This window comes from Gadus chalcogrammus, chromosome 10 (assembly GCF_026213295.1).
Source record: "Gadus chalcogrammus isolate NIFS_2021 chromosome 10, NIFS_Gcha_1.0, whole genome shotgun sequence".
NCBI classification, from domain to species: Eukaryota; Metazoa; Chordata; class Actinopteri; order Gadiformes; family Gadidae; genus Gadus; species Gadus chalcogrammus.
Window position 1 is genome coordinate 19,003,027 of NC_079421.1, and position 140,395 is coordinate 19,143,421.

At 44.3% G+C, this 140,395-nt stretch overlaps 7 protein-coding genes and 4 long non-coding RNA genes across 17 annotated transcripts; 7 read left to right on the forward strand and 4 right to left on the reverse strand.

The window, feature by feature from the left end:
• The first annotated feature begins 3,688 nt into the window (after window positions 1-3,688).
• On the forward strand, window positions 3,689-10,857 carry LOC130390825 (uncharacterized). The gene is made up of 2 exons (XM_056600978.1): window positions 3,689-10,304; window positions 10,664-10,857. Exon 1 carries the CDS (start codon window positions 4,275-4,277, stop codon window positions 10,071-10,073), a length of 5,799 nt encoding a protein of 1,932 aa, XP_056456953.1. The 5' UTR covers window positions 3,689-4,274; the 3' UTR covers window positions 10,074-10,304; window positions 10,664-10,857.
• An 8,225-nt stretch (window positions 10,858-19,082) lies between these two features.
• LOC130390834 (insulin-like) lies at window positions 19,083-22,520 on the forward strand. Its single transcript, XM_056600985.1, has 3 exons — window positions 19,083-19,188; window positions 21,533-21,730; window positions 22,364-22,520. The coding sequence occupies exons 2-3, from the start codon at window positions 21,544-21,546 to the stop codon at window positions 22,510-22,512; spliced, it is 336 nt and encodes a 111-aa protein (XP_056456960.1). The 5' UTR covers window positions 19,083-19,188; window positions 21,533-21,543; the 3' UTR covers window positions 22,513-22,520.
• Window positions 22,275-33,956, reverse strand: LOC130390833 (hyaluronan mediated motility receptor-like). Its single transcript, XM_056600984.1, has 20 exons — window positions 33,792-33,956; window positions 33,518-33,616; window positions 33,356-33,435; window positions 33,180-33,254; window positions 32,564-32,752; window positions 32,297-32,383; window positions 32,053-32,164; window positions 31,612-31,677; window positions 31,428-31,501; window positions 30,048-30,121; window positions 29,619-29,965; window positions 28,669-28,817; window positions 26,586-26,812; window positions 26,079-26,195; window positions 25,429-25,641; window positions 24,481-25,206; window positions 24,289-24,361; window positions 23,909-24,085; window positions 23,290-23,461; window positions 22,275-23,172 (listed from the first exon to the last, which is right to left on the reverse strand). The coding sequence occupies exons 1-20, from the start codon at window positions 33,835-33,837 to the stop codon at window positions 23,156-23,158; spliced, it is 3,120 nt and encodes a 1,039-aa protein (XP_056456959.1). The 5' UTR covers window positions 33,838-33,956; the 3' UTR covers window positions 22,275-23,155.
• A 2,721-nt stretch (window positions 33,957-36,677) lies between these two features.
• On the reverse strand, window positions 36,678-60,625 carry cyfip2 (cytoplasmic FMR1 interacting protein 2). 2 transcript variants are annotated; one of them, XM_056600429.1, is made up of 30 exons: window positions 60,534-60,625; window positions 56,989-57,138; window positions 56,134-56,223; window positions 54,152-54,229; window positions 53,138-53,239; window positions 52,666-52,847; window positions 52,211-52,307; window positions 51,634-51,762; window positions 51,306-51,410; window positions 51,121-51,203; window positions 50,405-50,642; window positions 49,000-49,152; window positions 48,559-48,698; window positions 47,856-48,003; window positions 47,340-47,493; window positions 46,948-47,104; window positions 46,442-46,538; window positions 46,240-46,316; window positions 46,022-46,130; window positions 45,416-45,535; window positions 44,714-44,913; window positions 44,510-44,597; window positions 44,210-44,353; window positions 43,983-44,073; window positions 42,304-42,434; window positions 40,209-40,281; window positions 39,863-39,957; window positions 37,606-37,844; window positions 37,150-37,297; window positions 36,678-36,848 (listed from the first exon to the last, which is right to left on the reverse strand). In XM_056600429.1, exons 2-30 carry the CDS (start codon window positions 57,103-57,105, stop codon window positions 36,681-36,683), a joined length of 3,753 nt encoding a protein of 1,250 aa, XP_056456404.1. In that variant the 5' UTR covers window positions 57,106-57,138; window positions 60,534-60,625; the 3' UTR covers window positions 36,678-36,680. The 2 variants fall into 2 exon arrangements, with proteins under 2 accessions (XP_056456404.1, XP_056456403.1); XM_056600428.1 differs by having other exon boundaries at window positions 51,121-51,209.
• A 909-nt stretch (window positions 60,626-61,534) lies between these two features.
• itk (IL2 inducible T cell kinase) lies at window positions 61,535-69,263 on the reverse strand. The gene is made up of 17 exons (XM_056600430.1): window positions 69,042-69,263; window positions 68,820-68,924; window positions 68,625-68,706; window positions 68,053-68,178; window positions 67,760-67,809; window positions 67,465-67,616; window positions 67,312-67,377; window positions 67,166-67,220; window positions 66,681-66,760; window positions 66,136-66,281; window positions 65,701-65,775; window positions 65,004-65,172; window positions 64,227-64,443; window positions 63,620-63,684; window positions 63,282-63,400; window positions 62,262-62,419; window positions 61,535-61,622 (listed from the first exon to the last, which is right to left on the reverse strand). The coding sequence occupies exons 1-17, from the start codon at window positions 69,177-69,179 to the stop codon at window positions 61,566-61,568; spliced, it is 1,860 nt and encodes a 619-aa protein (XP_056456405.1). The 5' UTR covers window positions 69,180-69,263; the 3' UTR covers window positions 61,535-61,565.
• A 2,229-nt stretch (window positions 69,264-71,492) lies between these two features.
• med7 (mediator complex subunit 7) lies at window positions 71,493-73,705 on the forward strand. 2 transcript variants are annotated; one of them, XM_056600403.1, is made up of 2 exons: window positions 71,493-71,667; window positions 72,285-73,700. In XM_056600403.1, the coding sequence occupies exon 2, from the start codon at window positions 72,294-72,296 to the stop codon at window positions 73,053-73,055; it is 762 nt and encodes a 253-aa protein (XP_056456378.1). In that variant the 5' UTR covers window positions 71,493-71,667; window positions 72,285-72,293; the 3' UTR covers window positions 73,056-73,700. The 2 variants fall into 2 exon arrangements, with proteins under 2 accessions (XP_056456378.1, XP_056456379.1); XM_056600404.1 differs by lacking the exon at window positions 71,493-71,667 and adding an exon at window positions 71,674-71,760 and having other exon boundaries at window positions 72,285-73,705.
• A 723-nt stretch (window positions 73,706-74,428) lies between these two features.
• Window positions 74,429-87,215, forward strand: lonrf1 (LON peptidase N-terminal domain and ring finger 1). Its single transcript, XM_056600402.1, has 13 exons — window positions 74,429-74,586; window positions 74,763-75,103; window positions 75,925-76,043; window positions 76,597-76,719; window positions 77,476-77,637; window positions 78,094-78,226; window positions 78,702-78,777; window positions 79,088-79,202; window positions 79,572-79,693; window positions 80,285-80,443; window positions 80,872-81,034; window positions 82,504-82,653; window positions 83,486-87,215. The coding sequence occupies exons 2-13, from the start codon at window positions 74,809-74,811 to the stop codon at window positions 83,633-83,635; spliced, it is 1,767 nt and encodes a 588-aa protein (XP_056456377.1). The 5' UTR covers window positions 74,429-74,586; window positions 74,763-74,808; the 3' UTR covers window positions 83,636-87,215.
• Window positions 87,216-88,961: 1,746 nt separating this feature from the next.
• LOC130391061 (uncharacterized) lies at window positions 88,962-96,733 on the reverse strand. Of its 3 annotated transcripts, none has more exons than XR_008896854.1 (10): window positions 96,609-96,733; window positions 95,109-95,153; window positions 91,434-94,960; window positions 91,068-91,193; window positions 90,635-90,778; window positions 90,403-90,480; window positions 90,229-90,307; window positions 90,044-90,122; window positions 89,668-89,788; window positions 88,962-89,489 (listed from the first exon to the last, which is right to left on the reverse strand). It is a non-coding gene; the product is annotated as an uncharacterized LOC130391061 (long non-coding RNA). The 3 variants fall into 3 exon arrangements; XR_008896853.1 differs by having other exon boundaries at window positions 91,059-91,193; XR_008896855.1 differs by having other exon boundaries at window positions 89,668-89,811; window positions 91,059-91,193.
• Window positions 96,734-97,009: 276 nt separating this feature from the next.
• On the forward strand, window positions 97,010-99,439 carry LOC130390607 (uncharacterized). Its single transcript, XR_008896784.1, has 2 exons — window positions 97,010-97,069; window positions 98,109-99,439. It is a non-coding gene; the product is annotated as an uncharacterized LOC130390607 (long non-coding RNA).
• A 1,940-nt stretch (window positions 99,440-101,379) lies between these two features.
• LOC130390929 (uncharacterized) lies at window positions 101,380-108,555 on the forward strand. The gene is made up of 7 exons (XR_008896836.1): window positions 101,380-101,469; window positions 103,522-107,013; window positions 107,244-107,341; window positions 107,664-107,784; window positions 107,939-108,019; window positions 108,121-108,191; window positions 108,366-108,555. It is a non-coding gene; the product is annotated as an uncharacterized LOC130390929 (long non-coding RNA).
• A 382-nt stretch (window positions 108,556-108,937) lies between these two features.
• LOC130390927 (uncharacterized) lies at window positions 108,938-114,045 on the forward strand. Of its 3 annotated transcripts, XR_008896835.1 has the most exons (8): window positions 108,938-109,213; window positions 109,808-109,888; window positions 110,711-111,062; window positions 112,534-112,614; window positions 112,708-112,786; window positions 112,893-112,971; window positions 113,198-113,318; window positions 113,504-114,045. It is a non-coding gene; the product is annotated as an uncharacterized LOC130390927 (long non-coding RNA). The 3 variants fall into 3 exon arrangements; XR_008896834.1 differs by having other exon boundaries at window positions 110,711-112,614; window positions 112,860-112,971; XR_008896833.1 differs by having other exon boundaries at window positions 110,711-112,614.
• Window positions 114,046-140,395: the final 26,350 nt, after the last annotated feature.

Sequence of the window (140,395 nt, forward strand, 5' to 3'; positions counted from 1 at the left end):
CCCACGCAGATATTTGTGTCACAATCACAAGATCTGGCCGGTTCTTAAAGGGTGAATTGAGCTGTAAAAGAACACAAAAAGTGTAAGACTTCCGGCTAATTAGCAAAGGATATGCGCTTGAGAGACTGAGGACGTGGTCGAGAAGTGGCTACTGAGCACCGAGGATAACTGCAGGCCAGAGAGGGAAACACTCGAGACATGGAGGAGGGGAGGAGAGTTAGAAAAAAGCACCAGAACAGGTGTGCAGGTGCACAGATTATAGTAATCTTCACTGTCGATAATTCTCCTTGCTGTTGCACATTTATCCCCTCTTATTGTAAGTGATCTATTTGCAAATCATATATTTAAGTCCCACCTACCTTACATGCCTTACATTTGAATAGCTGGCATTTTTGACATTCCCCGTCAAAAGTCGAAGATAGTTGTATGACTTGGACTTGGAGGGCCATTGTATCCTTTTCAATAGTTGGGATAAAGAAATGGGAATAAAAAAAGTTGGAACACAAGATCGGCTTACATAAACCATTAAGTGGAGGTGCTTTTCTTTCTCTTCCGCAAGTTATTTCTGACGCTATATTGTATCTGCTGTTACAAATCCCATCCGAGACAACATTCCACATTACAACACCTATAACAGTAGCTGGCCAGCCTCAGGCACAACACTCCACACTGGTTACCGAAAGAAAATCAGAGGTCAGAGGATAATAAGGAGAGGACTATACATCCAGCACACACAGTTCTCATCGAGTAAAGATACATTAACCCCATTTAATCTCCCTCAGCCCTCTCCCTCCACCTGCTAGCCATCTCTGTGTGGATAGGTGTGTGTGTGTGTCTTTGTGTGCGTGTGTTTGTCTGTCTCTGTGTGTGCGTGTGAGTGTGTGGATTTATTTTATTGTGACTCACTACGACCCGGTGATCCCACACTGCTTGAGAGAGAGAGAGAGAGAGAGAGAGAGAGAGAGAGAGAGAGAGAGAGAGAGAGAGAGAGATGGGAAGTATAGGGCTTCAAGGCCTTTCCCAGGAGCTCCATGCAAAGCTCATTATGTAACCTCTCGCTGTAACAGCACGGTTCGCCGGAAACAAAAGATGGGAAAAGAAAGAGCTAGTTTTCCAAAGTGAGCAAAATGAGAACATTATGAACCAAATGTTACAATACAATAAATAATAAGTTCAGGAAAAACATAACTAACTAAAACTCTCTGATAATTAAAATAAATACTGACCTGCATGCATGAATTATCTGAGTTAATATCTTTTGATGGATGATGGGGATATTACGGGTGGATGTTTTCTTGGTGTTGGTCATGGCGTTGGCTTTGGGTGGAGATGGTGTGGGAGATGATTAGGGTGACGGAGGAGGAGAGTATGGTGGTGGTTTCTTTCTAGGCCTGGCACGAGGGAAAACGCGGGAAGCCCTTTTCACATCGCACAAGTGTTAAAACGTGACGGAAATAAAGAAGGTAGGAAGGAGAGAAGCAGAAAGGTTAAGAGAGAGGGACACAGACCCCCCGCCAGCGGAGGAGGCAGTCACAACTTAAAAGTAGATGAGCCGGAGGATGACGAATAGGAGCCGAGGGTGGATGGTTGAAGGGTGGAGGAGGAAGAGGAGGAGGACATGGAGGAGGAGGAGGAGGAGGAGGAGGAGGAGGAGGAGGAGGAGGAGGAGATAGGGGCGGCAGCAGCACAAGCTAGGGGGGTTGCAATGGGATGCCATGACAGTGACAGATGAGGGCCTGGGCTGACAGAGTGCTCAGTGATTGCAGTTTATCAGCAGCTGGTCCACAGGGTCACTTCAGCTTCTTCACATTCCCCCCCCCCCCCCCCCCCCCCCCCCCCCCCCCCCCCCCCCAACCCATCCACCACCTTCCACAGCGCCCATCTGTCTCCTCCCCCTCCGTCCACGCTCCACCCTGCTTGTCTCTCACTCATCCTCGAAGTGACAGTGGTAAAATAGATGTGCGGGCCGCCAACCTCCCTCTCTCTCTTCTCTTTTTTAAACACACTACTTCCTCCCCCAAACTTGCTCATAACGATTGCATCCCCCCAAGTGTAGACACGCATGAGCACACACACACACACACACACACACACACACACACACACACACACACACACACACACACACACACACACACACACACACACACACACACACACACACACTCACACACACACTCAAGCGGAAAAATGCACACGTACAGGCCCACCCATGCACACAGTTTAGATGGAGAAATTACACTAACTAAATGAAATCATTTACCATATTCAAAAAAAGGCCTGGCCTTTTGGTCCAGGATCAGCACATTTATATCCCCCCTGCTGTCTGATTAAATGTGAGGTTTCCAGTTAAAAAACGCTATGGGCTGGGGGGGCGGGGGGCTACGGGGGCGAGGCCGGCCCCCCACTGTGAGCGTATGACACCTTAATTGCTCCGATGATTATCTCTCCGCGCCGCGCCTCCGCGTCCTATATTTATAGTTGAGTCCAATTTTCATTATGCTCTTCATTACGCAACATAAATAACCCGACGGAATGCGCGCAGCTCACCACGGCCCGAAACTTCGCCAAGCGGTATCCGTCTTGTCCGCAGTGATCGGACATTACCTGGCTGAGTTATGCCTATTAGACATCCCCCTCCCCCACCCCCGCACACACACACAAAGAGACACACACACAGACACCCAGATACGCACAGTAGATGGTTAGGAGACGGCATGGACTTTTTAAGGGCTTTTGTTGTAAATTCCCTATAGTTTGTAATATCGTATCGTATAATATATAGCGTTATTTCTATTCAGGCACTTTGGGCAGCCCAGGTAGCGCCGTAGGGTCCTAGAGTTACGAGTTGTACGGGGCTGCGCCAGAGCTCGTTGCGCGCGGCCGCTTAACACGCCATGACAGAGAATGCGTTCGTGAAGAGTGAGTAATATTGAACTACGTGTATCTACGTTATATAAATGTTATATACATTCCGTAACTCGGTTCCTTATAGTAGCCGTGATTTGTGTGGTTCTGTTACTGTGTTAATTGATTTACTCACGAACTGGGTAGCTAGTGTATTAGCCTGCATCTCGTGTAGCACGTGTGCGTCACGCAGCCGCACCATGTCGGCCGTTATATTGCACTATTGCATTATTGTGTTAACGTGTGCATGTGGCAGCTATTTATGCCAGTTATGTTTAGATAGCATTTATGAGATGTTGTTAGTACTAGAGCCCGGTGTTTTAGTAGGTAAATCTAGTAATAACTATTTGTCTATTTCTTATTCTGTCTTACAGAAAAACCATTCCTACATCATTCATTTATTCATACATCTGTTCATCCATTCCGTCATTCATTCGGTTACTTATTGAAGCCATCATTGATATCATTCGTCTGCAAGAGATATAAACATCCTGAACTGTTCCCTGTGTATGCGTCTACTCTCTGACCGGAGTTACCGTCCTGGATAAAGTGATCCAAGCAAACACACACATACATTTTACAATATTGGTCCTTCGAAACCGGAATACTTCACCCACGACGGAGCCATGGACGCACAGAGAACAGCAGCAGCCGAAAGCGGAACACAAGGACGAGGAAGGCCGCGACAACTTCCAGCACACATGCAGGGCTATCAGGTCAGCTTACCACAGTCCCTCATGCCTTATACTGCCTCCTTCAAAGACGACATTGAGAGCGCCAGCGCACAGCAGCTGCGGTCACTCAGCCTGCAGACCGAGTCTGCCGCTACAGGTGACCAGCTATACACCGCGCTCGGGCCCCCTCCCTGTCCCTTTTCGCCAGGAGCAGTCGACGATAAGGCGAGTCAATGGGACTTAGCATCGGATGCTAGCAGTCTGCCCAGCCACCAGCACGTGTCTGTGGGGCTCCAATCGCCACCCACCTCCGAACAGAGCCGCTACAGTCGGCACTTAACAGAATACAGCTTCGATGCAAGCGGACCAGGTCCTCCTACGCAACAGCACACGCCATATACTGGTCTAGGTGTCCCGTCGAACCAATCACCTTGGTTGGACCCCCAACCAGACAGCCGTGTTATTCAGCAGCAGTCGTTATCCCCCCAGCCGGGACCATCTACCCAGCCTCAAGATAAGCTGTCGCTAACATCGTCGCTGTGCACAACAACCGCAGTATTGCGGTCTCAAACAGGTTGTACACTAGGCCAAAGGCAGCAGAGCTACACGTTGACTCAGTCCCTGCCATCAACAATAACTTCTGCACCGCTATTCGGAGCAGTTCCTAGGCCGCCAGTTCCCACTGCGACGAGTATGGTCATGACACAGTCTAACTCCCAGGCGATGCAAGCAGTGGGCCAACAACTGTCAACAGCAGCGGGGTACCAGCCTGCCTTCCATCCAAACCAGCCTGTGTCATCGCCTGTGCAGATCATGTGCGCCAATATGCCAACGGCCGTACAGGCCCTATATCAGCCTACGCCAATGACACTTGCCCAGACAGCATATCAATATGCTCCATCTACGCCTGCACAGCCTACATATCAACCACAGACTGCATATCAATATGTTCAAGCTACGCCTGCACAGCCTACATATCAACCCCAGACAGCGTATCAATATGCTCCAGCTACGCCTGCACAGCCTACATATCAACCCCAGACAGCGTATCAATATGCTCCATCTACGCCTGCACAGCCTACATATCAACCCCAGACTGCAACAGCGCAGTACCCCGCACACCAGCTACCAGCTGCAGCTGCTCTCCAGCCAGTGGGCCAGCACCCAGGAGGCATGCCTCAGCAGTTTACCTGTCAACCACCCACATGGGCAGTGGCGCCCTTACCATACACACCTGCTGTCCCCCAGCAGACAGCGTATCAGCCTCCGCCAGTCATCCCAACTCAGCCAGCCTATCAGCTGGCGCCTCTTCCACCGTACCAGCTGAGCCATCATCCACAACCGGTGTACCACCCCCAGCCTGCTCCAACAACTCAGCCAGCCTATCAGCTGGTGCCTCTACCACAGTACCAGCTGAGCCATCATCCACAACCGGTGTATCACCCCCAGCCTGCTCCAACAACTCAGCCAGCCTATCAGCTGGTGCCTCCAGCACCGGTCCAGTATGCCCTTCAGCCCCAGTATACACCAACACAGATGCCATCCGCTCTCCAGCCTCCCAGGCAGCCAGTCCCAGTACCAAAACTGCCTAAGTTGGTCAACGACAATGAAAGAGACTTCACTGACCTTAAAATGGCGCTGGACCACCTACTCAGTCCCCACACTGAACTCTCTGAGCATTACAAGTACCGTGTACTTATGGAGCACCTGGTTCTGGATGAAGCCAGGTTGATTGCACAGTCCTGCAGGCATTATGCGCAGCCCTACACCGCCGCCATGCAGGCCTTACAGCGGCAATACGGACAGCCACATCAACTCGCACAAAGTGAGATTGCCACGATCCTGAACTCTCCTGACCTCAAAGCAGGAGATTCCAAAGCCTTCCAGAGCTTCGCCCTTAGCGTCGACCTGCTAGTGGGAATGCTTACATCGCTGGAAGGGCCCAACGGAATGGAAGTGATGTCGACCGGCCATGTCGATCGGCTCCTGAGTAAGCTCCCTAAGCACTCGAGGGACGGCTTCGTGGAGCATCTACAGGTTCAAGGTCGCCTCAATACAAACAGCCTAAACCCATACAACCTTCGAGACCTCTCAGACTGGCTCAGGGTGAAGGCTGAAGCTCAAAGACTGTCCGCAAGAATGGCACAGCGCCATCGGACTGAAGGGCCACAGGCCCCCAACAGAGATAGGCAAGTTCCTGTGCCCAGGCCTCGCAACCTCTCAGTTTATCATGGCTCCGACAAGCCTAAACCTGACAGCCGTCAGCTTTCAGACACGTTTAGGTCGGAGGCCAAGCAGCAGAAGTTCGAGAGGATATGTCTCTTCTGCAAGAGTGCCGATCACTACCTATCACAGTGTCCAGACATCGTCCGGCACTCACCGGAAGAGATCGAGAAGTGGATAGCAGACGGCAAGCGTTGTCGTAAGTGTGGTCGTACCAACCATAAGCAAGATGCCTGCACCCTGAAGAAAGCGTGCAGTGAATGTCAGGAGGTTCACCTCAGAGTTCTCCATACCATCACCAAGCCAGGTCCCGGTGTCTACCTCATCACGCCAGAGGATCGCGCCTCACTAGCCAACTCCAAGCAAGGAGGAAAGGTGTACCTCAAGGTGGTGCCAATCATCCTTAGCCATGGGAGTAAGTCGCTGCACACCTACGCGATCCTTGACGATGGGGCCGAACGCACAATAATACTGCCAGCTGCCGTTCGTCACCTGGAACTCAAAGGCGAAGCCGAATCTCTCGCTCTGCGGACGGTCCGCCAAGATGTGGCTCGCCTCACTGGTGCGTCGGTAAACTTCCATGTGGCCTCCCTGGCACGGCCTTCAGAACAGCACCTGGTTAAGGGTGCCTTCACAGCGGGACGGCTAGCCCTGTCAGAGCAATCTTACCCCGTAACTGCACTTCAGAAGCGCTATCGCCACTTGAGGGGCCTCCAGCTGCATAACTTCAGTAAGGTGCGTCCGCTACTGCTAATCGGTGCAGATTGCACCCACCTGATCACAGCCAAAGAGCCCGTCAGGTTCGGCCCCAGAGGTGGACCCGCAGCTGTACACACAGCGCTCGGCTGGGTGCTCCAGGGTCCAGATGGTCTCGGGTCTCATGCTGCTTCATGCTACTTCACATCTCTCAAGCCAGCGCCAGACGACTACTACCAACATGTTGAACGTCTCTGGCAGCTCGACGTCCTCCCGTTTCGAAGCGAGAAGCTAGCAGTACGGTCCCGTCTGGACCAAGAGGCCGTGAGCATCCTGGAAGCACGCACTGAGAGGGTGAAGGTCATTGACACATTCCGGTACGCCACACCTCTGCTCCGGGCTAAGGACGCGCCACTGCTGAAAGCCGCTGCTGAAGCAGTCATGCCAATGCTCCGCAGCACAGAACGCCGACTGGAAAAAGACCCAGCTAAGGCTAAAGTCTACGAAGCAGAGATCCAAAAGCTCATCGATGGGGGGTGCGTTACCAAGCTCAGCAAAGAAGAGACGGATAAGTCCAGTGAGTCATGGTTTATTCCCCATCACCTCGTCCATCACAACGGCAAGGATCGCCTAGTCTTTGACTGCTCCTTCACCTACTGCGGCCTCTCCCTTAATGAGCAACTCCTCCCAGGTCCAACCCTTGGACCATCGCTCATCGGGGTCCTCCTGCGATTCCGGCAGTATGCTGTCGCCATCAGTGGAGATATCCGGGCAATGTTCCATCAGGTTCGGCTCCTGCCAGAGGACCGGCCATTGCTGAGGTTCGCCTGGAGGAACCTGCGACGCGAAGAGCAACCTAACATCTACCAGTGGCAAGTCTTGCCGTTCGGTACAACAAGCAGCCCATGCTGTGCAACGTTTGCGCTGCAGAAGCACGTCAAAGACCACGCAGAGGGAAACGAAGACATCCTGCAGTCCATAGAGCAGTCTTTCTACGTGGACAACTGTCTCCAGAGCCTTTCAACACCCGAGTCTGCCAAGCTCCTCGTGGACAAGATGCGGCAGTGTCTGGCCTCGGGAGGATTCGAGATCCGGCAGTGGGCAAGTAACTTCCCATCTGTCGTCTCCCATCTGCCTTCCACTGCCAGATCAGAGAGCACAGAGCTATGGTTAGCTGAGAAGAGCACCGACCCTCAGGAGCCGGCTCTGGGCCTACGGTGGCATTGTCCGACCGATCAACTTGGCTACAAGCCCAAGCCGATGGAGAGCGAGATTCCCACCATGCGCCACGTGTACAAGGTGCTGGCCAGACAATATGATCCTCTTGGATTCATCATTCCCTACACAACGCGGGCCAAGGTTCTCGTCCAGAAACTGTGGGCGAAGAAGAGGAGCTGGGACGACCCAAACCTTCCTCCTGACATCCTTGAGGCCTGGTCCAGCTGGGAGAGGGAACTTCCGGAGCTGGTAAATATCTCCCTACCGCGAACCTACGCACCACAGGACATCGCCAATGATGCCACAAAGTATACAATGCATGTCTTTTGTGATGCCTCTGAACAGGCATACGGTTCGGTAGTTTACCTCACAACGAAGAGTGACGACACTGTCCATGTTTCATTCGTTATGGCAAGGTCTAGGGTGGCTCCGAAGCGCCAGCAGTCAATGCCACGTCTAGAGCTCTGTGCAGCATTGACAGGAGCCCAGCTGTCCTCCCTCGTTCATCGAGAGCTCACCTTAAGCATCACCCAGACCTTCCTTTGGACTGACTCCACCACCGTCTTAACCTGGTTGACATCCGAGTCCTGCAGGTTCAAGGTCTTCGTTGGAACCAGAGTCTCAGAGATTCATGACCTGACGTCCTTGCACACCTGGCGGTATGTGGACACGGCCAACAATCCAGCCGACGATCTCACCCGCGGCAAGACTTTGGTTGAGCTGGCGGCGCCAAATCGGTGGATTCAAGGGCCATCGTTCCTCCGTGGTCCACCTAAAAATTGGCCATCGCTTCCCACCGCCACAGAGCCAGAAGATGCTGCTGAGCTCAAGCACAGTATCTTCTGCGGCCTCACACAGATGAGTCTGGCACCTCAAACACCAGACGTCACACAGTTCGACAGCTGGACAGACCTGGTCAACGCCACCCAGCAGTTATTTGATGGGGCGGCGGCTGACCCATCACTACCTCAACCGGACCTTCTTGACGCCGAAGCCCTCCTGCTGAAGGCTAGCCAAGCAGACTGCTTCCCAGGAGAGATTAAGTGTCTCAGGGCCGGTAAACCAGTACTGCCCAGCAGTAAGCTCAGTACGCTTACACCGGAGATGGATCCAACAATGGGTCTTATCCGAGTCGGTGGACGCTTTCGTCGTATGGACACTTCCTGTTCTACCGACATCCACCCCATAGTTCTCGATCCCTGCCATGCGGTAACAAGACTCCTTATCAAGGACGTGGATGCACGACTACTCCACCCAGGACCCGATAGGGTCTTCGCCGAGATCAGGCGCAAGTACTGGGTCCTCCGTGGGAGACAGGCTATCAAGCACCATCAGAGGACTTGTACGGAATGCAGAAAATGGAGAGGGCAGCCAGTGGTTCCAATCATGGCGGACCTACCCCCTGCCCGCCTGCGGATCTTCAAGCCTCCGTTCTTCTCGACGGGAGTGGACTGCTTTGGACCATACGTCATCAAGGTCGGGCGGCGCAGGGAGAAACGATGGGGTGTCATATTCAAATGTCTCACCACTCGATGTGTCCACTTAGATCTGCTAAATAGTATCGACGCCGACGCCTTCCTCCTAGCATTGAGGCGATTCATCGCACGTAGAGGCACCCCTTTCGAGGTTCTCTCTGATCAGGGAACAAACTTCCGAGGTGCAGAGAGAGAGCTGAAGGAGGCGTTCGCTGCAATGGAACCACAGCTACAAGAGAGACTTGCCAAGCAACGGATCAAATTCAAGTTCAACCCACCAGCGGCTCCCCACTTTGGTGGCGCCTGGGAGCGTGAGATACAATCCGTCAAGAAAGCCCTGCAGGTGGTGATTGGTGCTCAGTCCCTCCAAGAAGAAGTCCTGCTCACAGTCTTAATTGAGGTAGAAGGCATCCTCAATTCCAAGCCCTTAGGATACGTGTCGTCAGACGTTGGGGATCCGGATCCTGTGACACCAAACATGTTGCTGATGGGGCGGCGGGACGCCTCCTTGCCACAAGTGTCCTACGCTCCGGACCCACTCACCAGGAGACGGTGGCGTCATTGTCAAATGATGGTGGATCACTTCTGGACACAATTCATCAGAAGCTACTTACCGTCTCTTCAGGTCCGCCAGAAGTGGCACCAACCTACCGATGATCTTCTCCAGGACACTGTCGTGATGATCGTCGATCCTCAGCTGCCGCGTGCTCATTGGCCCGTTGGGAAGGTGGTCAGGCTGAATGCCAGTGCCGATGGATGCATCCGGTCTGCTGAGGTCCAAGTGTGGGACAAGACTTACCTGCGACCAGTAGCACGCCTTGTCCGGCTGCCAGCTGTTCCGGACGACAACGCTGATCCAGGGACTCCTGTAGCACCTTAGGGAATTTATTTTGTTTACATAATAGCCATGCTATTCAGGGGGCGGCTGTTGTAAATTCCCTATAGTTTGTAATATCGTATCGTATAATATATAGCGTTATTTCTATTCAGGCACTTTGGGCAGCCCAGGTAGCGCCGTAGGGTCCTAGAGTTACGAGTTGTACGGGGCTGCGCCAGAGCTCGTTGCGCGCGGCCGCTTAACACGCCATGACAGAGAATGCGTTCGTGAAGAGTGAGTAATATTGAACTACGTGTATCTACGTTATATAAATGTTATATACATTCCGTAACTCGGTTCCTTATAGTAGCCGTGATTTGTGTGGTTCTGTTACTGTGTTAATTGATTTACTCACGAACTGGGTAGCTAGTGTATTAGCCTGCATCTCGTGTAGCACGTGTGCGTCACGCAGCCGCACCATGTCGGCCGTTATATTGCACTATTGCATTATTGTGTTAACGTGTGCATGTGGCAGCTATTTATGCCAGTTATGTTTAGATAGCATTTATGAGATGTTGTTAGTACTAGAGCCCGGTGTTTTAGTAGGTAAATCTAGTAATAACTATTTGTCTATTTCTTATTCTGTCTTACAGAAAAACCATTCCTACATCATTCATTTATTCATACATCTGTTCATCCATTCCGTCATTCATTCGGTTACTTATTGAAGCCATCATTGATATCATTCGTCTGCAAGAGATATAAACATCCTGAACTGTTCCCTGTGTATGCGTCTACTCTCTGACCGGAGTTACCGTCCTGGATAAAGTGATCCAAGCAAACACACACATACATTTTACAATAGCTTTATAGCATCTTCTTTACCCCACACATGCCATCAATCTGTTTTACGGCAACCATGACCCCTTTCATCCTGTTACATAAAATAAAAATATGAATAAAGCCCATTAAGGGCTCTATTGTAGAGCGCCATGGCTGTTCATCACAGCGTTTCTATTAGAAGGATGGCTGGCTTGACAAGTCGGGGTTGGCCAAACGACATCGTCTTTGCCGATTGCCTTACTTTCAAAGGTCTTTTTTTTACACTTGTTTTAATGCTCACGTCGCCAAAAACGATATTTGGACATCACGCTGTAATGATGATGATGGAGAGCGAGAGAGGAGGAGAGAGCAGTAATGGAGAGCGATAAAATAGAGAAACGAAAGGAAAGAAACTAAATATAGGCAGCTATAATATATACAATATTCAAAGGGTTTAATTATAGCTATAATTAAACACTTAGACACTATTCAAATAATTTGAATAGTGTATCATTATTATTGTTCGTTTTTTTATAATTTTTTTTTTAACAACATATACTCAGCTATAGAACTATTGTTTAAATCACTGCAGAGACTGCGAAATGGGATTTAAAGTTAAACTGTACAGGGACTTTCTTCCTCAAACAATAACATCAGTGTCAGGCTCCGTTGTTGTCTCCATTCTTGTTATAGTCTCAGGTTGAATAAAGTCTAGGCTGTGGAATCTGAATTCTGCACCGTTCACTTCTACTGACAGATACCTACCGGGCCAGGGCAAAGGACATTCAGACACACACAACCAGGGACGTGCACAGGAATTTTGAGGGGCAGTTGCTCTGACCTGAAAAAAGCCCCCCCCCCCCCCCCCCAAAAAAAAAACAACAACTCACAGGCTATATGAAGGACTGAGAATAACAGGGTCTTTATAATATATTAATACAAATAAGTAAAACACTGAAATAACTACTACTAACGATAATGCAGAAAAACATGACTTGAAGAAGAACATAACATGAACACAAACCTAATTAAACAATATCCTATCAAGTCACTGATAATTTTCTCCAAATTGACATTTTAAAAATGCAAAGCTTCAAAAGAGAAGCCTTCAGAACCTCTTCTTTGTCGATTGGTATGTCCTTCTCTATGGACAGCAGGAGGTGGTCAGACAGCCGCTCTTGACAAAACTGATTTCTTTGCTGCCTCCTTTAGTTGTCTCTCTCTCTCCTGAATCCTCCTCTTTTCACTGGGCATTTCGGCTTCACTTAACAATAACAAACAATACCCAAAATAGTGATAAGATTTAGGCATGAACCATTTTGAATGAAAGAATTCATGTGATGCATTACTTCCATCATTTATTCTTCTTGTTAAAACGAAATGTTAGAAACTAACTATCAGCAGACATGTAGCTTAGTTTGCCTACCAAAAAATTTGTAGACTATGTGATAACGGGCTGCTTTTCTGCAAGCTAGCTAGCTGTCTGATTATTTAGGCTAAACGGTGGCAAACTGAGCCTGGATTTATGAAGATTGTAATTCATTTCATAAAACGTGATGATGATTATTTGTTTGTTATACATCTCAAATTCACCTTTTCCGAGAACATCAAGGCAGTCGTCTCACAGGTGCCGGTGTTCCGGTCGCGTGCAGCGCTGCAGCTACGTAAAGCAGCTTTCACACGCCGCGAGGCAACTCGCCACCTCCATTCATTTGAATGGGTGAAGGGCGGCAGAGGGTAGGCGGCAAAAGCGGCTGTTGCCGCGCGGCAGAGTTTGCCCTCCCCCTACTGACTTTCACTCTCAGTGCCCGAACGGAATTTAATGAGGCTACGCTTACTTTATGAAATGTTTCGAGTGACGATTTTTATTATCTAGGCCTACATGAAAATCTGCATCCATTAAATGATTAAAAAAAAAAAATATATATATATATATTTTTTTTTTCCTCGGAAGGGCAACCTGAGTCGAGGAGGGCATATGGGCAGTTGCCCAAGCAACCTGAGCAACCCCCCTGTGCACGTCCCTGCACACAACACTGCAAGCGTGGGCACACACACACACACACACACACACACACACACACACACACACACACACACACACACACACACACACACACACACACACACACACACACAAAAACACATCCAAGCATGCACACACACAAGCACGCACATGAAAAGCAAACCCACATACACCCACACACACATGGAATCCCAGACACGTACACAAACACACACACAAATGTGTTTGATGGTCTGTGTGCTTGGAACAGAGAGAGGATCTGAATTATGGAATAAGATGGCCCAGGAGGAATTTTTAAGCATATTTTGGTGTTTGGATTACTGTCTTTTCACCTTGCTCTGGAAGGAGGAAATAATTAATTAAAAATAAACCATTTTGCTGTCATATAAATGTGTTCTTGATGAGGCAATAATTCTATTGCGACTGACTTCAGGACAGGGGAAAGAAAACACTATCATTTACGATGAGACAAGGGGTGTGCAAATAACTAATTCAAACTTTGATGGTCTTGAACTAACCTTGAATTCTTCAGGTACAACTGCTGGGAGCTATAGAGGAATTAATTTCAGATATTACCAAACAGTTGGTTTCATCATTCCCCAAACACTGAAGACGAAATCTTTCATTCTTACCCACAAAGAAAGATAATTCAATCTTTACCTGCGGCAAGCCAAGATGAAAGGTTTTCATGGGGTCATCTCATCTCATGTGGAAAGGGGATTAAGAAAAAAAAGAAAGAACAAGGCACTTAAAGAATCTTAACAATGCTGTGGAGCAAACCATTTCTGGAGCCTACCCCGTCTTACAACCTGGCCAGACCTACCCCAGTCTCAGAAATCCGATTTTAGATTAATAATCTAAAATCGGATTAGGCTGGGAACTAGACAAATATGCAAGCTCATGTTTTATTTCTGGCCCCATTCCCGTTCAGACAGATTTCTAGCAGACCTGGCCCAGGTCGGGCCAATCCCAACCGTGCATCTAAAACAGGGGCGGGTTTGATATGATGAAAAACAACAAAAATGGCCACTGATGTGTCATGTTTCGTTGCTTTGATTGGTTGTAGGTCTATCCAATTGCGCCAAGGCATTTAGGGCTGCACCGGTTGGTAACGCCCCTTGGAAATCGAAAATTAACGGAGAGGTTCCAGACTAATACCCATCTGCGAATTGTTCTTGCAATGCCAGACTAAGGTCTGCTCCATCTGGCTGAACGGGATGTTTCACTTTCTTTCGCCTAATAATTATTTCGACCAAATTCCCCAAATCCACAGTGTAGACTGGCAAACATACGCATATTAAAATCCCCTTGAGAAAGTGTCATACTTTTTTTGATAAGGAATCAATGTAGCTCCGCCCCTTTCAGTTTTTGCTCTTGTTTTGAATAACTGATTAAATAAACACTTGAATGAATAATAATTACCTAAAATAACCTAGCCTATGTAAGCATATGCATAACCATAACAACTATAAATTACTGCAAACATAGCCTAGCCTAAATTACCTAACCTAGCATTATCGTTGCTAATCTAGAATAGCTATTAGCTAACCTACTGTAGAATAATGTGGGTTAAGAGTTAAGACAAATCTAACTTAACCTGACCTGAACCTGAGCTCACCTTTAGTTCACACCTACCCTGAATCTAATTAACTAATCCAATGGCAAAATGCCACAATAAGGCCATAACCTAGAAAGGACATACCTGGTCAGGGGAAAGGCGAAGAATCAACGCTACGCACTGCAACGAGAGCGAATTAACCTGTCCGATTATATCTGTACACTCACCTGCGACCTATTATGCAATGTAATTCCTCAACACATCACACTGACCAATCAAACCAGGGCAGATATTTACTGGTTACTGGTTGCATCATGTTTATGTTTACAAAATCCAAACCACACACACCCACACACACCCACACCCACACCCACACCCACACACAGGAAGCCGTCAAGATGCGGGAGGCATAACAGGGCCCTGTTCAACACCATTATAACTAATCAGGCCATTTGGGTATTTTGCCAAATAAATACTGATTTACCCGAAAAACGCTATCAACATGCATCAAACCCAGCCAGCCTCAAGGACGGCTGCACTGAGTCAATATACAATTTGAGGAAAGGCTGTCAGAGAACATTGGATTGATTTATTCTGACCTTTTGCTTGACAGTACCTGTTGTACACATTCTTCACAAAATAATGAGAAGTGTTGAAATCCCTCCGTCTTGGGCTCGGGCTCGGCCCCCCACACCCCACCCCCCTTCGGCCCGTCCCCCAAATAACTGTCTGCGGTTAATCCCACTCATATATCTCTGTAAGGCTGCTCCTACCACCTTATCTCCGGGCGGAGAGAGAAGGAGGAAGAGGCTCTGGGGGCTGATACCGGCTGTATCGATTCGTGCAACAAGAAACACACATGGACACGGACACACACATATAAAAACACATAGACACACCCACACAAAAGTTGCAGCACATAAAAAAGCACATGACGATTGGTTCTAAAGCCAAGAAGGCAGCCCCCACACGATAGAAGCTGCTGGGATGGTAATCGATTGACCAAACCGCAATTCTTCTCCCCACACTCACACACGGACACGGACACGCACACACGCACGCACATACTGCACACACACACACACACACACACACACACACATATGAAACAACCAGGTACCAGCGGGTCACTGTGCAACATTTGCAAATAAATCCCAAACTCCTTTCCACCCATCCTTCTTCTCTCCCGGCATTCGTCGATATGCAGCCATTAAAGATAATGTGTTGGATTATTAACAAGCCAAAATCCCCCGCACACACACGCACGAAGCAAAGCACAAAAGAGCCCTCCATCCACCTTCTGTCAAACCAAGACTAGCCAGCCAGATACAAGCATTAAACACACACATAACGCTGTCAACAAGACAAAGGCTGTATCAGTGCTAAGCCATTGACCGCTATTTCGCCAAGAAATGCAAGGGATTTAAGCACTTTTCAAAACCGACAACCTATTTTCTTCTGCTTGTCCCGATTAGTAATAATTCCATGCTGGATAGGTTTGCCACATAAAAGGGGTCCACGAAAGAAATTAGAAAGCAATTTGTGAGATAAATATGACATATATATATATTTTTATATATATATATATATATTTTTTTTTTTATATATATATATATATATATATATATAATATAACAGAGTAAGCACTACCGCAATTTTAATAAGGGGGGAGAACGGTACATTTCCAGAATATCCAAGTGCCTATTTAAGAAAACCAGTGGCGCAAGTGTTTAAATAAAAACCCATTTACTCGGTTGGAAATCAAACTAGCCATCATGCTGTCCAGCCTCCCCCCCCCCCCCTCTCCTTCTCTCTTGAGGGAGGGAGGTGGGGGGGGGGGGGGGGGCTTGTCACACCAAGAACATGTAGTCATTTCCTTCGCTGTCAACCCATCTCTTACCTAGCTCTGTCACCTGACCCTGTCGGCAAACGATTCAAATCAACCCAAAGACCTGTGTGTGTGTGTGTGTGTGTGTGTGTGTGTGTGTGTGTGTGTGTGTGTGTGTGTGTGTGTGTGTGTGAGAAAGAGAGAGGCATTACCTTTGTGATCAAGTGCATCATTGGAATCTATGAAAATTGTTGAAATAATAACATCCATTATCGCTATTTTGAGATTAAATATGTGTGTGTCTGTGTTTGCGCGCGCGTGTGTGTGTGTGTGTGTGTGTGTGTGTGTGTGTGTGTGTGTGTGTGTGTGTGTCTATACATAATATATATATATATATATATATATATGTGGGTGCGTGTGTGCGAGTGCATGTGTGTTTTGTGTGTGTGCTGTATCCGTCCAGACAGGGGACGACCATTGCACTAAGTAGGTCATGACAGAGGCTAGTACCGCTGACAGTTGCTAGACACTATTAGCAACTGTCATTGCCAGAACACGGGAGTGCAGACACCAGGGCATTCTCCCTCGATCTCATTCACACACACGGCCGTGCTAATGGCACACACACACGCACACACACACACACAGCCGTGCTCATGTGCGCGCGCGCACACACACACACACACACACACACACACACACACACACACACACACACACACACACACACAACAGGGCAACTACTCACCAATCTAGCGAGCAAGCAGGCCATTGACACACACGGAGGGCAATGTTTAGGACACTCAGACGTGTCCAGTCTGTCTAAACTACAGCCCCCCCCCCCCCCCCCCTCCTGTGCGTCACTGGGTTTGTACATCTCGGTAGCTCAGTTTTGTGGTGCTATCGTAACTGCTGCTGAATATGTCATTTTTTTATGACAGGGTATCTGTGTCCAAAGGTTAAAAGGTGGAGACGCTTCCAGCAATTAGACTTACACCCGTCGAGGATTACATAAATACTTTCATTTTTTTAAGTTTAGCTTTGCGACAGCACTTTTTCTTATCGACTTCCCATATATTTTGAGCACTTTTAATGTCAAGGCATAAAATATTCTGCAACTGTTGCAGCAAAATCGGGTTTATCTAGAACAGATAAGCCCTCCATTAGCTTTGGTTTGACACGTAAATCCTAAAAAGTTGATTTACGGATATCTGACTCATTATCTGCCTTGGTGCAGTTCAAACACACGATGAAATCACAACGATCGAAACCCTTGCTGTTGTAGTGATGTTGTCTTTTTTTTTTTACAAGCCCCGTAAGTCTTTCCAGCATTTTCCCTAAGACAGTAAGAGATAATTACGGGCGAAAAGAAACGGACTATCAGAGCAGATTAACGACATCGCAGCTGAACTCCTCAGCTCACTCGCTCCCCTTTTATCTCCTCAAAAGCGCCGCAGAACAGAAGACAAGTTACGCAACCTCTACCCCGGGACCGGGCCGACTTTCCTCCCGACTTCTGTCTGTCTCCGCCAGTCTGGGGTGTCTGGTGAGCCCTCCACTATTTGATGTGTGTCTATCAATGAGTGTGTGTGTGTGTGTGTGTGTGTGTGTGTGTGTGTGTGTGTGTGTGTGTGTGTATGTGTGTGTGTGTGTGACGTGTGTGTGTGTGTGTGTGTGTGTGTGTGTGTGTGTGTGTGTGTGTGTGTGTGTGTGTGTGTGTGTGTGTGTGTGTGTGTGTGTGTGTGTGTGTGTGTGTGTGTGTGTGTGTGTGCGTGTACCAGCCACGCAGCTGAGTGAAGGATGTGCCTGTTGTTGTTCATAGTTCTTGCTGCCTTGCCTCCGCCCCCCCCCCCCCCCCCCCCTCCCCTCGAGGTGGGACTTTCAAAGCCAGGCGTGGTTGGACCCTTTCCTGGCTCTTACATTTAACAGCGTCAGAAATCGCAGTTCTGAGGTTGCTGGGTAGCGCTCCTCCATGGATACCTCTTTTATCATCCCTCCAAAGACTCGCCTTTCATTAGTTAAGGAGAAAAAAAAGCTCTGACCTCCTTCCACTGTCATTTAGCTAAAACTTCTTCTTTGAAGGAGTTGGGAATTGGATTCTGAGCTGTCTTGGAGAAAGCTTATTATCTTGGATAGTTATGGTGATAGTTTTAGAGAGAGGAACTCCATGATGATTTTGGGAATATGTTTGAACAAAAGTGTTTGTACACTATTTGTATAGATTGTATATGTGTGTGTGTGTGTGTGTGTGTGTGTGTGTGTGTGTGTGTGTGTGTGTGTGTGTGTGTGTGTGTGTGTGTGGGTGGGTGTGTGTTTCCACCTTTTACTGCTGGTTAGTTATCTGATCATAACCAGAATAACCAGATTAAATGTTTAACAATTAAAAGCCAGTGTTAAGATACAATTCCTTGTCGAGTTTTGAGATGACATCTAAACAAAAAGACAGCCAGACAATAGAAAATTATCAAACAAACAAATAGACGCAAGAAACCCAATAATTATACAGCAGGCCACTATAAATGGCTCCACATAGCGGCCTCTAGTGGTAACCATGGGTCACGACAGCACATGTGAGTCAGCAGGTGGCATATGGTGTCTGTCCCTCAGCCTGATATGGCACATCACTGGGAGGGGAGGATGCCATCTTTACCTTAGCCCAAACTGAAGGCCCAGGGCGCACGGTCACAGACACCGTCACCACTTAATTCACTTAATGACCAGATCAACATGCTTACAGAACAGGGCTGCTAACCGCCGCTGCGGCGGACGTCAAAGAGCAGGTGGACCGAGGGGAGGGAGGTGGTGAAGGGGTAGCAGGAGGCTGCTTTGAAAGTGAAATGCAGCCAATAGTCTGTCTGTCTTGTATCTTTTAGTCCTCCTATACACCTCTTCACGTGTGGCTGATAAGTTAACCATCTCGGCTGCCCGAGGCCTCGACACACAGGTAAGGACTCACATTCTCTTCCCATTGTCCATTCATATTCAATCTCCATGCAACAAAAAAAAAGATGGATATTACAGGAGGAGACAATTAAGAGGTGAGTGCTCCTCCGCAGCGTATCTCCGTGTAGCGCAACTCGCTCGCAGTGCCAAGACTAGCCTGGCACGGCTCCAGGAGCCAGATATCACACGCTGCCAATCTAGAGCCACCTTCCCCCCCCCCCCCCTCCCCGCCTCTTTTGCGCTCTAGTAAACCAGCAGTAGTGGAAGTAGGCTACAAATAATATTACAAATTATGTAGCCTACTGCAAGTGAACTTAACTTGAAAGACCCAAAGGAATAGCAAACGAGCGATTTAACGGGAAATAAATGCAGTGAAGTTAGAATGTTTTATATAAATCAGTTTTTTATGTGAAAGAGATGAGGCTCTGAGATCATATTATATTATAAATGATATGCCTAATTGGACCATATTATTGTTAGTGCTACGATTATTCCTCCAGTTTATCCAGTTCTGAGTGTTATCCTGGCTCGCATTGTTTATAACCTTGCACAGTGATCGACAATGATGCCAAGCAAAAAAAATAATATACACATATTTGAGCAATATCTACCGCCCCCCCCAATAGGTCAACGTTGCCCTTTTGAAAAGCCTAATCACCGGTCCACTTGCGGAACTCGCGGGAAAGTTCAAATACAGGGGATATTTGAAGTTACAAATTCCAAATGGTCATCAGCATAAACGGAAATATAGGCAGCTTAATGCTCGTACGGCTGCCTTTCAATAAAGTGGGTGTGGATCATGAGCTCCCTGTCCAATGCTCACTCACCTACACTTTTGGACTTGGTATGACATTTTAAATTAAAAACACAGCACAACACAGTGGAATGATAAACATGTCATGCCATTTATTTTATTTAGGAAAAAGGGTGAGGAAGTAGATGCCTTCTTCCTGTATAAATTCCACCTTTTGCCGCACTTTCTTCTGGTGACACAATGAGTACAAACACCTTGGAGAGTGCTCGAGTCATGCCCTTTAGTGTATCTCACCTCCCTTTCTTATATTTATGTGGGTTCTCTTCAAGCCAGTCACATTTACCCAAGACTCACACGTCAGTCTCTAAACGCGTCTCTAGACGAAACCTTGAAATTTTCTGCCGGCTAGATCTCTGACCGTCATATTGCGAGTCAGATTTTAATTTGATTGGCAGCATGGGGATGGCTTATAAACCCACACTGGAACCTTCCTCTCCTAACCCTCCTTCAAGTTCAAGACCTTGTGGTCTACTCTTAATCTCAACTGTTAAACCTTATGAGTTCATCCGAGATGCTCCAGCAGCCCTGTCTGAAGATCACTGTTCAAATTGTTTGACCGGTTGATGCTACTGGCTTGACAACGCACATTGCTGTCAAGCAATAACATTACTATCATCAATTTAGTTTTCAGGTCAAGCATTTATTTATCCACTTTGGACATTCTGAATGGAATTAACAAACCTACTTTAAAGGAATGTCAAAGTTGGTGAATTTATGTAGAATCAGTAATGTAAGAGCCATTAGGAGTGTTATATATGAAACATCAAACAAAATCCTCAAATCTTAAACCAATTTTTCCTTTTAATTAGAATGAATTGTGATTTCATTATAATATGCATGTGAGATTGGTCTTTGGTTCAAAACAGCACTTCATTATATAAGGGCGCAGAAGTGTGTTTATGGGTTAATGTGCATCCAAAAGAAATGGCTTCTCTCAGTCCCCCTATTGATCAACGCTATAGGTGTTAGATCTTGGCCATCAAAGCATTTATTTCTCATTAGTCATAAATGAATCGTACACTTGACACACACTCTGGTTGACTCTGTTATAAGTCAAGAGACTGTAATAAGATTGCTTCACATTGCTTTTCTAAAGACTTTGTTTCAGCAAGGTATTTTTTCATATCCAGGCCCTTTGAAATTCAATGAAACACTACATTTTTATTCTGTTTTCTCTTCAAAGACCATTTGGACTTGTGGTTCCACCACATTCTTCAATCGCCTCTGTGTGCCTTTTCACTTCTAAAAGGGTTGATCGCTACGTATTGATCCTGTTGTAGCCGTTTTCTTTCTCAATACAGAAAAACATTGGGGGAAACATTGGTTGTTCTTTGCACTCTCCAAAGTAATGCCACAGTTGACAAAAGCCCCATTTAATTAGGGAACAAACAACAGTAGCCTGTTTATTTCCACTGTCACAGGGATGGGGTGGGGAGGAATGCCATTAAGGACGCACACAATCCTTAGTTCTCATAACCATTGGAGACACCATTCATATTCTGTCTCTGTGTTTGTTTGTCCCCCATTGAAGCCGACCCTTCCATGGCCAGGGTACCATGGGCTATACTGCTACTGCTGGTCGTGACCCACCCCTGGGTGGCCCCAATCTCCACCAGACACCTTTGTGGGTCCCACCTAGTAGATGCGCTCTACTTTGTATGTGGCGATAGGGGCTTTTTCTACAACCCAAGACGAGTGATCAAAAAACGGGATTTGCAGCCCCTGCTTGGTGAGGACTGCGTGGGTGGGATGGAGGCTACACAAGCAATGCAAGCAGGGTAGTAACAAGCAAAGTGGCAAGAGGAAGTCAAAGTTTCAGCCTGAATCATGTCCTAATTGTCCCCTTGAAGGGTTTTGAAGCGGGACATGGTCTGCTTCTGGCTGTGCACAGAAGCGGTATTCACCCACTGTGATCAAAGATTGTTATTATAATGAGAAGTCCAATTTGGACGCTAACCGGAGTAACAATGTTTATGGGGTGGGGGGGTTAACATGCTAGTTAAAAGTTTAATAGATGCCCGGCCCATCATTAATGGTGTGATGTTTTCCCTGCGGCCTTGTTGAAATTCACTGTAGGGCAGTTGCCTTGGCACCGCTACCAACTCTCCCTTGGTGAGTCATGCCATTGTACTAAAACTGGGGAAAATCTTGATTCCATTCTCCAGAAAAAATAAAATAAATGCAGGTTGAATCCAAGCTGAGCTAGATCCCTTCTTACATCACACATGAAGCAGAGACTTACTAAAAGGATTGGGGAGATCAGATAACAACACATCCATTAACAGCCATGTCTATTTCCGTACTGGAGCTATTTTTTATTCAATGGACCTGTCTGTGTGTCTGACCCGTTCTGAATTAAAAGGTTTCCTGATTGAAAGGGCGTGGCTGGAGAAGAGGCCTGGGAAGGGCCCGTCAGGGGGTCACCCGACGACCAAGGTGAAGAGGGGCATCGTGGAGCAGTGCTGCCACAGACCCTGCAGCTTTCGCCACCTGGAGGGGTACTGCGACTGACTGGAACCAAGCGGTCATCACGCGCCAATGCAAAGGGCTTCACGTCAATATGTGCACACGGCTGGCAGAAGGTCACTTCTAATGGACACGAAAGGCAAATAAAGTTGGTCCAATGTGACGGTCTGTGGATTATTTGTAGATGGGGTGGAACAATGTTTTCTATTTAGAGGCTTTGGCGTCACTCCTGCAGCTAGTCCTAGAGTGCCCCCTTTTGGCTGCCAGGGGATACGGTCAAGAAGGGTGCACAGAATAATCGTATTACAAAGTAGGTTTCTAAATGCAAACTCCCTCATCAATTTGTTTTTCTATAAAAATTGTTTCAATGTCACGTAAGAAAAAGATTGTTCAACAGTTAATTTTTTTTTAAAACTGTATTTACAGAAGAACATTTAAAAACACAGAAACACCCAGGGAGAACATGAGAATATGAAATGTGTTAACATTATGGTAATGTTAACAGGGGAGTGGCATACTTGAAGGACAAATGATAAAGCATAGAAAGCCATCGCAGAAAATTTAACACAATACTCCGGGTACACTCAATATTTACACTTGTAGCATCTCTAAAAAAATAAGAGTTAGACTTAAACATCAAGGCTCCTCCAAAAATAAAGCAAGGATAATCTTCCCATCTCCAACCCAGCTACAAATGAAAGTTTCCTGAAAAAAAAACAAAAAAACGCATCAGTTAGCCATTCCGACCCTCTCCAGTTTAAGGAAATAACTAACCTGTTAATAAATAAATAGAAATTGAGCGGAGGAGTGCCCCGTCCTCACCCTCCCTGAGGCCATGAGCAGGTGCGTCAGGCTGCAGGTTCTCCTTGCTGCCGTCATGTTGGAAGGCTTTGCTGGGATCAAACCTGCGCTGCTTAGCTCCTGGCTGCTTCAAGCGCAGGTGATCCAAATCACTCTTCTGGCGGCTTACGATGGAGCGCAGCTTAGACGCCTCCTACGCACACAAATGAGTCAATGAAAACTTGCTGTAGTGGATTCTGTGTGACTCCTGGCCAAAAAAGGAAGCGGGTTCAATCCACCAGTTGCTAACCTACGTCGCACCTCAAGCCTCCCATGAACTCATTGCACCGCAAGTCGCTTGGGATAAAAGCCATCTGCTAAATGACTCAATAGGGTTAAATGATGATATACGTTTAAGAAAGTCAAAATAAGCCCAATTAAAAAGGCTCAATTAATGAACACAGCTTTTATGTAAGTTTGAGTTGATTGGATAATATATTATATATATATAATATATAAAAAAATGATGTAGACGCTCTCGAATCAAATAAATTACTGTATCAATTTAATGATGTTAAATCAGTAAGATAATACATTCAAGTTCTAAAACCTAAATGTAATAAATTAAGTTGTTCAGCTTTTGAAAACCTCGACTACCGACCTGTTTGAGGGTAATGTTTTCTTCCTTGAGTTTGATCACATGCTTGATCTTCTGTTTCTGGTTCTGGTGACCCAGGAGCTGTGCGTAAGCGTCAGCCAGTCGGTTCAGCTCGTCCTGGTTCGCTCCGTTCTCATTCAGCAGTAAGTCTCGCTGTGCCGCAAAACTGTTCAGTTGCTCCTGGAGCAAAAAAATGCAACACAGTGATCCCAGTTTCCACCAATATCAATATGCACTGCCAGACCTACAGTGACATTTCGCCGTTGCTTTATTTCAAATCTTGGATGTTGGGAGATAATGTCATTAATGAGATGCTTTCCTAAGATTTGAAACAAAGTATGGATCAATTTGTAATCATGGAAATGTTAGTTTTTAGGACTTACCCGGAAGGGCTTGACGTTCGAATACAGGTCCTCATACTGTTTCTTCCAGCGCTCCGCTTCTGAACTCAAAGAACTGAGCACAAAGAAATAACACATTAAGTCCAATACAAATATAGAACTCGACAAACCTGAACCCCCTACCCCCCCCCCCACAATTAATTCACCAAGTACGCTCCAACCTCTTTCCCTTACCTCTTCTCCCGCGCCTCAGCGAGTTGTCTCTGGAGCTCGTGGTTCTGCTCCGCCGTCTCCCACTGGAGAGTGACCTTCTCCTGAGCCAAGAGCTCCACCTGCTCCTGCAGCGCCCTCCCGTCCCGCTGCTCTACCTCCAGCTCCCTCCGCAGTGCGGCCTTCTCCTCCTCCCCGCTCTCCACGGCCCTCTGCAGGGACACGCTCTCCCGGCGGCAGCTCTCCAGTCGCGCCTGCAGCTGTTCACCGTCCTGCCCGGCGCTCGTCAGTTTTTCCCGGAGGGCCGAGCCGTCCCTCGCCAGATCTTCCACGCGAGAGAGAAGACGGCTCCTTTCCTCCTCCAGCTTCTCCAGACGGATGTGAAGCCCGAGCTGCTCGGACCTGCTCTGTAGTCCCTTGTTCTTCTCCGCCTCCGTGAGCTCTTGCAGTTCCCGTAGGGCCGTCTGCATCGCCGCGTTCTCCTCCCGTGTCCGCTGGAGTTCCTCCACCGCCTCGTCCCGTTCCTGCCAGGTCTTGGCCTGTAGTGCGTGGGCCTCCTCCTTCTCCCGCTGCAGCTGGGAGCTCTTGAGACCTTCCTGTTCCTCAAGCTGCACCAGCGCCTGCTCCTTCTCCCGCTTCTGGACCGAGACCTCCTCCTGGAGCTGAGCAAGCAGCAGCACATGGCTTCCCTCCATCTCCCTCATCTTCTCATCCTTCTGGGCAAGTTGGGTCTTCACCTCGCAAAGCATTCTGGGAATGCAGACGACAGCGTTTTGAGCGTTTGTTTGCATCATTACATTTCTACTACGTGTTTCTTACATATTATAATAGATTTTTCCATCATATTATTGTAACATGTTTTGCATACTATTTAGCGTTAGTTTTCCATCCGGGTTTAATAACATTAACCTTATTTTCTGTCCTGTTACGATGGATCAAATGTATGAAACAATCATTTTAAAAGAAACCTACTGTACACGCTCTTCCCTAACCGTCCCCTCAGCCTGCTGGGCAGCGAGGAGTCTCTCCCTCTGCTCTTCCACAGTCCGCATGACTGTCTCCATCTCCTCCTCTTTCTGCTGAATGACTCGCTTCAGCTCCTCTTTGAGATGCTGAGCCACTCGCTCCTCCTCGGCCTCCAGCTGCCTCACTCTGTCTTCCACTCCGCTCAGGGCTTGTTTTGTGCTGGAAGGAAATAAGAGTTTGATAGGATTATTATTATTAGAAAAGCTGATTCAATAATCCTTTCATTTATAAAGTAAATAAAAACAGTATCCTGGTTAAAGTAAAAAAAAATAAAACACCATTTCTGTTTCATAAGAAAATAAAAAAGGAAAATTATATTGTTATTGCTCACCTTTCAGACAAATTAAGCACATTTTTGAGGGCACTTTGGGCTTCTGGTCCCTCGCAGCGTGATGCCATTATTTATGACATTTCACAGCCGAAATTATAAATTCAATAAATCGATAGCAACGGACCTGCACTCAACATCACCACAGTACAAAGGCGAGTCCGTTCCCTTTAAAAGTGCACTCACATTGCACGCAAATAGGTTAAGTAAAGACCACCACTTTTTTTCACCAGACACTTTTCACATTTTGAATGGCATTTCCGTTTACCTTTCCAGCTCTGTAGCGATGCCACCCAGGTTGCTCAGATAGTCCGTCTGCTCCTCTCGGAGTCTGGCCATGGCGGTCAGGTGAGTCTCCTCCAGCAACGCAGCCTCAGTGCTCTTCCTGAAAGCCCCACATAAACCTTCCTTTAGTCCATGAACCTGGAAACGAAACCTTCTGCCCATCTTAATCGTGGTCCAGAATGTTTCCAAAGCCATAACTAATAATCAAATATTTTTATAGTTTCATGATGGAAGCGGTAGTGCCTATGAGATATATGATACAACTAAAACAACTATTAAACTAGAAATAATATTAATAAAACATTTCATTTGTTTACAAAGTGTTTGAACATTGACCATAACAGCGAGACTAGAGCAGCAATCAACAAATACAAATCAAATACACACTGAAATTAGATTGGATTGGATTTTACAGGGTTTGCAGCCAGATGACGGGAGTTGCATCACATTTACAAAATGTATGCAAGACAGGCAGTCTTCCACATCCCACCTGTCCAACGATGCACTGGCCTGGCTCAGCTGCTGCACCAGGTGATGGTTCTCCTGCTGCAGGCGCTGGAGGGACTGGTCCATCTCCTCCTGCATCCGAGACTCCTGCTCCTCAATGAGAGCCAACTCCCCCAGCACCACCTCCATCTCCTCCTTCATCTGCGCCCGCTGCACCTCCGCCTCCTCCCTCTCGTGCTCCAGCAGCAGGGACAGGGAGTCCACGAGCGACTGTGGAGACAACGCTGGATTTAACAGGGTTTACAGCCGGACGTCCGGAGTTGCATCACATTTATAAAAAGACAAGGAAAGCAATTCTTTCCTACTTTTCAGCTGTCCCTTAAAGCTATACATATTACCAGTTGTAATGGTACCTTTTATTATTTTTTTTATTGTGTACACCAACTAGGGCTGCAACAATCTGTCGATTATTTTTCAGATTAATCGATGAATTGGATAAAACAATTAACATTTTTAAATTCCGCATCTTTATTCAAAAACTGAACATTACTTCAATTTCACAGTGCAGGCTGAAGTGTAAAAACACCAGGTTATTGCTCCAACGTCCCGGAACGATTAAAAGTAATATTAAATGATAAAAAAAAAAAAAAACATAAATGGGATAGCACAAAAAAAAACATACAATGTATACATTTATAAATGTACAGTATATAAGGGATGTCCATGGTTAACCGATAAGATCTTTAACCGGTAAATACTAAATATATATTAAAAAGAAATTAAATCATCTTAATTTCTCTCAGATGACAGATCGTTTTCGCCAAAATCGTTTTTTCTTTTTTTTGTTGCATTTGAACGCATCAATCATATTACTGAGCCGACCTGAACACATCACATTTGACACTGTTTGCGACTTTTCTTTTAAGCTAACTAGCTCTATATCCTGCCGACTTTAACATGGATTTAAAAACTGGATTACTATTTTTAACTGACGGGACTTTCTACACCGTCCGGTTGAGTGATTATTACTACTGCTGCTTTGAAAGACTGTGGATGCACGCGGTGCCGACTCCGAGCCCGTCTGCACACCGTCTGCAGCAGCGGCAGCTGACAGAGTTTTCGGTTGGACTACTAGACGGATACTGAGTTGAAGGAGTTTTTTTTTAACCCAAAGACAGTGAAGGTACAACACTTTATATACAGTCCAGTGTTAAGACATATGACCAAAATACAAGCTGTGGTCGCTCACACTAAAGCTCGCTGTGGGCGTGCATGAACCATGAACCAACCTGTCGGCGGCTGGCTGTAAACAGTGCCGCGCTTACGAGTGACGTATTCATCGCGTTACTCAACGAATCGATGACCAAATTCGTTGCCAACGCTTTTAGTAATCGATTTTTATTAGAGCTGTCAAGCGATTAAAATATTTAATCGTGATTAATCGCATTAATGTCATAGTTAACTCACGATTAATCGCAAATTATTTTTCTATGCCAAATATCCCTTGATTTTTTTGTCCCAGAATTCTTCTCATTTTAATTATCTTATCAGCATGGTGAAGTGCATCGGCTTGCCTTGTGCAAATGATTTTTTATTGATAACAACATTGGCATATACTGATCAAAACAGGACGATACAAAAAAAGAGCCTATAGTGCAATTAAACGACTGCTTTGAACAAATGTAATTTGAAAATAGCAGTCAGGCTACTGCTTCTATGTTTTGAGCCAAAGAATTTATTTTTATTTTTTTAAATAAAACAATTGCGTTAATCGCGCGATACATTTTTTAACGCCGTTAAAATTGGTTTGCGTTAACGCCGTTAATAACGCGTTTAACTGACAGCTCTAATTTTATAGATTTTATCGATTCGTTGTTGCAGCCCTAACACCAACCCAGTCTTAATGTTGTAAACAAACCGTGATACAAAATAATCTACTTGGAGATTAATGCACGTACAAAAAAAATCATAAAATAAAAGCAATTGACTACAACTAACAGCCATTCACACAATTTGTATTGAGACACATCAATACAAATTGTGGAGACAGTGTGCATGCACTTCGGTTCGGCCTACGTGGAGTGCCTGTGAAAGGTCCCAAAGGAGACGTGGACCTGGTTCCTAACCTTTTCCTTCTCGAGCTCCTCACTGAGGGTGGTGTGCGCCTGCTGGAGCTCCATCCCCTTCCTCTCCTCCTCTCTCCTGACCTCCTGCAGGGTGGACAGCTCGGCCTTCAGTTGCTCCACCTTCCTCATCCCCTCTTCCTGCATCTTGCCTTCATACAAAAAAAAAAAAAAAAAAAAAAAGACATGTAACATGGGATTTGAAGTGTCAATCAGCCGACGCTTTTATATAAAACGACAAGTCAGGCCAAGAACAGGCAAACCATACTAATAACCATACAAAATGAAAGTAAACTAAAGAATACAACTGGACAGGGTGCAGGATGATGAAACACATTACATTACAAATTGTCCAACAGGATCACACAACAAGGGCTAGTTTGATCCTAAGGGCAACTGGACTGTGTTGTAGCCCATTCCTCTACAGTGTAATCCTGTTGTGGAATAGCTTTCCCTTATTAAGCAACGTTTTCCAGTTTAAACAGGCATTTCGATCACAGGTAAAACACTTTCTACTGAATAGGGTGGATAGGTTATTTATACAACGGTTCCCATTTAGTCATTGACAAATTAGTATTTGGTTGCCTTCTTTTAGTCGTTGACAATCTCTTTGCAATCGTATCTTTCTATCCACCATTGCTTTTGTATTTTCAGTGCTATGAGGCATTTCTTATACGATACTTCCATCAAGGCCCATATTGTCAAAATGAGTACACTTGCTTTTGTTTATTTGTTCTGGACCTTTGCAGTACACACAATTACTTTTCCTAAGTTGATCAAAATAATCAATCAACACACACACACACACACACACACACACACACACACACACACACACACACACACACACACACACACACACACACACACACACACACACACACACACACACACACACACACACACACACACACACACACACGATAAGCAAGGCAAGGCAGAGGGGGACCTACCTCTCTCCTCCTCGTAAGACAGACACCTCCCCGCCAGGTGGACCATCCGCTCATCCAGCTCCTTCTCGGTGCTCCTCAGCACCTCCCGAAGCCTGGCTAGCTCCGCCTCCTGCTGACGCACCAGGCCCCGGCACTCCCCCGCCTCCTCGTTGGCACGCTCCATCTGCCGCTCAATGTCCCTCAGCTCCGCCCGAGAGGCGCTCAGCTCCGCCCCGCGGCTCTCCAACCTCTGCTCCGCGTCCTGCAAGGACTGCAGGGACGCCAGAAGCTCTTCCTGGTAATTTTTGGACTCCTCCTCCCTTTGCCTCAGGGCCTCCTGGGAGATTTTCAGGTCTTGCTCCAGTTGCCTGAGGAGAACCGTTTCAAAAGTCAGTGTCATCCTTGTTGGGTGTGCTGAGACACGGGCTATCGAGACTTCAGAGTGCCTACCCTGCAGAGTTCCTCTGGGATTCGGAGGCAGTATGCTCCAGCGCCGTCTTCTCACGAATCTTCAGGCGCAGATCCTATGATTTTTTTTTTTTTAAGGAAAAAAAAAAAAAAAAAAAGGTGTGTACGAAGGTTTTGATTGACCCGACCCGTTTTTGTTTTTTTTAACATTGCTTTATTGGCCTAATCTGAGGTGAAATCTATGCCATAAACATAAATATTATAGGCCTTTATTACACGGGTTTTCTCAATGCCGTGGAACGCTCCGTTCACTAGCATGGGTAGTAGTCCGGTAACTTGTCAACCCCAGCGTCTTCGGTTGCTAAGTGACGTCAACGTCTTTGGCGGACTATTTCACTGCTGATCAACACTACGAATGCTGCCAACGAATAAATTGTAAAAGTGAGTGACGTTATTTTTTCGTTTTGGCAAGAAGCCGTGTAGTAAGCGGGATAATTTATAAAACGTCGCCAGTCATTATCGAAAATAAGCCCGATAATGACATATATATTTAGCAGAGTAGGCCTAAGTAACAAATGTGTACAAAGTTACACATATATTAAAAAAAATGTTAATGTGTCGGGCCGGGCTCGGGCCGGTGCGGGCTTGATTATCTGGGCCTGATCTAAGCTCTAATAAAGACTGCTCAGCGAAGCCGCCTTGGGGAAGGAAGAGTTACGAGACTTATGCGCATTGCAAGCAGCAGAGACACTCTCGAAAGTAAAAAAAAAAGAAAGAAACGTTAAAATTAAACCTCCCAGGTCACATGACCGGCAGCAATTTTTTTTCTAGCGGAAACACTGCCCCCATCGTTCCAAGTTTACAGCGCTTTGCTAGAATCGGCCAAAAAAAAAGACAACCTAAGATTGCGTCTAGATGCGCTTTTTGGCTACCAAACGAACATTCCAACTCGTTATCATACTAAACATATCCCAGATCCATTTTAAACCGGATTTCTCCTTTAACGTTTGTCAATTTAGTAGGTCCAAACTCTCTGTACAAATGAAATGAAGTACGAGAGTCTGGTAGGACCAGGCTAGGAAACACCATGGAGTTCTCAAACTACGATGACCTGAGCTTCTTGAAAAAACAACTGGTCTATGTGATTACCTACCATTTTAACTCAGCATTAGTCAGGTACCCTCAAATCCCACACACACACATATATTTGCCAGAAGCAGACGTTAAAACAGTAAGTCCTATCACATAAAGAGCAAACACGCGTTGAATAGCTAACGGTTAGAAAATGCCATAAAAAAAAAAAGCATAACATTACTACTTTTTGTCATGTTAAAATGTTGAGGAAAAGCACTTTTCCAAAATAAATTGCCAACATTATAGGACTCCAATAACGTTTTTGTATACGAAACTTATCTGTTTTACCTGGACTTGGTCATTGGCTGTATCCAGGTATGTCTGCAAAACCTTGATTTCTTCCTTCAGCTCTTGAATCACAGCTGGAAATAACAGTTTTAAGATAGAACATTATGTACTATTCTCCAATGGTGGAATCTTTAATAGATTAAACCGGAAAGATAAATCACTCACAAACTCAAAAACAACTCACCATGTAGCTTCTCAGTCTCTGATGAAAGCTCCTCATTCTGTGCTTTAGTTTCCTGCTGGAGGTCCTCTGTAGTGTACAAAGTGAATTTACATGTTTAAGTTTCTGAATCATGTTTCATGCTCTCCTAGGCCTAAAAAAAACAAAAACGTTTGGTTCCTGTTGGTTGTCAGTTGAGGTCATGGGTAGACTAGGTAGGGAATTTATATTCTTTTTTTATTTCATTTTTTCCAACTGCAGCGAATGATAGGTAGGACTTTTTTCTTTCTTTCTTTTTTACAGCAGCTCATAAAATAATTTGGGTCGCACATAATTGATAGGGTCGGTCGGAAACGGAACCAAACTTTTATTTATTTTAGGCCCTATCAAGCATACCGATCCAATTTATGTACACAACAAATAGATGTAAATGACTGGTGTTTCTTCTGCTCTTTGATGTCTTACCAAGGTCTTGGTTCCTTTCTCTGAGGGTCTTAACCGTAGCCTTTGCAGCTTGAAGATCCGTTTCCAGAACTTTCACCTGACTAGCAGTGTTAACTTGCAGCATGCTTATCTCCTTCAAAACATAAAAATAAATGTTTCATTTTAATAAATGAACACATGGTTGTACCTATTCAAACATCTGTGCAATTGGGAGCATGTAATGTTATAATATAGCTTTTCATAATTTTCATTGAAAAGTTTGAACCTTGGTTTTAAGATCCAAATTATTCCTGGCGTCAATCAGTTCCATGGTGAGCGAGTTAATTCTCTTCTTCGTGGTGTCAGCAGAAACCTAAAATAAGAAAGGAAACAGCTCTTCTGACCAAATCATACAAGTCTCATCCAGGAGAAAGAAAAGACTTAAGACACAATGTTCAGTCCACAATACGCCTGCTCATTCACTGCAAGTCGCTCTACATAAAAAGCACCTGGCTAAATAGATCCGTACAAAGAACAAGAGAAAGGTAGAGACCTTGTTCTTCAGGAACTCGTTGGCCTTCTTGAGCTCGGCGAGCTGGCGCTCCAGGGTTGTGCCACTGGCTGTCAGGCCAGTCCTCTCCCGGACAGCCGACAGAAGCTTGGCCTCCAGCCTCTTTAGCTCTTCCTCCAGGGCCAGGAGACGCTTGTCCTGCTCACCGCGCTGCGTCACCAGAGAGCGGATCTGGAAACCAGGACGGATTCAGATTAGAAATGGTTTCTGTATAAAATAGAGGTAAAAATATGAAAACAGCAAAAGACTTCATGGCAAATGAATTTTGAAACATAGACAGCTATGCATGTATAAACAGAATCTTGGACTTTAATATTGAGGGTGGCATGTGATGCCAGATTGGTACTGGATAGGGTGAATATTACGACAAGATCATGCCCAACACCTACTTGCTCCTTATGCATCTTAAAATATTAAAAGCAGCAGATGCTTCTAGACAAAGCAATTAAAAATGAATTCAGATACATAAGAGGATATAAGGTTTGGGAATCTTGCTCAAGGATCTAAGCTGCTGCCATTGGCGGTTCACTAGCAACGACACCTGCCGCTCCCCATTTCGTTATCAAATACATTTATTTGGATTGGATGACTGAAATACCTCCTTCTCCAAGAGCTTATGCCGCTTCAGCTCCAAGGAAATGCCAGGTTTCTCCTTCTTCACACTTGATCCAACCTAGGCAACGAGGAAACAGTTACAGAATGGTGATTGTGCAATGGTAGACGTTTAATAAAGCACCGTTATTTGACTCAAGTAAACATGTAGTGAGATCTTACAAGGCCGTCCACAGACATAGTGCGACGCACGGGGGTCATTGGGACGTCCGGACATGGGGGAGGAATCGGAGATGTCCATACTGAAAATAAATAAATATTGCTTCAATATCTTTCCTAGGGAATTCGTTGTGGATTCTTTGGGTACCAATGACAGGAACCCACCCGGCTTCACAGTCGTGAACCGCTGCGACTTTTGAAAGGAAGCAGGTCCCTTGTGTCCCTCGTCCTTCGGATTATATGTGCCAGGTGCTGGGGCACAACCTTCACGTAGGTGAAAAGAATAGCATATTTACAATGCAAGGAAGAAAATCCCCGACAGATAACGAAATCAGCAAATATTATCCAAACATACAAACTTGGTAAACAACATTAGGGAAGCTAACTGTTGTTAGCTACGCATTTGCAGCATTGTTCGCAACTGCGTCGTTATACTCACCGATATTTTCATTAAACCGTTTCAAAGGTGCTCTTGAAAATGACATTATTCAATTACTCGGTAGTTTAAAAAGAGTTCTCTGTGGCAAATCTCCGTGACTCTAAGCAGACGGTAAACTGGTCACTCGATGACAAGAACAGCTTCACCGCTGAAAATTCAAAAATGCGTCACATGCACCTTTTGCCAATGAGCTTCTCCTACGTCACACACAGGGTGTGATTGATACATATACTGACCAATGAGACCGAGCTGTGGCACCAGAGACCTGTCCTAAATAAACATAATACAGAGACTTCCCGTTTGTCAATGTTACTAAACTTGTACCATTCACAACATGACGATCTCATAACCCACCATAATTTGGAAAAAATTAACAGTATATTGTATTATTTACAAATGCAATAGAGAAGTATAATAATGTACTACATAAGCCCAGTTACCTGGTAACAATATCAGCTGCACATCGTAACTTTTAAATATGGGCTGTGAAGGGAAATCAATCGGGCTGTGTAGATATGTTATGTGTTAAAATGTACAGGCACGCACGAGTGCGAACTAGAAAGCTCTCAAACGGGCTCTACCACACACACACCGACACACACACCGACACACGCACACAGACACCGACACACCGACACACACACCCAGGGCCGTCGATAAGGGGTGAAAGGTGATGACGATTCTAGGGGCCCACAGCCCAGGGGGGGCCCACAATTTTATTTTTTTATTTTTTTATTTTACTACCAGCCCATAGTACTACCATGGCGCCCCCCCCCCCCCCCCCCCCCGTCAACAATTTCTCCCTCGTCAACAATTGCTCCTTCCACCCCCCCCCCCCCTGTCAACAATTGCTCCTTACACCTCCCCCCCCCCCCCCCCCCGTCAACAATTCAGCGCAGGGGGGCCCATCAGTAAATCTTGTCTAGGGGCCCAGGAATCGTAGCAACGGCCCTGCCCACACACCCACAGTAAAATAAAACGACTTTTCAGTTAGATATTTTTATTTCATGTAAATACAACATCATTTTAAATCCTTTGTAGGACATTTGTTGTACATCATATATTTTCTCCTTTTTGTATTTCAAAACATGTTCACTTGTACAACAATATCATAAACAAAATATTATGTCACAAATGGTGCAATTGATGACAATAACTTACACTTGCCATGCTAAAATTTGATGACGAACCTCCATTTTCCCCCCTGATTAGATCAACCCTTAAATTAGGAATAAATGTATGAAGTGTGGATAAATACAATAAAGTACCAGTGATTTGACAAAAGCCTCCATTCAAATGGAGCAGAAAATAAGAAAAAACACAGGGCTGATTTTGAATGAGGATTCTTATTCGAATTTCTTCACTTTTTTCAAATGAAAAAAATAAAAAGGGACATGGAACATTTTGCATATTGCATATTTTAACACTGCTTAACCTAAAGCAAATTCCAACAATAGTAAATACTGAATATATTTAGGAAAATGTCCCTTCAATCTCAACTGAATTTTCAATCTTTTTTAAATTGACAGTTGGGATTATTTTTTTAATTCTTTGTGTTAGGCCACCACATCCATTCACACTCACAATTGATTAACCTAGTACAGCATTGTCTTACACAACGTAGAGGCATGTTCTAACGTTTGCTTCATTTGTTTACTTTTTTTTATTATTATTTTTCTTCCGTCAATCTGGAAAATACATCTGTCCAGATTCCACTTTTTTTTCTTCAAAATGGTTAAACAATATCAATGTATCCATGTACATAATATAAAACAACTTTTTCTGAACAAATAACAAAATAAAGAGAACTAAAATTGAGGTTTCCAGTCAGTAGTAGACACAAGTATGCAAAAGGATGTTGATTAAATTATTATTCTTAATTAAAAAACAAGGACAGTTACAACACTCCACTTAGCTCAATAACCAATGATTCAACAGTGACATTTACAGTGTAAGTGGTATTGAATAAAATATACCAGGAGGCCAGACAATCAAAACGTAAAATAAATAAAAAGCCATTTGAAACCAGGAGGGGAGGTGTGCTATTAGAAGAGCTTTAAATATTTATAATTATAAACAATGCATCATGAAGATGGCCTACTGAAATGACCATGTAGCCTCATGATCCTCCATTGTTGGAATTAATCCAGATTTAGTCACAATCAACAATGTGGTGCCCTGTAGAAGTACTCATAGCAGCTGAGATATAACGCATCAGAGCACCGTGTTGGAATGTCAATGTTATTTGTTGTATTGTAAGCTATAAAAAAAAATATGTTTTCATTCACTTATTTGAGGCTTGACTGTAAACCAAAACTTTCCCACTGGATTTGACAGTGGGGATACTCTTGACTGCAGCTAAGCGGAAACAAAACAACCCACACCTGTTTCCAAAATGTAACCATCCGTTGCATTTTTATGCCATCGATCCAATCCCCAGTAAAAGTAAAGGCTAAAGTAATAGAAGAAGGCATGCATGAGTGTGAATTAGCCACATGGATATAAAAGTAAAAACGAGAAAAAAAAATAAAAGATGAGCATTACACTTTGCACCTGTGGTAGTAATCCAGTCTATGCCCATTAGGCAGAGCCACAGACACACAATGCCTGATGGAAGAAGTCAGAGATGCGTCAATTCTCCGGAAATTATCTCTGAAAAGACAAATACAGGCATCTAGAGAACTTGAAATTGGTATGTTGGGAGAAATGTACATGAGTGCTCTTGGGGTGGTGAATCTATAACAGCTCTAGTCGAGGAACCAAGGAGAGGCAGAATCTCTGTCCCAGCTGTGGGGAGTTATGTGTGGGTGTGTTACTTAGCATCTGCGGGAGGGGGAGGCAGCGGGGGGGAGGGGGGGGGGGAGGCGGGGGGGGCGCTCAGGGGTTCTTTCAGCAGGTCGTGGCCAGAGACTGGTGTATAGGCGGCTGAAAGCAGCGGACGTGTTCGACGGTGGAGCTGTCTGTCTCCACAGCCTTCATGTACTTGTTGAGGATGGCGAAGATCTCATTGTTGAGGATCTGGTACTTCCTGATGCGGTCCGCCATCTTCTTCAGCGGCTGGGAACCAAGCGAGGAAGCAAGGCACCGTTTAGGTCACAACTACAGATAGGCATTGACAAAATTGTTTTACAAAGAAAATGTAATCGTGCGGTTCTGTTTTCTTTATATAAAAAAAAATACATATTTTGGACATTCTCAGCTTTCCATCTGATCAAGAAGTGTGCGTGTGTCTGTCTGTGTGCGTGTTTGTGCTCCAGTCTGTGAGTTTGCATCTGTTGGAGTGTCAGGGTTTGTGTATGTGTGAGTGTCTGTGTGTGTGTCTGTGTTTGGGGGACAATGAATACAGTATAACACTCACCACGTTTTTGATGATCTCGTCCTTGCCGTCCTGCCTCTGCACCTTAAGCAGGTGGTAGCAGAAGTCAAAGAGGTCGAAGCGACGCTGCTGTCCCAGCAGCACGATGATGGAGCATCCGGCCCAGTTCAGCCCGTCCCCGAAGCACTGCCTGGAAGGTCACAGGGAAGAGGGGAGAGAGGAGAGAGGAGGAATTAACAAAGGCAAAAGAAACAGATATAATGGAAGGCAGGGAGGAGACTGGAACTTTGCGCTATGCTGGTGCCCTGCATTAACAAGGTAAAGAAATATTGATCCAACATAGTAATGCACGCACACACACAAACCACACGCATGTGCACTATCACACACACACGAATGTGTACGATCACACAGACAGACACATCCTCAGACACATCCACTCACACATACTCCCTTCCACACACACACACACACACACACACACACACACACACTTACTCTGCCGTGAACTCGTGCGTGCCCACGGGGATGCAGTAGACGAACTGCATGGCGCTCCACAGGCGGTGGAACTCCATGCACTCGTCCACGTGCATCACCCCGTTGGTGGGCGGCGGGCCACGCCACACGGCGTCTTGCAGGAAGCTGCGGATGCGCGTCAGGATGACCTCGAACATGGACAGGCCGCAGCACAGGCGCTCTTTGGTCAGCAGGTCACCCTCGCGAGCAATGGCAATTTGCTGTGGAGGAGGAAAGCAACACAATAAGCAAACCAACACAGCCTCACCATGTGTGAAAAGAACCCACTGACCAATCAGTGATAGGTCAGAAATAAGCAGGGAGCCGCAAAATAATTTAATTGGCTCACACAGAGGAAGGCGCAGCAAATTCCAAAACCGATATTCTCACAGTGCATTTCACTCACTAATAGCTGATGGATGACAATGCCATTTCTTAGAAATTACACTCAAATTATAGCTTTTATCTTACATACAGCACCATAATACAAGTATAATAATAAAAAGTAATAATAAATATAATCGCAAGCGGTGATATACAGGGTCTGAGCAAAATTAAGAGTCAAGAACAAACTAATGGAAGATATAAATATAACATAATTGTCATATTTAAAGGTTGGGTATGGGATTTGCGAAATGCCAGCAGATTTTGAAAACACACAACTCAAATGGTCCTACCCCCTCTCCTTCAACGCTGACTCTGACTCCACCCATTCCAAGTACATGGACGCGCAATCATGCACGAGCGAACACAGATGCGCGAGAGCGAGTCATTTGCTAGTTAGCTAGCTCCAGTAGCTACCGCAGGATAACAACAAACAGAAGCTTGCTCTGGGTCACGAGGTTTGAGTACGTGCACAAAGGGGTCGCGTGCGGGGCGCGGGGGAGGGGGACTGCAGTACGACCGTTTGATTGACGTACTTACTGTCCAATGCAACTCGGTGGCTCTAGAAATCATTGGCTGGAGTTTTTCGAGCCCTGCCCGTTCCACAGATGATTGACTTGTTTAATTTTCATGTCAGTACTTCTAACTCAGTGGCTGTAAGTGGGTTATGATAAGGATTTCAAGTAATTTTGCAAAAATGGCCAAAAAAGCGAATTCCATACCCAACCTTTAAGGAAAGATGTTCCACTTATAAACCTGAACTGCAACCTCATCCACATGGTCAAAATGTCTATTGATAAGCACACAACATCCAGGAAACTCAAAGCACACATTTCTCAAGGGAAATAAGGGCTTTCTTCAAAGCATATACCTGAAAAATCTTTGAAATTCTGGGGAAATTAAACATTTGTAGACAAGAACACTAACGGAAGAAATATAAATATGACAGAGTTAATTATGAATGAAAAATGGTTAATGAAGAAGTTCCCCTAATGCCATACTGTGTCTTGGCAGTCCGATTCTTGGAAACTAATGACCCGAAATGTTGAATGCCTGATCAATGTCGTGTTTCTTAAATGAGTGGTAATGACAGAATGTCATGTTCGGCTTGTTCATAATGCTCTAATCAGGATTCGAACACTCAACCTAAGGATCGCAAATACGCGGCATTATCCCGTTGAGCCACTGACATTCCTGAACTGCGTGAAGCCTCATTCAATTCGTGAAAATGTCGATTGATAAGCACACAACATCAACATCAAATTTTGGGTTAGCCAATTTTTGTAGCCTGTGAATCTTTTTATCATGTTTAGCTTTAATATGAAATTGCGAGAAAAGTAAACATTTTTAGGGCATCTAAGACCCAGGGTTTTATAAATGCATCTGATTCTAGAGATTAATATTCTGAAAGAATTTTGAGGCCAGGTCAATCTGCTGAGGAGAAATAAACTAATTCATGTTTTTTTACAATAGCGCCACCTTTGGGTGCAGTATCAGTACGTAAATTTGGGATATGGGTAGTGGGGCTTATTGGTAACCATACCTGCAAATTTCAAAAGTTTTCGACTTACGGTATAGGCTGCAGTATGACTTTTAAAGAATTAAAAAAAAAAAAAAAAAACTTTACACAAACAACAGGGGACCAAGCAGCCTTGCTGCTCGGTCTTCTAAAAGTATTTACCCATGTTGAACTTTCCCTTGAACTTGAAAGAATAGCTAAATCAGTCGAGCCCTTTGAAGAATTTAATCGTGTCCAACTGCTGCTGGCTTTGCGGTTACGCTGCCGAAAAAAAACCGACCCTTTCTTTGAACAGAGAAAAGGGTTGCAGAAGAGTGCGGGGTTGCGGAAACTTACCTGTGGGGTTCCCAACCTCTCAATTAGAGGAACAAGATGAAGAGGAGCGTACTTGGCTTCCAACCTCTTCATCCTCACTTCCAGGCGCTCGCCCTCTGCAGGAAGCACACACACACACACACACACACACACACACACACACACACACACACACACACACACACACACACACACACACACACACACACACACACACACACACACACACACACACACACACACACACACACACACACACACAGGCCATCAGCCTCAGCTCTTCAGATACACTACAGCATTTCCAGGAACTGGGTAATCCCGAGGTTCATCCCTTAATTGGTCTTTTTTTTGCGAAACCTTTAAATACCTTTGATATAGACCCTGGGCAGAATGTTCTGGAAGGGGGCAGCGTGGAGCAGATCACACACCTCCTCCTGGGACTGGGGATCAAATAAAAACAGGGCAAGAACACACACACGCGCACACACACACACACACACACACAAACACAGACACAGAGTGGGTCATTTTTAACCATGGAGTTCGACCAGTGCGGACGGACGGAGCATGCATGGTAGTTGGAGGGGGAAAAAGTCTCATGCTGTATCTTCGTTCACTAATCAAACAATCATTCCAACAGAAAGAGCTGTGTTCAAAAACATGTCCATTCTAAATGGATGGTTCCAAAAAGTGAAACTCCACCCCATGTCTAGCTTTTAATGGGAGTGGAGTAAATATGTGAATGAATGATGTGTCTGTGAGCCTATCACAAGGCAGCGTTGGTCATGTTACAACTCCAGTGTGTCACTCACTTGACAGCACTGAGGGGTTTAACAGTGTCCATAATGGGTCGTACAGCAGTATGGGTGGTTTTCATATACTACTATTTGATATGCCGTTATTGATCATGGTGTGCGACAGTGTGAACAAGTTATTTCTTGTTAATCGTGTGATGCGCTGGGTCAAGAGGTGAGCTTAATTCAGAACTAATGCTAGTTCTCTGTAGCGTGTGAATCAATGTGTTTGTTATCGTCTATGCTCGTATGAGGTCATGTGGGGGTTAGTTATGAATGCACATAAGAGAAGGAACAATTTTTAGATAAACCCAAATACTGGATTTAAACTACGAGAATATAACTGGTTAAATGTTGAAGGCCATGCAATGATGATTGAAAACACATGCACACACACACACACACACACACACACACACACACACACACACACACACACACACACACACACACACACACACACACACACACACACACACACACACACACACACACACACACACACACACACACATGCATTGTGGATGCATTCACCAGAAGTGATGGAGAAAGTGATGTTTGATTAGTTTTTTTAAGTAGAGCAGGCAATACAGGCACCCAGAATGGAAGTACAATATGATAAGTTAAGCAAGGTAAGAATCAATAAACCAATCATTCCTTTACCATTGCTTTTTGCCATGGAAGCCTAAGAATGATGGGTCTCGTACTTAATCTTAACTTAACCTTACTTTGTTTATGTTGAATATTTGAAAATATTGTATATTAGGTTCATATCTTCTTTCTCATTAATGCATGTACTTATTTAGTCCTTTTGCTTCCATGGTGGTTTGAAAGTGAACATTTTGTGCCAAAGTAAAAAAAGGGAGTCAAAACTGAGAAAACAGCAAACCAAACCACAAGATATAAATGAAAAACGAAGAAGTTGTGTTATTTTGTTACAGACGACAAAACCTAAATTCTTACCACCTGTGGTAGTTGCCAGCATGTAATGAAAAATAGAGTTGCATTTCAGAATAAAATACATTTAATATACAGGTACCAGGCCAACCCGACATGGGCTTCTATAAGAAACAATAATCGGCCATTTTAGAAATGTTATTCATCACACAGGCCTTGTCCATGCACTCAGGTTTTAACCTGCCAATCACAAATAATCAGAAAACTGCCCAATGGCAGCCTCGCCTATGATTAGCCCAATCAATATAAAGCAACATCGAATGCTATACAGTAAGTTTAACTTTTTCAATGAAATAGAGGCAGAAATGTACGATAAAGTAAAAAAATAAGAAAAGAATGCTATATATAAAAAGAGATAGACAGATGACAGACAGAAAAAAAGATAAATAGATAGACAGATGATAGATAAAATAAAGAGAGAGACTGATAGATAGAGAAATAGATGGATGACTGATAGAAATAGAGAGACAGATACTAGATAGAATAGCGATAAACAGATGAAAGAAATAGAGAAATAGACAGATGAGATCTATAAATAGAAAGAGATAAACAGAGGTCAGAGGATAGAAATAGAGACAGACACTAGATAGAATATTGATGAACAGATGATACCAATAGAGAGATAGACAGATGATAGCTATGAATAAAAAGAGATGAACAGATGATAGAAATAGAGAGATTGATGGAGCGACAGATGGACGCGTGGCTGACCAGAGCTTGTTCGATGAGCAGGCAGAAGAGGATGGCGTTCCCCACTTCCCTCAGGCTCTGGAAGACATCCGTCTTGAGCTCAGCATACTCGATGATGTCCTTTAGCTGGTGGTGGAAGAACTCCAGGATTCCTGAACAGCGAGGAAGGAACCAGAGAGTTGTGAGTAGGGACTGCACTGAATCTATTGATTTATTTATAGATTTTGTTTCGCGATATAACAACCTGGCTTGAATCGCTGTCTATCACGCAGCTTTGTTGAATACTCGTTTCTGATTGGCCAATTGGGGCTTTCACCCGTCATCTGACCTCCAGAACGCTGCCATGAATAACAGACTTGCTTGGACACTATTTCCGACAGTGGGATCTACCGTTCCGACTTTTCTATCAAAGCGGATGCAATAAAATCATTTTTGTATAATTATATTTTGTGTCAAATTATTGATTTATTTCTTAAGTAGCCATGTCATTATTGTGAAATGAACTCTGTCTTGGTTCAGCCGGCTTATGCACCGGCTATACATTATCCCTTACGTAAGTACTGGGATGACCTTAATCTGTTTGAGGTTGTTCAAATATGTGTTTTTTTGGTTTTGAAAAAACATGTTGGGAGTTTAAAAGCATGCATAAGTATCACAGATTTGAACAATCTTTGGCAAAAGTGAAAACGCAATATTCTCGTAAGAATGCTTGTGGGAGATTTCTCGAGTTAAACCAACCTGTGGCTAATAAAACAAATACATTTTGTAACGTAAGCCAGCAAAGTTTTTTTTGCTTGACTTTGGATTTGACTTAACTGCAGCTGAATGCCCAACGCAAAACACATCTCACACCAGGATTGTACTTTAGGGTGTCTCAGAGCACGTAGCAAAAATACAACACACGTTATATGTCCATTCAGAGGCGCTGACCCACATTCTGACCATGATTCAGGGAATTCCAGGATACAGGGTCACAGATCACACTAAAGAAGGTAGAGCCCATGGTGTATATAACACACAGGTAATCTACACATTACCTAACCTGACTGGCTTCTAATCCGCAGAACGACCGACTGGACCACAGAGCCCAGTAAAGGATAATACCTCACAGACAGAATGAGGCGTGCGCTTCTAGGAAGTAGATAAGAGTATTCGATTTGTAATTAAATTCACCTCCCATTCACTTTGTATTGGACGTGTGTTTATGCAGTGCAAGGGATTGTGGGAAGGCTAGCGTGTGGTTGTGCGGGGGATCGCGGCACGTTAAAGGGGCGGGACACAAGTCAAATTTAAGTTCACTTTATGCAAATGAGATAATGGATAATCGACGTTCAGTGAGTGCTGGGGGACCATGCTGACCTGGAATTAATTTCCTGGTTTTTAGCTCTTCAATCGAAAAAGTGGTAAACTCCCACAAGCAGCCGATGGAGAGTGGGCGGGGCTTCCCACACGTCAAATAGGTGACAGCGATTTGGTGTCGCCAAGCCTTCAAGCTTCTTGTTCTTTAAGATGCGTTTATAGTGTTGTGATCCAACAACAAGGACTCCTGTCCGGGTTAAACCTGATTAAGATCTGTTGATCCATACCTTGCCACACAAAAAGGCAGTAAAATAAATAGGTACTTCAAATACCATTCTTCCAGACCTAAGAAAAAAACGTATGGCCACTGGGGTTGGTTTGTGGGGTCATTCCATGCTCACCTGGGGAGCCATACTCGTGGCGAGGCAGACGGCATATCTTGGGCATGACTTCAATCAGTGTCTTCACGTACTGCAAGATGGTGCCTTGCAGCTGCCAAACAGGAAGGACAATGAAGAATCAGAACAATAAACAGTGCGGAGAATGTCCAATCAGAACACTGAACAGTAAAGCGAATGTCCAATCAGAACATTGAATGACCAATCAAAAATGACAGAGCCAAATGTACCAGGCTCTTGACAATCTTCAGCAGCTCCTCCATCACCACGGCGATGCCTTGGTAACCAAGGAGACGGCAGATGGTCTTGAAGTGAGGGGGGCCGACAAAGTTCCTGTAAGAGCTGTATATGTGGGAGTAGGCAATGTTCAGGGGCTGGGTGGGGGGAGAGAAGAAAAAGTAATTAATATCAGAATAAAAATAAAAGGCATTGCCTAACACGTTTTATCATTTAGTGCGGAGAGCACCAAGTTATCCCGCTAGGGCGGTTTGAGTGACAGAAGAACTGAACTGCTGAACTCCTGCCCTTACCTTAGATCCATACAGGTAGTAAGGCTGCACATTGGCTGGTTTGTCTCTCTGCGGCTCCTGGGTGAAAGGTATCGCTGTGCGCACGAAGCTGGGTAAAAACAAAAAAAAAGGTATAAAAAGATCAGCGCAAAATTTAAAACACAAAGAAAAACGTTCCCCGTTTAAAAAACATCACATGCTTTGGAAAATGCAAAACGGACTCACCGGTTGGTGGAGCCGTTGTAGCAGTAGTTGGGCAGGAAGTCGAAGTTGAGCTCCCAGAAGACGTGGAGCGTGATGCGGCCGTACGGCGCCGACACGTTGTGGTTGGCCTCGCGGAACATGGCGTCGAAGCTGTCCAGCGTCAGGTGCTTGGACAGCAGCCGGTGGGTCAGCCGGTTGATCTCCAGCAGCCACTCCAACTCCTGGACGGCCACGGGAATTCATCCACCGTTTAGAAATCCCAATAACTCATTTCATTGTGATTTTGTTTTTTAAGGAGACACTTTTATCCCAAGTCACGTTGAATGAATGTATGAATGTTTCATTTAATGTGGTTTGTGAGCATAGATACAGGTGGATAAATGGGATTAAACCAAGTGCCTATTAGCTGGGAGTCAAACGCCTGTTATTATAAGACTCTTTAAACAAAAGGACCATTGTTTTATCAAACCCGGCCATAGTATACACCTTCTTCAAGAAGCTGGTTTTACCTACATATTGCATTCCCCCATGTGTACCGCTAGGTGGCAGTAAGGAGTTCACCAGTGGCTACTTTAGACCACAAGGAGTAAACATTGAGGATATATAGATGTTTTTCCAAAGGAACCCTTGGGTTGGTGGTTTGGTCGAGGTCTTCTTTGTGTGTGCGGTGTTGGCATGAGCACGGAGAGACAGTGCATGTTGTTCCCTGCAGAGCTTCCTCACCACGATGGAGGTGAGGTCCTCGCTCTCGAAGCGGCTGATGGCCTGGTCCAGGGACTTGTACATTGCCGCCGAGATCCTCTGGGTGATCAGGCGGTTCAAGTCGATGGAGCGACCCAGCAGCTGTAACACAGGAGAGCGACGATGTCAGAGAGACGAACTAAACACTGAAGGAGAAGCTCTGCCAAGCTCCATTTCATACTCCTAGTCATATTTTCCTGATTTGATATTTAAACTGCACATTTATTTTATAAATGTGTCAACATTTTCGAGGCTTAAACTAGCTGTTAGCCCAGCAAAAACAATAACGTAGTCAAATACCCATAAGAACTTAACGCAATATCTCTATTATAAAAGTTATTAAATTATTTAAAGTGTCGTACAGTACAGTGTGGAGCAGGCAGAGGTTGGGGAATCACTCCCAAGGACCGCTACAGGTTAGACTGCGGATATTGGGGATCGAACCCAGTTCCTTTCGGCTTGGAATCGACACCCTGATCACAACACTGCTGTCCTGTACACTCTACTGTATGTGTAGCCTGAACAGGTCAATATAGATAACGGATCAATACTTGTGATGAGGAATGCGATGGAAGCATGGACTTGTACCTGCACGTGTCTCTGCTTGAGCAGCGTCTCGTAGCGGTTGGACGGTGGGTAGGGGATGATCACGCCGTAGTTTTTACACTCGGCTCGGAAACGCTTGTCCAGCAGAACGCTGAGGAAGACAGAGAATGAAAAGTGCTTGGAGGGGTTGATTTTATAGATATGGCGTATTGAATCACGGCGGTGTTTTGATCAAAACGTAGCACACGTAGTCCTCTCACCTGCCTGCCATCGCTTTGTAATAGGCGAAAATCTGATCTGCTAACTTGTAGACAAACTGATCGAAACAAAGGTTGACCTGAAAACAAGGGCAAAAGCGTTTGAGGATGGCGAAGGTAAACACAAACGTCCGTCGGAATTACATTTGTTTTATCATCCTAGCGTACATAATCATACATTTAATTAAGATGACACCAGTCTTACCTCAGCCTCGATTTCATCGTAAAGAAACTGCTTCTTGAACTTTGTCAGAGCATAATAACCGCTGTCGTTGTACAGGTCGAGAGGATACAGCACGTACCTGCAGCAGACACAACAGCTCTGGTTAACAGTGTATACAATACAGTAGCAATGAGTATATGTGGTACAGAAGCACTTTTGTCCAGTCATAATCACACTTGAATTTCAACTGACTGAATGTTTGACATTTTCATGCTGTCATTGTTTGTAACCTTGATGTATATAGATATTTTTATGCATTTGTGTTGGCCAGGATTCTCTTGAAAATAAGACATTTTTAACCTTAACAAGACTTAAATAAAGCTTCACAAAAGTTTTCATCGCAACACAATTTTTTTTTTTTATGCGTGTGTTGGCAAGGTTGCTCTTCAAAATAAGACATTTATAGTCGGTGACCTAAATAAAGCTTCACAAATGCTTTCACCACGACACAATAAACCCATCGATAGCAGCGCGGGGGGGCGCCTTACTCCATCATGGAGGGCTCCTTGGTCTCCAGGATGTGGTCGGTGAGGATCCAGGGCATAGACATCTCGATGGGGAACTGGATCCTGCGGCCCATGGTCAGCTCCAGGAAGAACTCCCGGAACCACAGCTGGGACAGGTCGCAGCAGTGCTGCAGGGCCTCTGGGGGGGGAGACCGCAGAGCACCACGAGTCATGGCCGGGCTCCACCACCACCGCTATCTGAGCTAAGCCGCAGGGTCGGCTTAGCTCAGGAGGTAGAGCGGTTGCCTTGTAACCGAAAGGTTGCTAGTTCGATTCCCAGCTCCTCTCAGCTGAGTGTTGATGTGTCCCTGAGCAAGACACTCAACCCTGACTTGTACACGCTATTGGGGGGGTGTGTGTGGTCTGCTGCTCACCGCTGAAGTTGAGCAGGTGGGTGAAGAAGAAGGAGTGCTTGTGGAAGTCCTCGATGGCGAGCACGATGGGCCCATCCAGACTGCTGCGCAGGGTCTTCTTGGAGCCGCTCTTGTCCGCTATGAGGGACTCCAGCATTGTGCGCACCATGTACAGCTGGGGAGACGGACAGGGCACGCGTATAAAAGACTGGGCTGCAATCAACGGTCTCAGTAATCTCAAAGATTTCCAGTTTTGTTTGAATTAATATGAATATTGGGTCATTGCTTTGGAACAGGAGACGTTGATGAGCAGGCCTGGATTATTAGGCATATTGCTAAAGGAGGCCTACCGGTAGACTATGGATATTTGGAATCAAACCCAGTACCTTTGGCTGAGAGTCATCCACTCTAGCCACTACAATTTCCTACCCCTACTATAGACCATACCAAATATTGAAATAGAGCCAATGGTTCCACAATCTCAAATACTTGCGATGGACATTGTGCCTCATCTAAGGGGGGGGGGGGGGGTCATACCTGGGTGCTAGAGGGTCCCACGGCTCTGCGGGGAACCTTGATGTCGAACCCTCCTTTGGGGTCCTTCTCGCCCCTCAGACAGGGGTCGTTGGGGGGCTCCCGTGCCCCCTCCCAGTCGCAGATGGTCTTGCGGATGGCCTGCAGAACGCTGTCGCCCACACAGGAATATAACGCATCAGCCTGTAGTGCACGACTGCGGTGACTTTACACAATTCACACACTGATCCATCCGTGGAGGTCCCTGGTTAGGGTGTCTGGCTTGGGCCCGAGGCCGGCTGATAGTGGGTGGAAGGGAGGACGATAGCCACCGACTACTAGTGCTACTTTACCTCAGATCTTTTCCGACACATGAAATTGGAGACTCATGTCATTAGAGAGCAGGTAGGGGTATGTGCATCAAGATCAGGGATGCCAAAAGGTAAACCGCACACACGGGGATCAAACACAGAATATTTCCGCTGGAAATCAATCACCCTGACCCCTAGACTATCTTGCCTTCTACGTCTATCTAAGGGATACAGAGGGTTTTTGTGCCCGTCGCTTGCCATAGAGCAAAGGTAGATTAGATAAGACGTACTTCATCAATCCCAGACAATACAAATGGGTGTCACAGCAGAAGATACAGCAATAACAATTCAGAAGTATTACAGATTTTTTGCCGTGTTGTTCACAGTGTTCACCTCCTCAGGGTGATCCGATTTACCTGATGAGGACGTTCTTCTTCTTGCGCACAGCCTGGCGAAGGGGCTCCCTGAGGGTCATCTGAGCGAAGTCCTGCAGCGCTGCGTAGATGGTGTTCCTGATGGCCTGGTTGAACACAGACTCCATGCGGCCCATCAGAACCTGAACAAAACCGCCACAACCCCAAGCGGGATCAGTGACTTCATCGCGCCGCAGCAATTCTTCTTTAAAATCGATCACGTTCACCATTTAGTCGTTCGGCAGACACTTTTAATGCAAAGCGACTTACAGTGAATTCAGGTACAGTTCATTAAGGAGTAAGTGCGGTTTAGACTTCCTGATCAATCCGAATTAAATCACTTTTTTGGACACAGAGAGAACGACCGTATCTAGAGCGGCGAACACACCAAAATCGTTGTGTCCTCCATCAACAACAAGAGATAGCTTGGTTCCCCTGTGTTACCTGCAGGCCCTTGATCATGGCGATGACCTCCACCAGGGCAAACTTCTCCTCGCTGGTGTAGTTGTAGCGCGTGGCCCGCTCGTACTCCTCCGCAGTGCCGGGACAGTCTTTGTTGCAGAACTTATCCGTCGGGTGGACCAGCTTCCACGAGTACTGGGAGGAGGGGGCGAGGAGGACAACATGTTAAAGGTTCAGCAGAAACAAGGGGGCAATGGTGAAGACTGAAAAGAGCTTCAGGGATGTGTTCCTGACTTTCAGTTAAACACCAGCCTGAGGTGGGGCATCCCATTTCCAACCTGCTGTGCGGTTTCTCTCTGTACTAAACTAAGGACCATATCGAGCAGAGTGATTTCCAGATGAATGCATTCAAAAGTTTGTACATTTGTAGAGATCACACAAGAGACCACAAAACAGGAACAGTGAGCTAACTACCACAACCTTTGACCATACTCAGTTCCCATATCTTCAGGCTGACATATGTAACACCAGTACACCACAATGAGGCGTTGGAACCGGGCAACCTCATGAATGAATGACTGACACTATAAAGGTTAGCGGAAATACTGCAGCCAACGAGGTCAGTTGTTGTCGTGTTCTAATGGCATTTGGAGTTACCAACACAAGTCTGAGGCTTCAAATCATCCTTTCTTCTCAAAATAGCATCGCATAACACACCGTGTCCCTCGAACACAACACACACACAGCTCATAGTAAATGGACTGCACTTATATAGCACTTTTCTAACCAGCGGCCACTCATAAAGTGCTTAAAATATTGCCTAACATTCACCCACTCATGCACACATAAACTAGGGCTTTGACTTTTGCCCAAAAATCATATTCGAAGTTTGTTTGTTTATTAATATTAGAATATATATTTGAATATCTATTAATAATATTTTGACCATTAAATGCCTTCAGTAAGACCCGGATTGGGCTTGGTTTGTTTACCGGCGTTGCTATGGTTACCGGTCTTGCGTGTTCCAACAGTTTATTAGGTTTCCAATAAATCTCTGTCTAATCAATACTTCATTCACTGCCTCTTCCGTGGTCATTACAATATTATAGACTGCGTCGGGTTCTCCGACGTCTCTCCCTCTTGGCCTGCCCATAACAGGTTTGAATATTAAGGGCTGCCTAACATTCGTTCGAATTTTGATTAATTTTTTGATATTCTAATTATATTCGAACAACGAAGTTCGGAGTCAAAGCCCTAACATAAACACACCGACGGTGGTGTCAACCTTGCAAGGCGACAGCCAGCTCGTCGGGAGCAGTTAGAAGTAGGTGCCCTGCTCAGGGACACCTCGACACTCGAAACTAGCAACCTTCCGGTTACCACCCCCACCCGCTCCACCTCTAAAGCCACACGCCCCACCCCCTCACGACTCCAGGGCTCCACCCACCACTTCCATGACGTGCGTGCTCCACTTGGAGAGCAGCTGAAGGCCCCTGAGGGCCAGGTCGAACAGCTCCCGGTACTCCTCGTCCGACTTCTGGCTGTCCAGGCCCGAGCCCGTCACCACCTCGCTGTTGCTGTAGCGGGCCAGCTCCGAGATGAAGCGGATGTGGTCCTCTCGGATCTGCACCATCTGCTCGCACAGGTTGTACTGCGGGGAGACGCTGCTCTGGGTGCAGGTCCACCTGGTGGGGGGGGGGGGAGAATACATCAAAATGAATCCATCGAAATGAGTTGAACGAATAAAAAAGAGAATAAATTGCTATAATAATGCAGTTCAGTAGAGTGGGAATTATGTCAGGGATAATGCCCGACGAGGTTTGAGCCTCCGCGAAGTCCAGTTAACTAATGTGTCTAGTATTCATTTATCAATGTTACTTTCTGTTTGCCAATGAGATTCATGTTAATTAAGGAGCTATTTTATACCTTAATTACTAACCCTAACCCAGTAAGCCTGACTCTCACTCTAAACCGAACTCCAACCCTTCCCCTAACCCTGACTCCAATTCTAATGCTATGTAATAACGGTAAAAATGAATTCAATTATGGTAATCAACTGGTTAACGAATGCACCCTCATCGTAAAGTGTTCCCAGTTCATCTCATCTTGAACACCTCAATACTAGGACTGTGGTAGTAAGGTGTGTCGGGTGTGAGATCTTACTTTGACTTGTTCTCTTCGTAGTGGGCGCTGGTCTCAATGTAACGAGACAGCTCTATCTGCATGTCTCCAAACAGCGGCACCACCTGGAGCTTGGAAGAAGAGGGGAAATCAGGGGGGGAACGGTTCCCACAAAAGCATCCCTCCTGGCAGGGGTTCAGAGAGAAAGTGTCATCGAGCGACCTCACCTTAAAGAACTTGTCGATCTTGCTCAGGTTGATCCTCTTTTTGGCGTCGAGTTTGTAGATGTTGCTCACATTTCCGTCCATCAAATAGAGACCAAAGCCCATCACCTGACACACACACACACACACACACACACACACACACACACACACACACACACACACACACACACACACACACACACACACACACACACACACACACACACACACACACACACACACACACACACACACACACACACAAATATAAGCCAAATTAGCACACAGCTAAGAGCTTGTATTTTGTCTCTTGCTTTGGTTAACAATGCAGGGTGTGGGTGGAGCTTACCTTGAGCAGCATGTGCTTCTCGCTGGGGGTGAGGTACATCTTGTTCTCATAATAATCCACACTGATGTTGACAATGTCCGCCAACAACTCCTCGTAGCCAGGAATCACTTCCAGCTGTTGGTGCAGGCACTGTGCGGAAACATGCAAGAAACCTCAGGTTAACATTGAAATACTGTTTCCAAACAAAGGCATATGCAGATAGAAAGGTTGCAGATAAGACAATAACTGAAGGGAATTTCAGATTGATTTCTTTGCATAAAGTACCTCTGTTTGTAAGACTACTATAAATAATTCAAAGAGTTCTTGTAGCAAATCAGTACAGCCAACAATAAAATGGAAGCCTATATTATCTGTCTTGTATCTCTGGTTATTCTTAATAGGACAAGTGCAGAATTGAGTGGCACCTTGCAGATTGCCCCAGGCCCCTTCTCCGACACAATGATTAGTATTTTCATTGGATTAGACACTTTTGAATTATTTTCTCGTGGACTTTTGAATTATTTTCTCGTGGAATTATTCTCGTGGAATTATTTCCACGAGCTGCCACTAACTTCTACACACAACACCTTAAACACACCTGAGTGATGCGGTTGTGGTTGGCCAGAAACATGGAGAGGTTCTGAGACTCCTGGATGGACTGAGGGTCGGCCATCTTCCTCAGGAACTGGGCTGCTCTGAACACGGCAGAGGGAGGGAAAAATAATAGAGGGACAATGTTCGTTTTTAGCAATTAGTAAGAAGACTATTCTTTCAATTAAGTTTTAGCTATTTTTCAGAATAGAAGTCCTTTATTTTATTTCGTAATTTAGCATAGAGAATTATATTCCGTCATACTTCATAGTATTTACTGCATGTCACACTGGATAAAAATGGCTGCTAAATAGTCAAATAAATAAAGGCATCATTCAAGGTCGGGCTTAGGCCTCTTGCCTTAGGATCCCTGTAGTTAGACTGCCTAGAAACGATGGGTTGTTCCCAGATTTGACCCCGTAAACACTACCGCTGATCAGACAGGTCGGGTCGTAACCCTACCTTTTGTAGGCCGAGTGGTCGTTCTTGACGCTGCACTTCATGTTCTTTAGCTCGTCGAGGACGGCGAACATGTTGATGAACTTGCCCAGCGTCAGCAGGTAGGCCTCGGACACAAAGTCCTTCCTGCGCTCTGCGTGGCACAGGCGCTTCACCTCGCTGCAGAAACGCTCGATGGCCTTCCGCTGCGGACGGTCATACAGGTCGGGCTTTGTTATTACGGGCATTTTGTGGAAACTCCGGTACATTATAGATAGTTTAATCAAATTGATTAATTGACTGAATTAAATTATATTAGATTCATTCATCTTTAACATTTGTTGTATAAGATGCGTGCATGAGTGTGTATGCCTGAGTTTACTAACTCAATGTTTTTATGTCATAACAGTATGAAGTCCAGTCAAGATACGAATTAGTACATCAATTATTAAACTCTTAGAACGAGGCACACATGATCTAGTTGCAGAGTTGTTACCTGGAAGTACATGAACTTCATGAGCTTGGTCACTTCTGGCTCCAGCACCTCCACCGTCTTTTCATAGATCTCCACTCGGTTCGGCTGCTCATTGCATTTCACCTAAGGACCACAAGAGGTCACCATTAAGCAGCTGGACATTAACACGGGTAAAATATGCAATTTGTTAAGCACTTTCACATAGTTCCCGATAGATATACTGGGATATAATTGCAGGCACCATATTCTCACATGCAGCTCTGTTCAGGAAGATCTACGTCTTGCACCCCAAACATGGCATAGCATGTCGGGAAAATGGGCCAAGAAAGTCCAGCAGGGGGGCATTAATGAAATCAGTAATGAAAGCCCTAATGGCTCATTAAAAAAAACAGCCACCGAATTTATGTATGTCCTTAGCGGAGTCTTGTGATTGGTTGGCTCGCTCAACGTTTGAGAGTATTACGTCAGACGAAATAACCCTTTTCGTACCCCAATCAGCATGTGACTGCCTAATTCGCCATACAGCCGTACAGGCAGCGTTCTGGAAATGTGGCTACCCCTTGAGGCAAATTGCCGGTGCAGATTTCCTGAAACATTGATCCCTGTTCCCATTCACACATAACCCCATACAGGAAATCTACTGGAACATAGCAGGGTAAGCCTGCATTTGTGAAGGGAGCTTTAATGAGTTAATAGGTGAGTTTTAGTATTTATTTAATTCACTGTCAGTGTAAGAAACCTTTTTTGTAATCGGCAATACATTAATAATGCGTCAACACAATTATCTTTCGATAGACCGATGGACTATGCATGTGCTTAATGCTTAAAACCATTTGTCATTTGATTGTTACGTCTCTCCTCATTAATATTGAATGTCAATTGAAAAGGTTAACCTTTGTATGTAACTTCAGATGTCACACAGATGGGACAATCAAGAGGCTGAAGTGGTCTGTTTCAGGTCGCATGAGGTTGTTTACGTGAGAACGATACTTCCTGGTATTGTTATGAGTACGTGTGTATGTGCGTGTGTGTTACCTGGGGTATGGCTCTGGAACAGCTTCTCCAGGTGTAGAGCATCACGGCATACTCATGGCCTTCCTCCAGCATCTCATTCTGTATGATGTGCACACACACACACACACACACACACACACACACACACACACACACACACACACACACACACACACACACACACACACACACACACACACACACACACACACACACACACACACACGTCAATGGTAATATTATATAGAGAAGTTTGGCGGGTCATTGAGAAGAAGCCGGCAGTGGACGGGATCAGGGTCTAAGCGGGTAGAGATTGCAGCAGAGAGGAGAGTGCTGCAGTGAGCTTCAGGAGACGCAGCGATGCATGTTCAAAGGATGATCCATAATTTACTTGTCAAACCTACAGGGCATGTGGACCTCTGAATGTAGGTGAATGAGCAGAGCTAGCCTCATAACAACACCCTCTCCCACAAACTGACCCTCCTGAGAAAGGTTTGTTATTAACATGGTAAGCCCAGGGTCGGCTCACCATGGTAGCGCTGTTCCTTGTCAATGCCCTAAAATGAATGTCTGCCCCAACATGAAAAAGTATCGTTGGTACTTGAGCTATAGTATCCTTTAAAATCCTCCCTTTACAATATTTTTAATGAAAAATGAACATCAAATAAAAGAATAGGTGAAAGCTTGAAAAACGGTGGCTGAAGTCTGAAAGGCAAGTTAGTAAGTTAGTTAGACGTTGTATAGGTTTAGCTCCCGCCGGCTCCTCTGTCCTTATTACATTCGGAGGGTATTGCCATAAACTACAAAAATATCTCCCGTGCTCCTGTTAGCATAACGCATGTGGAGGACAGTCACTGATTTATCGACCACTGTCCACGCAGAAACCCAATGTTCCTAGACCCAGATGAGGCTGGGGGATCTTCACTCGGTGCCGTAATCAATAACATTATCAATAGTCATCATTGTAACTTGCTTTTTGTATCATAAAGGATAATACAATCACACAAGATAGACCGTATCACTCTTTCGAATTACTGTGTGGTTGAGAATACCAATGTTTTGTAAAATCAGCCGTCTTCTTTTTCTCTGCCGTAGGGCCTCCCGTGTTTTAACCCGTCCCCAACTGTGCTTGTGTGGGCATCGGACCTTTCATCCTTCCTGAGCGTTAATAGTGTTGTATTACTATCGTGATTTAGTCATTCTTCAGTCACTAGGCGCCGAATAGTCATTTCTGAGGCCAAATAGTTGTGGCTTGGCTTGGCTGAGTGGGTTGCAAAGGTTCATAGTTCTTATACGAAGGTTGCATAACACTTTCAAAACACATTTCAAAACACATATTAAAGAAACACTTAAAAAGTAACGTCATGCCTCGATGTAGTTCCTCTTTCCTACTAAGGGCTCAATTAGGAAATATAGTCTGCTTTTTTTTTGTACACTTGATTGAGAGGTGTGTCTATCTATCTATCTATATATATATAATGTTCCGTTTGGAAAAAGTGGTGCATCAGTCAGATATAGAGTAGGATAATTCCCCAGTCATCGTAGGCTAAAGACAGAAGGTCCTCAGATGTACCTGCTGGGGACTTCCTGAAATAAAGCCCCCACTTCTCCTTCTCTTCTCTCTGTAGTCACATCACACCCTCCACTCATCCTGACAGAGGGAAGAGCTGTCCAGCAGTCCACTGCCCCTTCCGATTCACCATAGTGTGCATGGGCGAGTGTGTGTGTGTGTGTGTCTCTGTGTCTCTGTGTGTGTGTGTGTGTGTGTGTGTGTGTGTGTGTGTGTGTGTGTGTGTGTGTGTGTGTGTGTGTGTGTGTGTGTGTGTGTGTGTGTGTGTGTGTGTGTGTGTGTGTGTGTGTGTGTGTGTTGCCAGAAATGAAAATGACCAAATGACAACTAATCCCATGAATATCAAAGCTTTATTTGAGTGTATGAGCTAACCCAATGTTTGTTTACCCAGAATGAGACAGAGGCTTTTCCAGAATGAAAAATGGGTACTTACCATGCTGGAGTGGACTGTGGCTTGCTCTATGTAGCGGGCAATGCCAGTCACAAAGGCATTCCTGTCCTCAAAGTTGGTGTCAAAATTGGCCTGCAAGAGAATAGAGAACAAGGTGCATGATATAACAATTACTTAATAAATGCTGACTGCATGGCCACAAGTGTGCGTTTATGTTTCTGTTTGTGTTTCTGTATGTGTGCATGGAATATGATTGGCGGTAATGAAGGTTTTGAGCAGTGGTGGAAGTTTTAGCATGGCTGTATGAAGCGCTGGTGTCAGTACTCTCATTGGAAGCACGACCCAATTAAGTTCCAGTTTCGACACATCAATAAAAAAGAGGATTGGTGTGCATAGTTTCAATGAAATTGCACCACAGCACTAGCGCTATTGAAGATAAGAGCATGCGATTAAAAACACACACACAATTATGGATGACAGATCACCAGAAAAAAAATAGCAGTATGTGCTATTAGGTAATATACAGAAATGTGTTACCTAATTACCAGCAGATATTTGATATAGGAGGGGGGGGGGGGGGAGTGCAAAGAGATGACAAAGCACTGGCAGTAGACATTTTGTTTCATAATTTATCTCAAGTCAGTTCCTCTTTTCAAATTAAAATACACAGATCAAAGGCAGCGAAAAAAGGAGTGTGACCAATTTGTTAGGGTGCCACCAAATGAAGAAGTTAGTGTGTGTGTGTGTGTGTGTGTGTGTGTGTGTGTGTCAGTGTGTGTGTGTGTGTGTGTGTGTGTGTGTCAGTGTGTGTGTGTGTGTGTGTGTGTGTGTGTGTGTGTGTGTGTGTGTGTGTGTGTGTGTGTGTGTGTGTGTGTGTGTGTGTGTGTGTGTGTGTACCTGGTACATGATGGAGGAGGGAGGGGGCTCGATGCATGGCTGCTGGTCGGGGAGGGGCAGCTCCTCCAGCAGGTCCACGTTGGACAGGGCATCCTCCAAGGTCACGTGGGTCGTCATGGTAACAAGGGGTCACTCACACTGCACCCCCGTCTGGCAGACACAGGGAGAACGGGAGAGAAGGAGAGGGAGGAGGGAGAAAAGAGAACGAGAGAGAAAAAGTCACACACAGAGAAAGATAGTAGAGAAGGAGAGATGCCAGAACAGCATGACAATGGGCGTTACTATGGCAACAGATTAAAGCGGTCATTTTTTATACAGCCAAAGATTCTGCGGGCATCAGATAGTGAGGCACTGCCGACCTCAGATATTGAGAAGATGTCCTTTAGACTTGAGTAACACACCATTAATGATCTTTTCCATCAATTTCGAAACATCATGCACAACATAATATTGTTCAGCAAAAACGGGTGTAACAGTTATGACCTCCCAAACGGTTGAAGCACATTGCTTTGGTCTGTGTGGTATTCTGATTCATTTCCTCTTTACTGAGCTCATCTTGAGCTGCGTCTGCATCCGCAGACTGTAAACTTTATAAAGACAATCCAGTCCCCAGAGGCCTTGGCAAACAATGCCCCCTTTCTGCTAAATGTCTTCACAAAAGAGAGTGTTGTTAATGAGGAGGAGGTCCTATTAAGAGAGTATACCAAAAGAAAAACGGACACAGAACACCACTAACCCAAAACCTCCTGGATCATGTGCCTCTATTGAACTATGTACTGCATCTTTGATTCAACACTGGTTAGCCTTATGTCTATATAGTAAGATAAATTTGGCTAGCACCAGCTGAGTGAGTGAGTGAGTGAGTGAGTGAGTGAGTGAGTGAGTGAGTGAGTGATTCCGTTTGGACGTGGTGAGTCAGTCAGACTGAAGTGAGCTCATAACAACCTGTGTCTGTTTAGGCACATAACGTGGTTAGATAAAATGAGACACGATACTAAGCCCAGGTGTTGTGTGCTAAACCAGAAACTACTTTAACAGCCAGCTAACAGTGTCAACGTGGGACACAGAATATCCTAATTGAATTCAACCCTATGTGTGCATGCATACGTGTCCATATGTATGAAAAGACAGCCTAGGTGGGGGTTTCCTGTTCAATCATTTCACATGTACAGGACATAAACATTTTTCATTTGTGACCATGAAAAAGAAGGAGGGAAGTTATCATTAATTCATAGCATAGTTTACTCAGTGTACCACGTTTTTAAAGCAACTAAGCCTAAATTCATCAAGAAAAGACTGCATGTAACTGAAAAAAAATTGGCCACCCAGAAATGCTATTTACCCAACTGTGTCAAAATTATGTTTAGCTTCTCTGTAATACGATTGTTCTTGGATTCAATTCGGTGGTGCCATCAGTACTCATAGCAAGGAAGTTTGCTTTAGAGACACGATTCAACAGAAGGGGGTTTTGTTGAGCGGACAAATACCCCCAGTGCCGCTGAACGTTCTTCTCAGTGGTCGTGTTTTGGGAATACAGAGGAGACAGAAGTCACGGCTGTGTGTTCTGTGCAAACTTTCCCACAGTGGGGCGGACACAGTGGGTTATCAACACTGCCTTTCTCTCCGGATCATTCCTCCATGCATATATTGGCCCCAAAGACATGTGCCTATACTCTCTGTACAGGCCTGTGTTGATCCCACACAACTAGACTAAACAGAAAACCACTACTTTAGTTGATCTGGTATCTGACCCAAAAAAGTCACACCAACTCAGAGAGAAAGAGGAAGTATACATTGTTTAAGAAAAGTCTAGGTGATGCCACAAAAAGCTGGCCTCAGTGAGTTTCAGTTTATAAATAAATACATTTTAAATAAAAGTGTGTGTGTTCATCTGTGTCTTCATGTGTGTGCGTCTGTATAAAAAAAGTTAGGTTTAGAGCCTATAGGAGAGAGAGAGAGAGAGAGAGAGAGAGAGAGAGAGAGAGAGAGAGAGAGAGAGAGAGAGAGAGAGAGAGAGAGACTATAGGGCTAATAAGTGTGTCAGGTCTGGGTCACACAACTCAATGGGATATCCCCCGCAGGCCGATCTCTACGATAGGCTATCATCATCTCACTCACATCCACTCCGATTGGTCAATACAGAGAGGGTCCGGACACACAGACCAAGTGATCTATGTGATCTCTCTCTCTCTCTGTGTGTGTGTGTGTGTGTGTGTGTGTGTGTGTGTGTGTGTGTGTGTGTGTGTGTGTGTGTGTGTGTGTGTGTGTGTGTGTGTGTGTGTGTGTGTGTGTGTGTGTGTGTGGCCGAGGAATGTGTGCTTGGGGAATAGTTGTCATTCAGACCATGTATGACAAAACGGGCACACTCACAATAAAACTGCTGCTCTCCCACGATCCCGGATGAGGTCATCTCACCATAAACCCATTTAAACACCAAAAAAACAATCATTCTAGGAATTTACGAAAAGAAAAAAATGTGGGCTTCATATTAAAAGGACACAATATACATCAATCCTGCATAACCTATCATATGAATAGAAGCTTGTATCGTGTGATCAAATCCATGGCATTCCCGCTTGAAACTTTGTACTGAATTGAATTGGCTGGAATTAAATTAAAAGCAATTCAGCATTTGCATTGGGTATAAAATGGCTCGACAGAGCGTTGTTGGCAGGTGCTTGGCCAGCATAACGATGGAAACCTCCATTACATCATTCCGTAGAGGCGCACAACATTTCACACATTCGCGTCTTCCATTGAATGGTACTAAGGAATGCCTGAATTAATATTGTACAGCACCAAAACCAACAGCCGTGTTCTTATAAATGGTAACATACATGCTGTAAATGAAGACGAGACGGAAGTAGGTGAACCTGTCATTTGCGAGCCTCTGTCGCGGCCCAGCAGATCGTCTGCCATGATAATCATTTGGAAACGACTCAATTAATAGTGATGGTTTAAACCTCATTTTCAATAGTTTTTTATATGAGTAAAGTAAGGATATTATTTTGTTCTATTCGGCAGCTAGAAATAGTATTTTTTTCCATCACCTTAAATATTGAATGGTTGCATTTTGAAATTAAAATGTTCTTTTGATCCGTAAAAAAAACAAAACAGCACAGCTTCGAGGGAACCGTTTATCTGGGAGAGCTGTAAATGTAGAGAAGTAGTCCACCAGTAACCAGCGAACGCTCTCATCTCCACACCCCACCCATCTCTGAGTCGAGCTACTATACCTTAGCCACCAAGATGTAGCCTAACGGGATCCCATACATGCCCTAGAATAAACGCACATCGGCCCAATGAATAGCCTGCGGCGATACTTGCGTTGAAACGATAAATAATCAACACCATTGAAGAATGCATGCGGTAATAATGCACTGCGATGACAGAGATAGAGGGAAAATACTAGAGCAAACAGCGGCAGTGAACGATTGGTCCCCAGCCATCATCACTATACAGCTCACATCTCCGCTCCCTGTCGACAAGCGCTCCCCGCACATCATTACGATGGAAACGGCATATCCAGCTCATTGTAAACCTACCTGTTAATGCATGTCCGTCCAGCCAACTACGAGGCGGACAGTGTCGTGCTTCACGACAGCGATCCAATGTTTAAGTACGGTTTCTTTTCGCCCTTTTTTGTACGATTGATGCTGTGGTTTCGTGCGGTGCAGATCAGCTAATCCACCCCACACAAAGAGCAGAAAATGGCTGCAAGTGCATTCTCTTAAAGACACAGTCACCATATATAACTGAGTTAGTGATGCTGGGGATGGTGCAGGTGGATTATAATAATGTTTTATTATTATACAACGGTTCATTTACCACTTACGTTTTACTGCCTAATATTGAAAGCTGTTTAGTTTAATCTAGAAGTTCTTATTAGACTATAAAAGGCAAATCAAAATGGAAATATGGGGATAATTGAGCGTCTGTTATGGGTGATTGGATGAACAGAGTGCATTTGCATTTGATAAACAATCAAATACATTGTTCGAGTATTCCGTTTAATCACTTAAACGTTTCTGCCAAAAACATTTCTAATCGTTGTATCACTTATTTTTTAGGGCTATTTCAAATCGTAGATTGTTCTTAAAAAAACACCTAGCGATGGAGCCTACTTCTTTAACAAACACCCATCAACGTTTTCATTCATAATTTATTAACTGTATGTTCCTAAGTGTGTATTTCATAAAGAAAATAAAAATGAATCCATATTTGCATTCATATAGTAGGCCTAGTGGAACTATCATGAATGGGTAAAAAAAATGAAAGCGACAGCAATTTGAGACGCTGAATTTAGACTACCACGTTTATGCCAAAGATGAGCAGTAATTGAGCATTCGAAGGTGTTTGTGTGTGCCCTCTAGGGGTCAAACAATATATAATTGGCAGAATATTTATAGCTTAGTATCAAGAGATCATGACCCTACTACAAAGTAATTATTTGTTCATATTTAAAATCGCATTCAACCAAATACGTAAATAAATCAATAAATAACTTAAATAAAGAACCATACATTTTTTGTCCAGTATATGATAACAAATGCATCATAAATAATTTCTTTGAGGTTTCAGACAGAGGCCAACTCATGCAGCAGGACAGCAAAGGATGGACGATCTCCTGGTTTCTGCAAATGAGAAGGCACACAAAAATCTATTTACTATATCTGAACATCACTCATCTTTATTATCAGGTATTTTTGTGTTCTCTCACATTGTCCCGTCTATCTCAATGTTGTCCAGTCTCGCTCAATTTGTATCAACACTGCCACGGTTGGAGGTTTGATCATCTGACTACATGCATCTGTAGTACTTTAAAGCACTTTGGAAAAGGTGTCCCACCCAATGGCATAGATGTTCTACATAGGGCAGACAAGTCTAACGGCTTGGGTGATTCCCAGCCTAAAATTCCTGGGTTCAACATCCAATGTCTGTAGTCAACGTGTACTCATCCATAACTCTTCCCTGCTCATTATTGACAACTCGCCTAAGTCATATTTTAAGGTTCATCTTGTATCTAGTGTTAAAAATGCCTCAGTCAGATAGATTACTTTGGCCGATAGTGATTATAGGATGTAAAAAAACACTCTGGTTGACTGAGGATACAGCCAAATGAGGCACAGTGAACCAGCAGGTCTAGGGGAGTAGAGTTAAGTTAGATATTGCAATTTTGCCAAAGTATGAAATGCGCAATTATGCGTTTTTAGGCTTAGGATCTAAAAATGCAGCTTGGGCTAAATGGGTCAAATGTCTTGCGTCTTCCCTACCTGCCGCCAGCAGCCCTCCATCAGCAGGTAGAGCGCGTCAGGGGCCAGACGGGGCCGCAGTAACCTCAGGCCCGTGGCCAGGGCCTCCACCACCTCAGTGTTGGTGTTGTGCTCATACGGCATGCGGCCCTCGCTGAACACCTCCCACATTAGCACACCTACGGGGACGGAGACACGAACAGATGGATGGAACGATTCCCAGGCGGGTCGATTGGACTGACTGACCGACAGCCAGATGGATGGATGGATGGAGGGAAAAGCCAGGTGGATGGACAGACACACAGACAGATGCATGGTCTGATTGAGGGATGCACAAACAGATGGACGAAGGCACAGACGGATAGACGGACGGACACACAGACAGAATTACAGATGGACGGGCCGACAGACAGATAGATGGACAAACAGGCATGCAGGCAGACATTTGAAGTAGATAAACAGATACATAAATTGACACATAGACAGACAGACGGACGGACGGACGGACGGACGGACGGACGGACGGACGGACGGACGGACGGACGGACGGACGGACGGACGGACGGACGGACGGACGGACGGACGGACGGACGGACGGACGGACGGACGGACAGACAGACAGACAGACAGACAGACAGACAGACAGACAGACAGACAGACAGACAGACAGACAGACAGACAGACAGACAGACAGACAGACAGACAGACAGAAAGACAGACAGACAGACAGACAGACAGACAGAAAGACAGACAGACAGACAGACAGACAGATAGATAGATAGACAGACAGATAGATAGATAGATAGATAGATAGATAGATAGATAGATAGATAATAAGATAGATAATAAGATAGATAATAAGATAGGCAAGGCAGCTTTATTTATATAGCATATAGCACACACCCGGCAGGAGTGTAAAATAAAATAAAATAATAGATAAAATAAGACATATGCGATTTTTTTTTAAGATATATAGAAAGAAAAGGCAGAGTTAAAAAAGCATTTTAGAAAATGCAATGTAAGATAGATAGACGGTCGTACCAAAGGACCAGATATCTGACTTGCTGCTGAACTTGGAGTACTTGATGACTTCCGGTGCCGACCACTTAATGGAGAACTTGGAGCCCATTGAGCAAGTATACAGGTCATCCGGAACATACCTGTTAAACACACACACACACACACACACACACTCACACACACACACACACACACACACACACACACACACACACACACACACACACACACACACACACACACACACACACACACACACACACACACACACACACACACAAATAAATGAAGGATCATTTTGAGGAATATCACATACGAAACACACTATTGTTGGTGACTGTCTGCTTTGAGGAGCCCACCTAGCCATGCCGAAGTCGGACACCTTGACCTCGTTGTTCTTTGAAACCAGGCAATTCCTGGCGGCCTACAGAGGAGAAGAACACGGCGTACTACAAATCAACAACCATGGCAACCATGACAGCTATATTGTTCTCAAAGCCGGGGTAAGTTAGATCTAGGATAACGCTGGGATTGTGTGATTGTGTGTGAATGGGATTGATGTCTATAATGTAAATCGTCCTATTCCCAGGCAGGCACAGATCAACTGTAAACAAATATTCGCACAGAGCATTTCATTCACTCAATGAAGGTTGATGGCTATGGTATTTGTAAAAAACCTCAAAGTGTAGCTCTTAGATCTTACTGATAGCATCTTTAAAGCCCCTCTACTTTACCACCACTACCACATGTAAGATAACAAGCCATTTTGCGAGCCAAAATCAAATCTACACTGTCACCAAGATGTGTGATAGATAGATGGACTGTACCAACTGGCAGGCTGAGCTATCCATCATAAGTGGGTGGACACTCCCACGTGGAATGTCACCACAGGAGCTGAAAGGACTCATTCACACCACACCTGCCTAGTAGTTAAGCGGGGTCCTTTTAATTATCTTTTTGGTTTACCAGATCTCTGTGGATGATCTTTAAACTCTCCAGGTAGGCCATTGCCTCGCTGACGTCCAGACACATCACCAGCAGGGTGGCCGGGGAGAGTTGACCTTTCCTGGCCCTCAGGAAGTCTGAGAGGCAGCCGTTCTCCATCAGCTCCAGCACCAGACACGGCGGGTTGCGCTGGGAGCACACCCCATACAACTTCACCAGCTTACAGTGGGACAGCTTCCTGTTAACACACACACCCATGCATGTGAGATGCACGCGCACACACACACACACACACACACACATACACACACACACATACACACACACACACACACACACACACACACACGCACACACACACACACACATACACACACACACACACACACACACACGCACGCACATACACACACACACACAAGTACCCATACATACACACAAACACACATGCACACACGCACAAACATACACATACACATACTCCCCCGCGTGCGCACACACACACACACACACACACACACACACACACACACACACACACACACACACACACACACACACACACACACACACACACACACACACACACACACACACACACACAGACGAATCCAGAAACACACACACAGACAAATGCACACATATAATCAATACTCGAGCAACAAACATCATTGTAAGGATGACCAGGTTTAAAGAACACAAAATATAACCGGAGAGATTGAGGTTAACTCACACACACCCACAAGGCTGCAGTGCTAAAGTGAACCAACAAGAACTACGATCGCACTGTCTTCTTACGTCAAAACCTGGGCTTCCTCAATGAACTCGTCTTCCGACATGGCTTCCTCCTTCACCATCTTCACTGCCACCCTCTTCTCTCGCCACCTGGCCTCCAGCACCATGCCAAACTGACCGCTGCCCAGCTCCTCCCCCAGGACCAGCTCCTCGGGGTCCACCTCCCACCGGGCTGAATTGCCAGGGAGAAAGTATGAGCCACTGCACTCCCGGATCGGGCGCTCAATGAATCAATGAGTCCGACTGGGTTCAGATTGTCGGTCGTTGTCAGGATCAGTTTTTAGTGGTTGTTTGTTTTTATAGTTGTTGTTGTTGCATAAGTTATGGTCCATGGTTACACATCACCTACTGATAAAGCTAAACTAAACTGGAAGGTTGGATGGCTTTATCATTCTCACTCCCTCTCTTTCTTAAGCATACGTCTAGATGCTTTCTGCAGCAGATCAACTGCATGCTTTCGCGTGCAGTTGTTTCGAAACACTTGGTTCAGATCACATCCAAATATGATGTGACTGTCGGCTCCTTCAGGGGATTGTGCAATCCAACTACATGGAAGTATAATCATTATTTTCAAAGCTGTTATTTTCGAACATTTTAAATGATTGTATGTTACAATTATTTGTGGTGCATCACAACACATCACAACACTTGTTATATAATAAAAAAGGGTTGGTTAGCATTTCTTAGATACATCTCTGACCTTCGTTGTGATTGAAAGAGCTGTTGGTTGATATACTGTTGTGGGAGATTGGCCTTCTTAGACGTGTGATGAGACCTGTGATAAGTGTTCCAAAAGCCACGTATTTCCATCGTACAGCGCACACATATGCACGCACACACACACACACACACACACACACACACACACACACACACACACACACACACACACACACACACACACACACACACACACACACACACACACACACACACACACACACACACACAAAATATCTTCAGAATAAAGCCACAAACAAAATTCACATTGATACAGTAATTGCTTTGCAGATAGGTAATACTACACAGGAAACGCTTGTTTAACACCACTACAACAGGAAATGAATTTTAAAGTATTCAACAAAGATTCTTAATAGAAGTAGTACGGTAGTTGAAATTAACTAAACGGTCGTACCTGCAGCGTTTAGTTTGTGGTAAGTGATGACCTGGGGAATGTTGTTGAATAGGTGCTTCTCCGCCAAGTAGAAACTTTGCTCTCCTCCTGCCACAATCACTTTAATCTGATAGTGTTTCACTCTGGGATTCTTCAATCCATTAGAGCTGAAGGCCAACATGCGAACAAAAATTAGAAAAACACACTTTTGTTGTATTATTTGTTCAAAAATAAGTCCAATAATAAATTATAGTAAGTCATTTGTATTCAATCTAAATGTGAAGTACGCATGACATTTTACAATAATTACAGGCTGGATACAAAAATGTATACTTTGAATTTGAATCTACTGCTTAATCCAATAAATATTGTTCATTTAAAAAAGCACCCCTGTTCTTCTGCAGTAACACCCACATATGGGGTTAATAGAGTACATTGTGTCTTTCAAAAGGACAGAGAAACTATGTATACCTTGGTTAGATAAGTATGCACATTATTTAAAACACAATTTCATAGAGCACAGATCATTAAAGGTCTGGTGATGATTGGCAGCAATGTGTGATTACCCGGCTGCTTTGGTGAAAACTGAAACGGTGTAGAAGCCTGCGTGTCTGGAGTCCCGCACCATGAAACCTCCTTCTCTCCCCTTAACAAACAAATTCAGCCAATGGAGTGAGTTTTAATTTAAAACATAACTGCAGCAGCGAGCAACAGTTATTATTGTACATTGTCATTGACCGATTGGCCATCGATTGGCAATCAACTTACTGACGAAGAAAAAAACAAAAATGAAGAAGGCAATTGCGTACATTACCAACTGATATTGGAATTTGAGATGCCATACCAAAAAAGATCTAATGGCAGGAAGTTTGACATTGCCAACATGGTGGTTCTGTTGCGTCTTTTGACGAGTGTCTTGGGTACATTGTGCAAAAGAGGCCACACTTGCACGGCAGGTGACAATTTACGTCAAAGCTTTCTCACTTCACAATGGATGTGGCACAGTCTATTTGGCTCAGTGGGCCAACCTGGAATTTAACACTTATTTTACCTCGGTCATCAGGAGCTCCTCTGCCTGCACTCGGGTCACGTCTTTGTTGTACCAGCTAGGAATAAAAAGGCTCAGGTTAAAGTAAAGCTGTTCATTTCTCCCATTTAGTTTTGAGAGATGAGTGAAATGAAAGTCCTTCGACTCACTCAAATCTGTCAAAGTTTCTGCCAGACTTTTCAGCAATGTATGTGCAGGGAACAAAGCCTTTATGCCTTATCGGAGACAGGGAAAACAACACACTGAGTTAAGATGGGCTTCGAATGGAGGGACATGGAGATTTCGTTTTTTTCAGTGGTTACCCCATGTTATCTTGTATGATCCACCATTCGGGGTGCGAGCTGTCGATCATGGTGTACTCCTGGTCTGCCTTAAGAGGCAAGTCACTGTGTCCTTGGGGGGTGTAGTCCTGGAGCGCCACGACGAGCCCCTCTCCTTCGTCGTCAGGAGACCCCTTCAAGGGAGGGATGGGAACAGAAAGAGAGGGAGGGAGGAAAAGGAAAGAAAGAAAGGAAAGAAAATGTATTTTAAGTACATTTGATAACAAAAGGAAAAGTACATTTTAGATGGAAATTGGTTCAGAAATACTGTGCGTACCAGACGATCTGTATTTTTGGATTCCGGTACCTCAGGAAGAACCTTTGTACCTGTAGAGTCACATGAGACTGAATCAGACTTTGTTGATTGAATATCCTTGTAATATTGACCACCAGGGTTTAAGAGGACAATTCACTGTGGCAACAGCAAAATAATAGTAAAAATAAATAGCACTTAATATACAATAGAGAATAGCATTTAACATATTACTGATTTCAAAGTACTGTCTCCATCAAAGCTAGAGCTGGTAAAAAAACTGTAAAAAAAAAACGAGTACAATTCTAAATACAAACCATTAGGCTCTGGACTGTACTCCTTGCACCCTGCGGCCAGTTTCTCTGTCTGATGGCAGCATTGCCATCTCCCGTACATCCAGAAATTTGGATGGTATTTTACAACCAAGTTATTAAGTCTTATCTCTACATCAGGGAACAAAGAGAATTCCAGTTGAGTGGAGTGCCACGGCACAGTAGAGCAGCATGAGATGTCATTGTTTGAGCATGTCTAGCTTCAAACTTATTTTTTGTTTTTTTGTTATACTTTATTCATCCCTTTTAGGGGGAAATTCTTCTCTGCTTTTGACCCAACCGGGGAGCCGGTGAACACATACACACATAGAGGTCCACACACAAATGGAGGCACACACGTGGGGGCACACCGGCACCACCGGAGCAGCGGGCTGCCGCGGTGCAGCGCCTAGGGAGCAGGTGGGAGTTTCAGGTGCCTTGCTCAAGGGCACCACATCCGTGAAGGCTCGGGATTCGAACTGGCCACCCTCCGGTTACCAGACCTAAACTCCTTAACCAGTATGCCATGGATGCCCCCAAATTATCAAAATTATCCCTGAAGCTCAAGTGCTGCTTACCCTCTTTGAGGGCCCTGACCCATCTCTGGCGACAGTAGTTGTCTGGAGCAAAAATGTAGAGGTGTAGATTGTCATGGAAGACCTGTGGAGACATGTAAGGATCACAACCCGATCATGTTTGTTTTTGTCTGCGTGTTACATAAACACATGCAGATTTTGTGGTTTTCTGCGCAAATTTTAATGAAGCTAACTTACCTGAAAGGGATACTTATTGGTGCATGGTATAGGAATACTGCTGCATACAATCTCTGCACACCTTATATTCGACAGCTGAATACAACCTTTCAGAATAGGCTTTTTCTAAAACAATAAAAAGTAACTTTTATCACAGGCATGGTCTTTTTGAAGCAGAGATCCAATGAAATCCAGTTTGAACAGAGATCAAGTATAAAGCAAAATGTATGAATGCATACATACCCCAGGACGCCATTCCAAATAGCTCAAGGACCGAGTGTCTAAGATAAACAATCTCTCCTTATAGTTGCATGGAGATGTCCTTCTCCTTTGCTGGGACTTTTTGATCATGGTCCCTTTTAAAATAAGCGTGGCATCCATTGTAAAGTAGTATTTTACCAACGAAAAGGAAAAGAGAACACATAGGGCAGGTTAGAAACAGGGACTGAGAAGGAGAAAGCAACAACAGTGATATCAATGATAAATGCTGTGTTTCCGGCATACATTCTCAAAACCACATCCTGGAGATGCAGTAAACACTCAACCCCACTTGCACGGGTTAAGACACATACATTCTCACACATAAACACAATCACACACAATCACACACACACGCACACACACACGCGCGCACACACACACACACACACACACACACAAACACACACAAACCCACACTAACATACACACACACACACAGATTCACACAAACACACACACACACACACACACACACACACACACACACACACACACACACACACACACACACACACACACACACACACACACACACACACACACACACACTCACACACACACCGTTACCGGTTACCGTCATAATAAGAAGTCATATATACCTTCAAAGAAAGGCAATGAATGCGATAAAACGTCTTGTAACAATAAGGGGACAGTATTACAGACAACAGACAATGTTCAATTTATAGTAATGATCACTTGATTGGTCAGTAAATGATGGGAATTAGTGGAAGGATAAATTAATTCATAGATTTTCAAACAGATTAGTTGAAGGTAAAGGTTGAAGGTGAAATGTTCGATGAGGCTACGATACAGAATGGTATTCCACAGGGAAGTACAATCCTATTTTACATAATGAATAACAACATTTATGGACTTGGTCAGATACAGTATGTAAGGTCATCTTGTATGCAGATGATGGGGCAATTTGGCCTTGAGGTCAGAATAACACATATGTAATTGATACTATTCAAAAGACTATTCAGAGGAGGAGCAATGGTCCTTGGATTGGGAGTTTAAATGTTCTGTTGGCAGGTAATGCTATATGATTTTTTTACAAAGAATTAAAATATATAGGTAATCTTAAATTAAAGTTACATGGATCGTTTATGGAGAGTAGAAGTACGTACATATCTGGGAACATAGTTTGAGGAAAATTTGACATTGTAATCTCATGTAGAAAGAATATAAAAATCGATGGGGGAAGGTGATATGGATTATGGAATGGAACTGTTTATGGAGCAGCTTCTCAACAACTATACTAAGGCCCAATCCCATTTCCCATTTTCTTCCCCTACCCCTTATGCCTTCCCCTACCCCTTATGCCTTCCCCTTCCCCTTCCCCTTCCCCTTCCCCTTCCCCTTCCCATTACCCCTTCCCCTTCCCCTTCCCCCTTCAAAACAAGGGGGGGGGGGGGGGGGGGGGGGTAAGGGGAAGGGGTAAGGGGTAGAAATGGGATTGGGCCTAAGACTGAAGGAGAGCTTTAAGGCTATGGATAGGAGCAAGGACAGGGGAAACCCCCAAAGACCTGAGAGGAAATCAATTGTCTTTGAGGATGAGGGGGTGCGAGGCCGAAGTCAGGAATAAATTATTGTTTGGAGTATGTATGATTGAAAAACTCAGGTTTTGGATAAGAAAGTGGAAGGATATGGATTTAATGATATTAATTTAGCAAAATCTACCCCTTTTAGCATTGAGACATTAGTACTTATAGTAGAAGAAAGACTGGGAAATAAATGAGATGGGGTGCTTCTCAAGTTAATATATGAAGACCAATTTGTGTATCTATACGGGTGTTTATACGGATGGTTCCAAAGAGGAAATCAAGAATGTCGGAATTGGAATATATATTCCTGAATGGATTCCAAAATTGTTTTAATAAGGAAATGGTTAGCCTTTCGGTAACATATGGCAAAGGAGAATGGATAAAATGAAAGGGTTAGAGATATGGCATAGTAGATGGCATAGAGATAGAAAAGGGAGGCGATTATATTGTATCCAAAGATCAGTTTAAATTAGGAATATTAAAGGTAAAAGTAGGCGGGAAGATAATTTAAAACAACTAGATTAAGGGTTGATCCTACAAGTTTAAATGGTTCTTATATCCTTGGCTTGGAATAGGGATAATGGTAGGTGTACACAGTTTAATGTAGCATAAAACATAGAACCTGTTTATTAAGAGGCTTGGTTAAATATTTTGAAATATGGTCAGGGAGATTTGGGGAGTGAGGAGAGGAGTCTGAGGATCAGTATGTCATTTTATCAATAAATTAGGTAGAGTAAATAGGATATTATATATATTTGACGTTTAATGGCCGTATATATATTTACATGCATAAATATATTATTATTCTAAACATAATATCTATCTATATATAAACATAAATTAAGTACATGAATACGTAGTTATAAAGATCCGGTGTTACACAGTAGTTTAGTAGGTGGCGCTATGCCCCATGGACGTTGGATTGCAATCCGCCAATGAACTAACGAAGAAGATGATCCGTCAGACATATGTTGTTCAGGCAGCGTTAGCTTGCTAATGCTGGATCATAATCGTGGATACTGTTAATTAAACCTATAATTAAGGGTTAGAGGTTCGTTTCATAGGTGAGTTGAACTTTCGTTTCATTTTCTGTTGATACGCTGAAGAACGATTGCGTATATCTAAGAAGTGGCTCATTGGTCCAACTTTAGCCCCAGGTAAGCTAAGGTTTACTGGCTAATGATACATTGGGGCTGCCTAGCCAATGCTAATAAAACACGTCGATTCCTGTTATTTTATTTTATTGTTATCCAAGTAACGTTAATCTTACTACTTTTTATTTTTAAATATGCTGCCACTGTAGGTAAACGGTTTGTGTTATAAAAATGTAGTACAGTAGTCGGCTAATGCTAACCGGCGGCTATGCAACACATTAGAGCTCTTTCTTTAAGGTAGAGTTAACGTTAGGCTAGAAGGTCACAAATGAAGCATCTGTCGTCTGGACCTCAGTCAATAACACGTTTTACGTTTTGAAATATGACTGCATTATAACTTAAGTAATTTATATAAGAGAACTAGTATAATATTCTGAATAGGACCCAAACGATGATGAAATGAAGTTGCAGTAAGGAACTACCCCTTGCTAAGCCTATGTCTTGATTTTGACAAAATACTAAGTTGAATATAAATATAAAAATGCCTAACCAAAACTGCTGTTACATCTTCAATATTGTTATTTTAGGTCACCATCATGGGTGAACCACAGCAGGTGAGTGCCCTGCCCCCACCACCGGTGCAGTATATAAAGGAGTACACGGATGAAAACATTCGCAAAGGTCTGGCCCCCAAACCTCCTCCACCCATCAGAGACAGCTATATGATGTTTGGCAACCAGTTCCAATGCGATGACCTCATCATCCGGCCCTTGGAGAGCCAAGGCATCGAGCGGCTCCACCCCATGCAGTTCGACCACAAGCGGGAGTTGAAGAAGCTCAACATGTCCATACTGGTGAACTTCCTGGACCTGCTTGACATCCTCATCAAGAGTCCCGGCAGCTTGAAGCGGGAGGAGAAGCTGGAGGACATTAAGCTGCTGTTTGTTCACATGCACCACCTCATCAACGAGTACCGACCACACCAGGCCAGGGAGACTCTGAGAGTGATGATGGAGGTGCAGAAGAGGCAGCGGCTGGAGACAGCCGAGCGGTTCCAGAAACACCTTGAGAGGGTGGTGGAGATGATCCAGGGTTGCCTGGCATCTCTGCCCGATGACTTGCCCCAAATTGAGGGCCCAAACGGGGTAGGTGAGGGAGCAAAGAACGCGTCTGGAGCCGTCATAGTCAGTGGCTCGGGCCAGGCGCCCAGACTTGCATCGGAACCTATGGACGTAGAAGAGGCCGGGGCGAGTTCTATGGCAGCTAGTCAGCTTGACAAGAGAACGACAGGCTCTAGGGTGGACAAAGTGTGGGACAAAGACGCTGCTATGTGCAGTATCATAGATGAGATTGCTTGAATCTTGTGTTGATTGGCTGTGTGTGAGCAATGCTGTTTTCTTTGTTTGTTGACGTCTGTATATAGAATTTAAGTCTTTGGATTATTTGTTTCCTGTCCGTTTTTATTCCTGTATTTTCCTTTTGATAACATTAGAGGTTACCCAGTAATCATCCAAAACATACTGTAATATTTTGAGATATTTCAGTAGATTTCTTTATGGCTGTGAAGTGGTACCAGGTCCTGGCAGCAACTCTCCAATAAAAGTACATTTGTAAATGAACACTTACGCTAAACAGATTTTTATTGATGGCATTCCAGTTCAAGCCCAATCAGATAATATAAAAGTGCTCCTAAAATATAACCAGCTAATGTAGATGGTTGTATAACAGTGTCATTTAATTTACATTGGCAACTGTACACATAGTCCCGTCATAGGTCTACTGGTCTACATAGTTTTGTTCTGTAACGTAAAACTTCAATACAACTTGATCTAATGCACCTATCAGACTACAATAGCATGGAATGAAACAATGCAATATCTAATTGAATCCTTGATGGTTTGCAAAGGTTGGCCTGCTCTAAATCCTGTGTCATAAAATGCCAATGGATCATTTTAATAAATCAAATGCAATGTAAGACCTACACATTAGGTGTTTTCCCAGATAATGCTCAGTTCAGCTTAGTTGTTTTTCGGATTACAGGACATATTACATGATGCTTTGACAAATGACTATTCAAACAATGAGACAATGTATGCAGTCATGACCTGTCAATTTAAACAAGACAAATGGCTGAAATATACAAATGTATTCCCGTAATAACTTCGACCCATAGCAGATTTTGATATTAGTGACCTACAATTGTGGAATTATTACTTATGAGCTATTTTTCCAAACGTCAAGGACACTGATCACCATTTAAATATTTGTATTTGGTGATTTTTTTTCATCCTTTTTTTTTTAGGATGTCTAAGCCAGCAGGACTACTTTAGTAATTTTAGATAATTTAAAAATAATATTAATCTTCAATATAATCAGCTATTAATTCACACATTATTCTGCATTTGCCAGTAGTTAACAGACATTTGCAGCATATATAAGGGCCAGACAAGAAGTTATGAAACTTGCCTTCTTTGGTTTCACAACAGGGTGGTACGCCGAGCCCTCCTCCAATCAGAGCGTCTACTCTAGTGTCACATGACCTTTATTTACGTAACGTAATGGTTACGGAGTGTCTAACCTAGTCCTGCGGTTGTCGGTAGATTTCAAGCGTACTATAAACAAACAGACTTTCCATTTAACAGAGCAAATCTTAAGCTGTATTTTGTCATTTGTGCTTTGTGGAGTGCATGTGGATCGGAACAACGAGGTGGGGGGGCGGGCTCGGGTTTTTATACTCCGCTCAGTGGAGGCAGCTGTAACGTATACATAACCAGAGACTCACCGTGTGATCAGGAATGGATATCGTTGATGCATTTATCTGCAAGTAAAGCCAAAGTTAGACTAAAAGGCAAAGGACAGTTTCCGGGCGCCAGGACCTAAAGAGTGGAGGTTAGTAAACAAAATAGCTGCGTATCTCAAACGGAAGGCTGGAGACAATGGGATATATAAATAATGAGTTGCATCTGTGTTATGTTAAATAACTTGTTTTGACTCGGTGCAATGTCGAAGTCGACTACTACTTTGTAATAATCATTGCCTTCCTATAACCCACATTGATGCATTAGTTCATATAAGCGGCGGAGCTTTTGTTGAGTGATCTAAAACAGAGCCATGGACCTGCTGGACTGCCCGGTGTGTGATCTGATCCTGTGTGAACCTGCGACCCTGTCCTGCGGCCACTCGATTTGTCGCAGATGCGTCGGGTACCTCCCGTCCAAATGCCCTTTATGCAAGGAGAGACTGAAGCAAAGAGATACACAAAGCACCAAAAACAACGTGTTGTTGATCGGCGTAGTTGAAAAGTGCTACCCCCAAGAGACGAGGATGAAGCGCAGCATTCAGGAGAAGCTTAGAGCCAACGAATTCACGGAGGTTTTGAGGATCGCAGGCGAGGCTATGTATTTAGGTAAGGAAGCACATCCAGGTAAATGTTGTGTAACACACGGGATGATGGCTCAATTAATGTGTCACGCGTGGTTCTTGCAATAATCATGTAATGCAACAGCAAATACTGCATACCACTTGTGGTGCCACATGCAACAACTGCTTGGGTTCTTTAAATGCAGACACGTTGAAATTTGACTTGGGATTTGAAAAAATTTACTACTGATACAGCAACGGCAGCGATCTCTCGTGGAGAACCCAGGATGAACTATAATTGACAGGTGTTGACAAATGGGAGGAGACGTAACGCTGACCCAATTCCTGATGCTGATGCTTGATGACTAACTCGTGCCTGTGATAGCCTCTCCTTATGAGCAAGCATGAATATATATTTTAGGAAAAATAAACTGAACGAAATGTCAACACAATTGTTACATTGGGGGGGGGTTCTTTGTTGTGCAAAGAAAACTTTGCAGAGATAGACCTGCTGATGATGCGGTAATGTACAGTGATTCAGGTGTGCGATCAAACAGTTGTTTTCTTACATTCATTCCTCTACACTTCTCCCTCTCTGTCTTGATAACATAGAATTGAGCTCTTGCAATAGAAAAGGTAAAGAAACGTTGGCCAACAACAGAACAATAAGTAATTCAGCCAGTAAACAATATAGATTATTCACAAACCTAGGTTAGGTAACTCAGGTTTATTTGTATGGCATGCTATCACAGTGACCGTATTGTTGGGTGTCCTACAAAACACCATTGAAAATCACTCTGCTCACATTTACTTTGTCTCCTCTGTGCATGCAATTTATGCATGCACCCTCTGGAGCTAATACTTTAGCTCCAGAAGATCTGTCTTTCAAGCTGTACAGAGCAGAAGCACATTCAGGGCTGAAACGCTACTCGGATGCTCTCAGTGACCTGAGTGATCTCTGCTCCCTCCACCCTAAATGGATTGAGGTGAGAGACTTTTACCACATCATGGCATTGCTTGGTAAGTTGGTATGCATTAAGTCTGTCCCCAGTGTTCTAAATGGTGCAAATCACCTAACTTCTGTTGAATACACTGATCATGATGGCGTCAATGTAAATGCATTCAGCCTTAACCAAACTAAGGTGTGCATGTACTGACTTGTACTGACTGTGTGAATCTGAGCTGCTCTAACGGACCTTTTATAATGTGGTTAACTGTTTTTTAATAAAGTGTTATGCTTCAATATTTGCTCTTAATGATTGAGACACAGAGTTGCATAAATTGATCCAAACCTGTTTTATGTGTGTATCGCAGCTTTTGATCTAGCTTTACAATTGTTTGTTTTGCTAAAGTCATACAAAATGCTTATGTTCTAACCTCAGGTCAGTGGAAATAGCGACTACAACTAAAATAAATTAGAATTTATGTTTTAACATTAACCGACACAGATATGACCTCATTTTTGGTTCTTATTGAATGTATTACTCATTTCCAAAATCAATTGTTATGTCTCATGCTGCTTTCTTCCACATACTCCAGGCCTTTCTGCTCAAAGGGAATACACTGCAGGAAATGGGCCGTCACACTGAAGCTCTGGCCCAGTTTCACCACTGCCTCACGATCCGGGCTGACTTTAGCCCCGCCAAGAGCCAGATTAGAAAGGTGAGAACCCATGTAGCAAACCAACCGAGATCGCCATATGGTCCGTTCAAAATGGAAAGACTCGCAAAAGTGTGTTCTATTTGTAAGTGTGTGTGTGTGTGTGTGTGTGTGTGTGTGTGTGTGTGTGTGTGTGTGTGTGTGTGTGTGTGTGTGTGTGTGTGTGTGTGTGTGTGTGTGTGTGTGTGTGTGTGTGTGTGTCATCTGTGACCAGTATCAGAGTGAGAAAACAAGTAATGTTACATAGCTATGCACTGACGGGGTCATTGCCGGGTCATCTGAGGTGGAAGGAGTTCTATTTGGCAGCAAAAGAGTTCCATAGCGTTATGCAAACATACTTGTTATTCAACCCTTGAGGTCTAGATGTTACATCTAGACACGATTAAAACAACACTATCGTTGAACGTCTGGTTTAACACCATTTACCACAAAGTGACACACAATTATTTTGCAATAAGATCCACAAAAGAAGACTATGTCCACATAGTACTGGAAAAATCCATCTCTGGATCACATGGCATATTTCTAAAAATCGTCCTTGTTTTCAGAAATATACGTGTCTTATCTCTGCTCACAACATGACACCTGATTTTAGACGATCCTATCATTTTAACATTCACATTGTTAAGCTTGGATTTGGTTGTCACATTCATCCTGCACAGGATGCTTCCTCAAGGCTGGGTGACAAACAACAGGACGATCCTTCAGGATGGATTATTTGCAGTGCTCATCAATTATATGATGTCATTCCGCCCCCAGATACTGACAGCAGAGGGGGTGACGGTGCCGGAAGAGCAGCAGCATATTCTGCCCTTTCTGTCCGAGTATCTGAAAGAAGCCGGAGGCTCCCAGGGGTCCCTGAATTTGGATGGGGGGCCGGGCGGCCGTGGGCAGCGCACCGACAGGAGATCCACGGGTCGGGTACGGTGCATGAGGAGGGTTGTGGCGCGTACATGATACATACACCCCAGGGTCCTAGTGGTACGAACCGTGTGTCCTGATCACGGCATTTCTTCTGTCGAAGAAAAAAAGATGAAAAAAATCTCAAAGAACAACATTTTATTGATCAATTTCCAGACAAGGCTCCAACGGCACAGGAAAGTCAAATGTGAAATGTGAATGTTGTTATTTTCCTTAAGTTTTATTGTGCAGTTGAATGGCTCATTCTGTACAGTGAACTTCTTACAACAAGGCAAAGGTCATCTACCTAGTGCAAAAACACTTTGTGGCGAAAATAAGCAAAACCGAACAGTAGGATCTTATTTTTCCAAAGTCTGTGGATCTAAAGAATCTGCTTTTGAACATTAGTGATGACCACAGTGAAAGGAGATGATGTTAGCGAAGTTTTAACTTATTCCAGAAATTGTGTGTTCTCAGGGTTCCAGGGTGATGGCCGACAGCGGTACAGAGTGCTGTCTTAGCCTCTGCCAAGCTGTCTCTTTCCTGCCAAAGCCTGATGAGGACGATGACACCCTGATGATGGTGAGGAAGGACGATGCTCTGGGGAGAGGTAAAAACACTCAAACTGAAAATGCCAACATACACCAGGAAAATCACTCCCAATGCCTCATCCTAAGGAAGACAAACGTGCAGAACGAGCAAATACAACAGAGATCACAAATAAAGTTATGAATAATCATCATCAGTTACTTACATGATGTTTTGCTTTGTTATGGGCATCTTATGTTATCACAATGCATTTCAGCAATTGTGACATTGACTCGCACTATAACTATTCGTCTCAAATAAATCTAGCCTTAATAACGCTGCACTTCAAATGCAGACAGCATACGTATGTCACGTGTATATATAATATATTTGAAAATTGAATTTGTATTTACTATATTAAGTAAGTACAAATCCTATACTTAAACTAAAATATCATGCTTAATTCCTATTACGAAATATTTCCATTACTATGCTATTGTATTTTTCGGGTTGTGTTGTGTGTATTCAAACTCAGTGTTGTGGTTGTGCCCGTGCAGGTTGTCGTGGTAAAGGGCGAGAGAAGAGCTTTTCTGTACTCTCCGTGAGCGACTTTGAGTGTCCTCTGTGCATCAGGTTGGTTCACCAGAGATCACACTTGATCACACTCGCGTGGTTAGAAGTGGCTTTTGTTAATACTTTTTTCTGATTGGTCAATTATGTAACTCTACTGTCTGTTATTTCTGAATATCAGTCTTCTGCTAGGAATAACAGAGCGTTGCTATGGACGCAGTTCCAACTTTCGGTTGGTTGTGGAAGCAATAAAATCATTTTTTAAATCAACGAAATATATTTATTCTGCATCAACCTGTCAGGGCTTTTTTCCTAATCCTAATACCGACTGATAATTGTGTCTGTACCATGGTTAACTCGATGTGGACTTCAGGCTGTTCCACGAGCCAGTCACCACCCCCTGCGGCCACACCTTCTGCAAGAACTGTGTGAAGAGGAGTCTGGACCACAACCTCCGCTGTCCTCTGTGCAAGCAGCCCCTGCAAGAGGTGACCCCTCCTCATGCTCTTGTTGGTTCTTCTTTTTCATTTTCCGATATAATTTGCAGGTGTTACAAGTCCCAGCTAAGTATAATCAATACAGTATATTATGAGATTAGCACAAAATGTAAAAGGGGTGTGAGTGAAGACCTCCTAAAAAATGAAGATGAAGCTCAAGACAGTGAAACTTTGATTTCACACCGCTTTTATGTAAAGGTCTACTATATATTAATGATTTCATAAAATTCCCTCTTGAGGGGCCCACCATTCTAATATCATATAATATACATAATTTAAATCATTCTATCAATACTTCACTTATTATTCAGATCCCAGTCTCCATTAGAAGAGCTCATACCTGTCTGTGTGTTCCCAAAGTATTTTGAGGAGAGGAAGTTCAGCAGCACGGTGCTACTCCAGGACATCATGGCGCACCTCTTCCCCTCCCAGCTGGCTGAGAGGAAACGCATAGACGACGCAGAGCTGGCTGAACTTTCCAAGTAGGACCCCACCCCGACCTTTGATACAAACACATGTCATATCCCCATCAGAACACATTGAGGCTTTGCTCTCACAGGTAAGAGAGAGGTGGCAATGTTGTGGTTTCGTCGATGTTAAATGGTCATTAGACAACATCGCACCATCAACTACAAGGCTCACCCTAAACTTGTGCATTCCCGGTAGCTGTGAACATAGCTTTGTTCGGAGGACAACTTCCACTGGGCCATTTGTTTCCATTTGTGCATGAGTTGAAATTGGGCATTTTATCCACCCATGATTTTATAGTATAGAATAAAATAATCATTGGTCTCAAAGGCAATTTACTTCTGTATAAAAGGTGTATTCAATAGTGATAGAAATGTATTGACAAGTATTCAATATGACAATACATTACATTAATTAAGCAGACGCTTTATTCAAAGCGACTCACGCTAAACGTATTCAACAACGACCACACAACCAAAAAGGTCCAAGAATCAAATTACATTTACAAATTAATATTCACTATAGCAATGCCTCCTGTTTATAACTCTGTTCTCCTCCTCCTCCTTTGTCCCCGTCCTCCTCTCCGTCTCTCTCGTGCGCTCCAGCCTCACCAAGGACATCCCCATCTTCGTGTGCACGGTGGCCTACCCCGGCGTGCGCTGCCCGCTGCACATCTTCGAGCCGCGCTACCGGCTGATGATGCGCCGCTGCATGGAGACGGGCACCAAGAAGTTTGGCATGTGCAGCTATGACCACAGCAAGGGGTAACTCACTGTCTGTCTGTCTGTCTGTGTATGTGTCTGTCTCTACAAACTTTTTATAATGCCTAAATTAATAGATCGATTATGTAGATAGCAGATAACAATCTTCACAAATATACACAGCCGTCAAGGATATTATCCTTTAGTTATCAGTTTAGAGATAGATTATAGATTCCATTATAGATATTGGTGGATTATATTATAGTTGTTTTTCGCATTGGTTTGTTTCGATTGGCAGGTCACATTTGTCTGTTACCTGTAAAGGAGGGGAGTGTTGACGCGTAATGAACACAGTGAAATGTGTGTGTGGATGTAAAACATTTTCAGCCTCATTGACTGACCGCCATCAGGTTGTTACGCTAGTGCAAACCGACAGGGGGAGGACACGCGCTGTGTTTTTGAGGTACAAATACCTGCCGTGTCGGCTGCAGGTTCGCGGACTACGGCTGCATCCTGGAGATCCATGCCCTGAAGCTGCTCCCTGACGGTCGCTCCTTCGTGGACGCGCTGGGCATGAGCCGCTTCAGGGTGCTGAAGAGGGGGCAGAGAGATGGCTACCAGACGGCCGACATAGAGTACCTGGAGGACATCAAGGTCAGAAATGCACTCATACTCCATCTAGCTCTCACAAGCCACACACACACACACACACACACACACACACACACACACACACACACACACACACACACACACACACACACACACACACACACACACACACACACACACTCACACACTAACTTCTTCATTTGGTGGCACCCTAACAAATTGGTCACACTTCCTTTTTCGCTGCCTTTGATCTGTGTATATTAATTTGAAAAGAGGAGCTGACTTGAGATAAATTATAAATCACATTTTTGACATCTCTTTGCACTCTCCCCCCTCCTATATCAAAAATCTCTACGCACTTAATAATAACCGGCTGGTAATTTGGTAACACGTGAAGGAAGCATGCTCAACGACTGCCCTTTTAAGGACGCTACGTCATAGAACGCCGACAAGCACTGTTCCAATGTTGAGAACACTTGGAAGTTTGCCCCATTTTTGCATCCTTTATTTTTGAGAATTCCGAGATTTTTCCAGAATGCATAGATGGATCCTCAACGAGCCAAAATACCCACAATCCTTTGCGTTCACACGCTGCGCGGGATACTTAAAAACACATTGCTTTACACAAGTCTTCAGAAATATTTTGTGCCGTATTGCTTTTTATAGATTAATCATGTAAATTCAAAAAATTAACCTGCGATTCCTTTCAAACGTTTTTGTAACGTAATGATAGGCTATATTTTGCATTGTTTTAATATGTAAGTAGGTGGTGTTAAAACAAACTACTGTCGCCAATAACAATTTCAACAATTAAAATATTTAACACTGGAGCAATATTAAGAAGCGGAAGCGCTTCCACACTAGCAAGTCGTTCCAAACTCTGACCGCTACAAACACTAGGCAGCACTCTAGCCTCATCTCAATAGGACACGCTAGCAAGGAAGTGTTCAAGCAAGGCTGCAGCCATCACTTTGGCACACACACACACACACACACACACACACACACACACACACACACACACACACACACACACACACACACACACACACACACACACACACACACACACACACACACACACACACACACACACACACACACACACACACAGAGAGAGAGAGTGTCGCTCGCAGATGTCTTGTTGAAGAGAGCATTGAGTCATGCAAGACACTGTTCGCTGGCTATCCTCTTGTGTGCAAACCCAAAGGATTTTTGAATTCACAAGCTGGTCATTTATCAGATGCTTTAATTCAAAGAACTTAAAGGCGAGACTGAGAACAATCGAAGCATACAATCCCTAATCAGGCAACAAATGTTATGTAAGATTGTTGCATAACCAAGCACACTCTTCAGACTTTTTTCGATCTATATCCATAACCCCCTCTTTCCGTTTGGTGCCGGCTGCATGTCTGCATCACAATGCCACACAATGGCAGTACTAGAATTGTGACGAGGATAACCCACACTGTCGTACTAACCTTCTCCTCCTTTTTGCCCCTGACCTCCAGGTGGAAGGGCCCGAGCTGGATCTGCTGCAGGGTATCCATGACGACGTGTACCAGGAGGCCCTGACGTGGTACCAGGGCATCGGCGAACACATCCGGGAGCGCATCAACGGGCAGTACGGGGCCATGCCCGAGAAGGAGGACAACATCCAGGTGAGGGAGCCAGTGTAGCCTTATTCTTTTTACCAACCTGTCAGGAACTCACAGCGGTCTCTAGGGACGGTCATACAGACGATATGTGTTTAGAATTCACTATTTCCAGTATCAGTACATTACAAGTACCATAAGGCGTCAGTGAGTGCTTCCATCGGAAGGAGTGAGAGCTTAGTAAAGGCTTTTATAGTGGGGTTATGCGGTGTTGTAAACCTAGTCAAAATGTGGCACTTTTGAGAATGTTTTTCATGCCATCAAAAGTGTCAACTTCTCAGAACCCTAAAAGTCTTGGACATACCAAAACTCTCTGGATAACAAACAAACAAATTATTGTTGTACAGTTGCAATCGTGACTCGGATGCTGTTCAAAGGTCCTTTGATTTATAAGAAAAGACAAGGTAATATATACTTGATTAGTATATGCTACACGTGAACCTCGTGAATAAGATGGCGCAATTTGATTGGTTCACTATCTCGGGATAATTGGCAATATCCCTTGATTGAGATCTCAAACTCGGGATATTCTTTTCACCGATTTAAATGTACCGCTTTGCGCTATTAAAAAAAATAAAAAATCTAGGAAAATAGCGTTATCTTGTTTATTTTTGGAATGTATACTAAAACAATTATTCACCTCAGTCTCCGTGAATGGTGGGGAATAACCTCCTTGACCTTTGGTCTCAGGGGGCTATTCCCCACTATTCACTTCGCCTTTGGCAAATAATTGTTAATTATCCAAGGCGGGAAGGGGGCAACAGACTCACAGCAGAAAGTACAGGATCACAAAATAAATGAGACGAAAAATGTCTCCTCTTCCTTTCCTTCCACCCAGACGTCTTCAGACGGGCCGGCCTGGTGCTGGTGGGTTCTGTCGGTGCTCCAGCTGGACTCTGCCTACCAGACCACCATCCTGTCCCTTCCCGCCCTCAAAGACCGTCTTGGACACCTGCGCCGCGCACTCGAGTACTTCTCCCAGAGCTAGCTCGGCCCGCCGCCGCATGGTCGGAGAGCTATAAGATGCCAGGTTAAATATGCTAATTTCCTTCTTTTTTTTTAAGCATTTCTCTTTTGGACATGCTCACACCGATACATTTCGCTACCTAGAGGCACCACAGTTGCAATGCTGGGCTACAGATACTTTTATTTGTGGACTTTCACATGCAAAATAACATGGATATAGGGACTTGTTTGTTTACTTGGTGAGTTGAGGTTTAAGATTAGCTTGATCATTTTGTTTAGTTGAGATATTATTATATATACAAAACGCTGCTCTACATATATTTTAATGTTGGCACAAGACACACTACTTATTGTTTTTTTCTAATGGAGCAGCCCATTTTAGTTTCCCTGAACAATTAGATATTGATAAATAGGCCAAAGACATGTTTGTTTCATCTGGCATTCATGGTGAAAAAGTGGATGTTGATGGATACCAGCTCCATTTAATCGATAGTTTGGGAATGCCACTAGGGGGCGTTGTTCTATAAAGCCATAATATGATGGCAAATAGACTACGCCCTATTACACAGTTCTTATGCAGACCAATGGCAGAGCAGTATGAGGGACCCTGCCCTTATTACCCACCTTCTTTTTCTTTTAACAGTTTGTCATCAAATAAAAAACGTTCACATCCCCTAATGACAACCTGATGAATAAGATTATCTAATGTGCCTGTTGCGAACATTAAGTGTTTATATTTCATTATGATTCACGCTCAGGGCTGGACTGGCCAATGGGCATACCGGGAACTTAAACGTATCATTTTGTAAATGTATTTCGCTGTCCACACGGCCCCTTAACACCAGCCTCACCGTCGCAGCGCAGCCATGCCGTAGCCTTCCTAGTTCTCCCATCGGCCCACAGTCGTTTTGGATGCTGTCTAAATAAGGCGGACCAGATCCGTTGCATTTCGTCCTTATCATAACACATGGAAGGTTGACAGTGGTGTAAGTAGGTCATTAAACGTATAAGAAATAAATATTGGTCAAATTCTACTTTTATCACATTTATGAATCCATCACCAGAACATTTCTAAAATTTTGTTTTATTTCGATCAACATGAATCTCCCGAGTCCGAGAGCACATGCAGTGATTCAAATCTTAGTGGCCCAAGGGTCGCCAACTGCAAAGGCAACCCTGTTCTGTGGGACCGTGGCCGGTTCAGGTTCAGGTCCAGTCTGGCTCCAAAAGTCCCAGGGCTAGTGGTGAGTGCTGATCATCCACCAGGTCGCTCATCCCTCTGTTTGGCCAAAAACGGCTTAATTTCTATGTTCATTTTGTTATGGTCGGGGTGAGGATTAGTGGTTATGAATATTGGGAACGGCTGTAAATAATGTTTTACTTCAAGTACAGAAATGAAAACATAAATGCCTTCAGCTTGCTGTTGCGACCCCAACGGTAGCCCCAAAAAAACCTGCCGCAACTAAAGCCCTCTCCAAGGTTTCCTGGCAGCCCGGGATATAAGATCATACGTGAGAGGGGTGTGGGTAATTGCTGGCCAAAAAAAGACATGCCCTTCAGACAGATGCTGCCAAATTTGCCAAACTGTGTGATATGTTTTTTGCAAACTTTAGCAAAGTGGGACACGAGTGCTGAAGAACTTAATCGGGGCAGGATCCTCCAGGCACATCAAAAAACATGTGCAGAGGAAGAAAAAAACAGGCCTGGCATTTGGCCTGGACTTGTCCACCTTGAGCTGGGCCGGTCTAAGCCAGATGCCAGGGCTGTTTTTTTTTTTTCTCCTAGTTCAGCCCTTTTCATGCTATCCCATATAAATGCCTGATCCTGAACTGGGTGGAATGATTTTTTTAAAGACAACCTTATATCAGCCTATCCGAGGTGAATCATGTAAAACCAGTGCATGTGCTGCAACAGGTTGAAGACAAGGAGATGGCTAAATTATTATTATTATATGTTCTGAATTGTAAGGCACTGAATGATGTACGTACACCCAATGTGTACGCATACGCTTAGTATGGTTGATATTTTATGTCAACCAAATCTAGGCTACCAAATCGAATCTAATGACGGCTGAAAGACATGGATGGGAGCTTCTTTAGATTGACATGCTACTTATTTGATTATTTTCATTATTTATCTTGTATACGGCTTCTTAAAGCAGTGTGTTAGACAAGCTTTTGACTAGGTTATATTATGGAGTGGTGAACCAACACTGTCTGAAGAAAAACAGTGGGGACTGGCTAACAACTCGTGTTTGATAACCCATTTTTCTTTCTTTTTTTACAATATATGTGCCATATATTCCTTATATTCACCTAACTATTTATATGATATTGTTTATGAGCATAATCATGTAACAGTGTTCGGTTCAAAGTGTGTGTGTGTGCGTGTGCGTGCGTGCCTGTGTACATGCAGCTCCAATTCAAAACAGTAGTCGGAGCTGCATCGTAAATACTCAACATTGGCAAACCTCACTATTGTCTTAGTTCAAAGCCAACATCAGAGTTGGCCGATGGACATGGTATTGCTTTTATTCATTGATCAATGGAGAAGCCATGGAACGCATCTTTTATTTTAAACAATTACAGCAAAAGCCCTCTTCTATCAACCGTATATAACCACTTGAATTACTTGTCACGTAACCATTGGCTGCCATTGCAAGGATATAACCCAAGTCGTAAAAGGGATTGACGCTCTTACATAGTCAACACAGGTTCACTTGGGGTCTCCCTTCAAGAGGGGGAACAGGCCTTTGGAGGGTTCATCTTTGGGCCGATAAAACGCACATATTCTCATGGCACTGGTGACTTCAATCCTCCTCCAGAATAAAATTTTTGCACAGTGAAAAGCAATTTTCACGTTACTTTCTTTTTGTACTTGTTCTGTGCTTTGCAATGGACTTGTCCATCTGTCACTCACTTAGTTAAAATCTTTTTGTAAAAAGTAATTGTAGTCCAGTCCGGTGAAGCAGAGTAAGAGTTTCTTCCACTGAAGTGTCTAGTTTAATCAAAGATTAATTAAAAGTAGAAACATTTATGTCCATTATTTAAATTTAAACTTTTTAATACCTTTCCAAATACTTACTTTAAATAATTTTCCCTCATGTTCCCAACGTGTAATGTGAGCCAAGCGAACCCCTATCGACTTGTGTTACTAATTTCGAGCTTTCAAACGTCTATATAATAACATCAAATTGGTGTGGTGTCAGGTATGTGAGACTAATCAAAGGTGCTAAGCAAAAACATCAATGTATTTGGAATAAAGGCGCATAAAGTGAAGAATAGATTGAGTCCAGCTTGGGAACACATGTTGGATTTCTTGTGCAAGTGCTGGCGGTCTGTTGGTTAAGTCAGTTGGACTCCCAACACATGTCAGTGAACAGGGAGTCAAAGGCATTCAGACACAACAGGGGGAACCCTTGCATTTACTAGTCTGTGTGACTGAGCCATTCTGAGCCACTGAGCTATGTTCGTCATATTTAGCCTTCTTAAGATGACAATGATTAATAAGGTGGATATTTGTGATTGTTGTTTATTTGTCAATTTTGTTGATGCTTTTTCTTGTATCTGTTATCCCTGTACAATGTCAAAAATTTGAATGTAATAAAGAAAAATAATAATTGAGAATCTAATTTTTTACGAATCTTTTAGAATTAATAGAGAACTGCTCAACTATTCTTAAGTTGTATTATTTTTTTCTTCTTTATTATTCTCTACAGATTTGGGACCTATAACCTTCAAAAATGGCTTCGCTCTGCGTGTAGGGCCCAGGGTGTGGAGTTTATTGACAATTTTAACCTTTTCTGGGAGCGTCCGTCTTTTTTCTAGGCTGACGGAATTCACCCAAGCAGGTTAGGCACCTTCCATCTTGCCAAGAATATAAAAACTGCTGTACAAAGTACGGGCCTGGGTAGCTCACAGCGCGCTCGCAGCCCCGCCCCCCTCGACTGACTGATCGACCTGGGCTGTCCTACGCAGCCCTCGTCTTCACTTCCGGTGCCCCCTGACCCCGCATATTACGAGAGCTCCCCTCACTGTCAAACAATAACAACAAACCTCACTAACCGTGTGATCCCTGTTCTGTCTAGCACTAGAACGCGGTCGGCATACATGAAACGGCAGTCGATTAATAAAGCCAACCTCATATACGTGAGACGGGAACACAAAGCTCCCGCCACTCCCCCAACTTTCTCTGTAGGCTTATGGAACCGTCAGTCTGCAGTAAACCAATCGAACTTCATCCCTGCACTCGCCTCGCACCTATCCCTCAGTTTACTAGCCCTGACCGAAACCTGGATTAGACCTGAGGATACAACCACGCCCTCAGCTCTAGCGATAAACCATGGTTTTACGCACACCAGCCGTCCATCTGGCAGAGGAGGCGGGACAGGCTGCTTAGTAGCGAATGACTGGAGCTTCATTCAACTTGCACCAGAAAAATCGTTTGCCTCCTTTGAATTTCATGCCATCTTGTTACTGAAACCTTTCAAAATGTATGTCCTCGTGTTATACCGCCCGCCTGGTCACTGTGGCCAATTTTCCAGACGTATTAGACATTCTTCTACCCTCCCTGCCCATGGACAACTCCCCCTTCTTAATTTTAGGTGATTTTAATGTTCACATGAGGAATTCTCTCTCAGCCCATACAATATCATTACTCACCTCTTTTAATCTAACCCGCATTCAGAGCCGTGCCACTCATATAGCTGGTAAGGAGCTGGATCTCATCTTTATGCGCAACTGCATAATCAACAGTACTGTAACTCCACTCCACCTATCTGACCACTTTTTCATTAACCTCACTGTGCGGCTCCTGGACTGTCCCGATGACCCACCCCCCGCAGTCTCCTCTTACCGTAATCTGAAAAACCATCCTCCCTACCTTCCACTGTCCCATTCTCCTCACTTCACCCCTGCACTGCTACCGACACCCTATACTCCACCCTGTGGGTCTGCCTAAACAGTGCCTACTAACAAGTAGACCCAGCTCTAAACCCCGCCATTCCTTGCTCACAAACACCATCCGTGACCGCCCGTTGCCGGGAAACGGGCGATCGCGTCAAATGACGTAGGAAGGTTCTTGAACATTCGCGTCCTACGTCATTTGACGCGATCGCCCGTTTCCCGGCAACGGGCAATCGCGTCAAAAATTCCTCACGCCCATCCCTAATGAATAGGCTTGAATTTAATAGTAATTTGGCGGTTTCCTATTTTTACAAAATGGATTATGTGAACATTGCTGAATAACAATCATGTATATTAAATGTATTGCAGGAGTTTAGCTTGACATTAACCAAGTTAAAGGACAATTAATTGAACAGCACCAAACATGTAGAATTCAATGTGGGATTTTAATATGTAAACAAAACCACTTGACAGAAGTTTGATACAATCTTGTAAAGGAAAGCAGAGGAACATTTTCCCATTCCATCCCATTTCAACATTTTCCCATTCCATTTTCCCAAATTAATCTTTTCAAAATGACACCACCATTCCGAAAGCAAGTGAAGAGGTTTGTGTAAAAGCAGTCCTCCCTGACCAGCTCTGTCCCTGACTCTAAACCCTGACTCTCAACCCTAACGCTGAACCCTCTGAGGGCAGGAAGACGCGCCTTCCGTGTAAAGGTTCGAACCACAGAGAAGGAAGAAAAGAGGAAGCAGTAGTGAAGTAGTGAGGTTAGTGACAGACGTGAGGGAAAGGCTTGTGGAAGCACACGGTTACATGTGGGGTCAAGAAGTTCACTCCCACTGGAGGTCATTGAACCATCAGCCTCAGACTGCTGAGCTCAGCAGGTCTTCTGGAGGACGAGGCTCCGGTGAACTGAGGAGACGGGACCAGCAGGATGTCAGGATCAGGTGAGGTTCGGCTCAGACGTGTCTGCCCGGACCAAACAAGGACATTGATTAGGTTCAATATTCAAAAGATGCAAAATCATCTGAACCAAAGATAAGTCATTAAGGAGCAGGCCGGCATTAGGGCGCCTTGCTCAAGGACGCATCACTGTATTCAGATGACTTGAAGCCGGCACCATTGGTTTGAGAGTTGAACCCCCTACCTAGTCCACTATGTCCAGATAATGCAAACTTATGAGGAATCCTTGATGGTAGAGTCCTGGTTGTCCTCAGGATTTGCCTTCCAGATGTACGGCTTCTCCATCAGTCCTCCAGATTCCTGGTCTGGTTACAAACGTAATTTGTCTCTAATGTAAGGTAAAAAACACAGTAGTAGGTTGTCTCTAATGTAAGGTAACAAACACAGGAGTAGTTTTACTCTAATGCAAGGTAAAACACAGGAGTAGTTTGACTCTAATGGCGCGTAACAAAGTAGCAGCTGTAGTTTGTCTGGTAAACAACCACAGTAGTGTGCCTTGTACTGGACAAACTAATCCTGCGTTACAACAAGTCCACTCTGTTTATTTTATGCAAACATACGAGGATCCTGGTTGGTAGAGTGATGTCGTCCTCCAGAGTCTTGGCATATCCATCAGCTCTCCTCATCCAGAGTCCTGGTCTGGAACAAGCAGCGCGAGTCTAGCCTTAAAGTCTGGTAATAAACATGTAGTTTGTCTTATTTTTAAGCCCTTTATTTCCAGTTTGTTTGGTTAATACAAACTTACAATCCTTTTAGGTTGAGTGATGGTCATCCTCCAGATTCACGGCTCCCCTACCAACTCGCCTCCGCTCCAGAAACACGTTCTAGTAGGAAAACACAGGTAGTTGGTTAATGCATGTCAAAGTAACAGCTGTATGTTGCCCTTTAAGTCAACCATTTTAAGTAAATACAAACTTACGAGGAATCCTTGTTGGTCGATTCCTAGTCGGCCTCCAGCTTCTCAGCTCCTCCAGCAGCTCTCAGACAGAGTCCTGGTCTGGAACAAACAGCGGAAGTCTTGCTTCAAGATGTGGTAAAACAGATGTAGTCGTCTGGTATATATGGTACAAACACCGGTAGTTTGTGGTAGCAGTATTCTACGAGAAGTGGCAGTGAGTGTGATGATCACTTCAGATTCAGGCTCCATCTACCCCATGACAGGCGTCCTTCACCAGGCAGGGCCTTCAGCACGACTGCTCCATCAGCTCCTTCAGCAGCACGGCTCCTCCATCAGCAGCACGGCTCCTCCATCAGCACGGCATCTCCATCAGCTCAGCTCCTCCAGACATGGAAACCTGCTCTGGTTACAAACACAGTTGGTCTCAGCAGTAAATCTACTTGGGACTTAACACACCCCGCCTCCTGCATCCGAGGTTCACTTGTAAAATGGAAGACAAATTTAAACACTTAAATTAGACAACGTCTGCAGATTGTCGCATTCAGCAATTCATCCACCAAGGTCGTAGCAGTACTAGTAACATTAATGGCTCATGTGACTCTTAGATAACCCTGTATGATTTAACTCAAATCACAGCTTGGCAAAGATTTAAAGTCATAAGATGATCAAAACCAGACCTAAACTACCGTGGATTTAAGAGCTTCAGATGAGCTTGGTGATGGTTGCCCTCTGGTCCGGTGCTGCAGGCCCCTGGTCTCCAGCCTCAGTCTCCGGTCCACCACAAGCCTCCAGTCCCCAGCCTCGCCATTCAGCTACAGCAGCAGGTTTAAATCAGCATTTGCCCAACAATAAACTTAATTGACTCATCAGAAACCGAGTTACAATTAATTTAACTATTATTTAATAACTCAAGGCTAGAAAAGACTTGAGACCAGACATGAGCATCCCGTTTTTAGGGAATGAAGACAGAGCAGGCGACAAGTTTGAAGAAGTGGTTCAGGCCATACATTGAAACTGACCTGAGAAGACTACTCACGCATCAGAGCACTGACCTGTTCTGGAGGACTTCTGACAGGAGGTGGAGGTCTGGCTCTGGGTGAGGAGGTGGAGGTCTTGCTCTGGTGAGGAGGCAGACACCATGGGACAAACTACAGGTTACCTTTTTAACCTTTTACAGTTCGAGAGTATCTTCTATTCTAACATGTGGGAAGGACGGCCATTATTTTAGCTTTGATATTATCCAGTTACTAACTGCACCAAAGTCGTTGTTTAACGTAAGTAATGACAGCAGATATTTAGATCGTACAAAAGCTGAAGTAACAAATAACACTAAGCAGTATCGATATAAAATCAAATTTACCTAGCCATATTCAGGTGCTGGGTTCCGTTGAAGAAATGTCAAATTATCTTCCACCTTGAAATGATTTTCAGCCTTCACAGATGTCAAAAATGGGCCCGCAAGGAGAACGCTGTTTTGTACGCAGTGAGGGTCACGTCACGTCATCGTGGTTAAAAGTACGGGGCAACCAACGTAAATTAACATATTTTACGACGTACGCGTCAGTATGTATTTAATATCAAACTTCAGTTGCTTAAGATAGGGGCAACAATTCCCAATTGAAACAGACTGAAAAATAGTTTCTGTTGGTAACGGCTCGAGGTTACGCAAATACAATCCAGAACATTCCGCCAGATTCCCTCAGGGGACTCAAGTCCAACTAACTGCCAGGTGGTTTCTAATGGTTGTCAATACTACAACGTTCTATGCTACCATTGGGCTAAATCAAATTACCACTCAAACTTCCCGGCGGGAAGCACAAACCGTCCGACTGGAATCCGAACATTCCAGCCGGAACCAACCAAAGAAAAAACATAACCAGCGCCTCACCTTGAGCTGAACGGAGGAAGATCCTGAAGTCCAGCGATGGTCTTCATTAAAACACAGCCAACAGACTTACCTTGAGGAGATCCGTTTGTTGCTGTTGGTCAATACTATTATTCAGTGTACCTTTACATTATTAAGCACCCAGTGTGTACATGTTATATCACTCAAAACCGTACGAAGAACCAAACTACCATGTACGTCCCACAACAACTTTAAACCTCAAATCCTTGCCTAAGAACAATGGAATCAGTCAATACAAAACCTCGTCTACATTTTACAATTATCTAGATTATTCAGGGTAAAAACCATACAGAGCAAATCTAAACGTTGAGCTCACCGAGAGCCGACCATAGCCCTGCAACATCACCTTGACCGCCTCATCACCAACAGCAAATCATGCCAGCCAGCCAACAAATATACAGGTCCAGTGAGAAGTGGGCATCTGAGCGAAACGACTGCTCATAATAAATAGAAGCCCAATTCCTGAACTATCCAACCAGCTTCATGGTTTAAGGATTTACAGACTTGACATGCCATTGTCTTCTAATCACCTTTGCCTGCTCCCTAGTTACTTATAAAACTCTACATCTCCATCACTAGAATGTTACATCCTACTCATGGGGGTGTGGTCTGAGTGAGCAGAGATGCATGCTGGGATACAGTGCTGTGTGAAGTCTTCAGTTCGATAGACACGCCCCTCAGGAGAAACCAAGTGTTTGAGAATCTGTCGTGACATCAGTTACATGAGCTGGAATATCCTTCAAGATGGCGCCAGGATTCTCAGAGGAGAAAGGCCAAGAGGAAGATGTTTGGGTTCTTCCTCTCAGCCAGTGGAACAACCGTCCTCATCAGAGTACCATGGAACACTTTGAAACATTCTCCTCTTTACACCTTGAAGCCCCAGTGAAGGTTTCTTTACCTCCTCAGCTGAAGAGCACAACTTCAGCTCGAAGAGCGCACTAGTTGGAGTTCCCAGATTGGTTCCCTTAAATCAGAACGAATCGTTCAGCTAGTGCTGTCCGAAACATATACAGTTCAGCCTGGGAAGACGTGCAACTGAGAGCAAGACAAGATCCACAGGGCTCTCCATCAATCAAGACAGGTAGGAAGAGCCGTCTCATTACCGGTCTGAAGGTTATCTTCAATATCCATTTAGGTTCCTTTCCAACGTCACTCTCCTTGTGGACTTCCTTTAGGTGTCCATCCTCCATTGATCCTGATTGGTGTAGTCCTAGTTTGAAGTCACTGATGTGAACACACCGCTTGCATCCTTTTACACTTGATTTGGATGCCGTCCTTCCTGCCCAGTGTGTTGGATATCGCTCGGGAGCGTCGCTCAGGGCTCTTCATGCCTACTGGAGGCCCTTAAGTAAACATGTGGCCGTCCATCAGGTATGATTTATTTGACCATTCCAATATCCCAAACCCACATCACACCGACCCCCGTATGAACATTATCACTGTCAAAGCAAGCCGGACACACGCACATAGAACCCAGGACACGCACGTAGAACCCCATGCCAGCTGGAACCAAACACACGTAGAAACCAATGCCAGGTGGGAGTGGGAGACACAGTAGAACCCTAGAGATGCTCAAAAATCATCCATCTCATGTCAAACCCAAACACACACACGCACACACCACTGAGCCATAAAAGGCCAAACAATCATACAGGGTAAAAACCTCATAGCAAATAACATTCCATCATCCCCCCCCAGCGCACCCAGAACAGAACCACCAATGTCTCCAGAGGCGTAAATTATGTTCAACATCCTTCAGTGGCGTCCCACATTGGTGATGGATTATGCTTGGCGTCTCAAAAATGTGTCCCTGGTTGATTCATTGTCTTTGTAGTCATGTCTTTGTTGTCCAGTGGTTTCCTGAATGAGGGGCCTTCACAGATGCAACCGGTGCAGCTTTAGTCAGCCTGAGGACAGGAAGGAGGTCATCTGTACAGAATACCACCCAGTGGAGGAGGGTGGCTCTTGAGGAGCAGGATCCATATGGGTATGGCCCCATATAAGACCTTCTTGGAAATGAAACTGTTCCTGAGGAGTCACGATGCCTGGAGGGGACTGTTGAATGTGTTCCATGGTTCTCTGTGTCAGACTGAAGTTCTGCTTTAGTCGTTGAGATGAGGAGCCCCCTCACCTCCCCCTGGTGTTTCTCCTTCTGAATCCCTGTCTCCATCTTTAAGAACATTCCAGTCCATGTAACTGACGTCACGACAGTTTCTCAAACACTCGGTTTCCCCTGAGGGGGCGTGTCTACAGACCTGTAGACTTCAGACAGCTCTGTATCCCAGTATGCACCTCCCCTCACTCAGACCACACCCTCATCAGTAAAGCAACACTCATGTGATGAAGATGCAGAGCTCAGGAGAGTAGAATGAAAGAAGACTGAAGAAATCAGAACCCAACCCATTACTCCAGCTTACAACAATAACTTGGCGCCTGTAACCATTTTAACAAATCATTAAAACCAAAAAAAACCAAACACCTAAGTAACCCATGAACCAATAAAACATCCGTACTACTCAGATCAACCTTCAGGTAACAGGTTAACTCACCAGGAAGCCAAAATACATCAATGTGCCCAAGAGTAATGAGAAACTTATGACTTACAGTTTGCAGTTCATCTTCATGGTTAAGTTGGAATACTCACAGAACTGCAGTTAAATATCCATGATAGACCTTTGAAGGAAGGAACAATTTACTCATGGTCCAAATTTCAAATGAGATTTAAACCACCACAATCCCCGATTTCCTTCACACATTATCTGTGATTTATATTCAACAGATAAGTCACGTCAGTTGTGCTTTGCCACACAATTCTACTCACATCAGGTTCAGAAAAGATGCTCCTCTTTACTTGAAAGTCATTAACCTTTGAAACAGGAAGATATGTTAAATAAAGTCACAACAGACCTCAAAACAGTACACACACACGTTCTGGTTTCTGGAAACTAGGGATGAGTGTCGCGACCGATTCGTTCACAACGAACGAATCCCGAACGTGAACGACAAGAACTGGTTCCCCAAAAGAAGAAGAACTGGTTCTTTGAATCTTTTTTTTAACAAACCAAAAATATGGTCACGTAAATAAAATATACAAACAAACAGAGCTTCGTCTCCCCGCGACTTATATTGATTGAGTCTACAACGTTCTCAAAGATTCAGCCAATGAGGTAGCAATGGTGTTGCAATGGCACCTGGGTAAACAAATGACAAGGCGGTACCGTTGAATATGCTCGCTTTCTCAGTCTGACGTATCTTGGGTCATACCATTCGACGTGGGGCCACTCATATATCCCCCTAAATTTTTTCTAAAATAGGCTTGACCTCCATCTGTTTATTGGATAAACGCATTTCCCAATCCCCGGAGTCTTTGCTCCATTCTACATCAATTTAAGAACAAAAAGAAATTAAACTGCAGTTCGTATTTTTTATTTGTGACCATGAAAGTTCTGTAATGCCTGAAAAATGAAGCATTAAATTTAAAGTAAAATAAACTTATAAATGTAAAACCATGAATGAAATATAGAGAGTAAGTAAGTGGTATAAATATTGGTGGGACGTTCAGTCATACTATATCCTCTCGATTTTCACGGGGGTTAGAGCCTAGAAGTGGTTTAAATTATGCTCACGGCCGTCTCGCGGGGGGGCAGACACCAAATGACGTAACGAACGAATCAAATAAACGAATCGTTATAGTGAACTGAACTGAAAGAACTAGTTCCCGGAAAAGAATAATTTTGCCCATCCCTACAATTAACTAACCAAGAAAACCACTTGGCAGGCGAGCTGCGGCAGGTGAGCTAATTAATAAAACGCAACGCAGGTTCGACACCCTCTGGTCGCCTTGGTAACAGTGAGAGGCTATTTCAGCTCTGTGATCTTAAATGACCTCCCTCATTTTAATCAAACGGATGAGTCTGATTTGACTGATTTAGATTCTTACTTCAAAACGAAAAAAGTCTTCACTCAATTCACCTTACCGTGTGAGCGAGTGAGTGAGTGAGTGTGTGAGAGTGAGAAGGAAGCTTTCATCAAAGAGACCAGAGACCCATTCACTGTTTAAACTGGAGTCATCGCCTACCACCACACACACTCCATACAGACACACACCATACAGACACTCCATACAGACACACCATTACACCATATAGATTCACACCATATGCACGCACACACCACAGATACACACATAGATACACACACCAAAGTTTTACTTTATATCGATACAAACTAGATACCAGATATCCATTAGCAAAATAAATGCACATTAAACTCAATCACTGAATGCATTTAACCATAATTTACAACATAATGGAATAATCACCTCGGTAGATATTTAGCAACTCGTGGAGCGCTGAGTACCCTGCTCAACACAGACAACCTCTTCTGGCAACAGCATACAGCAGACTGTCAGAAGGACAGCAGCTCAGCCATTTTATACCCCATGGCCCCTCCCACTAGACAGGCCCAATCAACAGGGGGATTATAATACTGTGGCATTTTGCAAATCAACCATGAATAAACTCATCAAAAATACAGCATGCATGTTAAAGTTCATTTCATCTTGTAGATCAGTGATTTTCACTTGTTAATTTCGGCATGTCGCTCATTAATGTCCAATGTCAATGTCCAGTGTCCTCCTTTGACACAAGGGAAAATGGTTTGGCCCAAATTGGGCCAATCAGTGGCAGCAGGTGTTTCCTGACACCATATTTAAAGCCCTCAGCCCAGCCCTGTCTCTTTTAGTCTGCAGTACGGAGCCATGGTGAGAGGGAGAGATTGTTTGTGAGTATTTGTCGCTTCAATAACGAGGTTGAATATACTGTATGCTTGGTGATTTTTTTTTGCTGTTCAAACACTATCCATCAATGCGCGCTATTGATAGGTAGTTAAACAGACAGGGACAGTGGTCAAACTGTCACCCAGACCTTACACACACACACACACACACACACACACACACACACACACACACACGCGCGCACTCGTTCATACATGCACACACACACACTCGACGGAGCAGCAATTTTGCGTCCAGAAACGGGTGTAAAAACACAGGAAATGATTTGCCATTTAGATTTGTACTCCCGCTGCCCCCCCCCCCCCCCATCTCCCTCATCTCCTCAGCCCCCCGCCACTCGGGAGATTAATAATAATATATTTAATTTGTAGAGCACTTTACATCCAAGAATCTCAAGGTGCAAAGATTACAACAGAAGGGAGAGATGGCGTGTGCGTGTGTGCGTGTGCGTGTGCGTGTCCATCTCCGTGTGTGCGTGTCCATCTCCGTGTGTGCGTGTGTGTCCATCTCCGTGTGTGCGTGTCCATCTCCGTGTGTGCGTGTCCATCTCCGTGTGTGCGTGTGTGTCCATCTCCGTGTGTGCGTGTCCATCTCCGTGTGTGTGTGTCCATCTCCGTGTGTGCGTGTCCATCTCCGTGTGTGCGTGTGTGTCCATCTCCGTGTGTGCGTGCGTGTCCATCTCCGTGTGTGCATGTCCATCTCCGTGTGTGCGTGTCCATCTCCGTGTGTGTGTGTGTGTGTCCATCTCCGTGTGTGTGACGTGTGCTACCATTGTGTGTCAGACTTGTGCAGGGGCGCCGCTAGGGATTTTGGGCCCCATGAAAAGAATAGTATAATAATTTCTGTATTATAATTTCATCATCATTAGGGGCCTCTCTGGGCCCCCCTCCATCATGGGCCCCTAGAATCCGTCTCCTTTACCCCCTCTTTTCGGCGCCCCTGGCACTTGTGGGGTCCCCGACAGCCAATTAAAGTAAGGAGAACCAAGCCGGCCCAAATAACCCCCCCCTCTCTGTAACCCAGGTTGACTTGCGGTGCTGATCCCAGAGCTGGACCTTGTGATCTCATTGGTTGGTTCGGTCAGCAGTAGCTTCCTGGTTCTAATTTTCCCACCGTTACTGGAGATGCTGACCTTCCATACGGATGGGCTCTCACCATTGGTGATCACAAAGAACGTGATCAGCGGTGTGGGCTGATCGGGTTTGCCACGGGAACCTACAGCGCGATCATGGAGCTTATCATACGCAACAACCCCCCGCACAGCCAGAACCTCTCCCCCTCCTACATGCTGCAGTAAACCATGAAATGGAAAGGGGTTTGAAAGGGTGGGGACCTTACAAACTCAAGCCAGCCAATTGTATTAGCCGGGTCACAACTCATTTTATCTGTTGGTTATTGTGTACAAAACTGCTGGATTTTTTTTAATTGTGGTGGTTTTATTGCATAGTTTTTTTATTGTTTTTTAATAATTTTAACGCTGTAAAACGACATGAACTGCTCCCAGGTCCAATAGTGCAATGCTTAAATGGAAATGTTTTATGCCAAATACATTAGCTAAATATAGATTATAAATACATTTTGATGCATTTATTCTTTAGCAGTATGATTTGTTTTTAGTTGCCTGACTTTTAAACTTTGTACTGTAACACATGAGAGTCAAAATGTGATGTACCTCACAGTTCTATCATAACCCCATATTGGTAATGCTATGAACATGACTAATATGGTAGTTTGAACTTTATAACTATTATCAAACTTTCTATGTTTTGTTAATACTGCGGACGATTTTTGACCTTTCCCCCTCGTATTTTCTTGTTGCACTTTGAATCAAGTCCATTTCCTTTTATGGAGAGTCCTCTATTCGTATGCAGGACATCGTGTGTAAAAAACAGAATCAAACATGCTAAATTTAATTTAGTATGATGTTTTAAATGAACAGTAAAGAAAAAATGAATTTGCCTTTGAACGTTAAATTGTTATTTTTTTTAGCCCAATTTGACGGGTTCATGTTTCCGATTTTTTTTTTAAGATAACAAATTTGTAATCAATTGTTGGTGTGGGCATCATTTGAACAGCAGTTAATTTGTTTTTTTTATCTCGGATGTTGTGCTGCTGGACAGAAATGGGGAAGCTTATTAGCCTTCATACAGAAAGTGCCTCCAGTCAAACATACACCTAGGTAGTAACTGCCAGCGCCACTTTTTAAAGTTAGCCAACATTTACTAAGGTTAGAAGTTGGTTATCATTTTTTATGGTAGGCCTTTACATTCTGCATTCTCTGACAGTTTTTAAGCCACACAATACCATTTAAATCCAGGCTAATTGATGATTCAGTACGGTAATAGAAGCTGGAAGGTCAAGGATGTGGTTTTTATATTAAAAGTGGGAACCTCTTTTCAATGAACTGCTGAGTGCATTACCAAGGAAGCTCCTCCCATCCATACTGGCTTGAACCTTTTGCTTTAAATTGCAGTTGAAAATGGTCATTTTTTATGTAGACATAGTTGGTGTTAATACTAAATAGTTTAGTGTTCAGTGTATTTTTGCAATTTGAATAGAATGTATTTCCTTTTTCTGTCATGCACAGCAATGTAGAGCATAGGGTGATGGCATCCTAACGGAGCCTTTCGCATACCAAAACAGAAACAAAAACGGAAGCAAAACAAAGAAACTAATCTTGCCACTAGGCTAATATAAGGGGCTAAATATATTAATATATGTTTTTGACGTAATTGATAAAACATGATAGAAAACGAATTCGTTAATTATGTTAAATCAAAAATAACCCTTTAAATGGTTACTTCTGGTGAGATTTTTTGGGGGAAAATTTAGTTTGAGCATCCAAATATGGCATAACTTCCAACAGAGTCAAGGTATCTGCTTTGTATCTTTCTTTTTTTTGTTGCAATTACTATTATTTTTTGCAGTGCTGCTGCAGGGGAAACACTGCAAGTATTCAATAGATAAACATGTTACATTATGTCTTTGTGTGTCTGTGCATAGTGCGTGTACCATCTGCCATCTGCCAGAAGGCAGTAGACTCCCAGACGGTCACTCCTTTCAAAATCCTTACCGAACAGTTCTATGTTAAACCCTGCAGTTCTATGTTAATCCAAAGGCCAGGGACAGTTTCATGCGGCAAAGTGATTGACACTGACATATTACACTTCCTGGGTGCCATTTTGAATGTGAGTAGAACATCTACTTTCTAACTCTCAAGTCAATTATATTTGTACAGCCCTAACACAAAGGCCAAGCGGAGGCACGGACCAAAAATTCCTTGGCGATTGGAGGTTTGTGATGACATCAAGCAGCTGTTTCTATTTCCGACCGTCTTGTTGTTTTTCGTTGGTTTTTATTCAAAATAAAAATATTCATGAACATTTATAAGTAGCCTAGTCTAGATAGACACAGTCCTTCGGGCAAGAGAATAAACAACAACCTGTTTACCACCTCAAGTGTCTTAACCTATCCTATCCCCAGTCAGACCTGTGCGCGTGTGTGTGTGTTTGTGTGTGTGTGTGTATGTGTATATGTGTAAGGTCTGCCTCACTTGTATTCATTTGCAATAACTTGAATGGAACTTTTGACATTTGGGGATAAGCAGCATAGCAGTCAGGTAGCTATTTAAAGCTATAATAAACCGCGTATTTTGTTTATTTAGGTAAAGCATTATTAAATAGTTTGCATGCACAATAAAGAATACACATAAATTTGGCGTGCAGCATTTCCATTTTTCTTCTGGGCTAAGCCCCGGATGTTTATGAAACATAGAAATCCCCACCCAAATCTATTCTCTTAAGTAGAGGCAATAAAAATGCAATATACGTGGAAGAGAGACGGAAGGAGAGGAGAAAAGGATTAGAGGGGAGAAGGAGAAGAGAAGGAGGAGTAGTATTTAGTGACCAGAACTGTATGGAGTGTGTGTGTGTGTGTGTGTGTGTGTGTGTGTGTGTGTGTGTGTGTGTGTGTGTGTGTGTGTGTGTGTGTGTGGGTGTGGGTGTGGGTGTGGGTGTGTGGGGGGGGGGGGTATCTATATAGTTTGTATCTATATTAAGTTAATCTTTGGTGTGTGTCTATTTGGTGTGTTTATCTTTATGGTGTGTATATATGGTGTGTATCTATGGTGTGTGTGTATTGTGGCGTCCCGCCCCTTAAACCCCGAGGTTTCATCCTGGATGGCAAATACTACCGTCATCCACCAGCCGGCGACGGAGAGCGCCCGTTGAACCCCAATCAGCGAGATGGGAGACACCTGGCTGGACAGCCAGGAAGCCATTTTAAAAGGAGCACGAGGACTGGCATTTGGGAGGAACGGGAGCGAGAGAGAAGGAAGCGCTCGGGTCCGCGAGTGACGAGAGGCTCACGGAGGGCCCAAGAGACTGTAAGTATAATCTGTGTAAGATGTATGCAATAAATGCCGCTTAAACCTTGCTTAATGTGTGATTTGTACCTGGAACCCGGCTCATTGGGGGAGCGGGGTACCACAGTATCTATATGGTGTGTGCGTGTATATAAATATGATTTGTATCTATCGTGTGTGTGCATATGGTTTGTATCTATATGTTGTGTGCAGTGGCGGCTGGTAGTTTTTTAAAGTGAGGGAGGAAGGACCGCGAGCTTGGTTGCCATGGGCCTGCTTGCACTGTTGGTGTATGGTGGCATAAGAATGTGAGACTCAAGTTGTTTCAGGGTGTTTTGGTGAACTACAAAATAGTAGGGAGGGATAGTTATGTGAATAAATTTGACACAAAGCCACCAGTGGCATCACTGTAATTTGAAAGCTGGTGGGCAGCATGTCTTTGAAATGGACTACAAGGGCAGAAGGAAAGGATGCAAAGCCCATTAGTCAAATCAGGCCTACTCTTGATTTGCAAAAGTAAAAAAAAAAAATCTGGGCCTATTTTTGCCCTCAATGACAGAAGTTATTGGTTGTAATTTAGCTATGTTTATTTTCAGGTACAATTGTTTTAAGAAAAGACTGACCAAAAGTGATGCCATTCAAAATGATCATGCTCTGAATCGTTCACTCTTTCCACACCATTTCCACTATATCAAACAGAACGGTCAGAGTAGCAAACTAGTAAAAGAACGAAAACATAATTCTAGATTCAACCTGATCCATAGGCATGGTGTCTAGCAAGGAAAGTTGCATAGCAGCACCAACGTGAACTCAACACTATAGTCGCGGCGTTTGGTTGCCCTATTCACATCAGGGAAACCATGTACAGCCCATGTTGGAGATTTGCCATTATTCATTAGCAAACAGGGCCAGCAATACAGTCGATTGCTAGTAATGCTACCAGTAAGCCATGAGTACCTAGCAAACCATGTAGCACCCACAACACTGACGTTGCCATTACCTTTGGTGATCTCGATTTTGCGCAGTGGTCTACCTTTTTCTTTGGTCGCTAACTTAGCACTGTAACTCAATGAATGGAATGCTTTGTGTAATTAAACATGAACAATGTCCTGTTTCCAATGTTTCCATTGTACGCTTTATTCGCAAATGATAGAATCTCGTTGTCTTTCAGATGATTTCACCTGCTTTGCGTCTGAGCGGCAATGCAGGCAGAGCGGGTTTGTTTATTATCCACAGCGTTGCCAGATTGGGTAAATTTCCCACCCAATAATAATTTTCCCAGCCTAAAGCGGTTAAAAGTAGCAAAATTGGGTGGGAAATCTGGCAACACTGCTCACCAGCCAGGGATCCTGCTGATTGGTTCATAGCGCAGCGCGACTAGATTTTTGCGCGAATCAGACGCCTGTAAGGTCACACCCACTCAGAGGAGGACTTTCCTCCTCTCTCCCATTGAAACCCATGTTATTCACCGGCCGCCAGTACTTCCTGGGAAATGAATGGGAGTCAACGGAGGCTGAGGGAGGACCTTCCTCCCTGAAGTAATTGTCAAAAGGCGATAGGGGGTGCTAATGTCCCTTTACCCAGGGAAACGAACATTATATATTCGAAGGCATTAAAGTAGTCGTATTTAAGGGCATTAATTCATTACAGTAGTCTGGGCAATATAATTTTATTCTCAACAATGTTAAGGAGGATCTTCCTCCCTCTCCTCAATGGAGATGCCTCCACTGGTTGTGTGTATCAATATTGTGTGTGAATATATATGTGTGTATCTGTGGTGTGTGTGTGCGTGCATATGGTGTGAATCTATATGGTATATTGGTGTGTCTGTATGGTGTGTTTGCGTGTGTTAAAGTGTGTGGTGGTAGGCGATGACTCCAGTTTAACCAGTGAATGAGTCTCTCGGGTCTCTTTGATGAAAGACACACACACACACACACACACACACACACACACACACACACACACACACACGCGCACTATAAATCACTGATGTGTGAAGGAAATCTGGGATTGTGGTGGTTTTACTCATTCGAAATTTGGACCATGAGTAAACTGTTCCTTCCTTCAAAGGTCTATCATGGATAATTAACTGCAGTTCTGTGAGTATCCCAAATTAACCATGAAGATGAACTGCGAACTGTAAGTCATTAATTTCTCATTACTCTTGGGCACATTGATGTACTTTGGCTTCCTGGTGAGTTAACTTGTTACCTGAAGGTTGCTCTGAGTAAGGATGTTTTATTGGTTCATGGGTTACTTAGGTGTTTGGTTTATGTTGGTTTTAATGATTTGTTAAAATGGTTACAGGCTCCAGTGAATTGTTGTAAGCAGGAGTAATGGGTTGGGTTCTGATATCTTCAGTCTTCTTTCATTCTACTCTCCTGAGCTCTGCATCTTCATCACATGAGTGTTGCTTTACTGATGAGGCTGTGGTCTGAGCGAGCGGAGGTGCATACTGGGATACAGAGCTGTCTGAAGTCTACAGGTCTGTAGACACGCCCCCTCAGGGGAAACCGAGTGTTTGAGAAACCGTCGAGACGTCAGTTACATGGACTGGAATGTTCTTTAAAATGGACTCAGGGATTCAGAAGGAGCAACACCAGGGGGAGATGAGAGGGCTCTTCATCTCAACGACTAAAACACAACTTCAGTCTGACGCAGAGAACCATGGAACACATTCAACAGTCTCCTCCAGGCATCGTGACTCCTCAGGAACAGTTTCATTTCCAAGAAGGTCCTATTTGGGGCCATCCCCATATGGATCCTGCTCCTCAAGAGCCACCCCCCTCCACTGGGTGGTCTTCTGAACAGATGACCTCCTTCCTGTCCTCAGGCTGACTAAAGCTGCACCGTTTGTATCTGTGAAGGCCCGTCATTCAGGAAACCAATGGACTACAAAGACATGACTTCAGAGATGTTGAATCAACCTGGAACACATTTTGGAGACGCCAAACATAATCCATCACCAATGTGGGACGCCACTGAAGAATGTTGTACATAATTTACGTCCCTGGAGACATTGGTTGTTCTGTTATGGGTGCCCTGGCAGGAGAGCTGGGGTGATGGAATGTTATTTGGCATGAGGTTTTTACCCTGCATGATTGTTTTTGCCTTTTATGGCTCAGTGGTGTGTGTGTTTGGCATGAGATGGATTTTTTTTGAGCATCGATAGGGTTCTAGTGTGTGTGTCTGTGTGTGTGTCTCCGACTCACACCTGGCATGGGGTTCTACGTGGCTGTCCTGGGTTCTATGTGTGCGTGTCCGGCTTGCTTTGACAGTGATGTTCATGCAGGGGTCTGTGTGATTGGCCTGGGATATTGGAATGGTCAAATAAATCATACCTGATGGACGGCCACATGTCTACTTAAGGGCCTCCAGTAGACATGAAGAGCCCTGAGCGACGCTCCGGAGTGATATCCAACACACTGGGCAGGAAGGAGAGTATCCAAATCAAATGTAAAAGGATGCAAGCGGCGTGTTCAGATCAGTGACTTCAAACTAGGACTACACCAATCAGGATCAATGGAGGATGGACACCTAAAGGAAGTCCACAAGGAGAGTTACGTTGGAAAGGAACCTAAATGGATATTCAAGATGACATTCAGACCTGTAATGAGACGGCTCTTCCTACCTGGCTGGATTGATGGAGAGCCCTCTGGATCTTGTCTTGCTCTCAGTTGCACGTCTTCTCAGGCTGAACTGTATTTTTTTCAGACAGGACTAGCTGAACGATTGGTTCCCTCAAATCAGAACCACTCCGGGAACTCCAGCTAGTGCGCTCTTCAAGCTGAAGTTCAGCTGAGGAGGTAAGGAAACCTTCGCTGGGGCTTCAAGGTGTAAAGAGGAGAATGTTTGAAAGTGTTCCATGGTACTCTGATGAAGACCGTTGTTGTGTTCCACTGGCTGAGAGAATCAACCCACACATCTTCCTCTTGGCCTTTCTCCTCTGAGAAGCCTGGCGCCATCTTGAAGGATATTCCAGCTCATGTAACTGATGTCACGACAGATTCTCAAACACTTTGTTTCTCCTGAGGGGAGTGTCTATAGAACTGAAGACTTCAGACAGCAATGTATCCCAGCAGGCATCTCTGCTCACTCAGACCACACTCCCGTGAGTAGGATGCAACACTCTAGTGATGGAGTTGTAGAGTTTTTTAAGTAACGAGGGAGAAGACAAAGGTGATTAGAACACAATGGCATGTTAAGTCTGTAAATCTTTAAACCATGAAGATGGTTGGATAGTTCAGGAATTGGGCTTTTTATTATTGGCATTCCTTTTACTCAGATGCCCAATTCTCACTGGAGCTGTAGATGTCTTGGCTGGCATGATTTGCTGTTGGTGATGAGGCGGTCAGGGTGACATTGCAGGGCTATTGTCGGCTCGCTGTGAGCTCAACGTTTAGATTTGCTCTGTATGGTTTTTACCCTGAATAATCTAGATAATTGTAAAATGTAGACATGCTTTTGTATTGCATGATTTGAGGTTTAAAGTTGTTGTGGGACGTACATGGTAGTTTGGTTCTTCGTACAGTTTTGAGTGATATAACTTGTACACACTGGGTGCATAATAATGTAAAGGTACACTGAATAATAGTATTGACCAACAGCAACAAACAGATCTTCTCAAGGTAAGTCTGTTGGCTGTGTTTATGAAGACCATCGCTGGACTTCAGGATCTTCCACCGTTCAGCTCAAGGTGAGGCGCTGGTTATGTTTTTTCTTTGGTTGGTTCCGGCTGGAATGTTCGGATTCCAGTCGGACGGTTTGTGCTTCCCGCCGGGAAGTTTGAGTGGTAATTTGATTTAGCCCAATGGTAGCATAGAACGTTGTAGTATTGACAACCATTAGAAACCACCTGGCAGTTAGTTGGACTTGAGTCCCCTGAGGGAATCAGGCGCTACGTTCTGGATTGTATTTGCGTAACCTCGAGCCGTTGCTAACGGAAAATATTTTTCAGTCGGTTTCCATTTGGAATGGATGCCCCTATCATAAACAACTAAGGTTGATATTAAATACATACTGACACGTACGTCGTACAATATGTTGATAATTTCCGATGGGTGCGCGGTACTTTTAACCACGATGACGTGACGGGACTCTCACTGCGTACAAAACGGCGTTCTACTTGCGGGCCCATTTTTGTGAAGGCTGAAAATAATTTTAAGGTGGAAGATAATTTGACATTTCTTCAACGGAATCCAGCACCTGAATATGGCTGAGTATATTTGATTTAATATTGATACTGCTTAGAGTTCTTTGTTAATTCAGCTTTTGTACGTTCTAAATATCTGCTGTCATTAATTGCCACAGAAGATAAACCCTACCCAATGGATTGACGTTAAACAACGTCTTGAGTGAAGAGTTACCAACTGGATAATATCAAAGCTAAAATAATGGCCGTCCTTCCCACATGCTACAGTAGAAGATACTCTAGAACTGTCAAAGGTTAAAAAGGTAACATGTAGTTTGTCCCAAGGTGTCTGCCTCCTCACCCAGAGCAAGACCTCCACCTCCTCACTCAGAGCCAGACCTCCACCTCCTGTCAGAAGTCCTCCAGAACAGGTCAGTGCTCTGGTGTGTGAGTAGTCTTAGGTCAGTTTCAATGCATGGCCTGAACCACTTCTGTAAACTTGTGGACTGCTCGGTCTTCATTCCGTAAAACGGGATGCTCATGTCTGGTCTCAAGTCTTTTCTAGCCTTGAGTTATAAAATAATAATAATATTAACTCAGTTTCGGATAAGCCAATTAAGTTTATTGTTGGGCAAATGCTAATATAATCCTGCTGCTGTAGCTGAACAGCGAGAGAGGCTGGGGAACGGGGGCTTGTGGTGCCAGGATGGACCGGAGACTGAGGCTGGAGACCAGGGGCCTGCAGCACCGGACCAGAGGGTAACCATCACCAAGCTCATCTGAAAAACTTAAATCCATGGTAGTGTAGGTGTGGTTTTGATCATTTTATGACTTTAAATCTGTGCCAAGCTGTGATTTTAGTTCATTCATACAGGGGTAATGTAAGAGTCATATGAGCCATTAATGTTACTAGTGCTGCTACGACCGCAGTGGATGAATTGCTGAACGCGACAATCTGCAGAAGTCTAATTTAAGTGTTTAAATTTGTCTTCCATTTCACAAGTGAACCTCAGATGCAGGAGTAGGGGTGTGTTGCGTCCCCAGGTGATTTACTGTTGAGACCAACTGTGTTTGTAACCAGACCAGGCATCCATGGCTGAAGGAGCTGATGGAGGAGCTGATGGTGGAGGAGCCGTGCTGAAGGCCCTGCCTGGTGGAGGAGCTGGTGGAGGGCCTGCCAGGTGAATGACTTCTGTCGTGGGGTAGGTGGAGCCTGACGCTGAAGTGATCATAACACTCACTGCCACTTCTCGTAGAATACTGCTACCACAAACTACCGGCGTTTGTACCATATATACCAGACGACTACATCTGTTTTACCACATGTTGAAGCAAGACTTCCGCTGTTTGTTCCAGACCAGGACTCTGTCTGAGGAGAGCTGCTGGAGGAGCTGAGACGCTGGAGGTCGACTAGGAATCGACCAACAAGGATTCCTCGTAAGTTTGTATTTACTTAACAGGGTTGACTTAAAGGGTAACATACAGCTGTTACTTTGACGTGCGTTAACCAACTACCGCTGTGTTTTCTTACTGGAAAGTGTTTCTTGAGCGGAGGCGAGTTGGTAGAGGAGCCGTGAATCTGGAGGATGACCATCACTCTACCAACAAGGTAGTCTTTTGGACTGCGCTGTCTTCATTCCCTAAAAAGGGATTCTCATGTCTGGTCTCAAGACTTTTCTAGCCTCGAATTATAAAATAATAGTTCAATTAATTGTAACTCTGTTTCGGATAAGTCAATAAAGTTTATTGTTGGGCAAATGCTGATGTAAACCTGCTGCTGTAGCTGAAAGGCGAGGCTGGGGACCGGAGGCTTGTGGTGCCAGGGTGGACCGGAGACTGAGGCTGGAGACCAGGGGCCTGCAGCACCGGACCAGAGGGTAACCATCACCAAGCTCATCTGAAACACTAAAATCCATGGTAGTTTAGGTCTGGTTTTGATCATCTTATGACTTTAAATCTGTGCCAAGCTGTGATTTTAGTTCTATCATACGGGGGTTGTGTAAGAGTCATTTGAGCCATTAATGTTATTGGTGCTGCTACGACCGCAGTGGATGAATTGCTGAACACGACAATCTGCAGATGTTGTCTAATTTAAGTGTTTAAATTTGTCTTCCAGTTCACAAGTGTACCTCAGATGCAGGAGTAGGGGTGTGTTCCGTCCCCAGGTGATTTACTGTTGAGACCAACTGTGTTTGTAACCAGACCAGGAATCCATGGCTGAAGGAACTGATGGAGGAGCCGAGCTGATGGAGGGGCCGTGCTGATGGAGGGGCCGTGCTGATGGAGGGGCCGTGCTGATGGAGGGGCCGTGCTGATGGAGGGCCCGTGCTGATGGAGGAGCCGTGCTGATGGAGGGGCCGTGCTGATGGAGGGGCCGTGCTGATGGAGGAGCCGTGCTGATGGAGGAGCCGTGCTGATGGAGGAGCCGTGCTGATGGAGGAGCCGTGCTGATGGAGGAGCCGTGCTGATGGAGGAGCCGTGCTGATGGAGGAGCCGTGCTGATGGAGGAGCCGTGCTGATGGAGGAGCCGTGCTGATGGAGGAGCCGTGCTGATGGAGGAGCCGTGCTGAAGGCCCTGCCTGGTGGAGGAGCTGCTGGAGGGCCTGCCTGGTGAATGACGTCCGTCGTGGGGTAGATGGAGCCTGACTCTGAAGTGATCATCACACTCGCATCATGTATTTACTAGGGCTGTCAGTTAAACGTGTCATTAACGACGTTAACGCAAACCAATTTTAACGACGTTAATTTTTTTTATTGTACGATTAACGCAAATTCATATTTGAAAAAAATAAAAAATATATATTTTTTTTTCTTTGGCTCCAAACAAAGAAGCAGTAGCCTGACTGCTATGTTCAAGGCAGTATGTGTGTATGTTCATCGTTTAATTGTACTATAGGCTTTTTTGTATCTTCCTGCTTTGATCAGTATATGCAAATGTTATCAATAAAAAAACATTTGCACAAGGCAAGCCGATGCACTTCTCCATGTCGATAAGAGCATTAAAATGAGAACAATTAATGGGACAAAGAAATCAAGGGATATTTAGCATAGAAAAAAGATTTGCGATTAATCTGGGTCAACTATGACATTATTGCGATTAATCACGATTAAATATTGTAATCTCTTGACAGCCCTGGTATTTACTTAACATGGTTGACTTAAAGGGCATCATACAGCTGTTACTTTGACATGCGTTAAACAACTACCGCTGTGTTTTCTTACTAGAAAGTGTTTCTGGAGCAGAGGCGAGTTGGTAGAGGAGCCGTGAATCTGGAGGATGACATCACCCTACCAACAAGGATCCTCGTAAGTTTGCATAAAATAAACTGAGTGTACTTGTTGTAACGCAGAATTAGTTTGTCCAGTACAAGTTACGGCATACTACTGTGGTTGGTTACCAGACAAACTACAGCTGCTACTTTGTTACGCACAGAGCCCAACTACTCCTGTGTTTGTGACCTTACATTAGAGACAAACTACTCCTGTGTTTGTTTCCTTACATTAGAGCCCAACTACTCCTGTGTTTGTTACGTACATTAGAGACGAACTACTCCTGTGTTTGTTACCGTACATTAGAGACAAACTACTACTGTGTTTGTTACCTTACATTAGAGACAAACTACTACTGTGTATGTTACCTTACATTAGAGCCCAACTACTACTGTGTATGTTACCTTACATTAGAGCCCAACTACTCCTGTGTTTGTTACCTTACATTAGAGACGAACTACTCCTGATGTGAGTAGAATTGTGTGGCAAAGCACAACTGACGTGTCTTGTATGTTGAATATAAATCACTGATGATGTGTGAAGGAAATCGGGGATTGTGGTGGTTCAACTCATTTGAAATTTCAATAATGATTCAACCTGAAAGTAACATTTTAGAGACTATGCATTCAAAGTAAGAGGTAAATCACTCTTGACTAATGAGTCAAATAATTAGTATAACTTATATTAAAATGTTGGTTTAGTTAATCATCTTAATCATTATTTAAAAGTTAGATGATCCCAAAAGCCCTGAATTTGTATTGTCATTCATTTATCAGATTTAATGGAGATGGCAGATGTTGAACTGTGGGACAGTGCCCAAGTTTGGGGACCATGAGTAAACTGTTCCTTCCTTCAAAGGTCTATCATGGATATTTAACTGCAGTTCTGTGAGTATCCCAACTTAACCATGAAGATGAACTGCAAACTGTAAGTCATACGTTTCTCATTACTCTTGGGCACATCAATGTATTTTGGCTTCCTGGTGAGTTAGCCCATTACCTGAGGGTTGATCTGAGTCGTAAGGATGTTTTATTGGTTCATGGGTTGTTTGGTTTATGTTGGTTTTAATGATTTGTTAAAATGGTTACAGGCTCCAAGTTATTGTTGTAAGCTGGAGTAATGGGTTGGGTTCTGATATCATCAGTCTTTTTTTCAGCTACTCTCCTGAGCTCTGCATCTTCATCACAGGAGTGTTGCTTTACTGATGAGGGTAAGGTATGAGTGAGCGGAGCTGCATACTGGGATACAGAGCTGTCTGAAGTCTACAGGTCTGTAGACAAGCCCCCTCAGCGGAAACTGAGTGTTTGAGAAACCCTTGTGACGTCAGTTCCATGGACTGGAATGTTCTTAAAGATGGAGACAGGGATTCGGAAGGAGAAACACCAGGGGGGATGAGGGGGCTCTTCATCTCAACGACTAAAACACAACTTCAGTCTGACGCAGAGAACCATGGAACACATTCAACAGTCCCCTCAGACATCGTGACTCCTCAGGAACAGTTTCATTTCCATGAAGGTCTTATTGGGGCCATCCCCAGACGGATCCTGCTCCTCAAGAGCCACCCCCCTCCACTGAGTGGTCTTCTGAACAGATGACCTCCTTCCTTCCTCAGGCTGACTAAAGCTCTACCGTTTGCATCAGTGAATGCCCCTCATTCAGGAAACCACTCGACTACAAAGACATGACTTCAGAGACGTTGAATCAACCTGGGACACATTTTGGAGACTCCAAGCATAATCCATCACCAATGTGGGACGCCACTGAAGAATGTTGTGCATAAGAAAACGTCTCTGGAGACATTGGTTGTTCTGTTCTGTTCTGGTTGCCCTGGCAGGAGAGCTGGGGGGGGGGGATGATGGAATGTTATTTGGCATGAGGTTTTTACCTTGCATGATTGTTTGGCCTTTTATGGCTCAGTGGTGTGTGTGTGTGTGTGTGTTCGGGTTTGACATGAGATGGATGATTTTTGAGCATCGCTAGGGTTCTGCTGTGTGTCTCTCCCACTCACACCTGGCATGGGGTTCTACGTGCCTGTCCTGGGTTATGTGTGTGTCCGGCTTGCTGTGACAGTGATGATGTTCAGGCGGGGGTCTGTGTGATTGGCTTGGGATATTGGAATGGTCAAATAAATCACACCTGATGGACGGCCACACGTTTACTTAAGGGCATCCAGTAGACATGAAGAGCCCTGAGCGACGCTCCCGAGCGATATCCAACACACTGGGCAGGAAGGAGAGTATCCAAATCAAATGTAAAAGGATGCAAGCAGCGTGTTCAGATCAGTGACCTCAAACTAGGACTACACCAATCAGGATCAATGGAGGATGGACACCTAAAGGAATTCAGAAATAAGCTGAAATCTAACACACAAGGAGACTGACATTGGAAAGGGACCTAAATGGATATTCAAGATGACCTTCAGACCTGTAATGAGACGGCTCTTCTTACCTGGCTGGATTGATGGAGAGCCCTGTGGATCTTGTCTTGCTCTCAGTTGCACGCCTTCTCAGGCTGAACTGTATATGTTTGGGACATAGCCTGACTCTGAAGTGATCATCACACGCACTGCCACTTCTCGTAGAATACTGCTACCACAAACTACCGGCGTTTGTACCATATATACCCGACGACTACATCTGTTTTACCACATGTTGAAGCCAGACTTCCGCTGTTTGTTCCAGACCAGGACTCTGTCTGAGGAGAGCTGCTGGAGGAGCTGAGACGCTGGAGGACGACTAGGAATCGACCAACAAGGATTCCTCGTAAGTTTGTATTTACTTAACATGGTTGACTTAAAGGGCAAAATACAGCTGTTACTTTGACATGCGTTAACTACCGCTGTGTTTTCTTACTAGAACGTGTTTCTGGAGCGGAGGTGAGCTGGTAGGGGAGTCGTGAATCTGGAGGATGACCATCACTCTACCAACAAGGAGTGTACGTTTTTATTAACCAAACAAACTGGAAATAAAGGGCTTAAAAATAAGACAAACTACATGTTTGTTACCAGACTTTAGGGCCAGACTCGCGCTCTTTGTTCCAGACTTGGACTCTGGCTGAGGAGAGCTGATGGAGGAGCCAAGACTCTGGAGGACGACATCACTCTACCAAACAGGATCCTCGTAAGTTTGCATAAAATAAACAGAGTGGACTTGTTGTAACGCAGGATTAGTTTGTCCAGTACAAGTTACGGCATACTACTGTGGTTGTTTACCAGACAAACTACAGCTGCTACTTTGTTACGCGCCATTAGAGCCCAACTACTACTGTGTTTGTTACCTTTCATTAGAGACAAATTACTGCTGTGTTTGTTACCTTACATTGGAGACAAATTACGTTTGTAACCAGACCTGGAATCTGGAGGACCGATGGAGAAGCCGTACATCTGGAAGGCAACTCCTTAGGACAACCAGGAATCTACCATCAAGGATTCCTTATAAGTTTGCATTATCTGGACATAGTGGACTAGGTAGGTGGTTGCGGGTTCAACTCTCAAACCAATGGTGCCGGGTTCAAGTCCTCAGATTACAGTGATGCGTCCTTGAGCAAGGCGCCCTAAAGCCTGCCTTCTCCTTTATTACTTATCTTTTGTTCAGATAATGTTGCATCTTTTGAAAATTCAACCTAATCAATGTCCTTGTTTGGTCCGGGCAGACACCCCTGAGCTCAACCTCACCTGATCCTGTTTTGTCGGGGTAGACACACCTGAGCTGAACCCGCCCTGATCCTGACATCCTGCTGGTCCAGTCTCCTCAGTTCATCTGAGCCTCGTCCTCCAGAAGACCTGCTGAGCTCAGCAGTCTGAGGCTGATGGATCAATGACCTCCAGTGGGAGTGATCTTCTTGACCCCACATGTAACCGTGTGCTTCCACACGCCTTTCCCTCTCATCTGTCACTAACCTCACTACTTCACTACTCTCTACTGCTTCCTCTTTTCTTCCTTCTCTGTGGTTCGAACCTTTACACTGAAGGCGCGTCTTCCTGCCCTCAGAGGGTTCAGCGTTAGGGTTGAGAGTCAGGGTTTAGAGTTAGGGACAGAGCTGGTCAGGGAGGACTGCTTTTACACAAACGTCTTCACTTGCTTTCGGAATGGTGGACATTTTGAAAAGATTCATTTGGGAAAAAAAATTCCTCTGCTTTCCTTTACAAAATTGTGTTAAACTTCTGTCAAGTGTTTTTGTTTTTTATATTAAAATCCCACATTGAATTCTACATGTTTGGTGCTGTTCATTTAATTCTCCTTTAACTTGGTTATTGTCAAGCTAAACTCCTGCAGTACATTTAATATACATGATTGCTATTCAACACGTGCAATCCACCTGTCTCACATCAATGTACTATAGCTACGTTGGTTCAAACGGATAATGTCGTTTGGTGTGGGACTGTTGTCCAGCAGAGGGAGCTGTCATACACCTGAATTATACAGGAATGTCTGTGTATTTACATTTTTAAAATGTTCATGGGCTGGTCTAGTTTGTCGGCGGCCGCCCCCCCTCGTAGCTCAATGGTTGAAAAAGCACACTAAAGTCCCCTTCAAGAGTGTCAAACGAGAGGAAATGCCTTATTGGCTGCCCTTTTCATGTGCAAACATGATTAGGTGCCCTCTAGGGTGCTCCTTCATACAATAAATTATGATGTGCCAACTAGAACAAGAAAATTCAATGACATGCCATAATGAGTGCCCTTATAGTCCCCTTCTGCCCGTCTGGTGCCCTTTTAGTGCCCCCTTTAGTACCCTGATAGTGCCCTTCTGCCCGTCTGGTCCTTCTAGTGCCCTGATAGTCCCCTTCTGCCCATCTGGTCCTTCAAGTGCCCTGATAGTCCCATTCTGCCCGTCTGGTCCTTCAAGTGCCCTTCTGCTGAATCTGGTGCCGTTCTATTACCCTGATAGTGCCCGTCTGGTCCTTCTAGTGCCCTTCTAGTACCCTGATAGTGCCCTTCTGCCCGTCTGGTCCGTCTAGTACCCTGATAGTGCCCTTCTGCCCGTCTGGTCCTTCTAGTGCCCTTCTAATGCCCGTCTAGTACCCTGATAGTGCCCTTCTGCTCGTCTGGTCCTTCTAGTGCCCTTCTAGTGCCCTGATAGTGCCCTTCTCGTCTGGTCCTTATAGTGCCCTTCTAGTGCTCTTCTGCCCGTCTGGTGCCCTTCTAGTGCCCTTCTGCCCGTCTGGTGCCCCCATGGTTGAAAAAGGGTGCTAAAGTGCCCTCTATGGTGGTGAAAATTAGAGTAAGTGCCTTATTGGCTGCCCTTTACACGTGAACAAAAATTAATGAGTGCCCTAGGTTGCCCCTGATGAAGATGATGTGCCTTCTGGAGCAAGAATATGGCAAACCGAAAAAAACATGTTGTGGTTAGCTATTGAGGTGCAGACGTTCCTCTCTTTGGTAGCTGACGAACGGGGAATGCGAGGCGTTGCTTTCATGTGGCGTCGCCATGACAAACAGCTACATTGAGTGGTACTTAAATCTCCACTGGATAACGAAGCAAAAAGCGGATTAAGAGTATGTCAGTACCCATAGTGGAAAAGTGCAATTAGATGCCAAATTAGAAAAACTTAATATTCTCAGTTTGCATAATCCGTTTAAAATGTATATACATTTTTTGAGCGTTCAAGATCATTCAAGTGTAGGTCATTTCATGCAAGAGAGACGATAATGGTCAGCTATCACCTCAACATGAAGGAAAACTTCCTTAAATGTTTCCGTAGCTGGCGGTCAAAGTATGGTAGCGGCACATTGAATTTTCTCCAGTCTAATTGTTACTTAAATGTTAGTAAAGATGAAAGCAGTAAGGCATCCTCCTTTCTTTGGCTAAAATGTAAAAGTGCACAATGATGTGAACAACTCATTTTGGTGTTTATAAAGTCGCTAGAATAAGGGGAAACGGTGTCTTTGAAGCACATTTTTTTCTGGGGGAGGACCCCCAGACCCCCCGTTTCAATTAGGAACTACTCTTTTAAGTTCTACATGGAGATGTAACAAGTGCCCCAAATGCCCCAGCGCTGCCTTTAAGGCTCCGTTGGGGGAATAGAACACCATCAAGTTAGACAAGCCACTGTGTCCGCTGGTGGGGCCCCATGTTGTCCAGAATGTGCCCTTTTTATTTTTTCGCCCCTGCCCTTCAAACAGTCAGAGTCCGCCACTGGAAAGAAATAAAAGCCCAGTTCACCAGATCTTTTTGGTTGGCTTTTATTTTGAAACTCCACATCAGAATGTTCTGAAACTTCTTACGTGACCCCATGGGGTCTTGAACTATAACCCTGACGTGAAATGAGCCTGAAATAACAGGGCATTTTCCTTTGACTTAATCCAAAATCATATGTAATATGTCTCATATTGGAAACTTTGGTTGGCTTTTATTTTGAAACTCCACATCAGAATGTTCTGAAACTTCTTGCGTGACCCCATGGGGTCTCGACTTATAAACCTGACGTGAAATGAGCCTGAAATAACAGGGCATTTTCTTTTAAATTGAATCCAAAATCATATGTAATATGTCTCATATTGGAAACTTTGGTTGGCTTTTATTTTGAAACTCCACATCAGAATGGTCTCAAACTTCTTGCGTGACCCCATGGGGTCTTGAACTATAACCCTGATGTGAAATGAGCCTGAAATAACAGGGCATTTTATTTTAAATTGAATCCAAAATCATATGTAATATGGCTCATATTGGAATTTTTGGTGGGCTTTTATTTTGAAACTCCACATCAGAATGTTCTGGAACTTATTGGGTGACCCTATGGGGTTGTGAACTATAACCCTGAAGTGAAATGAGCATGGAATAACAGGGCATTTTCTTTTAAATCTATTCCAATTTTTTTTATTTTTCATTTGTAATATGTCTCGGATTGGAATGTTTGGTTGGCTTTTATTTTGAAAGTAAATACCACAACGGCCATAAACTTCCTTTGATAGTATTTGCTTTTTTTGACTGTCTTTTTGTATGTACCCGACGAATGCAAATTGCTTTAAACTAGTTCTGAGACGCTATTACCGTAATGGCTAGTATATACAGGTACGGCAAAAAACTGGGTCGGCTCGATGAGTCGGCTGGCATGACCGCACCGCAGTGACGTTTCTCCTGTGAGAATCCCTGTCGCTGTCTTGAAGGACATTCCAATTAATGCAAGACCTCATGCCAGCCTCTTCAACACATACAAGTACAGTACTTCAAAAGCAACGTGCTGGGTGGTTAACTGGAATAAACCAATGTGCCGTTTGGTTAACTGAGCTAAAGCAAACGAAGAACGAGCATCAGGGGAATTTCGGGAGCCCAAAGGAAGGAAGAAATAGTCAAGTTCACCTAGTCGTGTGGCCTTAAATTACATAACTAAAGCAAATACAAAGAATCTGTAGGATATTAACTAATTAAGATGCATAGTTATGTCACTGTAATTTTACATGTAGTTTTCAGATAGGCCTACATACATCAGCCTCATGGAGCAGGTGGGAAGGTGCACAACCTTGCTCGAGGATGCAGGATAGCCTCGTGAGACCATCCTGATCTCGCGAGTTCACGTTCGCTGAAGATGCTACTAGCCATCCGCCACCAGGGGTCAGCACATAGCCAAGTGATGACTGGGTGTTAATCGTATGTCCTCCAAATGCAGAAGAAAATGGAAAAGTGATAAATACTTTTCTCGATGTAAATATCCGGTCAATATAATATATATTACAGAATGTGATAAGAACTATTCGGTTACTAAGGATTATTTTATTTGAATTACATTTGTTTTCAATTGCTTGAACACATTTTGTAAAATACCATTCACATCTATGTCTAATTGAAACTCTTTGTCAAAATGTCACTCTGATGACAAAATGAAAACACTGTAGTCTTCCATATTCACTGTTTTTATTTAGTTCCACAGAAGGCACCTTTTCACAACGACCAAAAAATCGAATACTCAATACTGTACATTGCAGTACAGTACTTTACAGTTCAGTAAAATCAGTTTAAGCTAAAGTATAACAAAAATTAACTAAAAATACACAATTGTACTGTACATAAACACAGAAAAACACGGCAATTGTGCAAGGATGGGCTTATGGATCCTCGCCTTGTGTGCCGAATCCATCCATGGTTTGACCTTACCTCAATGTCTCCGCAGGCCTGTTCCATTACCTGCAGAAGAGGCATGCGGGCATGTGGTTGGTGGTCATATACACTACATCAGTCATACTCAAGTAGCGGCCCGCGGGCCTTTTGTGGCCCGCGGGGTGTCTATTAATGGCCCTCGAGCTGTTTTGAAAAGTTTTTTTAATTATAAAAAAAAAAAAAACCGTGCTGGGCGCTCTTATTTTGAAACCGCGCGCCGCGATCTCAATACGAGGCTGGGGGTTGCAACGATAAACAGATAGCACTCCAGACCGCTCCAGCCCTCCCAAACTCGAGGCAGACAGTCCATCTCAGCAGCAGTCAAGGCCGATTTAGGGTCGTTTTAGACGCAGAGACGTAAGCACGTAATTTACACAAGGGACTTGTTTTAGACAAGTTTTGATTTACGGTTCCTTTAAGGTTCCTTAAGGATTGCGCGTGTTGCAAGGGGATTCTCCGCCAGAACAGTAGGGGGAGCAACGAACGAATCTGTGGGCGTGGAAGTGGAAATCGCTGGCTTGTTTATATTTATAATTATCATAATTCGTTCTTGTGTTTTCTTCTTCTCCTTCTTCAAAATTCTTCATTCGCTTCTGTCACAGCCTTTTAAAAATGGCGCTATTATGCTGTAAAACCGGAAATGTGAGACTCCTGAAAGGATGTGGTTAGCTGGCCAATCACAGTCTTTGCGAGCTGCGTAGGGCCGTAGTGTTTCAGTCGCATAGTCAGGAATTTTGGCCGACGCACTTAAGCACGTAAGGGGGGATATTTTACCGCGCAAGGGGGGGTTATGTATCTTACGTGCTTACGCGTTACGTCTAAAACAGAGCATATATCGGCCTCAGTCACACGTATACTGACCGGCCCCTTGAGTCACTGAAAAAAAAAATTGTGGCCCCTCATCATTTCTACTTGAGTACCCCTGCACTACATTCTCAATCCGAAGAAAAAACCTTCTATAGGGTTTAGAAATGGTGAATATACGACTCCAAATTGTTTATGGTTGGTGTACCAGTTCCGGACCAAAACGGTATTAGTATTTTGAATAGATGTGTTTTCCCAATGATATACTGAGATGAAATTTTTGAGCTAAGTGTCTTATGTCTGAAATAGTGTGTAGTGGGCAGGAGCAAGTGTGTTGCAGAAAGGAGCAGCTGTGTTGCAGAATAGCAACTAAAGTGCAAAGCAGCGCTTTTGTTTAAGGATTGGTTACATGTGTTTACGGTATAGTAATAAAAACTTGAAGTTGTGTTACTTTGGTCTAAGCATGTGTCTTTAGTGTTCAAGCAATTGAAAAAAACTGTAAATGTTAAATCTTTATATTCATCTCTCTCTCTAAACGTATACAATGTGCAAAAGTGTATTAATTAATATATTTTTATGTATGTGTGTCTCTCACACACGCGCGCGTGCCTGAGTGCATGGCAGGACCACGGCGGCCACGCTTTTCACCGCTAACGTTCTCTGCATATGAAGCAGGCAGACAGAAAGGGTTTTCAGTCGCTCCTGCTGGACTGTGTAATGCAGCTCAGCGTCTACATCAAAGCCCATTACATTTCAAGACTGCCACCGCCCTTCTGTGGCAAATTGATCCATCAGCTTCCACTGAGTCCGTGCTCGGTTATGACTGACTAAGGGTGACAGCCGTTTTGTAGGAGTTATCAAACAAGGTGAACCGGCTGTCACTGTGTGTGTGCGAGTGATTGTGTTCGTGTGTGTGTGTGTGTGTGTCTGATGTGTTTGCCTGTGTCTGCAACCGCATGCAATAGTGCATGTGCCTGTAGGCTGAATGCATGTTTTTCTGCATGCATATGCACGGTCGTGGATGTATGCATACTTGTGCGTGCATGGTGCATAACATATTACACACATTACGTTTATTTTCTCTTGTCCTTAATGGACACTCTCATAGCAGGCCTGCACATGCAAATGTGGTTGCTGGATGCCGAATGAGGATACGGTCATTGTGATGAGAACCCTTCTACAGTCTTCAGAGTGTTCCCAATGCTCACCATATGCCACATTTGTTTTCAAGTATTGGCTTATGCTAGGTTCACAGGAATCAACTAATTTAACTGAATATTCATGAACGGTTGCATGCATGCATCTTTCAATGTTTAATTACAAGATTTGGTAGATAAGCTCAAAGAGGTAAAAATAAACAACAATTTATTTCAGCTAGAGACAGCATGATGATGAGTGCAACACTGTTGTCATAGGAACTAATTGCCCCATGTGTGACCTGAAACTGTGATATCAACTATGCCACATCAGTTTATATGACGTTGTATTGCATCATACCAGGCTAAAACAGGCTGCAATACATTTCCTACTTTCTTGATTTGGAAAGGATATTTGAATCTTTGCATGATTGTTTATCTGACATCTTACAGTGTTTAACAGGGTGGAACAGATTTAGACCCAAAGTGTGCCAATAATCTTATGGGGATGTTTTTCAAAAGTTGTATTTTATGTTTTGTTCACTTTATTTGACCAGGCCACTGAGGCCAGTCCCATTTAAAAAAAAATCTAATTTTCAAGAGAGACCTCACTATGAAGAGCAGCAAAACACAAGCTTCTGCTTTATTCATAAAACAGAACATATCACGCAGCAAAATATTAGTTTTAGAAGAGCCAACATAAAATGATAGTACTTCGATGAGCACCAGGACTATTCAAATAATGAGAAGCGATTAGGAGCTCATGATGTTAAAAAAACAAGCAGCATATAGGAGCTCAGGATGTTCAAATAACGAAGCAGCGTATAGTAGCTAAGGATGTTCAAATAACAAGCAGCGTATAGACCTCTGAAGAATAAGTCCCACCTCAGAGGCTCCGGTTCGCTCGGTCAAATGTCTGTGGGAAATAGCATTGGGTTTATGAATGATTGTACATAACAAACTTTGTAGTTGGCGAATAAGTAAAAGCTGCATCACGTTTTGAACTACACTGGGTTTTTGGATTGTCGATGCCGTTAAAGTAGTGAACGATTATTAATGCCACTTTAACGGCACCGACAATCCAAAAACCCAGGCAAAACTAGATGGGAAAAGTGTGTAGTTCAAAACGTGACGCAGCTTTTATTTCTTAGGATGTTCAAATAACAAGCAGCGTATAGAATCACAGGACTTTAAGATAACAAGCAGCATATAGGAGCACAGGATGTTCTTGGCCTAGTAAAGCCAGATGCCAATAGTTGCTGATGTCCATTAGAAAATTTAGAAACTTGGCAAACTTGTCTTTAAAGATAAATACACTTTGTTTACCGTCAACAACATGAAAGACAAACACACATTCAAACCAACATTCATCATTTGGGTGGATATTAATGTGGAGCACTGGAGTCAGGCGAAGCTGTGTGGGTGGGGTGGAGGTGTCAGTGGCGAGATATGCTTGAGTTGTCAAATCTGTGTTTTTCCTACGGTGCTCAAAATGCAATGAAACCCTTCTTTAAAGGATTAGACTCTTCTCTCTCTCAGAAATGATGTGTATGCGTCTGTGCGTGCAGGCGTGCGTCTGTTTGTGAGCGAGAGAGAAGAGTGTGTGCGGGTGCGCGTTGTGTGAATGCTCATTCCTGTGACATTAGCGCAGATAAAGCTGGCTAGTGTTTTTGTGCGCTGTTGTCTAATCCCTTCAGTGTGTTGGCGTGATTGTAAACCCCTAAGTACCTTTCCCTCCTTCCCTCCGCTACCTGGCTTCCCTTCAGCGTACCGAGAAATACTGGTTTCCAGGAAGCCCTGATAGGGAGTCGAAAGCACAGCGAGTGGCTGAGATAATGAACCCTGGCTCTGGAAGGTGTTCTGTGTCACGGTTAATGACTCCAATGTATTCTCTCTCTCATTCATCATCTCTCTTTCATGTCTCTCCCTCTGTCTCTCTGTCATTCATTCTCTCTCTCCCTCTCTCTCTCTCTCTCTTTCTCTCTCTCTCCAGCCGGCGGGCCTCGTAAGCTTTTCTGATAAATGCCGAGAGGAAAACACGTCTTCAAATTAAAAGCTCACCATCATCCTGAGTCTGAATATTAACTGGCATGGGAAAAGTCAAATATTCATTTGACGTGTTTGACAGTGGAAGCTGTCGCTCCAGATAAATGGTTTATCCCTGGTCCCTGAAGATAAGAAGTAAAAGTGAGTCGTGATGGCAGAAAAAAAACAGGTGAAGTGTGTCTCAGACAATGTGGACCTGGAGAATGAAAAACACACACATGTAGCCATGCGACCCCCTGGTCGGTACAGGAAGAGAATAACGAACAAATGAGGCAAATTGGAAGCCCTTTTTGAGATGGCGGACAGGGGTAAAAGGGGGGGGAGGGGGGAGGATTTCTGGAGTGATCCCCTGCTGGGAACAACACCTGGTTGTATGAACGTTTTCATACTGTGAGTGTGTGGAAGTGGAAGCAACCAGCATGCGCCCAAAATGATAGGTCACGGTGCAAAACACACATTGCATTTGAGATACAGGAGAGGGAGAGAGAGGGAGGGAGAGAGAGGGAGGGAGAGAGAGAGAGAGAGAGAGGGCTAACGAGAGCCCCTGAACGTTCCCGAGAGCTCAACTGCTGATCAGAGGGTGTCATCCCTCGAGTTTCAGCTTTACTAGCTGTACCCTGCAAAAAGTAGAGGGAGACAAAATTTGAATAAAAAGCCAGGTCGTGATAACCTTCTGGCAGGCTCAAGGAAGGGGAAAGGTGAAGTATAGCCTACATGGACAGTTCCAGCCTTGAATGCGATGTATAAGAGTAAAAAGTTGCATTTCATGAATACCTTATGAATATAGATTTTTGTTAAAAATAATGAATGTATTTAAAGTCTGTGCTGTATTATTGACACTAACACAAACAGAAAAATCAAGTAATAGTGTACATTAATGCAAGTTATTGTATCCATTGTTTGTGCAATGAGGTATTTGCGTGTACATATTAACGTATCATTTTTATTTTGGATGGGAATCAAGGCAGATCACAAGGTGGAAACATTATACTTATACTCTCTGAAAAGAGTGGTCTTTGTAAAGACGATGCAGTTAATGTTACTCTTGTGAATGATGTCAATTTCAATCTGCCTACGTTATGAGACAGCCAGTTTCAGAATAACAGAACTATCGCAATTAACAAATGGGCGGCCAATTTGAAGCCCCATAGTAATGTCTCCTAAACACGCCCGAACAAGCCAATGTCACCACTGCTGTGTAAATTGGGATTCAAGCAGAAAGTGTGTCTGGGAGATAAGAAGAAAGCAAAACAAAAACTTTCGATTGCCAGGCTGAACACACATAGGGCCCAAAACTAAACCAACACCCACGACCCTCAACACAAAACCCAAAATGTTAATCAAAAGTAAGTGTCAGCCTCATGCTAGTAAGCCCCACCTGAGAGGCCAGAGCAGGGCTTTACTCAGGGAGTCGGGGGCGAGACTGGCCGTTAGCAGGTTAAGCGCCTCATCTCCTGGGTGAGAGCTGAGGGCTTTTCCCCCCTCAAATATGGTCTCGTTACGGTGCTGTCACGGAGACGGACCTGTCAGCGTTGGTTACCGTTGCGTTGGTAATCTGCTCGGCGTGTGCTTCCTAATTATATCACTGTGGGATACAGACTTCTTGTTTATTTAGAGAGAACTTCCTGAGGAGGTTTGTGTGTGTGTGTGTGTGTGTGTGTGTGTGTACGAGTGCGTGTGTGAGCATGTGTGTGTGCGTGTGTGTGTGTGTTTAATTTTCGAGTCGGGATGTGTTTATAGTATTGCGTACGTCTACGTTGATTTGCGTGGCTGCTTCTTCCTGGGACCTTACATATTATGTTGTGTATATGAATTATTATTTCGTCATTGAGCAGATACCTTCATCCAAAGACAGAATTAATTTGTGTTGATCATTTAGGAGCAGGTTTGGGGTCCTACGCGGGGAATGCATACAGGGAGGCTGTGGATATGAGAGATCAAATGCTTTATAGCACAATCCAGGATCTGTATACACTTTTTAGATTTGTTCACATTTGAAAGTGTTGCCTGGATCAAAACTAAATGGTTGAAATGGAAATGGAAGTTGTCAGGGAAGAAAAAAAAATCACTACATCACCCGCCTTTGGAGCAGCACTCACTGGAGTAGAAACGACTCATCACAGGGTTATTTTATCTCATTTAATCTTTCATAAGATAGCGGTTTGGCTTTCTATCGTGCAGCTGTGGAAGGCATGAAGGGCTGTGCACGGTAAATCCTGAATAATACATCGCTTCAGACATCTTCGGAAGGTTTTTGTCTTTGTAGTTTGGGGGAATTGCTATCCGAGAGATTTGTCGGCGGGTGGGGGATTTGGGTGGAGGTAATGGTGCTGGTGGTATTGGTGGCGCTGGTGATAGTGGTGGCATTGAAGGGGTTGGTTCTGGAGGTGGAGCTGTTGATAGAGGTGATGGTGGTTGCAGTGAGGGTGGAGATAGTGATGGTTGAGGTAATCGGGCTGGAGTGAGGGACTTGAGGTAGTGCTGATTGTGGTTGTCCGAGGGGATTGTGGGTAGTGTTGGTGGAGGAGTAGGAGGTGGTGTTGAGGGTAGAAGAGGTGGTGGAGGTAATGGTGTTGATGGAGGAGGAGGTGATATTCGTGGTGGTGTTGATGGTAGAAGAGGTGCGTAGGGGTGGTGGTTGTGTTGGAGGTGGGTGGTGGTGGTAGTGGAGTTGGTGATGATGGGTGGTGCTGGTGGAGGAGGTGTTGCGGGTGCTGATGCAGCTGGTGTTCGTGATGGTGGTAGCGGTGGAGGCGAGAAGGGTCCAGCTGCAAGCTTGGGCCTTTCTGTCATGACCGTAGCAGGAGAGCCTGTCGGAGACCCACTCCGTAGCTTACCTGCGCATCCAATCATTTTTAACTATCCGTCGACGCAACGGAGAAGGCAAGTGCTGTGATTGGTCCTCTAAAAAAAAACATTTCCGGAATCACTTCTCCGGTTTGACTTTGCACCTTAATTACTTTGTACATCGTTTACTTTGCACATTAAAGACCAGTAAAACACCAAATACGATTTGAAAAGCTTTGGAAGTTGATTTACAACACTATTTACATGGTTTGTAGTAAACATATAGGATCGATCGGGCGGCAAGTTGCATTGCGTATCCGACATCCCGATGAGGAACTTTGAATGCGCGAAGGTTCTCCGTAGTTATGGAGTCGGATTACGGATTAAGGAATCGGAGTAGTATACTTTGACATTTTAATGCAGTTCAGCAAGAAAGGCGACGAAGTAGAAGAAGGGGGTGTTCCAGTCTGCAAACAAGATATTCGTAACGCCATTGGAGCATCCGCACGGAGCCCGTCCTGGAATGCTTCTGGATGCACACATAACGTGTCTGCATGCCGGTACTGTGCACCCCGGCATAGGATTAGGTCCATGTTAGCATAAATCATGCATGCATGCACACGCACACACACACAAACAGACAACACTGGGGTTTGTGTGATAGCGAGTAGTGAGGGATTTTGCAGAAGGGAGCAGTGGGATTTCTGTCATTATTGAGCCCATGCGGAGGGGAGAAGCTTCGATGGCAGCATTGACAGATTGCATGAATAATTTAAGAACAAAGTAAGAGCAGGCTCACGGACCTCTGAATCACGTCTAATGACGGCTGCCTGCTGTCTGACTTTGGCATATCTCTCAGCCTTCCTCATGCATATTATTACCCCCCCTCCTCCGCACACTGCTCACAGTGGGTCCGGCTGTAGAAAGGGCACGGCGCATTAACCAGCTGCATTACTGACCCACGTGGGCCTTCCAGCAAACATCCAAGGCCATGAGGGGGTAGAAGACGATATCCAAATCCACATAGACCCCCTCTGGAGCTCTAACCCCCTGCAGCTCAGAGCCCCAGCAGCTTAGACCCCCTGGTCCTATCCTCTCTGGAAGGGGGGGGGACGACGGCGTCAACTTAGCCTGGCTCCGCCCGCCTAAGTACTTCCGCTCAATTTGAATTTCCCTTCAGTACTAGGTCTGGACCTGCTGTATGTCATTTGGTTTTCTTCCAATCAGCGAACAGAGGGCGTGTCTGAGAACAATGACGATAAAGTCGTGCGCCAGTTTGAGTTGTTGTTGTAGGTCGGTAGTTGATTTACAATGTGCAATTTTTCCCTGATAAATTAAATTAGACTAACAAAACCTGCAGTTGTCGTTGACGGACATTTTCGTGCAGACGCGCAAGGTGTTTGGTTTGTGTACAACCTGCGTGTGATTCCCGGCTCATGACATACGTCACAACCAAACGTTAGCGATTGGTTATGGCAGATCCAGAGTGGCACTGGGCAGATCCAATCATTTTAAACTTCAACAGACACCCGCCTTCAAGTGAGTTAACGTTTGTCAATTGATTAGGTCCAGACTCTCTGTTCAAATGAAATGAAGTGAAGAACGAGAGTCTGGTAGAACCAGGCTAGCGTCAACTGGGAGGAAACAAGCAAAGGAAGCAACAGGTAAGGAAATTTTTTTTTTTAACTGTAACTGGCTGGAAACAAGGTAAGGATGTAGCAGGTAAGGAAACAAGGTAAGGACACCAAAGGTAAGGGAAAGAGGTAAGGGAACTAGGTGAGGACACCACAAGTTAGGAAACAAGGTAAGGATGTAGCCGGTAAAGAAACATGGTAAGGATGCAGCAGGCAAGTGTAGCATCCGTGGTCTTAGCCGGAATGGGCAGATAGGATGCTAGCATCAGTCCAGGTCCTTAAGAAGTTAAACGTCTAATGACTCACGAAGGGAGTTGGTGTCGGTTGAATAGATGAGCAATTGTAATGCCTTTTATTATAAAACATTGACATTGATACAAAATAGAGCTTTTGAAAATAACAAACAAAACCAAAATAATGAGTCCTTTGTAGCTGGATTCCCCAGCTACAGTAATCCTTGGGAAAGGAGTTGTGTGGTCAAGGAATGTAGTGCTTGATACCTTCCGTTCCGTCTGTCTAGTGTTATGGCTCAAGGTGACCCCCTGGAAACGAGGTGCTCACCTGTAATTTCCTGCTACTGGAATTATGTTGAGCGCTCCCTACTGGAGAACTCATGCAATTGCATCTTTAAATAATAAAGGGTTTAGTAGCCCTATATTCCATATGGGTTACACAAGGGAAACAATGTAAGAATGTAGTACGTAAGGAAACAAGGTAAGGATTTAGCAAGCAAGGAAACAATGTAAGGACACCACAGATAAGGATGTTGCAGGTAAGGATGTATCAGGTAAGGGTGCGACAGGTATGGGAGCAGGATTTATGAGACTGATGGTGTCGGTCGCATGCGATTAAAGCATCCAAACTGTGACAAATGATGTGACTTTTATCCGAGTGTCAGTGCAGCCTTCTTCTGGATGCAACATAAAACAGACCTCAAATGATTGAAGGAATACATTAAAACAAAATATCTGTATTTATTCATATTCGTGCTGTATCTTTGGTCCCCAGGTAAGTGCCTTCATTCCCTTTTGTCGTCAAACCAAAGGCTTTCTCCCGGTAACAGGCTGGCTTGGAATCTGAAAAGAATCGGACCTCAGACTTTATTGACGTCAGACTTCAATACGGACGGGGAGAGGAAGAGGAGGAGAACACATGAACTGTTTTGTCTCTCGTCCTTCATCCTCCTCCTCTTCCTCTCCTCTGCTCTCCCCCTCTGAGAGCAGAGGAGAGGAAGAGGAGGAGGAGGAGGATTAAGGACGGGTGACAAAACAGTTCCAGTAAAGCTTGGGAGTATCTGACAAACTGACCAAATATCGATATTTTTGTAATTTCAAGGTAAATTCTCCATTGTCACGCTCCAGTGGGTTTTAATAATTTGCTCTTTTCCTTGGTATCAGCTCTTACAGTTGTATACGAAAAAGGAAACTTCCACTTTAGTTGACCAGTGGAATAGCTGAGTCAGCATAACACTAGGCGTGATGCTTTTTACACCACTTATTTTCTCAGTACAAGTCCAATCCTAACTGAGAAATGTCACACCCAACTCTAAACTTTAAAACAGAAAGTTTTCCCACTCTGATTATCCCGAGACAAATAGGGCTGGCATGTCGAATAGTCATTATTACTCCACATAAATACAGAGACTGGCTTACTGATGTCACTGTGAGCGGCAGACAGTCAAAAGCTCATGATTAATTAAATACAAAACAAAAACTGGAACTTTGAACAAAAGGGGTGGCGCGATTTCGAAGTATCAGTGTCATTGGCTTTGAACATACTCCTCTCCAACACATATTCCTTAAATCAAACCATACAATGGAAGACACTGCTTCTTCAACAGAAAGCCCAACCAATCAAGGTGGGAATGTGTGGTCCAACATAATCTCCATACTCCTTTACTGAAGACTGACCTTTTTCATCAAGGATTTATGTTAAAAAAAAATCCAATGATTTTTAAAGCCCTTCGCTCTGAGAGTGATTACAGAAAAAAATGATGTTCCCCATATCCCGTCACAGACAGAGAGAGAGAGAGAGAGAGAGAAAGAGAGAGGCAGAAAGAGAGAGAGGGGGGGAGGGACGGGATAGAGAGAGAGAGAGGGAGAGGGAGAGAAAGAAAGAGCGCAATAGACGAGAGTACAAGAGAGAGATAGAGAAAGAGAGGACGAGAGAGGGAAGACGAGAGAGAAAGAGAGAGGGACAGACAGGCCACTGTAATCTGCATTTTTCTCTCCCCCCCCCTCTCTCTCTTTAAAATGGGTTGGAGTTCAAGGTAAATTAGAGTTGGTGGCCTGTGATTGTGTTTTAATGAGAGACGGACTGCAAACGGAAGATAAAGCGGGCGGTTCAGCCCGAGAGGTCCTTGGTGGGATTAGAATTATCATCAGAAAAATGTCTTTAAAAAACACACACACACACACACACACACACACACACACACACACACACACACACACACACACACACACACACACACACACACACACACACACACACACACACACACACACAATGGGGGACAGGCTGCTCTTTCTGTCACTCTCTTCCTCTGTCCATCCCTCCATTCAATCCTCCTGGCCTCTCCATCCCTCTCTCTATCTCTCTCTCCCTCCCTCTCTCCACCCTCTGTGCCGCTGAGTCAATTAAAATTCTAGTGTGGTGGTCTCGCCATTGTATTGGAATGGAAAAATATAGGAGGGAGGGAGGGAGGGGGAGAGAGAGAGAGGGAGAGAGGGAGGAGGCAGGAGAAGCTCTAGAGGGGGTAGAAGTGCTGTGGATACCACGGAAGGGAGAGAGGGAGGGAGAGAGAGAGAGAGGGAGAGAGTGAATGGGAGAGAGAGCAATAGAGAGAGAGAGGGAGCATATGGGTTTACTTGTACAGGGGAAGAAAAGTCATAAAGAGAGCGGGAGAGAGAGAAAGAGAGACGGAGAGAGGCCGGCTTATGTGTTCCATGGTGATCTGTAAAGCACCATGGAACCACTTAAGAACTATCCCTTTATGCTGCTCTTCATGCATGTTCTTCTCAATGTGTTTGATGTGTTTGGACAGCAATAGCCCTGAAAGTGTCTGTAGTGTTGTTTAGTGTCTTTAGTGTTGTTTAGTGTCTGTTGCATATCTGTATTGTTGTTTAGTGTATATTGTGTAGTGTTGTATAGTGTATGCAGTGTTGTACGTCTACATTACTACACTACTGTTATAGACCTTGGGACTGAACCTGATGTCATCCACAGCCTTTATATCAGTCATATATCAACGCTATTCATGGTAACATGGCCTTTGTAATATATAGCAAGAGCTATATTTACTATTCACTCTTCTTCTCTGTTTTTTAGAAAACACTTTTAGACAAAGCGACTTCCAGTGATGTAGTGGAGGACACGTCACAACAAAAGTGCGACAAAAGGGGTAAGTAAATATCCTTACACTATTACTATATTCATATATTTCCGTTGTTGCTTTCTATGTCCTTTTGGATCCAAAGGTCCCAAAGGCCATAACAAGCCAAGACTGTAGGATAATATCGTACAATAATTCAACAATATTTGATCATTAAATGAGAAAGCTACCACAAAGCTGTGGCGCTCTGTCGGTCTCACCGCCACTCTCAAGCGGAGTGTATTAAATTAATCTCACTTAAATACTGTTGGAATCGGAACAGCTAATCTGAAAGGCATTACCCATGTTGACGAATGAATCAGAGACAGATACAGAGACAGACGGAAAGCAGCTGCCACAGAGAGAGGTGAAGGGATGGGGGGAGAGAGATCCTGCTCTACAGGGAGAGAGGGATTATGTTTGGGCGCTGTCATGCGTCCTGACATTCAGAATGTTATTAAACTTCAATGGGCGGAACGCAGGGTTCACTGATTCATCTCAGCAGGCCCTTATTCAGCCTTTACTTCCTGCCTTAACCACCGCACTATTCAGCCTTTATTTCATGTGTTCACCAACACAATATTCAGCCTTTACTTCATGTGTTCACCAGCGCACTATTCAACCTTTACTTCATGTGTTCACCATCACACTATTCAGGTTTTACTTCATGTGTTCACCAACACACTATTCAACCTTTACTTCATGTGTTCACCATCACACTATTCAGGTTTTACTTCATGTGTTCACCAACACACTATTCAGCCTTTACTTCATGTGTTCACTAGTCACCACCACACTATTCAGACTTTATTACATGGGTTCACCACCGCACTATTCAGCCTTTACTTCATGTGTTCACCACCGCACTATTCAGCCTTTACTTCATGTGTTCACCATCACACTATTCAGCCTTTACTTCATGTGTTCACTAGTCACCACCGCACTTTTCATCCTTTACATCATGTGTTCACCAGGCATGGAGGAATTCATGCATGGGACTATACGAGTGCACATGAACAAAATCAACAACACACACACACACACACACACACACACACACACACACACACACACACACACACACACACACACACACACACACACACACACACACACACACACACACACACACACACCCAAAAACACCCACACACACCCAAAAACACCCACACACACCCAAAAACACCCTCACCCACACACAGACAGTAGCCACACACACACACGCAGCCATCTTCACAAGGTTTAAGCAGCGCCCTATATTACTGCAGTAATGTATTGTAGTTAATGTCGCTTCCCCGGCCTGCTTGATTTGTATGCACACTAAATATTCATTAGGCCAGTGGACAGAAGAGGGCGGGCTCCGTGGTAATGGGGGACTTCTTATTCCCTGAACTGCTGACATTAAGGATTACAAGAACAATGCGAAGAAGCGGTGCGCTCAAACTCTGGCTGCATCCGTCTTGGGTTTCTGCTGCTGGCTTGGCGTGAACTGGCAGGGTGCCTGTGCTCGCTCGCACACGCGCTGCAACAAATGAAAAAAATGTGAATTGAACAATCTCCCGGTAGCAGCAGAGCTAACCCAGGCGTGCTATCCCATCCCATTGAGTGAAATGTTTGGGTGAAAACACACAAACACACACATATTTCCTGTCTATGAGAGTCGCCATCTTGTTCACCTGCCCCGATTGGCCGAGAGTCACCTGCGCAGTGCCACCCGGGGCCACCCTAACATTGATCACCATGGTGACCGGCCCTGCGCTATAATCCTCTCATCGGTCATTCTGTCTGAGGCAATGGGTGTCGCCATTTATCTCTTCCTCTCTCACCCCCCTTTCTCTCTCTCTCTCTCTCTCTCTCTCTCTCTCTCTCTCTCTCTCTCTCTCCGACCACCCCTCTAACTATATCTTTCTCTCTAGCCCACCCCTCCTTCTTGCCATCTCTCTCCCTCTCTCTATCGCTCTCACTGTCTCTCACCTTCTCTTGCCCTCTCTCTGTCTCTCTCTCTCTCTCTCTCTCTGGCTCTGGCTCTGGCTCTGTCTCTGTCTCTGTCTCTGTCTCTGTCTCTGTCTCTCTCTCTCTCTCTCTCTGTCTGTCTCTGTCTCTGTCTCTGTCTCTGTCTCTGTCTCTGTCTCTGTCTCTCTCTGTCTCTGTCTCTGTCTCTCTCTGTCTCTGTCTCTCTCTGTCTCTGTCTCTCTCTGTCTCTGTCTCTCTCTGTCTCTGTCTCTGTCTCTCTCGCTCTCGCTCTCTCTCTCTAGCCCACCTCTCCCTTCCAAGCTTGCTTTCCAACTCTTCGGTGCTGGTTCTCCCCCCTGCATCCATCTCCCCCCACCCCCCATGCACTCCCCTCCCTTCACCCAGCCAGACAGACAGATGAGCGGAGCAGGGAGGGAGGGGACAAGCAAGGGGGGGGGGGGGGGGGGGGGGGGCAGGTTTGATGCCAGTTGGCAGCTCATCAACTCAGCCTTTTTTTCTCCCCTCCAGAAGTGGAATTCCACCCAACCAGGGATAGATAATATTAAGAGTTTAGTGTTTTGGGTACCGCTCTCTCCCTCTCTCTCTCGCTCTCGCTCTCGCTCTCTCTTGCTCTATCCCTCTGTTGCTCTCTCTCTGTTGCTCTCTCTCTCCCTCTCCCCTCTCTCCTCTCTCTCCCCTCTCTCTCTCTCTCTCTCTCCCCTCTCTCTCTCTCTCTCTCTCTCTCTCTCTCTCTCTCTCTCTCTCTCCCCCTCTCTCTCTCCCCCCCCTCTCTCTCTCTCTCTCCCCCTCTCTCTCTCCCCCCCCTCTCTCTCTCTCCCCCCCCTCTCTCTCTCTCTGTCTCTGTCTCTCTCTCTCTCTCCTCACTTCCTCTCTCCCCTCTTTCTCTCCCTCTCTCTCATCTCTCTCTCTCCCCCCCCCCCCCCCTTTCTCTCTCTCTCTCTCTCTCTCTCTCTCTCTCTCTCTCTCTCTCTCTCTCTCTCTCTCTCTCTCTCTCTCTCACCCTTAATACTTTGATTGAATGCTTTGTTTCGGTAGAACCTGGCTGCGCTCCTATCAGCCTATCACAGAACAGTGGGAGGGGCCAATAAAGCCCCTAGTCCCTGTATAATAACTCATCATAAACTCATGGAGCTTAATTTACAGAACAGTGCAGCCACATTAGAGGGGATAAATCTGGGGGGCTAAAGTGCTAAAGGGGTCCAGCGGTCGGTGCCACAGCCTGGGCCTCGGGGGGCTGCAGGACCAGCACAATAGCCCTATTCACCACCATTCCCTCTGTGTGTCTGTGTGTGTCTATATAGGTGTGTGGCTTTATCTATGTATGTGTGTGTGTGTGTGTGTGTGGGTGGGTGGGTTTGCATGTCTATAGAAGTGTATGGGTATGTGTTTGTCTACATATGTGTGTGAGGTTGTGTGTATGTGTGTGTGTGCCTGTAAGTATGATTTTGTGTGTGAGGGATAAGCAAATAAAGCATTAATGCTGTCCTAAGGCAGACACTGTGTGGGCTGTCACCGATGTGTTAGGTGCTGTTTTGCCAATCTTATCTATTTCATGCTTCAAGGGAGAGAGAGAGAGAGAGAGAGAGAGAGAGAGAGAGAGAGAGAGAGAGAGAGAGAGAGAGAGAGAGAGAGAGAGAGAGAGAGAGAGAGAGAGAGAGAGAGAGAGAGAGAGAGAGAGAGAGAGAGAGAGAGAGAGAGAGAGAGAGAGAGAGAGAGAGAGAGAGAGAGACGCTGAAGGCTGGATTAATAAATTAGGTGAGGCTGCTCTATGCGGCCTGACCTAGTACTTGTGTGTGTGTGTGCGTGTGTGTGTGTGTGCGTGTGTGGTGCGTGCATGATGTGTTTGTTTGAAGAGTTGCATTGAAACAATAATCCCACACTCAAGCCATTGAAGCAGGATAGCCTGGTGGCTATGATGTTTGAATGAAAACGTTCCTGACCAAAGCAGAACCGCCGTCCGGGCACTTTCCGGCTCAGCCAACTTCCCTTTTGTTCTTTGACAATGAGCAATTGTCGTCTCACCCCCCTTTTGGCTCACCGCCTTCACTTAACAGCAAAAAAAGGATGGCAAAATGGATGAGACAGAACACAAGGGAGGAGCGGGGAAATTGCGAGGATGAAAAAGGCAGTGTTACTTACTTGGACTGAGGGAACCTTTATTTCTGGGTTTGGAAATGATATTTGGCTAGATATTTACTTTTGTGAGAATAGGGTGACCGCAGAATTAGTAATTAAATGCCGGCTGCTGTTTATTTTTTATAAAAGAGCTGTCATTTCAACTCGCTCCTCCTTCCCTAGATAGGTGCGCTATGAAGGAGGTCAAATTAATAGAGTTCAGTAATCAAAGACCTCCATACGTTTGGAGAAGAAGACAATTCTGGCCTGAAAGATTTTGGTGGGTCGGTCAGGGCAAAAATCCATCGAAGCATTTTTCTGTACGAGAGAGAGAGAGAGAGAGATGGGGGGAGAGAGAGAGAGAGAGAGAGAGAGAGAGAGAGAGAGAGAGAGAGAGAGAGAGAGAGAGAGAGAGAGAGAGAGAGAGAGAGAGAGAGAGAGAGAGAGAGAGAGAGAGAGAGAGAGAGAGAGAGAGAGAGAGAGAGAGAGAGAGAGAGAGAGCCCCTGAACGGTCCCGAGAGCTCAACTGCTGATCAGAGGGTGTCATCGAGAGAGAGAGGGGGGGGGGGGGGGGCTTGGACCAAGAAAGAGAGAGAGAGGGGGAGAGAGAGAGAGGGGGAGAGAGATTTGACTCATAAGAGACGCATTAGACGAAAAGACAGAAAAAAAGATTGAGGGATGTACCACTAGGTATGTGTCTGTGTGTGTCTCTGTGAGTGCGCGCATGCTTGCATCCTTCTTCAAAACAATAAAGAAATTTGGTCAAGTGGTTCTCGATGCAGGACAAACTATTTCCTGCTCAACGCCTGCATGACTTTGTGCCGTCCCCTCAATTTCCGTCTGGCCGCGGTGCATCTCATTCTGTATCGATTTCCTTTATATCCTCAGTTTTAAAAGCACCACTCCCGACAGCGTGAAACATTTGTCCGTCTCTCCTCGGAACAACGGGAAATCGAGAAGCACCAGAGGATTAGTTGCGCTAAAATGGGATTAGGAGGGAAGTTTTAAAACAAATAAAACAAAAGAACAGCTCACGGGAAAATCAATGAAGGGGAGCCCCACTGTTGGTTCCTGATTTAGTGGTTCTTATATTCCAATCATCTTGGTGTTAACTGATTTTCGAATTTTGATATCTCGACGCCCGATACTCGACGCAGAGACGTTGGCTACTCTTCCTGATAGATTAAACATGCTGCTAATTACAAGTAACATCAAACTTACCTGGAGACGTCTGGGCTTTGCCTTAATGATCGATTGTACAACGTGTGCAATCACAAGCACTGACAATTCAACAATGCACCAATCAACGGGTTCCCACCTCCCCCATACAAGAAACAAAACACAAAAAGAAAAGACAATCAACATCCCAATATTATATTCAGCAACAGACAAACCTGCACCAACAAACATGCTCTCATAAAGTATGACATTGCTTGTCACCTATTCTCATCGTTATATTTCTATTTTGTCTATGGTTTTATGGATAGAGGCTTACATTGAAGTCAGTTACATGTCAGTAGGTATCTTGGGATACCCACAGGGAGGATGATTCTGCTGCTGATTCTATCTCTGTCTTCGTCGCTCTCTCTCTCTGCCATATCTCTTCATTCATTAGTTCATGGCGGTATCTTAATGAACACCTGTTACATTAACTTACTGTCACAAGGCTTATTGGTTTTTGTCTATGCATGTGCATGTGTAAGTGTACGCATGCGCATATTTGTGTAAATGCATGTGTGCGTGTATGTGCATGTGTGGGAAGGCATTAATGTGTGTCTGTCTGTGTGTGCGTAAATGTGTATGTGTGTGTGTGTGTGTTAATTAGTGCCCACTTGCTGCTACTCATCAGCTCTCCTCTAACGAGCACCCAGACCCTGGTAGGAGCCACACCTGGACTCAATTAGCCAGGACTCACTTTTTAATCATCTGAGTGCTCACCACAAGACGCTCTCGCTTTCTTCTCTTCACTCGCTCTATGTTTTCCGTCATTGTTCTTCTTTGACAAACCGTTCTGCTGGTTCATCAGTGAGCTCCGCCACACGCCTCCTAGCTAATTACTTTAATAAGGAGACATACAAACAGGCAGGCGATCAAAGACATACCATTTGGATAAAGATGAACGAATTAATAATCGATCAAATGAAGAAAAACACACAATCTCAACTTGACGACCACAGTAACTCCTCGAGTTATTGCTTGGCCCTAGAATTTAAATTTAAGATAACGGCTCATTTGTGTTATCAAGTTCTGGGCTGTGCTGCAATATTACCTAGCTGTTATTATTAAGACATCAGTCATCATCACCGTGTTTATTTCCGTCCGTGTCTATTCTCAGGTGACACAATTTCAGCTGATAACAAGAATAACGCGACATTAAAAATGTTTTCTTTGCGCTTAACCACTATTAAGTTCCAACCAGTATGGTAATTCTACCTCATCTCAATATTTGCTATCGATTAAGAATAGTTTATTGATATGTGTCCGTCTACCCTAAAAAATATATACTGTATTCTGATAAGCAAGTGTATCTTTTTGATAAAACTACTGATCTGTAACTGCCTGTTGGTCTGATCTGTTTATTATCTGTTCTGTTATTAGCGGTTTTAACACTTGTGTCCCTTTAACCGGTGTTGATTAACAAAGCCCACACCTCCTCTCATAGATCTCCTCCCTTACATTCTTTATGTACAATCTTGGGTAGCCTATATAGGGTTTGACTTCAGTACTTAAGTACTCTAACGAAGAACACTCGAGAGCTATTTGGACTTTCATTTTTTCCTATATCAGTGTAACTTTATTAGAAGTGAATATAACTACAGAATATAATTCAGATCGTAAATCTAGAAATCAATAAAAAGGAGGTTACATTAAATAATAAGCTTTACTTTAGAGCCATTTTTTATAGACTAGGAATAACAGCACATTCTAACCTTCAGTACATCAGTACCTAACTTTGTATTTCCAGGCTGGAAATGTTTATTTCTTGTGTTTCTAAACTTTCCATACCCTATGTTTGGGTAGATTTGTTTTTGCGAGGCATTGTATTGTATTCCTCCCATGAGGTTTGACACTGAATGAAGCAGATTACTAATTCAATGGTATTCTACAGTAAATACACTGTGGAGACACAATGCACTGAGAGAAACTCGAGTGTGATGGCAAAATCACACACACACACACACACACACACACACACACACACACACACACACACACACACACACACACACACACACACACACACACACACACACACACACACACACACACACACACACACACACGTTACGCAAACACGAATGCAAGCAAACACGCAAACAGAAACAGAGAATGAATAAAAAATGTGTCAAGACAACCGCTCCTGTGAAAAACTGATCATGACGAAAAGCCCTGATTTAAGAGAACCACTTTGGTAAGCGTGGCTGAAAACATTGAAGTACCTTTGCGCAAACAATGACTGTGTGCCGTTTCTTGTGCTTTAGTGAGCATATAGCACACACATCATTAACACCACCTGACACCAGCGGCACTTCGGATTCAAACAAAAGAAAGAGAGACAGAGATTGAGATGAAAAGCCTGGTTGTTTACAGATACACACCAGTGGTGGGGAGCTCACTGATTCGACTAGTAATCACCGGGAGACAACAAAGTGGCTGACATCCTGTGACCTTTCCACGACAAACAGATGAGATGCACTGAATACATCATGGTGGGCCTTCATTATGCCTCTGCATTATGCCCCCCCCCCCCCCCCCCCCCACACACACACACACACCATACACACTCTCGCTACAAGCCTGTGCGACACAGACACCCTGCCATTGCGTGATATTAAACATGTTTTCCTCTGACACAGATATGCTTCCCCCTTGCAGTATTGATGAACAGAGAAGAAATGGTATATATTATATATGTGTGTGTGTGTGTGTGTGTGTGTGTGTGTTGAGGAACTACCATATTAGTGGCGTGTTATGAGGCCCTGAAAGAAATTGGGTTACTTCCGTAGTAATCTGAATAATTTACTCAAATGAAGCATGAAGCATTCAGAGCAAGAGACGCAATTGTCTCAAGAGTCAATTTTTTTAGACAAATTTCTAAAAGTATTTCCCATCGGCCCGCCAGGCAATGAGTATGACGTCCTCTTGGGTGACAAAAAAAGCAAACCAATGTAAATAGTTGATTCCTTTATTCAGTTACAAAAGCAGAATGACTTCCCTCAGGACACTGGCTAGAAAAAGAAAGTTTTCATTTTCAAAAGTCGTTTTTTTTACTGATTTGAGTTCTTGTTTTAAATTCCGTAAATTAACCCCTTCATGTTGTCCATCGATTTTGTATGTCATTGTTCAAACTCTGCAAAACATTTTTAACTAGTGACGTTAGGATAAAGTAAACAACAACAAAAGCGATAACAGAGGGTTCTGGTGAACTAATTTTTGTCACTTTGATTCTGGTATTAAAATATATTTTGTCCCCCCAAAAAAGCGCTTAAAATTAAACGCATTAAAATAAAATGTTGCTTATCCCCAAACACTTCTAATACCAACAGCAAATCTTAAAATAATTTAAAAACGAATACAAAAATATGAAAATGAGATCAAATAAAATCAATTGCACCTGGTTTAAACAACATTATAATCTACAGATTATTAAACACTGGTATGTTTTTTATTATTTTCTTCTTTTTTTTTACACTAGAAGCGTGTAAGACCCAACTTGCATTTATCTTACAAACATTGAGTGTCTTTTAACAAATCTTTTATGGCATATAAAACATATTTTGAAACGTCAACACCCCGCCATGGAGTGCTGTGCTGTGTTCCTCATTAATACATCGATAAAAATAAATGACATTAAGAAAATAGCACACGCATACGCACACGCACACACACACACACACACACACACGTCGTCAAACTAATGGAGGCGCAGTGATGCATTGTGGGAAGGGGTATGGACATCTTCACAAGGAAGAGGAAGCCTTTTTTTATATATACATAAAAGTTGGAGATATACATGACTACGATGAAGTCTTGACTTTGTTTTTCCTAGCTTGCGACACCCTTGGCGTTGAGAAAAGGTGGAGATTTATTGACTGTGTAACCATATTGTATCAAATAAAAACAAATCAACAGAGAGGCAATATACAGTGGGTGAGGACTTCATTGGCACTGAAGCATCAACCCTAGCAATGTTTGTGTTCGTAGTGGCTGGATAAACAGATTTCCTTTCTATAAACCAATTAGTCCGTGTGTGGTTATTAGTCATCATTGTCCCGAACAGTCCAGGGATTATGTCCCATATCCTTAAAGGATAGGAGGTCAAACTGATGCTATCCAGGGCAATAGAGCACCCGCCGCGGGATAAGTGTCCGTCTGATCTGTCAATTAATCACGTATTTAAATCCTCACACTCCTTCTTATATAAACCACGGTCACTGTGCGGGGGAAGGGTGTATAAACCTCTGCAGTACAGAGTTTCTTTCTACATCATGAAATTAAGAAAACTCAACCAAATGATAATACTCAAACGTCACAGTAGGAATGACTGCATTATAAAGACATTGGACACAGTTCTGTGAAATTGCACCTGACATGACCCCTGGTGTGTGGTTTAACAAACACCAGCTGTTCCAAGTAGCTGTGGGTATGTCTGGAGAGTGCAATACAGTGTAAGGGTCAATCCAGTACATTATCCCCACAGATAAATGTTGAATCGGTTAAATGCTGCTCTGTTTCTATCTCGAGGTTGTTATCGGGAAGTCAATACTACTGATTGGATAATGTGTTCCCAATGCATCCATTTCTCCTAGCGATATCACAATGCTGTCTTCAATAGCAGCAGGGTGTGTGTGTGTGTGTGTATGTGTGTGCACGTGAGAGTGCATCATGTGGCACAAAGACAAGGCATGGTGTGTTTGATAAGGTGTAGCAGCAATGACATGCGTGTTGTTTGGTTTGTCACTAGACAGGATCGACTTTAACCCCAAAAGCCAAAAGCGTTCGGGGAGCGCTCAGCTTTTCAACAAAGTAAACTGCGTTAATATCGGCACACGTGGATGTGCTCATCCGAGGTCTTACACTCTGTGAAGCGGCCCTTCTAAAGAGGCGTTATTATCTTAAGGGAGGAGCAGTGGACGGGAGGGGGGGGAGTGAGATCAGAAGCGCACCCCTATAGAAGAAACCCAAAACACTGTCAAACGGTTCACAAGCTTCTGTCTCGACCGTGTCCATCATCATCGCATCAGTGCAACACACACATACACACAACGCACGTGAACTCCCGACAGAAGCAACGTAGGAACCACAATGTCAGAGATGGAGCTGCGGGGGTGGGGGGGGTGGGGGGGGGTTGGATGCGCGCACACACACGGAGCGACGTCGACATCTCCACGGAAACGCCGGGCTGGAGACGAGAGCTTGAAAATGAGGCCCAGTTACCGCTCTTCCTCTTTTTTTTTTTTCTTCTTCTTGAAACACAGAGAACATGATAAAAAATGTCCAAAGCGCACTCCGGTGACGACTTCTTTATTGCAAATCATTTTTCATCCTCCATCCCCCCCCCCTCCCCCCCACCCCCC

Coding starts and splice junctions, on each gene's coding strand:
- LOC130390825 (XM_056600978.1), top strand. CDS start 4,275: ATGGTCATGACACAGTCTAACTCCCAGGCGATGCAAGCAGTGGGCCAA.
- LOC130390834 (XM_056600985.1), top strand. CDS start 21,544: ATGGCCAGGGTACCATGGGCTATACTGCTACTGCTGGTCGTGACCCAC. Junction 21,731..22,363: donor GGATTTGCAGCCCCTGCTTG/GTGAGGACTGCG, acceptor CTGAATTAAAAG/GTTTCCTGATTGAAAGGGCG.
- LOC130390833 (XM_056600984.1), bottom strand. CDS start 33,837: ATGTCATTTTCAAGAGCACCTTTGAAACGGTTTAATGAAAATATCG. Junction 26,196..26,585: donor GCCAGTGCATCGTTGGACAG/GTGGGATGTGGA, acceptor TGGGGCTTTCAG/GAAGAGCACTGAGGCTGCGT. Junction 24,362..24,480: donor GCTGAGGCGCGGGAGAAGAG/GTAAGGGAAAGA, acceptor CTTTGTGCTCAG/TTCTTTGAGTTCAGAAGCGG.
- cyfip2 (XM_056600428.1), bottom strand. CDS start 57,105: ATGACGACCCACGTGACCTTGGAGGATGCCCTGTCCAACGTGGACCTG. Junction 44,598..44,713: donor TACAACGGCTCCACCAACCG/GTGAGTCCGTTT, acceptor GTTTTTACCCAG/CTTCGTGCGCACAGCGATAC. Junction 44,354..44,509: donor ACTACCTGTATGGATCTAAG/GTAAGGGCAGGA, acceptor CCCCCCACCCAG/CCCCTGAACATTGCCTACTC.
- itk (XM_056600430.1), bottom strand. CDS start 69,179: ATGGATGCCACGCTTATTTTAAAAGGGACCATGATCAAAAAGTCCCAG. Junction 68,179..68,624: donor GGTCAGGGCCCTCAAAGAGG/GTAAGCAGCACT, acceptor TCCCTGATGTAG/AGATAAGACTTAATAACTTG. Junction 62,420..63,281: donor GTCAGATATCTGGTCCTTTG/GTACGACCGTCT, acceptor CCGTCCCCGTAG/GTGTGCTAATGTGGGAGGTG.
- med7 (XM_056600403.1), top strand. CDS start 72,294: ATGGGTGAACCACAGCAGGTGAGTGCCCTGCCCCCACCACCGGTGCAG.
- lonrf1 (XM_056600402.1), top strand. CDS start 74,809: ATGGACCTGCTGGACTGCCCGGTGTGTGATCTGATCCTGTGTGAACCT. Junction 80,444..80,871: donor AGCTATGACCACAGCAAGGG/GTAACTCACTGT, acceptor TGTCGGCTGCAG/GTTCGCGGACTACGGCTGCA. Junction 82,654..83,485: donor AGAAGGAGGACAACATCCAG/GTGAGGGAGCCA, acceptor CCTTCCACCCAG/ACGTCTTCAGACGGGCCGGC.